Source organism: Leptosomus discolor, chromosome 1 (genome assembly GCF_034619465.1).
Source record: "Leptosomus discolor isolate bLepDis1 chromosome 1, bLepDis1.hap2, whole genome shotgun sequence".
NCBI classification, from domain to species: domain Eukaryota; kingdom Metazoa; phylum Chordata; class Aves; order Leptosomiformes; family Leptosomidae; genus Leptosomus; species Leptosomus discolor.
The window spans coordinates 186,139,804-186,280,818 of NC_141391.1; the positions used below are offsets into that span (position 1 = coordinate 186,139,804).

The following is a 141,015-nucleotide window of genomic DNA, read 5'->3' on the forward strand; positions in this document are numbered from 1 at the left end:
TGTTTAAGTAGTTGTATGCCTGCCATTTGTTCATGCCGGGATTTCACTTGTACAGTCTCTGGAGCTGACACTTGTGGGTCAGTCGGGCTGTTCCTTCCCCTCTCCCCTTTCTTCTTTATCCTTTCTAACATCACAGTAATGGAAATAAAAGTGAAATTATTGATGAGCAAGTTGCTGTGGCAGATCAAAATGAACCTCTTATGGTATTTGCTTGCTTGGTGATACCGGAACTGTGCTGAAGCTGTGTACTCGGTAACACCCAGAACTCAGACTTCAGTGTGAAATGGTCAGAGTGGCTTTGTAGCATCTGCTAATGGAGGTAGAGCAACCCTCCTTCAGCTGGCAAGCTCATACAGTCTGTAGTTACAAAGGTGCGGAAGACATCTCCTTTTTGCTGTGCAGAGATTTTCTTAATCATGTATAAAGTAACAAGTCAGCAGGAATGGCAAATGATGGGCTATTTTTAGGGAAACTCTTTTTTTATCACTTATTTAAGCATATATAAGAATCGGGATGAATCAGGCCTTAAGGCAAACAGCAAGCTAACGTTCTGCCAGAACAATTAAATGCCCTCAAACATCCTCGTAATCCAGCTAGCTTGAACTCACTACAGGTTTTTTTCAAAGAATGACTTATTTTGAGAACAGTGCAATAAACTTGAGATAAGGGCATAAAGTGTCTTTAAAGCTTCACTTCTTACTGCATGCTGTTCTCTTTTCCTGCAGCTTCTTGAAACAGTCAGCAGTAAGTGGGCTTACAGTAGACTTCTAACTCGTTGATTTTGGTTAAATGAAGACCGAGTCATGTTTCGTACAACCTTTCCCATATAATTTTGATTGCTTCCTGAGTCAAGTGACTGATTACTGCTTCTTTTTCATCTGTCTTGCACAGTAATAAGCTGTTGACCTGAGCATTATTTAAATCTGGATGGCAAGTAATATTTTTGCCAATAGTCAGCTCTTATTTACAGCCCCAGGCCTCGTGACAAGCTGGAAACCGCATAGGAAAAACAATAAATCTGTAGCTGTTCCACAAAAATATTTTTTGCCATTGGGCTTTGTCATAGTGTTCATTACAGCTTTCCTGTCATAATTTTTTTCTGGAAAAAAAGAAACAAAAAAAGAAAAAAAAGTGAAGATTGATAGGTGTGGACGCCTAATATTGGTTTCTTTATCAAAAACATACAGCCCGTGAAAATTTTGTAGGTAATTTGCATCTGATTGAAATGTGGCTGGATCCAGCCTCCTCCCAAGGGAAGGATGTTTCCACCTTCCTACCAAAGCCCACATGGAAGCAATGAAAGCTGATGCTTTGGGTGAACCTGATCAGCAGGAGACTACAAAACAGCTTTTGTCTCAACAATGTGTAAAATGCAGAGAGCAAATTAAATTTGTTTATATAGCGGCTGTTTTCTGGAAAGCTTCATGCCTTGTGTGGTAAATTGCAGAGGGAAACCTGGAATTTCCACGGGGTTGTTGACCAGCCCTGAAGGGGGTGGGAATAATGAGAACATTAAATGTGCATAATTTATGATACCCCCCTAATTGTCAGTGCAAATCGCATTCCAGAAAAGCAATTCAGCAGCTGGGTGCTAGTTTTATCAGAGACGATCCAGGTTTGCTGAGCTGGTTCATCTGGGTCTCGTATTTTCAAGCACAAAGCCTGTCACAGGTCTAATGTAGCGTAACGTTCTTCCTTCGTAAATGAGACCTGAGATAAAACAGTAGCTGAAGGATGCTCGCGGTGCCTGGGTGATGGTGTGTCCCTCGGTCTGAACTCTGCCTTCCTCCTGGTCAGGTCCAGCTGTATTTCGCCTGCTTGCCAGAGGAGAAGGTCCCTTACGTTAACAGCCCTGGAGAGAAACACCGAATTAAACAACTTCTCTATCAGCTGCCACCCCACGATAATGAGGTAAATACAGAATTTAGGATGCACCGTCAGGGCTTAGGCCTCCCTGGCAGCTTTTACATGGAGAATTACCTGCCTGTGTATTTATTGCAGCCTAAACCGCGGCCTGCAGTGGCATCTGACCTATAAAGCAGCACGGTGTGTACACTGAGCCCATTGTTTAGCTGTCCGGTCGGCTGGTGTGCAGATAAGAGCTGTCTGGAAGGACACTGCCTTTGCTTGTTAGGGAGGCTGGTGTCACCGCAATAAACTTAACACAAGTTGGTTTTATAGTGTTTGCAGCCACCCACCAATTACCAGGAACCTACAAATTCCTGGAATTGCATTGTAGCACACAAAAAGGATGCTTTGTGATAGTAAACGGTTTGCATCTCAGATATGCAGCGTAATTTGGAGTAGAAGTGGAAATAACAAACAAGCTCTTTGTAAGGAAAGGGGCGGGGGTGTCAATACTTAAGATCTTGTGCATACTGCAATACTTAGTTGCGGGCACTTAACCATAAATCTAAAGGACAATGTTATGGCTGATTTAGGTCATTCCATTATTTTAGGACAGCAACAGGTTTTGGGTTGGCTTTTAAAAACCTTATTTCTTGCCTAGGCAACTTCTTAGTTTAGTATCATGGGTTTTTTCCCCTGTAACGCAAAATCTCTCTCCATACTACTTTTGTATTATGCCTTATTAGCGAAATACTAAGATGGTAGAGAAGACAAGTTGGAAAAGTTTAATGATGATTGCCAGCATGCCTGATGAATTTCTGGCATATATGCACTTACTTATTAATCTATTGCTTTAAAAGCTCAGTATCTAAAATAAATTATTCTGTGTTTTCACTGGAAGGTGAGATACTGCCAGTCTTTAAGTGAAGAAGAGAAGAAGGAACTGCAGATGTTCAGTTCTCAGCGCAAAAAGGAGGCACTCGGCCGAGGCACTATTAAACTACTCTCGAGAGCAGTGATGCATGCGGTTTGTGAACAGGTAATGGTGCTGGTGCCGCGAGCCAACTAGCGGGCTGAATAATGTAAAAACTACAGTATCTCAATATTAAATGTAAGCCTACCTCTATGTTGGAACACCAAAAAAAAAAAAAAAAAGTATTTTTGAATAGAAAGAAAGTAGTGCTGGCTTAAGCAAAACACCACCTTTGATACTGGATATGAACTGAATCTTTGATGTATTTCTTACTCAAAAAACCTTGGTGCTGACTCATACTAAAGCAATGACAAACAAAAACCAGGCATATCAAAAATATTATTATGTATAAATTAAACTTCTATTCACAAAAGGTTTGTTGATGCACAGAGTTTGTCTAGACCAAAATTGAGAATATTTTTTTCCCCCATTGTTAGAATTTTGGAATAAAACCTGCATATTTGGCTTGGTGTTTTAACTTACGTTTAAATGCTAGAAGCTAGTAGTTTGGGATGGGCAGTGCATTCAGTTTCTGGTTTTGTTCCTAGTGTGGTACGAAAGTAAACGGCGGTGAAGTTGCGGTTTTTGCCTCAAGAGCTGGGCCTGGTGTGTGCTGGCATCCCTCATGTTTTGTGTGCTTCACGTGCAACGAGCTGCTCGTTGACCTTATCTACTTCTACCAAGATGGAAAAATTCACTGTGGCAGACATCACGCTGAACTTCTCAAACCTCGGTGTTCAGCCTGCGATGAGGTAAATAATTCCCATTTACACTCCTGTGGTTCAGTTATCAAACTGCATCGCTTAGGCAATTACTAACTTCAAATACAGTCGTTTAAGAAGTCAGGGCTCTGCTGCGTAGATGTGTTTGAAGGCTGAGGGGTGTTTCATTTCTTGTCAAGTTGGCAGCATTACCAGGAATATGATGGTATTTAGAAAGCTCATGCCTGTTTGTATTGGGAATTGACTCTTGTAGATTGAATTAGAAAAAGGATGTGTACAAATACTCCAAAATGTCATTCTGATAGCAGCTTCTTTAATGGTTGAGTTTTTATGTTCTCTTTATTTTTTCCACTTTAAAAAGTAGGTTTTCTTTTTATTTCTTTTTTTTTTTTTTGTTATAGAAAAGGTCAGAATGCTGCAGTTGCAATGGGAGATTGTTGTTTCTCTCTTTGTATTCAAAAGGCAGCTAAATAAAAATAAATTTAGAGTTTGAACTGCAGAATTAGGGTATTTTGCATGTTCTAACTCCCACGGTGAGGTTTTGGCCACTTAACTGAAAGTTTGCTTCTTATCTCTGAAAAGATCATTTTTGCTGATGAGTGTACAGAAGCCGAGGGTCGCCACTGGCACATGAAGCACTTCTGTTGCCTCGAGTGTGAAACAATCCTGGGTGGACAGAGATACATCATGAAGGACGGGCGACCATTCTGCTGTAACTGCTTTGAATCTCTCTATGCGGAATATTGTGAGACCTGTGGGGAGCACATAGGTAAGCATGTCCCTTTTAAGCATAAAACTTACAAATTAAGGCAAAGACAAATTATGAAATTATTTCACATTCCAGAAGTGTGGATTCTGCAGGTAACTTTTTGAAGAAACCCAAGGCATTGCTTTTTCTCCCTTTCCAGGTGTTGACCACGCTCAGATGACCTATGATGGACAGCACTGGCATGCCACAGAGACTTGCTTTTCTTGTGCTCAGTGCAAGACTTCTTTGCTTGGCTGCCCTTTCCTTCCAAAGCAAGGGCAGATTTACTGTTCAAAAACCTGCAGCTTGGGAGAGGATGTCCATGCTTCCGACTCCTCTGATTCTGCGTTTCAGTCTGCTCGATCCAGAGATTCCAGGAGGAGCGTCCGCATGGGAAAAAGCAGCCGGTCAGCCGACCAGTGCCGCCAGTCTCTCCTCCTGTCACCAGCTGTCAATTACAAATTTCCTGGCCTTTCAGGCAATGCTGATGATACTCTTTCTCGTAAGCTGGACGATTTAAGCCTTTCAAGGGAAGAGGCAAGCTTTGTTAATGAAGACTTCTGGAAAGGAAGAGTAGAGCAAGAAATGCCTGAAGACCCTGAAGAATGGGCTGAACATGAAGACTACATGACTCAACTTCTTCTGAAGTTTGGTGATAAAAGCCTTTTCCAGCAGCCCGCTGAAGTAGACATTAGATCAAGTGAACACTGGATTTCTGACAGCATGGTCAAGAGCAAGTTGGACTTGAAAAAAAATAACCCAAGCCTAGCAAGTAAGAAGTATCAATCAGACATGTACTGGGCCCAGTCACAGGATGGCTTGGGTGACTCTGCATACGGCAGTCACCCAGGCCCTGCCAGCAGCAGGAAAATCCAGGAGCTAGACATGGAACACGGGGCGTCAGGATACAAACACGACCAAACACCATGGTATGGAGGTTCACTCGAATGTTTGTCTGACCTGAAACAGCAAGAACAAAGTGTTCGAGACTCAATGGATTCTTTGGCTTTGTCTAACATAACAGGTAATGGGGGGGGGGGGGGGAAATGAATGGTTTTGATGGACAGGTCAACCAAAACATGCATGTTGGAGTATTCTGAACTACAACTTTCCATATCTGTGATTTCTAAAAAGCTTTAGTAGCAAGAGGTGCATGTAAAGTAGGCAATAGCTTTTAACAAGCACATATTCTTCCTCAAGATACTTTGTCGCGTAAATTCTATTAAAAGTCTTCTCCTTTCCTTTTGAATTCTCTTTCCTTTGCCTATAACAAATAATTCCATAGTGTTAGAGTAGGAGCGGTCTTTGGTTTTATACCAACCACCGCTTTAAGCGAATGAAGGTATTTTTTTTTCCATACCTTAAGTACAAGAAGTTGCATCATATACTAGGAGAATATTAAAGATAATCTGCAAAATACTTTAGGTAATTTCCTGATTTGCTTGTAAAAATATGTAGAAAATATGTAGAAAATCTGAAAGGATGGTAAACTTCTTAGCCGTAGGAAATGAGGTTTATGAGATTATCTTTCTCCATTGACTAAAGAGAAACTGATAATCCACTTCTGTGAACCTCCTTGTCAAATATGATTGAAATTAGCCAAAGGGATAAAAGTCAGCTATGCAAGTGTCTGTGTGTGTGTGCATGTTAACCTTCCTTCCCTGATTCCCTAAAAAAACCCAAACCTGGGAGTTAGGTACAAGAGACCCATTATAAAAGTTGTCCCATCCTCTTCTCCATTCCTTTCCTCCTGTAACCTGAATTATTGTAGCTACTGGTGCAGCTCAGGGCCAACCATACGCTGCGTTGCCCAAGCAGTAACGAAGGAACCAAGCAGTAACGAAGGAGCTTGGTTCAGGGGGCATGGGAGGAGGAGGAGGATGAACTAGAGGTATTGCACCTGGGAAGGTCACAGGGTAGATGACACTGCTGTTGTGGGAATGAAGGGTCATTGGACAAAAACCTGGAGTAAACCAGACCAGCTTGCTTACTGCTGATGATTTGGAGGGTAAGGATCCTTCTTTGTGAGGCAGTAAGCCTGGCTTTCCTGTAGCAACAGCTGGAATATTGAAATTAGCCATACCAGAAACATGAAATATTTTAGCCTTAAAAATGGCAAGCACAGACTGTAGAATAATTTTAAGTAATTATTTTGTCTTAGCTGTATGCGTGTTAGAGCTGTTTAAAAAATTTTAAACTCATTAAACTTCTTCCACTCTTGATGTCCTAATGTCAGCTAATTCTTTGGTAATCAGAGCTAATACTTAAGTATTTTAAATCAAAACAAAGCTTATTCTTCTAGGAAGCTAGTCCTTTTGGTAATAGTTCCAAAAAACACTAATAAGGTCTGCTTTACTGAAATTTTGTTATAATACTTATCTCTTTGATAGTCTTCTCATTTTCTTCTCCTTTCTCCATTCCCACCACAGGGGCTTCAATGGATGGAGAAGGCAAGCCACGGCCATCTCTCTACTCTTTGCAAACTTTCCAAGAACTGGAGGTAGAGGACTGTGAGAAAATGAGCAACATGGGAACTCTGAATTCGTCAATGCTCCACCGGAGCACAGAGTCCTTGAAGAGTCTGAGCTCAGAGCTGTGTCAGGAAAAGGTCTTGCCAGAGGAAAAGCCAGTGCATATGCCTGTACTGAGAAGATCTAAATCCCAATCTAGACCACAGCAAGTGAAGTTTTCAGATGACGTTATTGATAATGGAAGTTACGAGAATGTTGAAATACGTCAGCCTCCAATGAGTGAAAGGACTCGTAGGCGTGTTTACCATTTTGAAGAGCGTGGAAATCGGCCTTCTCATCATCGTAGAAGAAGCAGGAAGTCTCGTTCAGATAATGCACTTAACTTGGCCACAGAAAGAAGATGCTCTCCGAGAGAGAGATTTCGTTATTACTCCCCTCAGGATCATGAAAAATTTATTCAAAATAGAAGCTCACGTGAGATTCGGGCATATATTCAAAATGCGGAGCTGTATGGACAATATGCCCATACTAGGTCTGATTATGCACTGCGGAATCAGGTGGTCGATAAATTTTTTGGATTGTATGGTGAGGAAGATGACTCCTGGTGTTCAACTTCATCCTCATCGTCCGATTCTGAAGAGGAAGGATATTTTCTAGGACAGCCAATTCCACAGCCACGATCACTGAGATATCCATACTATACAGATGACCTTTCTGGTCCAGCTACTGCATTATCTAGTTCTCAGTTTGGACAAAGGACAACCAAATCAAAGAAGAAGAGGGGACACAAAGGAAAAAATTGCATCATTTCTTAATTTCTTTTTAACAGTTGGGAAGACCAGTCAACTCTGTAACTACAGTTTGAACCACATCTTTTTGTATTAATAATTGTACTTAGGCAAGTTGCTAAGGTTCTTAATGCTTTGCCAGTGTAAATGATAACCCTGCCAGAGTTTACCGTGTGCAAGTAACATTCAGAAATGTCACCATCACAAATGATGATCTGCTAAGATATTGCTAGGTTTACATATCATGTTTCAGCTGTCAAAATACTGTTAATGCAGTTCTTGATACAGACATTTTGTAGGCATTTTATTTTATGCTCGCAATTCACCTATGTGGAATTATCTGAGAGAGAGGATTCAACAAAGATAGATCAATAAAACTCAGTCTTGTGCTTTAGCTGTACCCACACAGGGTGATCTTTGACTTTTTCCTCTTACTGCCAAGACAGAGAAGGCTCTATACTGTGCCCTTTCTTCATTGATAAAGCTCACTCTTCTCCCTTCAAGTTTCCTTAAAAAAATGGATTCTGTTTTTAATTTGGGAAAATGCTCCTTTTCCAAAGAGTCCACTATTAAGGAGGCAAAAATCAGAATGTGAGAACTGAAATGCCTGAGGCCTTGATGTATCCTAAAGCAGCAGTAAATGGTTTCTACGTTTAACTTACATGGTTTTCCCTCCACAATTTTTTAAGAATTCCATCCCTCTGTAAGGTTAGGGTTTGTGCCTGTTTAAAGGAAGTTATTAATTCAGCTGCTAGAACTGGGCTTAGCTCCCAATGAGTGCTGCTGTTTTTCAGGCCGTGCCCCCCACCCCCCAGCAGTGAGAGAGAGGTACAACTGCTGGAGTCCTTTGCTCAGGCATGTAACCCCATTTAAGTCAATGAATCTACTTACGTAACAAATACTTTCATAAGGGCTTAAAGGATTAGGCTCCAGAATTGTGTCTTTTCAAATGCATTATCCAGGTTTTAAAATGTATTAGCTGCAATTCTAAATCAAAAAACATTGATATTTATAATGTAGTATTTCATAGGCTTAAATGTATTCATAATTTAACAGTGCAAATACTAATGTACATATTGTACAGTTAAAATTTTAAAAGCTGAATATTTTTATATCCCTGAATTTGAAGAAGTTTGTTACAATATCAAACTAGATTTGTTAGGGGTTTAACAGCAGCATTATGGATGAAATATTGCTTGTATTTTAGTCAGGGGTTTTAAGTTGAAAAATACTGAAAACTGTTAGTGCAAAACATCTTAATTTTGTCTACTAGGTATTAAAAGCTCTGTATGCATGGTGGGGCTATGTAAATACTCTCTAAACTATGGCCCTCTTAATCTTGCAAGTGTTATTTATGGGTCAAGCAAAATGTAAACTATATAAATGTAAAAACCACACAAGCCTGGAATATATCAGTACAACAAATATGTAACTCCCGTGGTTGTGCATTTTTATTTTTTTTTTTTAATTATTGTTTCTCTCCTTGCCCAAAACTGGTTTCTGAAGTTCACCTACATAAAGGAAGAGAGATGCTGGGTGGTTCTAGAAGGCAAGCTGGCAAAAAACTATGAAGTAGTAGGTAATCTCAGAAGTTGCCTGGAACTCATTTGTGGAGCAGGAACTATTTTAAATTATAATGAACTTGCAATTTTTTAGATAAAGGGCAGAAATTTGTTACTTGAATTCACAGTGACATCCACCAATTGAGATAGTAAATGCTAAAGCCATTGGCTTTCTGACCCTGAAGAAAGGTAATTAATGAAATAACAGATGCTTCTTGCCTAAAAAGCCTGGCAAATTGAACTATGCTTGTCATTCTTGAGGATATAGAAGTTTTGCAATAAAAGCAGCTAGAAGGGAGGGAATGAGCACATAGGTATTGGCTTACACCAAAGAAAATAAAGCTATTGCTAAGGCTAAATCAAACCAGCAGTTACTTGCTTGTATTTTTCAGGGTAAAATAAGCAAAAGATCCTTTACTCCCAGAGGTGGTATTCACCATATAAGTCACTTTTCTAGTAGAAACAAGTCTTGTGTACATGAAAGACGATCAAAGTAATACCATGCTACATGGCATGGGCCAATGGGCGGCTCGTGGGATGCTTCCAGCTGGCGGGCTGCTGTGGTGGCTCAGGCAGCAGTTGCTTTCCTAGCGGCCAAATGCCTGTTGTGCTTAAGGATATTACAACCACCAGACTGCCGGGACTTGCAGGACTTGAGGAGAGGCGCTGACTCGGTAGTACTTTCCCCAGGATGCTCAAACAGTGATTGGGACCTTCCATTCTTGCCTGCATTTCCAAAATAAAGGGAACCAGGATCCTCGGAAAGGAAACGCTCTGTCTTGCTACTGCTGTGTCCTTTTTGGAGCAAGTAACCATCTCATGGAGAAATGTCTCCACCAGTAGTTCTTCTGATCTTAGACCACCTTCTGAGACGTGTGTTCTCTCCTGAAGTGCAATGTCTTATGGAGAGTTAGATGACAGAAGTGCTCCATAGATTGCTAGTTGCTTTCTAATACTTTCTTCTTTAAAAAACCCCCAACTATTCAACACAGATCTCTAGAGCGTGTCATTTACAAACTGTCTTCAGAGTTAACTTTCACATTACCTCCTTCTAAGCCTCAAAATAAATGAGCTGAAAGGTGTACCTCTTTCCCCATGCCCTTACACAAAACCCAAGGGTAACTTAGGGCTAAAGGTGTCATTGCTGGGGCACTGTGAGCTCCTGCAAGGGCTCTGGGTACCTCAAAATGAGTGATGTAAACAATGACACTTCCTCACTCCCACCACCGATTTTTATACTGTCGTTTTTCAGCTGGAAGCTTTGGCAGTGGACAGAGGCCATTCCTTGTCCTCAGGTTTACTCAGAAAAAAATTGAGAGGCGTGTTTGTCTGTGCAAGGGGGTAACAAACCTCCTGGACGTAGTGCTGCTCCCCCTCTGAACAGCAGCAGTTTTTCCAGGCCGAGGCAGGAGCTCTGACCCGTTTTCCCTCAAGACCAGACTTGGCCAAGGAAGGCACGGTTGCACAGCACGATGCCTCAGGAGCAGCGCTCCAGCATTGCTGCCTTCCAGTGGTAGAGCAGCTTGTTCAGAGCTAGTTTAGAGACCTCTGCTCTGAGACACCTACTTCTCCCTTACCTATGCTGGGCTGCAGGACCACAAGTAATTAAGAGCATTAGAAAACATTGGGAAAGCTTTGTTTTCCTGAGACATGGACTGCTGAGAGACGTTTATGTCAGGGAAAGTGTAACAAGTACATATAACCACACTTAATGAAAGAGGGGCTTAGATTTTTATCCACTTTAAAAATCATACACAAAGTTTAAAGATAGCTATACAACTTGTATTTTCAGCTTGACATTAAAGATTTCTGCTGCATTCTTTTCGATCACTTCTTTTAAGTGATGTTTCTAATTGAGTCTTCTACCTTAAAGAGAATGGTTCGAGATATAGTGTCTGCTACCAGTATAAGACTTGGATACAGTCACCAAAGCTGTAAATTGTGTCACTAGAAGTCGCACCTCTGTGCCAAGTGGAGCTTATACCCTGGTAGGCACCTAAACCCCACACAGCTGCTCACTCACTACCCCCCAGTGGGATGGGGGAGAGAGACTCGGAAGGGTAAAAGTAAAAAAACTCATGGGTTGAGATAAAGACAGTTTAATAGAGTAAAAAAAAAAAAAAAACCACCACAAAAACCCAAACAACCCAAACCAACCAAAGAACCCAAACAACAACAACAAAAAACCCACCAAAGTGATACAAAAAACCCCAGTTGCTCACCACCAACCAACCAATACCCAGCTGGTCCCGAACAACAGCAGCCCTGGCAAACTACCCACCCACCCCACCCCCCACCCCCTTTTCTTGCTAAGCATGATGTCGTATGGTCTCAGATATCCCTTTGCTCAGTTGGGCTCAGCTGTCCTGGCTGTGTCCCCTTCCCAACCTCTTGCCCACCCCCAGCCCACTCAGTGGTGGGGCGGTATGAGGAGCAGAAAAGGCCTTAGCTCTGTGTAAGCACTGCTCAGCAATAGCTAAAACATCCCTATGTTACCAACACCGTTTTCACCACAAATCCAAAACGTAGCACCAGCTACTATGAAGAGAATTAATTAACTCTATCCATCCAAACCTCGTACAACCTTCATGATAGTGAGAGATCTTAAGGCAATACATTATCCTCATCAGAAGAGGAAACCTTCCACAGAAAACAGGGTTGCAAAGAACCACTCCTTCTCTGATACACAGCATTAGCTCCTTGCATATCCATAGTGGTTTTATTGCCAATTTTAACCCTGCTTACATTGTCACTCAAAGCCACTAGCTCACCCAGTGAGGTTACAGATCCGTTCAGAACTACTCCAGCCTCAGCAGGTAGCACTGAATTTCCATGCTCCTTTCCTTCCTTTTCCTCTTCCCTTTTTATTCTTTTAGGGGTATCTGCACATTAATGCGTACTAGGAGTAAGTTGTATTTTCAGGAGCTGTTAAGGTGATGAAGAAAATTAAATCCTCCAGCACAGCATCTCTTTCCTTCCACCAATGCTCTTCCTACGCCCTCCCAGGAGCCCCATCGCGGCTGTCCACCAGAGCAAGGACAACTTTTTAAAATCCCAAGTTTGTTTCTACAGGAAGCAAGACTAAAATCCACGTTTCTTGCCTAAGTAAGTGATTGGTGTAATATTTTACTCACATGAACAGAAAGCATACATCACAAAAGGTTAACTGTGACCATTCAACATAATGACAAGTATTAAATGGAAAACCACTTACCTACCTATGGTGGTGTGGTGTCTGAAGGGGTTTTGGTAGCAGGGGAGGGGGCTACAGAGGTGGCTCCTGTAAGAGGCTTCGAGAAGCTCCCCCAGCTCCCATTTCCGACCCGCCTCTGGGCAAGGCCAGAGCAATTGGCACCTCTGGGAATAACTATTTAAGAGTGAAAGAAGTGGTGGGTTGTGTCTCTCTTCTGTTTGTGTTGGTGAGCGAAGAGGGATTGGAAAGAGCCAGCCCTGTGGACACCGCGGTCAGTGAGGCAGGAGAAGGGGAGCTGTGCCGGGGCGAAGGTTCCCCCGCGGCCCGCGGTGGGGTGGCGGCTGAGCCCCTGCAGCCCCTGGAGCCCAGCGGTGGCCCAGAGGTCGCCCTGCAGCCCGCGGAGGGCCCCGGGCCGGAGGGGCAGGGACCGGGCCCGGAGCAGAGCGCGACTGCGGCCGCGCTGGAGCCGCCCGTCGGCGGGAGGGCGGCAGCCCCGGGAGAGACCCGGCTGGGGGGTTCTGGGGAGCTGCGGCCCCGCGGGAAGGACTCGCGTTGGGGCGGCGGGAGGAGGAATGTCTGCCGGGAGAGGGACCCCGCGGTGGGGCAGGGGAGGGCTGCGAGGGCCCCTCTCCCTGAGGGGGAAGGAGCAGCGGGGACACCTTGTGCCGGAGGGGCTGTGACCCCCATTCCCTGCCCCCTGGGCTGCTGGGGGGGGAGGGAGCAAAGCTGAGCCCGGGACGACCCAAGGGGTGTGCGGGAGGTGTGTTGTATTTAAGACGTGGTTGTATTCCTCATTATCCTTGACGGTGGTGGTTGTTTGTATTAAATTGATGTTGTTATCGCCCTGTTGAATCACCCAAGAATATTGGCTGATGGGTTGGGCTCAAAGAGTTACAGTGAATGGGGTTACATCAGGCTGGTGGCCAGTTACCAGTGGGGTTCCCCAGGGCTCAGTTTTAGGGCCAGTGCTCTTTAATGTTTTTATAAATGATATAGATACAGGAGTCAAACGTACATTAAATAAGTTTGCCGATGATACTGAGCTAGGAGGGGCTGTGGAATCCCTCGAGGGTAGAGAGACCTTATAGAGAGATCTGAGCAGACTAGAGAGCTGGGCACTCACCAACCATATGAAATTTAACAAGTGCTGGATTCTCCATCTGGGATGGGGCAGTCCAGGTTATACATACAAATTGGGGGATGAGAGGCTGGAGAGCAGCCCCATGGAAAGAGATAGGGGTGTTTGTTTGAGTTGATGACATGCTGAACATGAGTCAAGTGTGGGGTCCCTCCCACAACAGATAGTCCTTCACGAACTTCTCCAACATAAGTCCCTCCCATGGGCTGCAGTCCTTCAGTGTAGGTCCCATCCACGGGGTGCAGTCCTTCAGGAACTGCTCCTGTGTGGGGCCCCCACAGGGTCACAAGTCCTGACAGCAAACCTGCTCCAGCGTGGGCTTCTCACTCTCCATGGGGCCACGGGTCCTGCCAGGAGCCTTCTCCAGCGTGGGCCTCCCCTGGGGTCACAGTCCCCTTTGGGCATCCACCTGCTCCAGCGTGGGGTGCTCCGTGGGCTGCAGGTGGATATCTGCTCAACCGTGGACCTCCATGGGCTGCAGGGGGACAGACTGCCTCACCGTGGTCTTCACCACAGGCTGCAGGGGAATCTCTGCTCCAGCACCTGCAAGCACCTCCTCCTTCACTGACCTTGGTGTCTGCAAAGTTGTTTCGCTCGCATATTCTCACTCCTCTCTCCAGCTGCCATTGCTTTTGCACAGTAACTTTTCCCCCTTCTTAAACACTTTATCACAAAGGCGCAACCACCGTCACTGATGGGCTTGGCCTTGGCCAGTGGCGGGTCTGTCTTGGAGCCGGTTGGCATTGGCTCTATCAGACATGGGGGCAGCTTCTAGCACTTTCACAAAGAAGTCACCCCTGTAGCCCACCCGCTACCAAAACCTGGCCACACAAACCCAATACAGCAGCCCCCACAATCTCAGGTGCCAACAAGGTAAGTTGCAGGTCATCTCCTTTGAGCAATATGACCTCTTAGAAACCAACAAATGCCATGCCCTACTGACATAAGAAGTAATCACGCATCTCAGGAATCTGATGTAATACGTATTTAATACACAGTATCAAGATTTGCATGTGTAAGATGCTGTGATACATACAGTACCTTGTACATGCAAAATTATTGCCATTTCATTTACTTTTCTGCACCTCATTCTGATGAGCTCTGAGAAGGTACGTTGACAAGGGGGCTGAATTCAATGACTTTTTCATTTAAAAATATTGTGCACTTTGGAAACGGTGAGCTTTGGTCATTAGTCCTTTTAGAGTGTCATGCGTTTCTAAATGCAAATGTATACAAAACAATCGTGCGTATACTTACCTCTCTGTGATTATGACTCAAATTATCCGTTTCCTAAAACATCCGTAAAACCCAGTACCTTATTAAATGTAACACTGTACACAGTCCAATAGTCAGGATACCGCCAATGAGTCCTAAATACCTCTCACCTCTGAAAAGTAATCATGTAGGCACTGGTAGCCTCTTGACTCTCCTCAACCACTGTTCCCTCACTACAAGTCACTCTATTAGGTCAAAAGTGGCTCCAGACATTACTCAGAATCACCTAGGTTTGAAATGATAATGAATTTGGGGCCTTAGGGTTCAACTTCATGTTACACCTAATCCAAAGCAACTTGGAGGTACTAAAAAGACGGTCCTGCTCACTTTCCTTGCCCCACCTTGCCACCCCAAATTCCTGCTTCTTCTTGATATCAGAAATTAAGGTTACACACAGCCTCCTAATTGTTAAAACTGATGGATGAAACGTGGTGAGAAGGCATAAGGGAGGAGGGGAAGAGAGTAGGAGAAAGGACCATTCCCTGCTCAGTGTCTGCCTACAGTTACACTCTGTAAGGTGTAGCCAAAACCGTAACAAAGGAAATGTTTAGTAGCAAACAGTAACAAAAAGGCAATTCCTCCTATGTAATACTGCTTTCTAGTAATGACTCTTGATACGGAAAACATCAAAATGTAAAAACCATGTGCAGAACCTGCAATTAGGACAAAAATACAGCACTTCTTATATCCAGTAGTTATGAGTTGCTCTGGCAGAGACTAGAGACAACCCCTAGTGTAATTTTACAGAATGAATCTGAAGTTTAAAATTAAACTATAATAATTTAAATCATAGTTGTGAAAAATTTTGCAAGTCTTCCCTTCCTATAGTATATAGGAAAGCAAGACGTATTTCTGCATAAGTTGAGGAATGAAGAGCTGCTTCTTGTTATTTTAATAAAAAATACAGTGTTTGAAGTTACACTTATAAACATCAAAACGTAATTGTACATACATCGGACTGAACATTTTTTTCCTAGGTAACTGTTTAAAGGTTTCAAAAATAGTTTGTCAACTTTACAGCATTTTTGAAAAGAACATCCTTTCAAAGGAATATATCTCAACAAGTACAGGTAGGAAGAATACAATTGTGGAGACCACAGTGAACAAGATACAGCCACCTGAGCTACTACGAAGGAGCGCAGACCTTGGGTTCGAATCTCCAAGAAGATCTCCTCTTTCCCCGCAAAAAGCAGACTTATGTACTATGGCATACACAATGCAGAGGCTCTAAAAGCGTATTTTTGTCCTTAGTATGAGCCCTCTTTGAAGGATTCTGATAGATCTTGATTGGCAGCATCGTACTGAGCAATGAAATGTTTGAGTTCTTCAATGCATCGCTCACCTATTTCATGCAAATTCTGCCTCAGGGCAAACTGAATGGACTTCTCTAATGATGGGTCTTTATCAATTAGCATCTTCACTACCATGCCAAAGGTTTCACAGTCTTGTCTGTAGACCTAGAAACAACACATTTTAGAAAATGATTAAATGCAAGACTCTCTACTTCAGCACACCAACAGCCCTCCTTGAGTCCGGTGCCACTGCAGGTCCAAACCAAACGAGCAATACTGGATTTAACGCAGGTTTCAACCGTCAGATGTGTTTGCCTTTTCCTCTCTTCTGACCTGCGCTAGTACAAATGTAACTAGTTCTGAACTATCTGAATACAAGTAATAGCTCTTACTGGAAGAAATGCCTTAAAAAGAGAGATTGAGTTCCTCTCACAGCAGTATTTAACAAATAATGGCAGAGCGAAATGCAAATGCAAAACCAGATTTTCATTGCAAATACATGTAAAATTAATTTAACTGTGGCACGCCTAGCAATCTCAATCTTTATACAAAGCATCAATAACACAGTTTGTAATCTTTCCTAATACTTTAAATACAAGTTGTGTTTAAATAATTTCACCAAATCATGTTTGTTTGTTGGACTTCTGCTTCTTGCAGAAGTCCTTGACAAATATGACTTTAATTAGTTTGACTGCATTAGTGATTCAGCCACTAGGGATAAGAGAAATCCTGGCAGTGGTTTGCATGAACCCGTCTGATCTTGTACTGCAGGGAATGAAGAGTTTGCAAGTCAGTTATGTACCACAGTTGAGGAGAAGTAACTTCTAATTATCACTGCAACTGTTTTTCAAACAAACATCCGACTGTGCTCTTAGGCAGTTTTCAAAGTGAGTCAGTGGCCTCTCAAATTTCTCTTCTTTTTTTTTTTTTTTTCCTCCAGATTCCAACTAAGGTTATTCATCTGAACACCCACCAAAAAAGGAACTTGTCAAATTCTTCCAACTACCAGATGCAGTTCATTTTCACACCTCTTTGGCCAATTTCCATTTAGAAAACAGACTGGTTTTTTGAATGAAGATTAATAAGTTTAATATCTCTGTACATTTTTAGGAGAAAAAAAAAAAAGGCAAAAATGTCGATATTCCTCAAAGTCTGATTATCTTTTAGTATTGTGTGCTTGTGTTAGAACTTGTTTACAGGGATGTGTGACCCTTTCCTCCCACATTTATCTGTACTGTGGACATAAATGATACAGATGTGTAGAAGCAATTTCCCATTAGTAAAAAAGAAACAAACAAACCCACCCCCACCCAAACACCACCACGCTATTTTATTCATAAGAACCAGTCCAAGGGCAGTTCAAGCATATTCATGTCAGAGAAGCAGTAAAAGAAAAAAAATACATTCTGATTTAACACGGTACCTTTAACAAGGACAGTTCTCAAACGTTTCATAGTATATTCTATAAAAAATAGCTTAAAATGAGACCCACTTTTCAAACATTGGTTGGCACATAAAAGAAAACCTTTTGGAATAAACTAATTCTCAAGGGAGATTAAGAAGACAAAAAGAAGAGTGCAGCCCAAAACAAACTGGAGCTAAACATCTTAAGTGTGGAAACGGTGTGCACATGGCATTTTTCCTGAGACGGGGTTTATTTCCTGCTTTGTATGTTTCGTTCTTTGGTAGTAAAATATCAGCATGAAACCCAGACTCTCAGAGTTCATGTTCCACAGCAAGTAAAACACTGTACTTGCTAAGAGAACTTCAAACAGTAAATTTGGGGGTTTTTTTTTCTGACTTTCCGAGGAAAAAGCTCAGGAAGAATCGCTGTCTCTGATCAGCCATACGACTGACAGATGGTATTTCACTTTGGATAACTCATGCCTTTCAAGTACTTGCAGCATGCTCGCTAGCACCTTCACAGAATGATTTCTGAAAGGCTCCCCAGAGCCATTATGTTTAGGGGGAAACAGTTCAAAACTTTTTTTTTTTTTTCCCCCCTTATTGCATGTCTATTTGTCCTGTTTTATCACCTTTGAAGCGGTCAGACCAAGGATGTGTGAATGATCTTGCACAGGTAAACGAACCTGGTAACTGTCAGTCTTCAGAGGACGCTGTGCAACACCGGCACGAGTGAAACCCTGACACTAATAGAGAACACAGACACACCGCCCCGTCTTCTGCACGGGAAGGCACTCAACTACACGGAAAGCTACAACTGAAGGAAATGCTCTATTTTTAATTGGTCTTCAAATTAATGGCAAACAAGTGCTATCTGCTATATCTCTCACACACCACAAAGAACTAACCTAGATGAAATTATCTGACCCTTAGCATATAAATATTAGCTCAATCTAAGCACATTTTTCTTCAAAACTTTCACAAAAGAAGACTTGGAGGAGAATCAAGACAGCCATCGTCGTCGCTGCGTCTGGAGTCAGAAGTCACTTTGCTGTCACAACAAACAAAACACCTTCATACACGTGATGAATGTTTTCAATGCTTTGTGACAAAAGACTTTTAAAAAAATAGAATTGACCTGAAATAGGGGAAGAGGGCGAAGGTGGAGCAGGAAGGCAGTTCTAACAACAGAATACAAAGGAAACAGCTCAGCTCCTCTAACAATAATTGAGCAATTTTCTCTCAACAAGCTTTCTACCCCAGCTGCTAATTCTGATCCTCCTGGTGCAATCTGCCTCCTTCTCAATTGTGCTGATAAACCTATTTGTATAGCTGCTACGTAAATTGCATCACTGAGATGATCCTTTTAAAATTACTTCCCCCCAATTAATGTGATTCAGTGGTTCAATTCTAAAACCAGATGCATCAGCACAACTGAAAGAACTGCGAGCCACAGTTGTGAAGTGGAAATAACTTCATAAACCAGTTTACATCTGAAGCAAGTGCACGACTACCAGCCCTCAGAGAGAAGTTACTGTGCTTTGCAGAAGGGAGTAGAGATTATCAAGTACAAGAATATCAAGTACAGAAGACATTAATTACACTTAATGGTACAATCAACTATTTGAAAAATTGTGAAGGCACTCAAAGCTCCCGAAAGGGAAGATGGTGGCATGGCGTATTAAAATCTGCCTTCTCCACAGAAGAGAAGGAGGCTATTTCTGGAAAATAAGCCCAGAATGTGACACTTGAGGAAGAAAGAAAGAAAAGACTCCCAACAAGCAAAAAAGCTCTCTGTTGGAGAAGAATGCTGGAAGAACTTGTGACCCAATAAGGTTTGAAAATAACCCTATCTTTAAAATTCCAGCTGATATCGATTTTGAGCTCAGACCATGGAAAGCTCATCTGTAAACATCTGGAACTAAAACCTGAAAATGATTCCATGTGTGGGGAAAGACGAAATAACATTTTTATATTGAAAAACAAGAAAGGGAATGAGACAAACGACATGATTATTCTGTCTGATATATACGTCAGGTAATCCTAAAAACAGCTAAAGCCATAGGGTGATCATTTACCAAGGCTCCAGCATACTTTTATTCTCTGACCTAAAGTACAGCACCAGCATAATGGAAAGAACGTGTAACACTTTAGTAAGCAGATGAAGGGAAAGCAGAAACAGCTGTTCTATTCCCAAATATAGAAACATATTTATATTTATTTTATATACACATACACTATATATATATATGTATAAATAAAAATCTTGATTTTTCTATGAATGAGAAGTATATAAGCTGAATTCAAGTTCTCTTTGAAGAGTTTTCCAAAATCAGCACATCTGGCATCTGTGAGGTCAGAGGATCACAAATATGCCTACTTTTATATTATTCTCATGGTATTTTAGTGCTGTTTATTCTTACACGAAAATAGCATAGAAGCTCTGGCTGAGATCAACCCTTCACTGTGCTAGTCTCTGCATAAGCACTTTGTCTAGATGCAAATCTAAAGGTGTGATGCACCTGCAGACTGTCAGTGAACACTCATATCTGAGAAAACTAAACCAAATTTTGCACTTAGAACTGTTTAAATATGGCTAAAAGACATTTACTTCCAGATCCAGCTAGAGCAATGGAGATGTTAGTCCCCCAGGTTGGAGGTGATCAAGCCCTAGAACTCACCAGCAGAACTAAACTTTTCAGAACTCCTTAATCTGTGTCCATGCAAAGTTGTCACAGTTAACCTCAAAGCGCCAACAACAGTGGCTTAAATTACAATGTGTGACATTGACATGAAAGAGATGACGGGTACCACACATTCTCAGCTCTGGGATGTTAACCACTGATGGCGAAGAAAGAGGGGCAGAAGCAAGCAGGTGGGGACTGCTTGTGCCTTAGACTGCTATATCCTGCAATAATAATCTAAAATTGACCTTGGCTTAAACCAAAGAAAACATACCAAATGGCTCAGCTGATGGGTGGAAAACACCAACACCAAAACTTTGTTGTAAATCTGAACTCTGGGCGTGGATGAAATTATACTAGCGAATACCTTGATGACATGTCTGCTACTCACTGACACAGTCTGCATCATTTCCTTTCTCTGCCTAGCATAGCCTCATGTTCTTCTCCAAAACTGTTCCAGAGCTGCCGCGTATTTTGCACAACAGCTGTTGGACAACACAAGTAGTAATGAGAACAAAACCTAGAACTTAAGACATCCTCTCCTGCAATTGACTCCAGTCCACAGAAGAGTCAGAAAAACTTTGTCATCTTGGTCTCAAAGTCTTGCACACCTGGCCAAAAGCAGCTTCATTTCAACAGCAAGAGTAGACACAATATTCAAAGCAGATGAGGCCAGGAAAACAGAGAAGTTAAAGTGGAGATATTTGCAACCCTTATTTCAACCCATGCACCAGGTTTGCCCAGCTTAGCTCCACAGTCTGTGCAAAGAAAGGCTTTTTAACTTCTCAAGGTCATTCAGAACAGCTAAAATTACAGCTTCTGCTCTAAGCAGCCTTTGAAGAAGAGGGAAACAAGAGAGAAGTTCCCTGATAACTGGAAGAACGCTCAGGAAGACTGGTCCCACCAGGCTACAAGTTAGCCTCTGTATCTCCCATGTCCACAGCTGGTAGAAAGTACAATTGAGAAGCAAGTGAGAGATGCAAATTTCTCCTCCCCGTCTCAGAAAGGACTCAACTGAATCTTCACTTCTCATTTCTGGGAGAATTGTTCTAATGAATGCACTTCATTTTATACAAAGGTAGACAACTATCTTCGCCAGCTATGGTTTTAAACGAATATGACTGTAGCACTTTTTTTGAACACTCTTGGCTTTATGCACATGTAAAAGCCTCTTGAATAGGAACCAAGAGACTTGCACATGCAAGGCTCAAGCAGCTTTATGCAAGAGATGGGCAAATTCATTTCAATGCAGAAGGCGGTACTTCTGCTTGCAAACACAAGCAGGACCACCAGGCATGAGAGGACCACACCCATTAAGTGGATGTGATGCTTTAGCAAGTGAAGTTGATGCCCATGATTTAGTCTGTAATTTCCAGTCCCTTGCTCTTTTCCATCACAATCTTTCCTGCATTTTTGAGTATTCTTAGCATTCCACACATTTACAGATTCATCTAACACTCTCTCTCTCACCTCCACCAGGACTCCTTCTTCACAGCAACATAACTGTAGGCTCTCTGAGCAGCTCTGCACAATATGTATACAGCCCCCCATCAGTGCTTGTGAGTCAGTGCTCACCTTCAGAGATACCCGTTCTCAGCTCCTCATCCAGAAGGCCAAAGACCCTCAAGGCTCAGTTCACACAGGGGAAGGAGTTGGGGTTCTGGCTCAGAAACCAAGTTAAACAGCCTGCAACCCTTAGATACTAACTCACCCTTGAGAAGACCCAACATGCCCAGCAATCACAATCTTGTGTCTGTGATTCATGCAAGTATTCATTTAATATATTATCTTTCAGAAGACAGAAACTCTTCAGTTACTAAGGGCACATTTCCCACAAGTATCATGCAAGGAGGAAAGAAGCAACACGCTCACTGGTAGTTGTTTGATTTCTGACAAAGGCAGAGCTTGGACTTGCAGAGCTCAAGTACAGCACAAGTTTGAAAGCCCTACCACATCCCCTCCAGACACCCCATTAATGAAAGAGCAAACTGCCTGAAATCTCTCTTGTTTCAATGACGCCCCAGGGCTCCTCTACACCAGAGAGAGGTAACAGCTGTTGTTCCCCCTGCTAAACCATGACAACTAGGCTGCTATAGCCTTCTGGCCTTACAAGCCAGCTTTCTATTTCCCTTCCTCAGCAGACCTCAGGTAAGCCTGACAAAGCACTCCTCTGTCAACACAGCCACATCTATGCCAGGTTTTCCTGGCATGGGTAGACAGACTATGAGGTATAATTTTTCTTGTACTCCTAACTAAGAGCTATGCTAAAAGATTTTGTAATGTAGACCTAGCTCTAAGCTGACTGCATATGCAGTAAGATTTTGCATTATAATTGTGCATGTAAACTCTAGCAATTTGGGAAACCACTACACATTGAATGACTTCAGTATTGCTGGTATCAAAGTACTTTCCTCTCCCCAAATCACTACTTTTTAATTTATTTACATACTATCTTGGATTTTTCTCAACCATGCAAATTAGACTTTATTAACCTACCCAAAATTTACTCTCCTCAAGTACAATAAGCTAATCCTCTACTGAAAGAGTACAGACAGATTTTCATTACTGCAGCGGCAATGTAATTGTACTGTTATGTTTATGAGTACAATATATAAATTCATAGCTTCAGAGTGCAAAGAATGCCCAAAACTGTCATTAAACCACTTGCAGACAATTCTCATGATCAAGACATTTAAAATTGGTTTTCAACCAAGATGAACTATTTTTCATGGTTACAAAAAGCTGAATTAACGTACAACAAATTTAATACTTGGTTACAATAGTGGTATACAATTTTTAATTATAAAATATCAACAAGTCTGCTCTATTCCTTTCTTAAAAATGCACTGACAATTTTGCCTTGAATCTATGTAATAATTTCTGCACCCATTAATCAATACGTTTATAGACCAATTAGATATTCATTGAAATGCTAATTGGGGCAAACAAGTTATTTAATCTACTATGTAATAATGAACAATTTCATGTTAATTTGCTACTTACTGAAGCCATGCAAAATATTAAAGTTATTTGCACTTAAATGCAATTCTGCCTCCCTTTTGACTGAAAGTTTCAAGCGCCTGGTTTAATAGACTTAATCAGCTTCCAGAATGTAAGCCCACCATTTTTGGCAGCTGAATACCTGACCGAAAGGCCTGTTGGAAGTCCCTCATGTGCAAGAGATGCTGACACAGCCATCATTTTAAAAAAAAAGCATGAATTCCGATTTGAACACTGCTTTGCCCTCGAGGAGCATGACCAGCAACGTGGGGGGCTGCGTGCGAGCGGGGTGCAGCAGGGATGGGCGTGGGGTGCCGCAGAGCCTGGGAGGAGCCACCTGGGAGAGGGGCTGAAGCCACTCAGCTCCGAACTCCCCAGGAGCTGGTCACTGCTCCCCGCACGGGGCCACCATGTTTCTGTCCAGCTGGTCTACAGCACCTCGCTTCTAGGACACAGCATCTCCTGCCTGTGTTTTTATTTATTCCTTTGATTAAACTAATTTGAAATAGGAAGATGCAGTCTAAAACAATGTCACTGCAAGGCTTCCCGCTTCATTTTAAAGTAGAATTCTAGTACAAAAAGAGCTGTGTAAAACTTGGGGGGGGGGGGGGGGGGGCAGTGTGGATGATGTCTATGTCTACAGTAATAAACTCTCTGCTGAGTTGTGATATCTCTGCTGATACATGTGACACAACTCTGGTCTTTTCCACGCTGTGTAATACACTGGGAAGAAAACATGCAGGCCAAATTATTTACTTGCACAAAACCATTATCTCCAGTTTAAGCTCAAGACATCACTGGGATACTCGTTTGCTTCCTATCATGCCCCTGGTGACACCTCTGCAATTACAGTGAAGTCATGGGGTTTGCACAGGGTGGAGTCCATTGCAGCTCAGGGAAGCCTGGGGCTGGCTCAGGTGTGCAGCGACCGCAGGAGCGCCCCGACACTGCCTGGTCTTCCGCACATCAGCCTCACCTTCCTATGGCTTCTGTCGTGCAGGGCTCTGCCCCTCAGCCATAACACCTCTAATCATCATCTCTGTAGAGAAGCACCATCCCTCCTCAACTCTTTCTTATTACCTCCACTGTCCAAACAAAAAATTACACGTTTGGGTACATTTGCTCAATGCTTGTAAAGCAATCTAAAGGTGGAATATACAGCTTTTGTATGACACTTGAGCAGAGCCAAAAAATAATAAATTTAAAAGCAATTAAAAAGACAAATCCTCAACAACGGTAGTAAGTGTTTACAGTTCCAGTTACACAAGGACATATCTGTAGAGCAAGGCTATGTAGTTCTGAACAATCATAGCAAAAGCCAACCAAGTTGATATTATTTAGAAAGCTGTCCATATGAACTATTGAACTATTGAACTGTCTCAGCTGTCTTTTAAATCAAAGTGAACAGGGAAAGCATCACATACAAAGTATTCAGCACAGTGCAAGATAAACCTTAAACCGCTACGACTTGTACTGCCTGGCAATTAAATTAGTATCTGGAAAGTTCAGCAAATGAGTTTTCATTTACAAAAACATTTTCCAAATAGTTCCCCATTGCTTTAAAATTACTACAAAGGCATTTTCAATAAGAAGCAAAAAGTCATTGCTAGGAAACCTGTATCTTTAATAATTTTTAATACTATAACGGAGGACTTTAAGTGAATGTCTAAATGACCAAGAACTGATACACAACAAAAACGTACATGACGATACACTTCATTTAACATTACACTTTGGCAAGAGCAAGTGCATTATTACTTCTTCAAGAAATGTCTTGCTCAGTCAAGCAGAAGTAGCTCCCATGTGGGAAAGCAAGGACTATTATGTTACATGGTTTTACTGGAGATAATTCTTTACTAAACCAATCAGACCACATAATAACAGCATTCTAACACCAACTACAGGCCCTTGGAGACTAGTTTGTGTGTGGCCTAGATTTCATAGGCTTCTTTACAACAGATGTGTTGGATGAGGGTAGTGTTACTTCATATATTAACTTGTGTGTTCCTTAGGTAAAAGAGCAGTATTGGTTTAAATTCTACTGCTTACGTATTCTTCTTATAGAAAACATGTGCCTTCTGTGAGCAGACGATAACTCTGAATTCAAATAATCCATAGCAATTACAATTCATCAGTTTCTAGACCTCACTAGAAGCACTCATAGTCTATTAAAGATGTATCAATGACACCTTTTCAGCTCACATGTAAGAACACCCAGCTATGTGTTTAAGAATGTCCAGCTACAAACAACTGTGCAGCTAAGTAAAACAATTGTCTGAAAGAGCAACAATCTATGCATCTATGAATTTCCCTCTGCTCTGTAACGATCTTCAAGTCTAGAAACTGCATTTTCATAGGATCATAAATGAAAACAAAATCCTAAAAGCTCTCCTCTCTGACGGATGCTAAAAAAATCCTATTACTTGAAATGCACCAATTCAGGATTAAACAGGAAATAATCAGCTTTATGCCAAAGGAAGGACCTCGCCCTGAAACTTTTTATTTATAAAATACTGAATTGATGGAAAGCTATTTCCTAAATCTGCTCCATGGTAAACTTATTGCTCCATCCAAAACAGGAAGGGTGAAGTTTATCTACAAAAGACTGTGTCTATGTTCATTCTCTTGTTAAAAATGCTTTAATAGCTTTCAGTTATGTTCGCTGACCATAAAGGAAAGTGATATTCATTTAAGCTTCATCAGAACGGGCTGTATGTTAACAGCAACAGTTACATGACAAACAAATCTTCCATGTCATAAAAACATACAAATATTTTTGTACGGAAAGTACAGTAGTTTAAAATCGCATATATGGACTGTGTTGCAGTCAAGATCAGCAACGATGCATTTGCTTTTACCAAAGAGTGACTTGTGGTGATTTAGTTTTCCCCCAACAAGTCTTCACACTTTCAATTTCAACAAATATCCTCAGCTACAAATTTTCCCAGATTCAACATTCTGCATTAAGAGGGCTCATTTTTGTTAAAGGGCACGACAGAATTGTATCCCATGTGGATCACCTGCATTTTCTTCAACAGCACAATGTAAACAAGCAGCAAGAGAAGAAAACAAAACAAAACAAATCTTCCTTTTCCAATTAAGAGCAACTCCCAGGAGATCAGCTGCACGATTAACTGTCAGCAGCATTGTTATCAGAAACTCAAAGCTAGTGGACCGATAGGTTTAACACCAGCCCTTAAATGAGAAGACTTTCTCACCATCACAGTCTAAAGAGCAACTTTTTGTTTTTTTTTTTTTTCCTTTAATGGTTAAAAGAAAATGCTACAGCAGGTTTGGATATGCATGCCAAAGGCTATGTTTTTTAATCACGTGTGCAGCATAAAGAAAATACTACACAAAATAAACTGTATGTAATGGACAACTTTTCAGGAAGGAAAAGCAACAGCTGCAAGAAGAAAAACAATTACTTAGATTACCAACATTTTATTACTTCGTTTATGTTAAACCTTAAGGTTTCTGAAAGTTTAGAATTACTTCACACATTATATTAGCCTCACAAATCAGTTTTATTAGTGCCTCAATAATGGATCAAATTTTTTTCATGTCCAAGTCATGGTCCTGTCTCTACCCTCTAAATAGTCACTCTCATCATTTCGTTTAAGTACTCATTTCAAATATAAAATCAAATAAAGGAAAAAGTAAATTAAGGTCATGTTTTTGAAGACTTCTGAAAGCTTTCCCTAGCTTATGGATGGATATCTTTTCCCATATGCAGCTGTGACCGCTGAAAAGACTATTCCCCCTCCCCAGCTGTCACCATCCCCATGCCAGAAATCATCACTCCACTTGTTTGTGTGAGCCAGCAATATACAAGATTACTCCTAAAACTCATTTTTAGGTAAAATCAGCCTGATTAGGTCACATGCTGGCACATCAGTTGGGCTATGGGGAGGAATCCCCTATTCTGGGTGAGAGGCCAAGGAGCAGCTGTAGATGACATATAGAAAGGACATTTATCTATGGCCTCACCAGTGTGTCCAGCCTCTTTGAGCTCATCCAGGACTGCTACCTACCTAACCTAGACAGACAAAGCACACAGGATCTGTGCTGAAACGACCACCTACCTCAGCATGTATCTTCAGTCAAATACAAAATCTATAAAGAAACAGAACATAAAGCTAGCATAATGGCTGGAGGAGGAGCAGGTCAGAAAGCCTGTATGATGAAGCCTCCTTTCTCATTGCAAATATACACGTTCCTTCCATACTCTTAGTATTCAACACCCAAACTATCTCTCCTGAATCTGTTCCCACAATTCTTACTATTTCCACTTCAATTTGGAAGCAGAAATCCGATCCAAAAGTTGGTAAAAATAGAAAGCATGTCTCTCCCCAAAGAAAAAGCCACAAGGAGCAGAGATTGTCTTTTATGGTTAGTAAATCATGTATCTTAGGGCAGTGATTACCAATTGTGGTTCCAAGGGAACGTAGTAGGAGTTCTGCATTTACTCAGTGGATACACCACTGACTGTATCGCACAGTACCTGGAATTAGTTATTTGATAAATTTGGGTTACAGCTTGTAAGTAATATTGACAAATCACAGCAATTAGCTGGTCCAAAAAAAGCTCGGGAATCACCGATTTTTAAATGGTGAACTGTTTTTCCATGTGAAAACCAAGCCTATTTTGTATTTAAAAAGATATTTTGAGACTCAGAACACTGGCTTTCCATTTCGTCATTACCAGCCTTTATTAATGAGATAGTTAAGCAATGCTGCAGCATTTCAGCACAAGAACTGTTACCTATCAAACTCATTAAAGGAATGTCTGCCCTGTTCAATCCAGTGTCATTGAACACTTTCCAGAAGTTGTCTGATGGGGTGAACTGACAGAGGACAGATTTGGAACGAACTTGGCAAGATATGTGAACACACTCATGACTTTTTGAAGTGTTCACTTGTCTTCAGATTCTGGCATCCACTGAAAAGCTTTGATTCTTTTCAAGCCTGGCTTCAGTCAATCCTTATAAAAAAGTATTATGACCAATAGAAGTAAACTGAGACCATCAAATACTGTTTTGTGTTGGGTTTGTTTTTTTCAGTTGGGCTTTTTTGAGAGCTTTAGCTCTGTAATCTTCAGATAAGTTAGAGCAGCTTTCTGTGATCCCTGATATCTATAAATTGTGAAACGGCACAATGCAACAAATTCACTAAGTAAAATAACAGAGGTATTTCTAGTTCTCAAGAAACAAAACTTCCCCAAGGATACTAGGGGTCTAGACTTAGTTGTCTTGGATTTACTTCATGAAATGTCTTATTTATTTTAACCATAAAACAGGGAGGCTGGTACCAGTATTTGTTTACTAGTAATGATGGTAAAGCATTGTGTAGACTAACAAGTCAATTAAAAAAAAATAGCAGCTGCCCAGCAACTCTCTCAACTGAGATTGCGGCAAGTTCTGCCTCTAGCCAACACTCCAACGAGTAGTATTGTGCTCTGGCAAATCACACAGACAACTAAAGGTATGGGGAGGCTGATTCTTCCACTGACACTTCATAAAATTTCAAATTACCCCCAATGCCTTGATGATCTGAAGATACCTCCAAACAATTAGGAAATCTGTTAATATCTGTAAATGTAGTTACTTTGCCATATTAATCTTACCTTTAGAAATACATGAGCTATTGTTTGAATAATCTAAAATAATTCACACCAAAACAAATAATTTCAAGTCAGCTAAAATCTGGGGAAAGAGTAAACTAATAAGGAGGTAATACAAGAGAAGATCTAAACTAGATAATGAAAGTGGATACCACAGAACTATATTTGAAACTATTCATTGAATAAAATGTACTGTTACAGTATAAATAACTTTTTTATGCTGTATCTCTAAGCAGAATAATAGCTGTTGCTGATGAAGTCTACTGATGCTGGACTGATACAGTGTGTTTTGGATAAGAACAGCATGGAAAGAGAGCAGTGAAGTCTCTTTTGATAAGCAGAACTAAACAGTTTACTGCCTAAGATAAAAATAGGTTGCTAGAGGTCAAACACTTTAATGCAATAGCCAAAAGAAACAGTACCAGGCCATTTACCTTTTAACCTTACTTCATACAAGATTACCATGTGCTCTCAAAGATACAGAATAGACAGGGGTTATTCGTACAAACATATCCTGAAAAATAAGGCATCCCTCACTTCATGCAGCCTTCCAGAATTTCTTTTTTTTTTAAAAAAACAAAACAGTTCATGCTAGTAAAGATCTGGCTGAACTACATTGCCTGGAAACAGAATTAAATGAGGAAAAAAATTTAAATATTTACAATAGAGAAAGCCAAATTAAATAAAAAGACACACTGAAAATGAATGACATTTTCTCACTCCATTTAGAAATTCCAGTGGGCTTTTTGGGTTTTTAAATCACACACGGGTATAAACATTGCAAACGTTCTATTTTCAAATCAGCAGGTAAGACATTTTGTTATTTCAAGGATTAGTATCCACAAAGAATTGATTTACATGCTAAACAAAGGATTATTTAATTTATTTATTCATGGACTGTGCTGAATGATAACAGTAACTGTTTCATAAAAAAATAATTTAAAATTTGCCTTCTACAGGGTAAGTCAGCAGCTTACACTCTTAATGAAGAAAATATGACTAACACTTTCCATTTGTCGGCTGCAATGCACTGAAACCAGATCTTAGAACTACTGCTTAGTTTTAATATGATCCATTGACTCACTTCGTCTTACCTCAACTTAATATTAACCTCTGTTTCACTTGTTCACCTCTTCTCTTTGTTCTCCATAGTTCTGCACTGCTCAGCAAACTACACTGGGGACAAAGCCAAATCACTCGTCCTGCTCCAAAGACCCTGCAGTTGGTCAATACACACATAATAAAGGAACCACTGCTACCTCTGACTACCTACTACCACAATTGCCACCACAATTTTATCCGAGTCTTCCCTGTTCCCTCAGCAAGACTTCAACCAAGCTCTCTTATAACTTAGCTCTCTGAAAAATCAGAAATCTATTGAAAAAACCCATAATTATCTAAGCATCTTTGTATTACTTTATGGCATAAATGCATTTACATTTCATGCACTTCTATCAAACAAAAATCCACAAAGAAAAGGTATGTTTCATAACTAAATGGAAACATTATTTAAAGAACAGAAACAAACACCGCCCACTGTTACGTTATGGACATATGCACACATGTTCTTTCAGAGCTTTAATTTTAGATATAGACTACAGTAGCTCTAAGGAATATAGTAAAAAGCTATTTGCTTACGCATTACACACACATGCTGAGCAATTCATATTGAAATGAACTGCAAGCACACCAATGAAAGCTTGTACCCTTCTATGAATAAAACCTTACCTGACATGAGACATTGAGTATTCAGACTCAAGTTAACGTGTTAAATGACCTTGCCTCTTTTACAATCTTAGTTGATCCACAACGGACAAAAGCAAGCTCACCACTTCATCCTTAACAGACCTCTGCATATCTTAATATGACTCATCAGCAATATGCACACCTATTTTTCAAGAATACTTAGTCTTACTGTACAGAAACACTTAGTCAAACAGCAACAGACTGAAGGGAAACTGAAGCCTGAGATAAAGAAATAAGACATGAGCCACGTTACTATAAAGGCACTAGACTTTCAAAAATAACCGGTATTATTTAATCATTTTATGTGATCAAATCCTGCTTCTTCTAAAGGAGAAAGGATCCTTTTTAGATAAATGTCATGATTCAAAAAAGTGAACAAACTGGTCCATACACAGAGTAAAGAAAGAGGCTTGCATTGCAAAGCAGAGGTTACATTCTCAGAAGTCCCCAACATATAGCACAGATCTAAGACAAGCAAGAAGTTACCTTACATTTTCACTGCACTGTCAGAAATACATACACGCAAAAATTACGTTTCTCCCATCAATAAAAAATGTATTTGGATCAATACAAATGACCGAGGAGGGAATAATCTTTACAGTAGATGAGATACTTCTCTTTGAAATCACTGCTCTGGCTGCTTACCATGACATGAGTAACAACTACACAAATTAAAAGGCTCCAGAGCCAGCTCATTAAAATGATACATGCTTTTCTTGGTAGCAAAAAGCCCATCCTGCTTAAAATAGAAAGGAACACTCCTAAAACAGTTCCTTTGGCAACTTATCTGGGTCATGAGAGACCATATAATTATTTTAAACTCAAGATTTTTTTGACTACCCCCATTCCCCAAATACTGGATGACAAATGATGTAGAAAATTCACACACCAATTTTACAGAAATTCACACACCAAGAATACATACTGTATTTAACTAATTTTTTAAAACTCTGCCTTATCAAATCACATATAAATTCACAATTTTAATAATGTATGGATTAGGTATAAACTATATTAGTAACTATTATAACCATATATTAGTAAATTATATATATTAGTAAATATGTATATTAGCAAATTAGTATATATGTATATTAGTAAATACTACAACAATTTTACTGTATGTTTACTAGTGTACAGATGATAATCGCCACATGTAGAATGCAGATGTAATTCTCAATCCAAAAGGAGACTGCAAGAATAACAAGATCAATAATTGTGTTGTATGTACTATGAAACATTTCACTGCTATTAAAAGCACCAATCACTTATACATGGGCTCAAGAAACCAATACCTAAACCAAATCAAGGGTGAGTCAGAGAGCTTTCCAGAGCTCAGAGTTAAACATTTAGGTATCCTGTTACTAGAAAATCAAAGCAAAAAAAAGCATTCACTGACCTCAGTGAAACAGGAAACAGAATCTTAGAGTTTATCTTTGCTTCTGATTTTAGCAAAACATACTTGCAAGAAAACATCCTTCAATAGGAACATAAGAAAAAGGAAAATTGTACAATAAGCTGTAGTTATGCCTAATAGTAAATTGGAGAAAAAATAGGAGATGTATTTAAAAATTAATCAAGGCACTTTTGAATTATGGCTAGACCTACAGTTGGATAAGGAGATTAATAATTTCATTAACAACTAATTTTTACATTAAGAAATTATTCATATTGTTTTTATTTGTAGTTGATGAGAAATACAGCAAGGAGAACGACCAGCAGTGACTGGCATGTTTATCAAACTCTTCAAGTAAGCGAATTCAGGTACTCGATGCAGGAACGCTGCATTTCCTGCCTTACCATTGTAGCTTCCTGCAGATGCCTCGAGGGCATCCAGAGGGGAAGACACCAAGCTGGAAGCACCTGACTGCTCCCCACTTGTTTCTGGAACCAGAAATAGCAACGAGTTTTCTTGCATGATGTAGCGTCTCCACCCTCCAGCCAGGGAGAAACTCCACTGCATTTGCCCATGGGCTTTAGAGCTTCTGTGGAATTAATTCCCATCTCCACCCATGTTCCTCTTGTTCCCCAACTCATTCTTTCCCCCACCCTCTTGGCTGCAGTTCCCTATCTTGGCACAAATCTTTTTTTTTTTCAACTGCAAGTCCAGTCCCACCCTCGTTCATTGCTTCCCACACTCCCAATTCCCAACCCTACCTCTCCTGTCACCACAAATCCTTTCATCTCTTCCAGATTTCCTCCACCCTCCAATTCAGAGGTCATCTCATTCCTCAAATAGACATAGTTCCACCCCACCTGCTCTTCAGAAACTCTCGCATCCTTTTGCCCCTGCCTTCTGGATGCTCTCCTGCAATCAGTCCTCCTCCTAACTGCCCTTTGGCACGGTCCACCTCTCTACAGAGAGAAAAAACTTTGACAGGAAGATTCCTAACTTGACATCCACGTGCCTTCCTACACTGGTTTATCCCATTTAAACTGTGTGGAAAAACCAGAACTTTTGTGGGGGTGGAGGTGTGCACCTGTCATTGCCAAGAGCTGGTGAAGGTACAGTCTCCATCCCCTTGCTAGAAGAGCTATGGGTGAGACTGCCCCACCACCAGAAGTCATCTAATTACAGGTTTCAAGGAGGGTGCAGCCAGCTCACAGGTCACCCCAAATGAACAAAGAGACATCTTTATCTCAAACTGTAAAGGAGCCTTTGTTGCAACCTTCCTGTTCAGTGGCAGGTAACAGATGCATTCAAAAGGGCATTCAGCTTTACTTCACAGTGCATTGTGCCTTGGTGTGGGAACATTTCTCTGTAATTGCACACTTCCAGTTCTTCATCACATTAGCTGACAGGCAACAAATACATAAAACATTCAGAAATCTTTTGATCTTCATTTTGCTAAAGTGCAAATACTTTAATGAACTATAAGAGGTTAGAGTTTGAATTAAAAGGGACCATTTAATTTACAAACTGAGCTATCTCATTACCAAAAATACTGGTTATTGTGACTGCTCTTTCCTCTGAAGATCTACTCAAGAACATTAGGGGCTGAAGCAGGTGGGTACCTGCTTGGTTCACAACTAGATCAAAGTTTGGCTCCAACAGGCCAGCTGGAAGAAGCTGTTACGAAGGTGTCTAGTGATGCACTAGTGCTCCCAAACGAGTAAATTCTCCGAAATACATAGAACCAAGGCTATTGACGTTAGAAGATGGTGAGGTGTCCTAAAGGAAGAAGACAATTCTGGACATGGCAGCTTTAGATAGAAGTTAAACAAATACTTTTTAAAGTTTTATCTTCCCTGTAACAAAAACAAACAGTCGCTATGTAAATACGACCAAAGACTACAGCTTTCTATAGATTTCTGCCTGATGATTAAATAAATTTGAGTGTTTAAGACAGTACTTTCAAGATACTGAACATTCAGAGATGGTAACGGCTCGACACACAATACAGCATAGGTACTCCCTTGTGGCAGCAGGCACATTTAAGGAACCACACTGAGAATAAGAGAACTGGTCAAATATCTGCAAACTTTTCATTCTTTTTCCTGATCTGATTCATAGCCAGGCCCCACAAAGACTACTGTGCCAGCACAGGGGACAGTGCAGCACAGGGACATAAATTTCTTAAACTATGGTTGCCACTAAACTCTTTGCAATGCGCAGCTGAGGTCTGCAATGGTACAAGTTGGGGGGGGGGTGTTTGGTTTGTTTTGTGTTTTAGCGCAACTGCAGCACTTGCTTAAGGCGAATTTCTGATGTCTAATGAGATGCAATCATATTATGATCTTTCTCCACTGGAACTCATACAGTTTCTGCTACTGCCTATTTTCATAAAGCTTGTTCATTTTCATTTATGCCTAAATTGGATTTAGTTGAAACCTGACAATAGAGTCAAAGATACACAGCACAGATACTCTGCAATTGCATAAGCTAGTTTCTCCAGGAAGCCAAGTTAAAAAAAAAAATTGTAATAAAATGGGCGAATTTCCAGTTGAAGATGATCACTGAGAAGCTTGTGTCAGCATTCCCTAATCTATTTCTGATTCTGTGTTTAAAAATGCTTATGTGGAGATTTTTTTGTTTAGGTAGCACGTGACCAAAAAAGTTAATATATAAATTAACTACTATACTAAGGAGGTGAACTACTTATGGGGAGTAATTATGGTTAAGTAAGTACACACAGTACCCACATAAGTACAACATTTAATGTTGTAATGAAACTGAGTATTTCAGCTATCTGGGGAGCAGGAGAGGGGGAAAGACTGCTAGCAAGCCAATTAAACCATGGAGAAACATTATCAAACCCATCTATTAAAGGTTATTAGTGTCATTCAGAGCAATACTCGAAGTTCAATAGTTCAGAAAATTAATGTATAAACAGTCCTCAAGAAGCATGAGAAGCTAAAGAACCATAAGAACATGACCCACTTGATTTTGTTGGTATCCAACTTCTGTGGTTTTCTAAGTCAGGTTGACCCTATTAGCCTTTCAAAGTCAAAGTACCAAGGTAAAGCAGGCACGCTATAACCTTTGCCCTGTGGGGAATCCTGGCCCTTGTTTTTCTGCCATATTTTGTGAAGTGTGCCATTGCAATATCCATACTAGTGTATGTCCAGACAATCACTGAGCACTGAAAGTCACAACATCAATGCAAATAAAAGTCAAACAAAACAGGAAAGTGATCCTTGTGGGTCGGTGATGATGATGTGCATTAGTCATTTACACCCCAAGATAAAAATCTAATGTTTTTATAATCTTAACTTACAGAAGAAGCACATGCATAAGCAACTTATGCAGCAAAATATTTTTCCCATATCATTTAGGAAAGTAAGTTCCCAATTCTGATGCCTTTTGGAATTATCTTTCTAAAAAATAAAAATAAAAATAAAACAATGAAAAAGAACTCTAAGATTACTTTGTATTTTAAAGGTCAGAGCAAACGAACACTTTCTGTGCCAAGCTTTTAAGATACAAGCCTATATAAATACTATATGCACACAAAATAATTTGAACAAAAAAATCACGTAACAGTCCGCTGTAAATTGTAGCTTTTTCATTTTAAATAATTTGCTTGCTTTCCAAACACCACCCAATCAATGGCTGTCAAATCACTAATGTTCACAGAAAAGAACAAACTATTAAAAAAAGTGTATCTTACCCATCTTTAAAACATATTGAGTTTAACCTGCTCAGTGAATCAACTGCCAAAGGAAAGAAGACATTAGACTAGGCACTGAGATACAGAATTTAAAAAGAAATAGAAACTCAAGAACCAGATGACAAATACAACCTGTCCCTGAAGTGTCTTTGGTCATAGATGATCCTATATTTATACACCAAACAGTGTTGTATACAAATCAGATTACAGATGGATTAAAGGATTAAACAACATGCACCAGCAAAACTATCACCTACAAAACAAGTTTCTGTCATATTAAGATCAGCCCTACGGTCTGTAAAAGACACACGACAAACCATAAAACTGTAGATTCACACTTCAGCAGATTTTCCCTACCTACAGGTTGCCTGTGTGATACTCTTCTGTCGCTGTCTACTCCAACCTCCTGAGGCCTGGAAGCTCTTGTCAGTGCAGGAGAAATAGAAACCAGCTTCCAAGCCAAACATAGAGGCCCTCCTGTCACCTACCTTCCTGCCACTACATTTCATTTGCAACTTACCAGGGGTTTTCGCATGTTTGCTCAGTTACCACCTTCCCACCATCACATACGGTTTTAAGAAACCTTTCCTTTATGATGCTCTTCTCCGTTTGCCCTACATACATCCTGTTCTAAGCACCACTTGGATGCCTGTTCATGTCTAAGTCTTTCAGAAGAACACTGATACAGCTGATGTGAAATCAGTGTTGGGGGCGGGGAATAGATGCTAGTCAGTAGTTCTTTGAGGCTATTCTGAGGCAATTTAAATTTCTGGATCTAATTATTAGGTATATGGGACTGATCCTATTCTCATTCTGTTTCAATCCAGGAAGCAGCACGTTTCCCCAGAAGCAATGCTGAAATATTCCTCTGAAATTTGAAAGATGCTTCATTCAAGAGACAGTAGGTTATAAAAAAGAAAAATGCTAAAAACTTAAAATTTTAAGCCTCGGTGCATTGAGCCAACTAAGAGAGAATTTTATCTTCCACCCTTAAAATAGTTCAAAAATAAAATCAAACAACACTGCTAAAACCACCTCTCAAGTCTACCAATGCCCTTCTGTTGAAGCAAGAACAAACTGGAGACAAAGTTGGAGAGGAGGCTCTCTCTATCCCCCAAATTAAATTCAAGTTATTAAAGCCAACAACAACAAAACCCCACCATCGCCAAAAAAAAACAAACACCACACACATAAACAATAACCCTCACTCCCACAGAAACTACTGCCTTTATCAAGGCTCAGACTATTCATCATTTCTGGTTTTGTCCTTCAGCTTTCTCAGGAGGTTTGCCAATGTCAGTTCTGCTTATCTTTCCAAGCATCTTAACTTCTGATGGTTTTTTCAGTAGGCAATTTCTCATAATTAGTTCCTAATGATATATCAAGGCCCACACGTTTTTTAGAGTTTCTTCTCTTCTTAATGCCTTTTCCAATCCTTTTTACACTCATCATCTCATGAAACTAATCTTTCTTCTTCCTAGGTCTACTCAGTATTGTAGTTCCTAAGTCTTCTTTCATCCTGTTGTTAAGTTCTTCTGGTTTCTCACAACAGAACAAGAAATTTTAAATCAAACAATCACTGCTAGCTGTTGATTGAAAAAAATACTACTTAATGGACAACTCTTTAGATTTTTACTTATTTTGACCAAGAAGAGGATCTTGTCTTTCAGATTTGAACAGCTGGGCATTGAGTGAAACAGGTACAACCTTCTTGCACATTTTCTTTGGTTTCAACTAAGTCCAGCAATTTTATCAAGTACCCAACTACTAACTCTGTTGTTTATGTCTTCCAGAGCTCTGCCAACAAACTGTAACATCTGTAAACAATTCGCCTTAAGACTGTAAGCAAACAGTCCTCTTTAGGATCTTGCAATCTGCAGTACTGCTTGATCATATAAATGAAGCGCCACCATATCAAAAAAAAAGTATCAACGACTACATTTGTCAACGAGTGGAGTCCCCAGCATTTACCAACTTCAAAATAATGCACTCAGCACATGCCAAAACCTGTTTACATTAAAAAATGTAAGGCAAAATAAATTGTCAAAATCAAAATCTTCCATAGATAGGTAGTGATAGAAAGCTAAAGATTAATTCTATCTAATGCATTCAAGTCTCTCCAAGAAAAACCCTCCTGTTACTGGATACATGCGTACATTTCTGGTCTGAAGTTCTCTTAAAAGTATCGCCCTATGAGCATTGCATATTAAATAACACTCACTTTTTATCAGCTTTCCAATGAAAAAAGCTGCTGGCAAAAAGCTGAAATGTGGTAACACACTTCCTTATTAAACTGTACCTTCAGGTGCTGAGGTAAAACGAGTGAGTTGCACTGATTTTGCATATGCAGCAGTTTGTAATTATGAACACTGCAGTGCATACCAAATAACCCATTAATGTCCATGGAAAGGGAAGAGAACAGAGCTAAACAAATGGAAAGCGAAGGACTGAAACTTCTAAAGCCTGGTGACCGAAACACAATAAAAGGGAAGCAGCTAAAGTTTTCACATTTTTTTACAAATATCCTACTTTAAATGAACGTATTTTTAAGGAGAATCAATGATACTGTGAAGACATTGACCAAAAGCTCTTATGTTCTCCACCTTGCAGTTACATAAACATGAAAATGCAGATTTCTAACAAACAGCTCAGATTTAGAAAACAGAAAGATCCTAGCACAATAAAAGAGTTAAGGCAAGTGTGAAATATAAAGATGCAAACAAGCATAACAATTTAATTGATTTGATTTTGCAATGGTAAAAATTCAGGTCTAGAATAAATATGAAAAGATAATATGAAAATCACCAAGTCAGAATTAATATGGAAGAAAAAGTGCCTAAGAATGTGTAAAAAGTAGTAAATTATTTGCCGTGTATCTAAGGAGAGGGGTACTGACGCAAAGGAAACTAATAAACCACAAAAGGATGAAACAACATCATAGGCAGATGATATCCTTAAGTAAAGGAATCATCATCAATTTTTCTGAGAAGCCTAAGGCAAAATACCAAAATCTGAGACAAATGTTTTCTCGATTAGGAAAAAATAAATTAACACACTTAATTATATCTTACATTTAAACAAAATAAACATAAGCTCAGAGGAGGCATGATACATACTATGCTCCCAATCAAATTAGACTGATGATGAGTCCATCATTAAGGCCTTGCTACTGTGTATTAACCACGCAAAGTTTGAAGGACAACAGAAAAGCTAGGAGGGAACCCAAATCTACAGCTTCCCCATCTTTTACTCTCATCTGGCCTGTTACTCTTGTCTGGTCTACTCCCGTCAGAAACAAAGCATGTCTGACCTCATCCATAATCAGAAATAATCCTTTAATGTGTTTTCTAGCTACTGTTCCAGTTCCTTCAGCTTCACTTAACTTACCTACCTCTTAACTCATATTTTAATTAGGGGATTTTTTCTAACCTAGATAATTTTGCCTGAAATGAGCAACAGCACAAGCAGACCAACAAGCTAATCTAAGCAAACGGTAACCTGTTTCCCTGGATCAGCTGAAGTCAAAAGAAAAGCTACATCCAAAGCCGGCTTTGACAGCCGCCTTCATTCCTTTCTGGATTGCCATTAATCCAATTTATTCATTTATTTATTTATTTTACTACAATTGCTAAAACGTAAATGTTTAATCTAACATATCCAGAACTTAGAAAACTTTTCTGATGTACTTACCATGGTTTCTCATTAGCTTATTCCTAGCCAAGATGTGGAAGCTACCTCATATTTACATCCTCTTTTACCTTTACACTGTCGAAGCACTGTAAAGCAGTTTTATTTGAAGCAAAACAAAACTAGCAATGGACATGGGAGGGGTTGGGGGCAGGGAGGAAGGCATGCAGCATACTTCCAGACATTACAGAAATTTTATCATGACAGAAATGCCTGTATATTTTTTTTATGGTCTGATATTAAAAGCAAAATTTTCTTAACTAAGCCCTTGCAATGTAAATTTTCACTTTGTGAACTGTCAGTCTTCTTTCAGAGCAGCACCTCCAGAGAACAGTGTCCCATTAAAAAGTGTTATACACACACAAAGACAATTCAGTTATTGCTATATAGATCTTACCAGAACAAGAGATCTGACAAAGCAGGAGAACAAGAAACAGTTCTTCTGAAATGTCACACTACAACTGCTTCTAACTGTTTTTCTTACTTATCTGTAACCTCTAGGCCAGAGATTTAATTTACCTAAAAAAGAAAAGCAGTTAGACAGCAAATCTGGAAACAGAATCTGGATAGCCTGTTGACCCAGCCACACACCCGTTTTTCCTTCTTTCTATGCACCATATCTATGAAGTTCTGAATAGAAGCTTTAGAAAAGTCTGTGATTTTCAGCATCTTCCAGCAAAAGGCTGTCCAATTAGAGTAACAGTTCATTAATGCTACTGAGGGTTGTTAACAAGTAATATTAACGTAGAAAGACAAGCAAACAAGCAATTATTCCAGACGTTTGGACATTTAAAAATATTATTCTGCTGAAGATTTAAAAATATTGTTGAACTGAAAGCATCCAGTCAGCCAGTAACTCCATTAAGTAAAAAAGCATTCATGAATGTATTAATTCCTACGCTTCCTTCTTAAGATGCCAGAGCTCTATGGTAATAGACAAATTGAGGTCTGAGTGTCAAATCTCATTCAGAAACTCAGAGGTTTGATTCTATGCCAAAATCAAGGAAGGTACTTGGCTCATTTGGCAAAATTTGTCTTCAGAAAATAATACGATTTTCAGAGGTAACCCATGTCACTTCAAATTGCATATGAAACATTTAAGAAACTGGACACATAATAATGGACTAATTAACACAGTGTTGCAGACTTGATGTCTAGACAAGATAAGACATTTCAAGAATCCCTGCTACTCATGCTCATAAAGGAACAACAAAGAGATAGCCTTTTGTGTAACACCAACGCTGAATCGCTCCAATTGTGAATTTAACACCAGGGACGTATTTGTCATCACTTCCCAAAAAACTCACGCTTCAGCACATTACGTGCTAAAAGCATAGCTGATCCTTCACCATATAAAAACACAAACTAAACAACTCCAAAACAATACTTTAATGTATACTGCATCTTATTAAATGCAAAAATGTAAAAAATTACATGGAATTGTTACATCAGCAACCTACGGACATTCATTGACCCTGACATGCCAATACAAAATTAGCTGCTACACTATTTTCAAGCACCCAGCCCAATCTTTTAAACACCTGGTTAACGGGCTTCTACCCCATCCTGCTCAGACAACACAAAACACCAAATTTCAAAATTATAGTTGTGGAGGAAAGAGGGAAAGGCATGTTCCAAGGCATAAGGAAATACCTAGCTTCAACTAAAAAAAAGGCAAGCCAGAAAACTGATTATCTTACTATTTTTGTTTCCATGATACTGTCATTATGCCTGTCATTTCAAAGATGAGACCAGAGACTTCCAGGATCTGTGGTCCCAGTTCAGCAATGTTCTCAAGTGCCTGTGCATCTTCGACCATAATCTTCCTTCCCAAGTAATACTGGCAGACTTCAAATTAAACATATGCTTTGGAATTTTTCTGCTTTGGGAGTCACACAGATAATTCTTGGTTCTGTTCAAACAGCGTCCAGATTTTTTCAAGTCTTTATCCATGAGCCCAACTTCTATTCTCCTCTCTTTATGTCAGCTTCAGTTAATACTTGCAAAGCAACTGCAGGCTCTTAAAAGACAGTCACTAAATAGCAAACAGCAACTAGCACTCATTTGACTATTTTTGTCCTGTCAGCACTTTACTGTTCTTCAAATTACATGATTTTACATGAATGCTTGCAGTAAGTCCCCCATCAAACAAATAATACACAGTTACTTCGTTGATGAGCCAAAGTGACCACTTACAATCACATTCCATTTAAAATTTTGAAATTGGTGATTGTGTTATTGTAACTTAGAGGAAAGGCAGAGGGAACTTTACAAAAGAGCAACATGAGTGATACGTAAGATACAGAGATGGACTTACTTAAACGGAACACCTGTATGAATATTTCATTCAATTGCTTAAGGGATCTTTTTGTTGTTTTTTTCTTAAGAGATGTAACTGCCAGCTACATCCCCCTGCCCAGGGCATCAGGCTGACTGTTTCTCTGCTGTACAGCAATGAATTTGCTCATTGCGACACTGCACATGTCCTGTCAGCACAGCTTTTTGCCTCTGGGTTTACCTGAAATAGTACCATACTACGAAGTAAAAGTACGTATTTAGAAAATTTTGCTTTTTTCCTAGTTGGAGCTTTGGAGACAGACAGATATGGAGAGGACAAAGCAAAGAGGGCTTTATCAGCAGTCTGGAACAGCAAGAATACCTGGGAATCAGGATGAGAACAAATATGAACTGAAAAGGAAACAACACTAGATCTGGTGCTCCAAGAGAAAGCAGGAAAACTTGGGAGACAGAAGCAGAAGAGGTTTGATGGGTCAAGCCTTCTATAATCAAGACTCACTTTCTCAAATACTAGCTGGACCCTCACCAATTCTTAGACACATACCCAGTGACACAAGAAGTTATTTCAACCCTGTCTGATTTTATTCATTTATTTATTTATTTTAAACACTTTAATAGCTGTTCAGTGAAGACTAAAAATCAATCTGATGGGAATCTTGCTCTGCAGAAGGATTAAAGCTTCACCATTTTTGCAGCATAACTCTTTGTAATAAGCTTTTTTTTTTTTTTTTAGTAATCCTTCCACAAAATTACATTGCAGAAATAATACATTAAAACTAGGCATTCAGAAGCTATTTTAAACACCTCAATGAAATGTAACTGGAAAAAAGTCCACAGAACAAAAAATTTTTCTGCTGTTATTTGAGTCTTCATCAGAAACAAATTATGACAAAGCCTTCTTATAATTGTATTCTATATTTTATTATCAAGTCAGTCGTTCTATTCCTGAAGTGTATTATAGCCTACAGTTCACTTATAAGATTTAAATGTTACACTTATATGAAAACACAGCATGAGTAGGGATAGTGTTAAATTTGCATATTAAAGACTAATTTTACTGTGCAAAAACCAGAAACATACTTTCAATTAAACAGTGGTAAAACCAGTATAAATCATATTGAGAAGTTCATCCAAAGAACCTTTAGTAAAGCAGTTCACCACAGGACCGCAAATTTAGTTTCCATTCTGTTCTTTGCTCCCTCTCCCATTCCTTGTCAGAGAACTCAAGCCACACAGAATTAACCCAAATTTACTTTTAGATGCTGACAACTTGAAGTCAATGGAACAGCGTATAAATTTCTACAGCGAGACTGCTTCCATATACAGTAGGAAGATTCACAGTATTTCACAATTATGAAAATCAGCAGGACTACCATAATGATAAATTTTCCGGATTTTTTTTTTTAGTTGTTGAAACAGAAGTTACTTTAAACATTTATCTGAAAAACATACAGGTCATTTTACAGTCTTACGTTTAAATGATTAAATACACATCTTCTCTAGTTCTCAACAAATTCACAGTACCTGGTTTTATAAAAAAATACAAATCTTGTTCAGTTGAATAAAACGTATTGAAGATGCTTCCAGTATCATTCTAAAATCTTATTTTAATTCTGCAGAAGCTGACAGGTTCAATATTCAAATCAACAACAGGAGAGACTGGTTCTATGAAATCCAAATCTTTTTAAGCTGTTCCTCAGGCTTTTCTGAGCGAAAAGTATTCTGTTCTAGAGAATATAGTCTAGATTTCCTTAGAGATAAGTGCAAACGCTACCAAACATAATAACATTAGATCACATCGAAAACAACATTTGGTTTTTATGCCCAAATTTTCATCTGTTTTCGCTATAAGCCTGTCCTTAGGACCTAGAGAAAATAAACCAATCATGGATTCACCAGCATCAGGCTAAATCATCACAATTGCTATTTTTTAAAAATCTGCTCCTAGGTTGGTTTTTTTTTTTCAGTTTGTCATTTTTAAATAGTCCTAAGTTTATGCACTTGTTAGTAGCTGATTTAGGTCATGTATAACCCAAAGACCACTCAAGGATATACCAATTGCATTATGACCCTCACAGTTACAGCATGCTCTGGTTAACTCCATCCCAGCCAGACCCAGCACTCATGCAAAGCCATGCTCACCAGGAACATGATTATGCAAAGTCCAAATTAAAAAAAAAAAAAAAAACAACAAACAAAAAAAACCCAATTGAGTAGGACGTTGGTTTTCAAGTGTCAAGAAGAAAGTCTCACAGGCGACAGAACAAAGGCCACTAGACATTAAGATGGCAAACAAAGACCTAGAATAAGGCTACCTTGAACAAGACCAGAGACCTATTTTCTTGAAGATGTTATTATGAGGTAATCATAAAGGGGAAAAGTGATCTATATTTCCCTTCCACCCATCCCAGGTATACACTGAAAACACTGTAAATCAGAGCAAGTTTGAAGAAAGTAATATCTTTCTCCCACCCAAATTATAACCTTCAAATGCAATTCCCAGAGTTGTGCATAGTTGTATTTACTTCAGAAAGATCAAGTCAGAAAAATCTCCAAACTCTCCACTTTAAGTACCAAAAACATGGCAACAAAACATTTTGATTGTTTATCACAAATTAAATTCAAGGTTAGTGTAAATAATTTCCTTACTGTGAGGCGAGATGACGTGATATTAAAGACTAATACATGAACAAACTTCCATTGAATCTCCTCAAAAACTCAATGTTACAAAAGTAATAGAAATCTTGGTTTGTATTAAATCGGTCCCCAAGTACTCAATACAAAAGAAAACGATACAAATTTTGAACACAATAGCCATCCCTTATCTCAATATAAAACACTGTAGTCAAAGCAAAACCTAAATGTTCTTAATCTTCAAAGAATGACAAAGGCACTGAGATTCAAAGCTGATTTTAAAAAACAGCAAACACAAAAACCCAACAAAACACACACAGCCCCAAAAAAACCCACCACAAGAAAAAAAAAAACAATAGGCAGCTTCTAGAATGCAATCCCAAACTGTCTATATGTAAGTTAAGGGAATCACAGTGTAAAAGTAATTTTTGATAATTTGATGTCACATAAAGCCTTACTTTTTAATTACATTTGAAATTATTTGTATTATATTTGATTTTAAAACAATTATTCAAAGGAGCAGTCACTTTCTTGGCTTGCAAAATAGCAGGTGTTGCATGTAAGTTACAGGAAACTACCACTACTTCCCACGTGCAGATAAATGCCGCTTCAGTGTTAAATAGATGGAGATGTTATCATCACATTATCTCAAGAAATCAGATTACGCTCCAAGAGGGAGGAAAGAATAAATCAACGTATTTCTAGCAGATCAAAGCATTACACAGGTACTGTATCCATGACAAAATGCCAAGAGGACTCACCTGTTCAATCTCCTTTGTCTTAGTTGCAATTGCTTTTGAGCGACCAAGAAGCTGGCCATCCTCATATAATTCTGTACTATCCATCATATTTGTTTCTGTTTCCTCTGTTTGTTCAACATATAATGGAGCTGAAGATCCAGCCTTTGAAAACAAAAATATTCAGTTTTGAGAGCAAAATACAAACCCAAATACAGTAATTCAGTTAGATACAAGTTTGCTTATCAAGACTATTAGTGAACTATTAGTGCTACAATCTAACAGATACAGAAACATCGATTTTAAACATGTAGAAAACACGACATCATAAAAAACCCGTGACTCAGTCTTAACTGAGTAACAATGATGCCAGATAACCTTCACCTGCCCTTCCGCTGTGAAGAAACTTGTATATGTGATATTTATAACACCAGCTAGCAAGAAAAATCCACAATGAAAATAGGATTAGTTTTCTGGGAAAGGATAAAAGTAACAAAACCAAAGGTAAATAGGCATCAATGAAATCAAAATGCTGTCAGAAAGAACTCCTACAGCATTCAGAACCACAGGTTGAATATGAAAGGAACAGAGATACCTATTGTATAGCAAAAGCAAGCATGCGCTTAGAGGATTCCTGATAGCACAAGAAATCTTACTGAATTATCAAAATTGTATAAGCTTCCCTCTAAAAGAGAAATTTAACGGTATCCCTGTCCCAAAGAAAACAGAATCCCACTTCAAGGAGTCTATATAGAAGATGTAAAAAAGGAGAAAAAATTACTACAGCATATTTAAATCCAATATTATGGAACAGTTTTGTAGAGTAATAAAATACTGTTTTTTAAAAAATAAGATTTGAGAATTGAGGAAGATGCATAAAAATATTTTCTACTCTTCAGAAACAGAGGTGGAGCGTCTTAAGACTTAATGAACGTGAAAGAGAACAGCATTAGACATAAAAAAAAGGCTTAAGTGGTCCTAAGAGCATCTGCTCAAAACTTAGCAGCAATACAAACCATTAAGATTGCATCCCAAATCTTGTTACTGCAGTAAATCATGAAATGCCTGAGAGTGCGTAAAGGCTGCTAGAAAGTTCAGTGCAACACAAAGTTCAACTATTAAGCACTATGTAAGATAAACTGGAAAAAGTTAAAACTTGCAATTTGTACATGACAGCCCACAAATCAAGTGAGAAGCACCCTTTCTTCTAGGGCTCAGAATGAGATGCCTCACCTCCTTCATTAGCATTCCTGTAGCACTTTCTTAGTCAATAAATCATCTCAGACTCTGCCATAATTAACTGCAACTGTTTCATTTTGAATCTTCCTTTGGTTTGAATCTTTTTGCCACTGCAGTCTTCTCTGAGGCACAGAGGAAGCTTTAAACAACTCTTCTCCATAAGGCCTACTCTGTTCTTTCCTCCCTTGCACTACCTTCGCCTCATCAAGAACAGGAATGACATTTCTCTTCACTGTTACTCTCCTGAACCTCTCAGAAATGTCCGTGCATATGTTCTCCTCCGTATGGCATTCATGCTTGGATCAGTTTGATGCTTTTTTTTCCTCACTCCAACCCTCCCCCATTTTTTTTTAATTTTCTTTTTTTCTGGAGGGAAATGAGCAGTTTATTTATTCAAGTGGATCTTCCTGGCCAGTATCAAGTAGCTGTTGATGCACTTGGCTATTACATCAACGGACAGAACTTAAAAGTTCAGACGAATATGGATGCAGTGAGTTTATTTCTTTAATCTAGACCATAGGTTCCACAAGTGTGAAATACAAGGAGGCAATCTGATGCTTCCCAGGATGCTTTTAGTTTCCCTCAAATTATTTACAAACAAATATAAAATACAAACCCATTAATTATAAAGTGTAAGACTATTTTCTTTTTGTAAAAGTGCCTCTGAAGTTGAAGCAAAGTGAAAGTTGAAGATGAAATGATCACAGAATTAAAGCAGAGACATTACATGACGTTTGGGGGTTTTTAAACAACAAATACATCTTCCACTAACATAGTAGAATCCAAAAAAGATATCTCATCCAAAAGCAGCGTAACAAAGACTGAAAAGGGCTAAAATCACACTTCAACATAGTAAGAAGGGGCAAGAAAAGATGGGTATAAACTGGTAATTAATGTTGATTATTCATGAAATACAGGTTCGGGGCAAAAAAAAAATATCTACCCACTGCAGTACCAAGGCAAAAGTTTAATTTCTAATACAGAGGGGGATTGTTTTCTGAAAAAGAATACATGACGTGGCAGGCTGACATGGCATGGAACTGAACTCAACAAACCACAGTTTCTCTTCCAGGCTTATGTTTTACATGGACACTCCTGTTTTGACTCAGAAGTCCCTTACTAATTTTAAGGAGTTCAGTAGGCCTATGGACTTACACTAGTGCAAGAGTTCCTTGGAGATTCCCTGGGAGAGCTGGAGCCTTATTTTGTCAGTTGTAGCTCAATATGAATTCAAGTTATACTAACAAAACCTACTCTGGTTTTGTGGAGTTTTGTTTGGTTTTGGTTGGTTTTTTTTTAAATAAGTAAATAAATAAATCATTCACAAGACTTTTGTCTCCCTCTCACTCCCTTTCAACAAACACTTAATAGCATAGGCAGACAAATTCAGAGTTAAGTTACAAAATGTGCCTTTCAGGAGAGTACAAAAAACCAAGAGTCTATTGTTGTAACACTTGAAAATAAATTGATTAATAATCCTGTCTTACATCATACTCTGTTATTTCAGGTAAACTGTTTTCATCAGCCTTCTCTGACTTTTCAGCTGCCCACTTGCTTGCAGCTTCTGCAAGTTCCTTTTCCGATAGTCTGTTGCTCTTATCCAAGGCCTGTACGAAAACATTATAGTCAAGGTTTAACATGAAATGTATTTACATATGGCAAAACATCTTCAAAACTAAAATAAACAGTTACTCAGATCCCCAAAACATTTCAAAATAGGAAATAAGGAAGATAAAGCTATTTCATTTGCTGACTGATTTCTTTAAAAAGAAAAGTGGGTGGAGAGACAGCAGAGAAAAAAGAAAAAAAGACAGAAGAAAAGATAAATCAACGAAGTTCAGTAAAACGTTAAAAAAGCACCATACTTTCAGAATCATTTTTACTGAATTCACAGGACAGAGATAACAGAAAAAATCTGAAATCAGTTGAGTTTAAAGAGACATGGATCAAATGGGCACTGAGAAGTCAGATACAAGTGTGGAGTGATGTAATAACTCAATGTGATTTTCAGGCATAAAAGGTTGTAAATAATTTAAACTTAACTATTAAATATGGTGTAGCTTAAAACCTAAGCTAATTAGGGACAAAAAGTATTTTATACATACTTTAAATGATCAGAGCTGCTGCCATTAAAATTCATTATTTTTTATTTGGGGGGAATGTTGATCATTTATAGTAAAGTCAGTCACAGCTTTACGGCCTTTTAATCTACCTCTTCAGATGGAAATACTCATATAAATAATGTTTGAAAACTTGAAAACTTCTAAGAATATAATTTGACTTTTACCAACAGAGCAACAAACAGACAATGACAAATACCCACGTACCAAAACAAGTTTAGGAATAGCTAGCTTTATAAATCGTTACCACTACGTGGGTATTTCATTTGAATCAACTGTATGTATAGAAGCACCCATCCAAGAATCTACACAACTCTACTGTTAAAAACTGCAACACTAAGATGGATATCCAAAAAAGATACAAAAATCCTACTGCCTGACAAAGGTTGCCACAATTTCTACCCAATGCCTGTTCCATCTTAGCAAAGAGACGGGCAAAAAAAGCAAACAAAAAAAAAAACAAATGAAAAAACCACAACAGTCGCCCCTCTTATCATTAATTCATTCTAAATGACATAAACGGCCAGTGGAAGCAAATAGTGCGACCTATAAGACTGCTTCATCTTCAGACCTTTTCTGCTTACCTCAAGTAAAATATTATCCAAACATCTCTTTGTGCTGTAGTACGGCATAAGCACACAATTCACAGAACCCTTCCAGGATTCTGTGTCATAAAGACACCACCTTTGTCTGAATCCAGAAGAGAAGTGCAACACAATGTTCAAATAGGAATCCCTCTTTTCTATTAATTGTAAATTACAGAATTACAACCAGCGAAGTCAGGAGGTGACAAAGTTCAATATGCAGGGGTACAAAGAGGGTTCCTAAAAGAAAGGGGTAACGTAATTCATAGAACAATTAGCCCAGCTCACCTTTCCAAACTACACAATTGTTCTTACACAAGTCTCACTACAAACTATCTGCTGCCAAGTTTTTTTGCTACAATGTTCTTATCCCCCGTAGTATGCCTGACTTTTACTTTTAACCTGACTTCTCCCTAGCTGCCAAAATCTTGTACTATGGTTCTGTTATGAATCTCTCCCACTCCTCAAATGTAGGTCTGGCCAATGCTAACAAAAAGAAAAGTCCGGTATCTTTGTCACCAACAGTCAGCTTTGCATGAAATAAAGATAAATAAAATCTCACATGACCTACAATATTTCCACAAGCCATAAACAGAAGTTAACTACTCAGTATCTGCTGGAATACAGCAAAAAATCTGTTAATTTAATCTCACTAAATTTAATTCTATAGGTCACATGTCAATAAATACATACTAAAAAATCCTGAGTGATATTTTCTGTAATAAATAATGGTATTTCCACAGTTACACTGAAATTGAAGAGAAAGAACAGGGACATATTTCTCAGAGGGAAATGTCTGCAGCTACTTAGGCTGCAAACTTGCAAGAAATAAACAATCTAGTACATCTTGTAAAAATCAACCAACTTCTTCCCCCCACCTCAAAACAGAGGTGTCCTCTATTCTTTTTTTTACATTAATGCATAACTTAAGAACAGCAAAACCCCGTCACTTTTCTGCTATCTTTGCTGGGAAGCTTTCCCTGTCTAACACATCTGCCTTTTGCTCTAATTATGTTGGATACAGCCTCCAAGGCTTGCAGTCCAGACAGCTATTAAAAGAAAAACACAAAAGACTTAATGCCATAGTCAATTAAACAGGTGGTTAAGATCAGATAACACCATGTATAAATTCACATGCATGAATATGTAAAAAATTAATTATAAGACAGATAAGAATACCTTTTCAGATTTGCATATAGTTACTACAGTGAAAAGAGATATTGCTGCAGAAGCATATACCTCTCTAAGTATTTCAAAGCTAAATTATAACTTAAACCATTGAAAATTATCTCCTTTAATCTATCAAATAAAGTCTATAACTAATTTCTCAAGTCTAAGTAGATTGTAAGACCCTGACCCTAGAGATGTTCCTCATGTTTTACCAAGACTTTTTCTGTCGATATTTCTATGTCAGTGAAGCACTTACACAACTTAATTGGTCAGCGTAATCCAGACATCACCTCCACTGACACAGGACAGTACATTACAAGCAGATTTTGGGACTTGAAGAGAAAAGCAATAAAAGGTCACTGAAGTACTTCCTTTCCTGCAGCTGACGCATACCCAATAAACATTTGTGTTGTCTGGGGAAATGACTTCCATCAAACACAAAGTTTCATTTTGCATAGCTTACATCAAGTGGACATCCACTGCCAGCAGATACATGCCAACTGCTGGCAAAAAAAACCCCAATACAGCACAGATCAGACCTGACTGAAGAAGAAAGCAGAGCATTTAAGGAATACTTTATAGTTCAAGCTCACATTGCATATTAATACAAGAGCACGAGATTTTGCAATGCCTCCTTGTTCTCAAAGGTTTGTATTAAGCAAGGATTTGGTATTAAGCTGTAGTATGCTGAGTCTGTAAGCAAAAAACCTAATTATAAACTTTATTTTATAATCAGAATCAGTGTAACTTGTGCATAACAGCTTTTATCTTACTTCCCCTATTTACATCACTGAAAATATATTGCTTGCCTCCCCCCTTAAGGACATTGGCAATTAGCTAATGCCTAGCACAGCAGTTCTAAAAGAGCTGCATAAGGGCTAAGTACTTAGAACGACATAGTACAACCAAAGCCTGATTTTTTTCCCCACCTAATTATTTCCTTCAGTCTCACCTTCTCACAACAAAAAGTACCTTTCTTTCTTCCTTCCTTTCTTTCTTTCTTTCCTTTTTTTTTTGTTTTGTTTAAGCATTCCACTGCTTTCATTAAAAAGACCTCAAGAATCAGGCTAGTACACCATGCTACTTAAGGTGAATGCCACTTTTTAATAAGATCTTATTCACTTAAAACAATATAATGCATTGTTTCTTTATTCCTCGTTAAAGTATTTCTCAACCTTTTAAAAGAAAATACTCCCGTGGAAGTGTTCATTTTAACCTCAAGTATAATTTACAGGCAAGCAGTCTGATGTGAAAATGTTTTTGCTGTCACAGGACAGCCAGAACAATATTGAGTGCTGATTGTTCGTTAGTGTTTATTAGCCTGTTTAACTAATTAGCAAGATTATGTAGCTGGTGTTCAGCCCACAAAATTTGATGGGAAATTAAACAGCATCATGTAGAATATAAAATGACATTTAACAATCTTGCAATGTGGCTCCCTTCCCAAGTAAGTGCTATCACTCTTGCCCCATCCTCACGCAGCCCTGCTTCTAAGTCAACTCTGCCACTCACATTATCTTCCCAGTCAGCCAGACACTTCACCACTCTGTTTCCAAACCCAGTCACAGTTTAGGAATCACTGAAGGATGGAGTTCAGTGCAAGTACAGACTTGTTCAATTGATCTGTTGCTCCTAAAAACTGCTTCTCCATTTTTCTCCATGCCATTCCTTTTCTAGCACACTCCAGCCTTCAGAAAATGGCAATTTTGAATACATACAAAACTCCCTTTCTCCTAAAATGAGACAGTGAATACTGAATAAAAAGGTTTGTTGGTGTCATCATTAGATACACAACATTATCAGCACCTTCCTGTCAGATAAGGGAAACCTATCCTCTGCTGGACTGCTGAGCAATTCAAGATGCTCCTTTCCTTAACAGCTGCATGCAGTATCTTCTTCCAACTGAAGAAAAAATCCAAGAACAATGAGCAATCTGAAACCATAGTGATAAGTACTCGAAAAGAAAATTCACCTTTGATGACAGTACTGCTGTGGAGCCTGAGGGTGATGCATCTCTTGATGTTTTCAGTGACTGAACTGACGTCCTCTCTTTACCTACAATTAAGAAAAAATTAATGACTGTAAAATTATATTAAAGATACATGTGGCAAATATACTTATCGGCTTAGAAAAATTGCAGTGAAATTTGCTCAAGTCAGACATGAAATCTACATGCTGCAACATCTAACAGATATTGATAACACTTCCTTCTCTTTACAAAGGGAGAAGAGATATAGCTATGTTATTTCACATATTTAGGAAAACCCATTGTCCTATTTTTCAACATTAACTGAAAGGGCATACCAATGACTTGGCAAGATGATGTGGGTTTACTTTTCAGTATTCCTGTAATAATATAAACAGGTGAAATATTAGACACCAATCAATCACTCCAGGAAACCAAGCAGTGAAGTAACTGGTTTAGCAGGCCACAGCATGTTGAAAAGCCCTGCCATGAGAAATAGTCCTGTATTGCATCAACCACAGGCTAGATGCTCTTTGTATTTATCAGTGTTTTTCTTGTAAGAGTTAAAATCAGCAAAATGACAATTAAGATTCACAGTGGTCTGTGCATAGCCTTGCCACAGGTCGGTAACAGGCAGCCCACAGCAGCAGAACTGGTTGCAATGTTAACTACTAGCTTTCAACCCCGTGGTCCATGGATTACATTTACCTGCAACAGGTAAATATGAAGAGCAAATTCGTTGTCAGTAGCCTAAATTAACTAGACTTCACACGCACTGGGAATTGGCTGACTTCACAAATGGAAAACTTACCTTGGCTTCCATTACATTTGTAACAATAAAATTAAGAAAGTCTAACAAATACTTACGAAAATTGGGTTATAAATTACTTTAGTAGAACTAGAGAAAAATGGCTTTAATTTAATGAGTCGAAGCAATAAACAGCAAACATGGCATCTCCTAATAGTTGACCTATTTTCTTTTTTCACTCAATGCCATAAAATAAGACTGCATTGTGTTGTAGATTCTAAAATAGCACTACCTACACAAAAAATGTAAGGAAAAGTCTATGCAAAATGCATACTTTTAACAACAGGAAATGTTTGAAAGGTATTTGAAAAGTTGGTCTTCTACTCTGTATAAACTTAGCACAAAAGCAAAGATCAAACAACCGCTCATCTCCACACGTTGTTAGAGGCAACTCAGTTACTGCTATGATGTTGAAAGCCTACTAATCCATGCAAAAATCCTCACAGCTACTGATGGGCATTTCAAAAATGATATTGAAAACAGTTGGGGAAGTTACTCTGGCAAAAGCAAACATTCCAAACTACACTTTAACCCTCAATTTGAAGATAAAGCTAAATGGCGAGCATATTTAAAAATAGCAAGCAACCTTATTTGAGAGTTTCTAGTAGCCATAAAACAAAAGATGAATTATGAATTACCGTTAACTAAAAAAGCTCTTTAACAGTGAAAAGAAAAACTGAAAAATTAAAAATTTCTATAAATACACAGTATATGACAAAACCGAATACATGAAGACAGAAATAATTGTGTCTTTAATCTGTCATGCTCCCCAAAGCGCAGAATGTCTCCCTTGACACCACCAAGTAACACAGAAGTTTTGCTCCTGTGACACCTGCTTTTCAGCCCCATGGATGAGCCGCCTCCTTTTAAATTTACAGACTGTTCTAACTCTGCCTCCTACATCACACTGGATTCTTTAAAGATTATCTCAGTTGAGTGGATTATATGTTTGCGCTTGAACAGATGAAATAAGATGAAGTGGCAGTAAATTATTCAAAAGTTAAGCAGAGGAAGAAACCACCATTTAATTTGGAGACATTATTAGACCAGTTTTTCGGAATGCATGTGCCTATTTTGAACCCACAAGCCCTATCTGTTGAACTGAACATGAAGCTTCCCAAGCACCACTACTTGCCTTCTCGCATCTCCTCTGCATACCACCCTACAGGCCCCTTACCGACTGGCCCAGGGAAGGAATACCACCCTGCTGCTCTCCATGCTCCTCCACCATGGCTGAATGCCTGTCCCTTCCCATCAGCCCCTTCCCTCCCTCTACCAAGCTTCTTTATGTGTCCCCCCCCCAGTTTTCTTAGTTCAAATACTGTATTTATCCTAGTTTATGAAGGGCTGGAAAGCATGGGATATTCCTCCTTCAGAGGAAGTCATGAGGCCAAACTGATTCAGACAGCATGATTTTAAACAGTATTGTGATATTTAAAAAGATGCCATATTACACGTTCCACAAGAAATAGTATATACTTTGGACGTTGTAAATCCATTTCAGTACAGACTAAAATGTAGTGCTGACATATGAGACATGTCCCACTTTATGTTCCTTTTAAATATGTAATACATCAGCTTACCTAAGACAAATCATATTCAAACATGATTCTAAAAGTATTATTTAAGCATTTGTACCTTGCAAATAGGCCATTTTAATTCAGTCATCTAGAGGAACAGTTTAGTAGTACTATTTTCCAGGGAACAGGCAGTTATAAAGAAACAGCCCAGTGCAGAAGCCATCTGGTCTCTCAAAACTGATTTAAATATGATGGGGAGAGGTGTTTAACCATACAATTGGAAAAAAAAATCCCAAAAGCCACAGACCTAAACGTAACCTCCTCTCTTGACCAGCATCTTTTCTGGTTTGTGAAGATGTCAGCTTGTACTTCGCTACCTCCACTACTGTTTAAGTAATTCTGCCAATATACTACAAACGTGATAGAAGTTGGCTCAAAATTTTAGGAAAACACTGAAATGTTTCAAGATTTTATTTAGTTTCTCTCAATGATTTTTTTCCTGTTCCTGGTAATTATGATCTGCACATCTACACCACTTCTACAAATTTAGTTGAATATCATATTTTTCTCTTCCTCCCCTACACTTAGAGGAATTCATGTTCACAGAGCATTGCTACAAAATGTTAACAGAACTGCAGTGATGAGCTAGAAAGATCGTTTGTATTCTATGAGGAGTAAAACGATTCCTGAATATTTAAACAATGTAAACTAAACTCCTCAAGATCTTTTTTTGCAATAAGTGCTAAATAATGGCCCAGTGTACCACTCTGGAAACACACAATATGCCTATCAGTGAAGAAAAAAATACCTAATTCATTTTTTAAAAACTGCCAAAATGAAGTAGGTTTGTATAGTTCACTAGAAAGCATTTGCAGAAAGGGCAATCAAATTGGATTAATTTACATTACAAACAGCAGTGGCTAAGATTGTAGTATACTAAAAAAAGCAATTTTGCCTTTTTTTTTCAAATTATTTAAATAGGAAAACCTTAAATATTTTCAAAAAAGATGATTGATTAGATTTCTTGGAAAGATTAGCAGCCAAGCTTTTAAAAGGCAGAATATAGACTGTATAGACTTAGAACTGAGATATGTTTCACATTTCTTTGAGGAAAGCAAGATTTGAGAGAATCTGATGATGAGATCAAATTGTTAAAAAACAACCAGCTTCAAAACACTAATAATACAGTTCTAAGAACATTTTCAGAAAATATAACAAGTAGCAGTATGTACTTTAATTTCTCCTATTTTTTTAATCCCTCTTTTCCCCTGGTTGCAGGAAGAAGAGTCTTATCTGCTATAGATGACAGCAAAGTTTCTTGTAAGGGAATCCAATAAGCACATAAAGAAGTAACAGAAGCAGTTGATGCTAGAAGGAAAAAAAGAAAAAGCTGTGCAGCTGAAACTCCTTACAGTCAGTCTGGAGCTGCTGCTGAAATAACACCTACAATCTCCCACGTGAAATACAGAAGGGAACAGAGAGTACAATGAAACAACCAGAGAGCAGACAACACGTAATTGGTACAAAATGTCTAGTTTTCTCATTGTAAAAGACAGCATGTAAAGAAAAAGGGCTTATACAGCGAGTTGCAGTTTCACCTCACCAACCAGTTCTCATCATTAATCCAGCATTACCTTGCTGAGAAGAAATATTTCTTTTATGTAAAGATGACATACTTCTGCTATGCTGGGACTGGTGGAAAGGATAGGCTTTGCTTCTTTCAGGAGAGTAGCTTCTGCTGCTGACACTAGAGCCAGATCTGCTGTGCGGAGAATCCCTTCGGCTCCCTGGCGATTCCCTGAAGAAAGGAGAGTCCCTCTTATGAGGGGATCGCTCTCTCATATGAGAAGGATAGAAGCTTTTTCTTCTGAAGCCATCTCTGATGTCCCTTTAAGACAACAGAAAAATAAAAGTTACTTGGTTATCATTCCAGTGTTTGTGGAACAGCACTAGATAACACAATGGCAACATTTTACGTCTGATAAATACAAATAGGTTAGCTGTCACCTGCAGAATATGTCTGAAATCTTCAGCATTGTTAGAGTACTAGACAATTAATGAAAAACAAGTAGGAAAGTAGAAAAAATATGTTTACGTGTGTAATTTTTTTTCAGATTTCATTCAACTATTTCACAGCTAGAAGCAAATTCCTTTCTATTTCTTGATAATACAGCTAAAATGTAAGAGAAAGAGACATTCAAGAAATTGCGACTCTCACATTTTATTTTTTTCAGATTCACTTCACACTCACTTCACCTGGAAATTAAGCCTTAATTTACAATAGCTAAAAATGAATTTGCAAATATTGCTCACACTATTTGGGTGTTTTTCAACTCTATTTTTCTCTTACTCTTATTTTCAAGGGGCTATGGCCCTCATCTGACTTCACACACCTTGCTATGGGAAACACCATCAAGTGATTTGAGTTTATATCCATCAAGGACAAAAAGAAAACTGCAGAAAATCTATCCTCGTACCTATGTATCCACTCAAGGTCAAACCCTGAATGAAAATATGAAAATTGACACCTACTAAAAAAATCTGTGTTTTTCACAATACACGATATTAATTTTGAACTTCACTGTAAAATGCCACAGACATTATTACATGAAACCCAACTGACTTGAAACCATAATCTAGTAAACAGCAAAGCTTTCTAGTATATGTATATAATGTTACTCCAGACCATACCCCAAACGTTCTGGTTACCTGCAAATTATATTATGTAAAGGTCAAAAAAACAGTATCAAATTAACTTCTTCTAAAGAATCTCAAAGCTAACCAATGTGCAAGTGAACGCCTACTGAATCCAGACTTGTGAGATTTGCCTTGGTCAGAAGACACATTGCTAAGAGAAGCAAGTACTTCTCAGCTCCTCCACAACACTGCTAAATAAAAGTAAAGACTTCACAGCATTTATAGTAAGCCAGAATGTACCTTATTTCACCGCTTTTCTCTATTTCTCATCATAGTCCAGCATTTTAAACAAGGAAACATCCCACAAAGATGAGCAAAGATCTGGTGGCCTCATTTAGCACAATGTAGCTATAGCTAATTTTACACTGGTGGAGAAAAGAAAAAAAGCCCTCTAGTGTACAATTCTTATAGAATGTTGCAGGCCCACATTTGTGACGGCTAACAAAGGATTTCAGTGTGCCAGAGGTAGCACCACAGTAACACAAACCCTATTACACTGATGTGTTTTACACAGCGCTGATTTACTTTTTGCATGGAAAGCGCATCTGCATGAGCGGTTCTGCTTCACAGCACAAACATCCCACAAGCACCATCGACGTTATTCTTCAACAGAAAAATCACCAGGGCAGGGGCACAGCCAGTAAAAATACAGAGTCCTTCAACTTATTTCTCCAATTCCAGATGGAATAAAGCATCAGGACAACAAAATAAATCTTTTATTTTGAAAATTTTCATATGAAACTAAAGTATGAATCATCACCTCTCAGCCACCTTGGTTTTCAGAAATATGCCAGTGAAGCAAAGCCACAGTTAAATAATTATTTCACTGTTAACAGACCACAGGCCTTTTAGAGGTATTTTATCTCACAGAAACGCATATTTTACAGGTCTGCATACCAAAACTGATACAAGACAATGTTCCATAGATTTATATCTAACAGGTGTGCTAAAAATCAATATTAATTTCCTTTCTAAACATCTTTTCTTCTGTTTATTGCGACACTTTCTTCTTCCCAAGTGAGCCAGCAAAAGAAACAATTAAGGAATTGTTAAATAGTACTCTATTTAATAGCCTCTATACAGTAGCCATTGTGTGGATACTTACATCAAAGAATGAATCACCCCAGAATACATAGGAGGATAATCCTCCTGGTTTCTTCAAAGGCCTAAGAGCAATGTGCCCACCCTTGGACACGATTCTTTAGGAAATGCATAGATTAATGGGAGACTTTCCAGAAGAAAATTATCAGAGACTTATTTATTAATTACTCAGTTTACAGAACTGAAATTATCAGAGACTGAGAAAACACATTTAGTGAAGAAACACTCAAACGCCTTTGTCCACTTAAATTTAGCAAAAAGAAATCTAAAGCCAGGCGAGTTCTCAAACCTGTGAGATGTAGCTGAAACACAGAACTAACACTTCCTACATTACGTGTACGCACATTTTATGTAGCAATAGACTTAAAGCAAAAGTTCAGACTTTAAGGATACTAGAAAGACTAGCTCAGCACTGAATTAGTTTGTCTAGTTAAGTGGTGGTTTTTATTTATTAACGAACATATTGATCAAATATTTATCAGGAATGAGTTAGGTACAGCACACTTTCTTCAGCTTCCTTCTAAATCTCTCTGTTTAAATAATCTTATTTATTTTTAAAGCACAAGATTTCTCACAGACCAGTACACTACTTTTATGCCCAAAACACGTTTTTATGACCAAGTTATTAGGCCTTAGCATACAGAGAAGTTTATTATGGAAATGTTTACAGAGCCCCAGCTATTGCACACATAATAAGTGCTCTAATATTCACATAAGAATTTGTGAAATATCATTGAAACACACTTTTAAACAGAAAAACATTTAAAAGCCTCATTCTACAATAATATTATGCACAAAAAAGTAAAATCACACTATCATTTTTTAAATTTTCATTTCATCACTCCATGTTAATTCTTAACTGGACCCTATCTTAGACTCAAGAGAAACACACTCAAGTAATTCACTGTATTAAATCTGTTTTGGACAGCATAGCAACAGCACAGCATTTCTGATGTTTTCCATTAATTTAACAAACTACACTGAACAGAACAAAATAATCATTGTTTTACTTTTTTTTTTCCCCCTTAAATACTTCAGCTAATATATATACCTGCAATTTAGTAACGAAGGCCCCAATTCAGCAAAGAAGTTAAGCACATGCTTCAGATTCCAACACATACTCAAAAGGTTTACTGAGCAGGGACAATATTTAATAGAGATGCAAAATTCTGTGTTTGGCTGTAACTTTAAAATAGAACTACTGCCTTTAATAACAAATACAGGATTTATCCCTTTTATATAGGATCCCTCTTATCTTTATACTTTGGATTCATGTCTCAGTCCTGAAAGCACAGTTTAGTTCTCTCAGCAGTATCGGACCAGGAAGTATTAGCATTTTTAACCTCCATGAAACTTGACCATGAAATTCTCACTAAAGCAGATAATCTTGGATGAGCTCCTGCCATTTTGTAAGTAAACAGCCATACCCTGATATATCTTCTCTGCTCTGAGAGAAGATCACAAGCCTGAGAGTTATTTCAGTTAACCATCAGTTCCAGTTTCCTGGAGGAAAAAACACCAATACAGAATAGGCAAAGGCACAGCTTTCTGCATAGCAGGAGACCAAGGGAATACAACACAGGGGAGCTTTTCACGGTTGCCAAAGGATCAGACACACCACCTTTCCTAAGCTACCACTACCACACTGAGTACTTCTGGACTCATCTCTCCCTACCATTTCAAGCCCTGCAAACCATCCAGCAGCAATGCTGTGGGAAACTGAGGACTACAGGAAGCCTTCTAGTTTACAAAAGGGAGTGGTACAGCTTAAGCTATGTGAAACAAAGACTAACACGAACTGGTGTGTCAGTTTTATATCTTTAGAGTACATAAAGGCAAAATTCAACCACTTGCTAGATGTGAAATGCCTGGGAATGGACATGTACTTGGGTACATAAAAGCACATCACACGCAACACAAGAAAAAGTTTTGTATTTAAGAGGAATCTTAGTTTGCTCTCATTGAATTAATGCTACTGGGCAACTGCGTACAATACTTCATGCTTACTGTTCTCTTGGACTTCTACATCCCAATACAGACAACCACCTTTTCAACTAAAACATTAATCTACGATGTGGTCCAGCCATAGAGGACATAACTCACATTTTTGACACTGCACTGAAGAGACTGACAACTCAACAGCATATCGCTGTGGAGCTGGAGCTGAAGCTGTAGGTTCTTTCAGCAACTCACAGGTGAGTGCAGTCTGTTACCTAGATAAAAAGTCAACAGAGAAGCTGATACGACCCCTTCCATCTGAGAAAGATTATTGCTATTTTCAAAGGGGTTAGACATTCCATTTACAGGCTTGGGCTTGATTACTAACCTTGCCTAAAAGTAACTGATACAATTTGTAAATAAATTGAGGAAATTATACATAACTCCACCTGACTTCAGTGCAAAGAGACAAAAAAGAAAAGAGTTGAACCTTGCTTCTGAACTCAATACACTTTTCTCTGCCTTATCATACACAGGCAAGGGGAAGGGGGAGGAAGAGTGAAACAAAACCAGTCCTCTTGCCTTCCTTGTCGGGACACCGCATGGGTTAATAAAGCCACCAACGTTACTCAGACGATGTGGAAAACATTTAATAAAACATACTACACCCCTGACCTCCAGTTTCTCAAAAGATTTGCTGTCTTAAACACTAGAAAGCAAACACAAAGAGTCAAAAACACCTCTACTTTTAACGTCTTCGAAGTAAATGTAGGAGGTGGAAGATTCCAGCCACCATCCTCTCTCCCAGAACTCGTTCCCTTTCTTTCCAAAGTACGCAGTACATGTTTGTGCAACAAACCGACAATCTACTTTAGTTCTGCTTTAGAGACTTACTATAATCTCTTGTTATTGTTCGAAGATCTTTATGCTGATTTATCATAAGCTAAAACAAAACAGTGAATTACACCATTGTAAATGTAAGTAATTGCATCTGGTTCCATCGGCTTTCATTTGAACATCTGAAATGATGACAGATTTCTTATGACAACTGGTTTTCAACGTTTTATGACTAAGCAAGTAACCGCAGTATTTGTAAGTGGTATTTGCATTTGCTTTAAATGAAATTAATGTAATTAGGGCTAGTCAATGTAATCTTATTAACAGCTTTTTGCATGAAGGCAAAAGGAAACAGGCATTGCAAAAGAGTGGCAAGTCTCATGTAGAGAAAGATAACTACACACACCAAACGTACAACAAAAAATTAAAAATATATAAATGCTTCACAATTTTTATGCTGCAAGTAGTACTCCACACTGATACCACTTGTCTACCTCACTCAACATGAAATCTACTAAACTCATCTCCTTCCCCCACCTCGGGATGTCATGATAGATCAGGCAATAAAAACTAAGCCAACTTCAATATTGTAGCAACATTAGAGAGAAATGCCTGTGTCCTTCAATTGAATAGTAAAGCTATGCATTTTAATTGAAACTGGAAATCAGATTACACTCCTCTTTATCCTTAGTAAAGAGTACCCTCTTTTCTACTGTCATCAATAATGTTCTTTATTAAACTTGCTGGGAGGTAAGCCCATACAACAAAAGTATATTCAAACTCAAACTCTCTATTATCTGAGAGAGGGAAACTATGGTCAAGCGTACAGATACAGACAGAGGAATAAGAAACAAACATTTAGAGTCCAGAAAAACACAGATTTAACTTGAAAAGAATTAAGAGCTAACAGCTTTATACAACTGTATGAGAATAAAGACATATGTTAATTAGACAAATCAAGAGCAAATTAGACAAAATAATTGCATTAAAATGCATGTGATCTTGGCTTCTCCGCTTTTCGAAAACAAGGGCTTACTAAGTCCCTGCAATTTCTCTACAACAGAAAATAAATCACAGGTCTGAAGTTCCAGAGTGCATATTTGCTTAAAGTGATGGGCCAAGTTACAATTTCTGTTAATAGCTACAATTACAATAGCACAGAATTTCACTGATAAAATATTTACTGTTGGGCCAGATTTCATACTCTTGAGTTTCTGAGCAGCTATCATCCCAGAATAGCCAAGCAGTTCAGATAATTAGCTTGAGGAATAAACTTCTTGATATAGGAGCAATTGAATCAATTCCTAAACAGACACAATTCAAAATGGAAACCATTCAAATCTGGTATCTCAATATACAAGCTTAACGTTGGAAGGAAGATAGGAAACATGATACAGTATCTTCGCACACCTGTTTTCGTTGTTCGGTTTGGTTTTGTTTTGTTTTTTTCCTGATAGCACAACAGACCAGAGAAACTGGTCATCATTATTGTTTCTAGAGAAAGTTCTAATGGGACAGTCCTTCCTAAGTAGGTGCTTGCACATTTACTGTCATCCTGCCTCAGGCACCGAGATCAGAGCATGGGAAAGAACTTTAAAAAGTTTCCCTGTGGTACTAAAGAACATGGGGTTGATGGGGTAGGAGATGAAAAAAAATTCCCAAGTGTATATATACCATACTATATGACCAAAGCAAGCATAAAGGTATTGAGAACAAGCATGTGTGGACAGTAATGTACTATGAAACACAAGTAAAGAGTTCTAGGAAAATTTTTAAATAATTTTCTTTTTTAAAGAACTTCTGAATCAGTGTGGAAAATGACATGAGACTGCAGGGAAAAATACGTGCTGTTTAGAGTCACACAACTTTATATTGTCAAATTTCCGAACAAAAGAATATTTTTGGGGGGGTTGGGGTTTTTTGGTGGGGTTCTTTGTTTTGCTGGTTGGGGAGGTGTGTTGTTTTCGTTTTATTTGGGGGGGGGGGGGGGGGGTGTTTGGGGGTTTTCTTTGGGGTTTGTGTTCATTTTGTATTTTAATTTAGAGTCAGTGCTTGCCAAGCAATTCAACGTAAGCAAGCAGTTGTCTAATATACACACCAAGTACCTGAAAGAAAGAAGAAAATATTTTTGCACTGTATTTTTAGGGGCATAAGTGAATTTTATGTTCAGCAACCTATTCTCTTTCTCCCAAAGGATATCTTTAAAATTCTTAAACAGAAGAACCCAGAAACCATGAAATATCTGCTAAAGGAGCTCTTAAGGCTTTTCATAGGTATGCTGCAGAATGCCTTTAGTTCACTGATACTTAAGAGAAAGCAACAAGTAGTGCCCTGTAGCAGTATACACTGACTTGGATCAACCCTTGTGGTTGATTTTCTAACGCTATCAATAAAAAGCTGCAAAAGGAAAGAGCAAGTTGTGAAACAGGTTTGTAAGCAGTAATACCTTATGTCAGTAATACTGACGCACAATACCCTTATTATATTTAGTTTTCTTCTCTTTCCAAATCCCCTAATGAGATCTATAAATCAGGAAAACACTCCATTTTTCTCTAGATCAGAAAAGTGCTTCATAAACCACTACGTTTTTATTCTTATATTAAAGTGAGATTTGAAGGAATTAGGTGAAATAGGTTTCATTTGCTAATGCCCCAGGTCTGTAACAGTGCTATGACTTCTGCATAGCAAATTTAAATAAAAGTTAGCAAACTACCTAACTACTTCTGCTTTTGGATTTGTCAAGATAAAAGACATTATATATCTATGAAGAAAAAAAATTATTGGATATAATGGATTTTTTTCTTTATTTGATCTCGTTTCTTCCTGTCAAGTATGCAGTTTGTTCAAAATCGGAAAGCCCAGACATTTCCTCCTATAAATTATTCAGCCACGTAGCTTTATCTTTTTTTTTCCAGTTTGCTTTTTCCTTTCATTTTGATTACAATTTACAATCACTACAATTTATAATTAATATCTCTTGTCTTTTTTTTTCTGACATTTCCTATATATTACAAATAGCACTTGAACATATTTAACACAAAGACAAGCCATGCTACTTGGGTAAATTCCTTATTAAAAATCTTTTTGCAACTACTGTATGCTTTCAGTTATTTCAGTGATTTAATAACTAACTTCAGAGACTAACTCAAAGACAAGTCATACTGATTCAAAGTGCTGCTGCTACAACCCTAATCTTCTCAATCTTCCTCGAATCCACATTCCCACTCATGCCTGGCATTGATACTTTCTCTCAGGCAACCAAACTGGTAGATAATTACTTAATTGATTGTGGTGGATTAGCATGCAGGACCAGCCAACTGAAGAGCGCAAACATCTGAAATAGTACCAGGGAGAAGGAAGGATTGGAATGGCACCAGCTTAGATAGGTTTAAATAGATTTTTACTATAGGAAGATCAGTCTACCTACTGCATTCACAACTTTCATTTATTTACAATAAATAAAATAGGTCCCTTGGCAGAATTTTAGAGTAGTTAAAGTTAGCATCAGTAAACCTCAAAGAAGTGATTTTTTTTTTTTTCCTAAAAATAATAGACATACATATCTAAGCAACATTGAAAACACAATATTCTGGCTGTGAGTAATAAATGCAGAGTCAAAGATAAATTTTTAAACAGAATACAGCTTAACAGACACAAGTTTTAGTATGGGATAAAATTAACAGTAGCTGAAGAGAGTTTTTGAAGAAGATAATTCATTGCTTGACATTGCTTCTCACTTCAATCTCCTGTGTTAACATAATCCTTTGTCTTAGTTAGATAACCCTTGTACAAAGACCTTCCAAAAAATGCATCTAGTAAGATAAAAGTTATAGAACACACGCTTGAGTTTACTACCTCACCTGGACTGGTTTGCCCCTCTACTCCGCTCTGGTGAGACCCCAGCTGCAGTACTGCATCCAGCTCTGGAGTCCTCAGCACAAGACAGACACGGACCTGTTGGAGCAGGTCCAGAGGAAGGCCACAGAAATGATCAGGGCGCTGGAAAACCTCTCCTATGAGAACAGGTTGAGAGAGTTGGGGTTGTTCAGCCTGGGTAAGAGAAGGCTCTGAGGAGACCTTATAGTGGCCTTTCGATATATAAAGGGGGCTTATAAGAAAGATGGGGACAGACTTCTTAGTAGGGCCTGTTGCAACAGAACAAGGCATAACGGTTTTAAACTAAAGAAGGGTAGATATAGACTAGATACAAGAAGAAATTTTTTATGATGAGGGTAGTGAAACATTGGAAGAGGCTGCCCAGAGAGGTGGTAGAAGCCCCATCCCTGGAAACGTTCAAGGTCAGGCTGGACGGGGCTCTGGGCAACCTGATCTAGCTGTCCCTGCTCACTGCAGGGGGGGTTAGATTGGACGACTTTTAAAACTCCCTTCCAACCCAAACCATTCTACGACTCTGTAAGTCAACACACTAAAATACCTTTTCCATTCTACTCCCAAATTGCACAAACATGCTCTCAAACTTAATTTCCAAAAATAATTAGGCACACTAGACTAGGTAAGGTAGGACTTCATTTAACACATGCAACTGTTGAAAGTCAGATTTCAGAAGACGAAGTAATTCCCACAGCTGGCTGACACAACCCTGTTGGGTGTCATGGTGTCAATATTCAGCTCCATTTAAACAACAGCATTTGTTATCAACTCACAAATACTACAAAGCTTTGTATACAAGGGAAAGAACCTTGTATGTTTATGCAAATGTATATCGCAAATAAATGTCAAGACTGACATTAAGAATAATTTGTTAGCATGCAAAAACAGCATCACCTTTAAAAAATAATACCAACAGCATGAGATCATGGAATTACTTTATTGATGAATGCTTCCTTAGGTGTAAATCATAACACATTCAAACACAGCAGTAGCTGGAAATGGCATATCAAAAATACTCTCTTTGCAGCAAAACGATTAACAAAAGGATGTTTATTCTGTCAATAACACCAAAGTTTTTTCTCTCCTCTACTGTATCCTAGTATTCCCACCCTCTCTCAATGGGAATTAAATTCCCTGAAATGTTTAGTATATTCAAAACATAATAAAAAAGTCCTTGGAACCTAACAGACGAAGAATTTATCTTCCTACGGGAAATTACATACAAGTCCTCTGTGACAATACTCCCCATCCCAAGAAAGCCATGACTACATTCATTAAGTCAATCCATTGGCTGGTCGTTGAGATGATTTAGGTAGATGCCATCTTAGCAGTAGCTGTCTGGACTCGAAGGGAGACTCCCTTCTCTTTCCCTCCCCACCGTCTCTCAGTACCTAGCTGTTTTTCAACTTATTTGTTGGGAAACCTTTCCAGAATAATCAAGTGCTACCCATGGGAGTTCGCCTCATTATTTCCCAATACAGCATTAACTTGCTAGTTTGATACCATCTACCGCCCGATCATAATGCTAGCTATAAAACTGGACCAGACGAGCTTGCTTTTTAAAATCTTCTTTGAAGCAAGGTGTTAGCCAAGCTCTTACAGTGTAAAGGTACACAATCTTATCTTTAGGCATGTTGCCCTACCATACACTGTAAACAGAAGATCTCCTTACAGTTTATTAGCATTATGTAAACATCACTGATAACAAGAAAATAATCATCTCCCAAAATGCGACTTACGTTTTAAACAAATAATCAGTAAGTTGTTACAAAATTTAACTGAGTTTGCACACGCCACTGAATTTTTCCTTACATGTATATCATAACATACTAATACCTGTAGTAAACAGTTCTCATGCAATAACCACCGTTAAAAATTACAGTGATGACACCAATTTCATATTACAATCTACAATCTTACAAAAACCGCAGTGGGAAACAGTTGTATACACAAAAAGGCACAGATCCTTGAAACATAACATAGTTTTGGATCAAAAGCAAGTTGAATAAACACGTGTTACCAGTTGGGAACTGCCATGATAAGAACTTCTAGGGTTTTTCTTACCAAATTTGGTGTGTTTACTGTAATTGTTGTCAAATAAATACTTACAAGTCAATTTACTAGCTATTCCTTATTCAACAGTAATTCAGGCTGGGTTTTTAAGACTATCAAAATGTTCTTTGAGAAGATTGTAACCACCTGTCTTTAGTCCAAAGAACATTTTGTCAATCCTTTAGAGTTACAACACAGAAACGATATTTAAATGTAACTGAAACATTTCAAAGGGCTGAAGTATAAGAAATACCAGACACACAGAATCAGACTGAAATTACCTATTTATAATCACCCTTTTCTAAAACAAGCTTACCCAGTTTTCTCTCATGGCTCTCAGCAGGACTTAAAACCCAGATTTAGAACCATTCTACATTTCATATAAAGGGTAAGCCCCACTGCATCAGGCTGTATATTTACAAGCTCAGCAGGAAAAAAAAAAAAAAAAAGCAGGTGGTGGTAAGTTCTGATAATCTGAAAATTCCATATATGAGAAAATTTGAAATGTTTCAATTAGAAAAACAAAACTTCCATGATGACACTCTGAAATGAAATGGAACAGCCAGAACCCTCTGTAACCAACATCAGCCAAAAGGAGTGTCCCACCAGCTAGGAGGAAAAAAAATCACAGCTCAGACTCATGTGGGAGGTTCCAGGGTCCTGGTTGAATGGCAGGAATACTGGCACTGACCTCAGAAGCTCATCAGGAGAAATGATTAAGAGAAAAAGAAATTAAATGATCAATACAGCATATATTATGACTTTTCAACTTTAAAGTCCTTTCCCTCAACCTGAGATGGAAACTGCATAAGCAATTAAATTAGCGTTCCCCAAGACCCTCTAAAAGGAACAAAATTATCAGTAAGCAATTTTTGAAAGCAAACTTGTTTTTTAGTATTGCAATGAGAAATTCTGCAAAGAAATAAAAGAAAATAGGCCTTCAATAAAAATTGTTATGCAAATAAAAATATTTAAAAATTAAAAGCAATCACTCAACAACTACAACTAGCTGCCACTGAAAGCAACATTCACCTTGCAGAATAACCCCACAATTAGCTGAAACACACAAAAAAGTGTTGAAAATAAGAGGAATTTTTACCTCCTCCTTCTATTTTTACATTATAGGGTGGGGGCAAAAAAAATTGTACAATTGAAACCCTGTCCACCAGCTTCTCCTTTTCTCCCTATTCCCTCAAGTGACAAACATTTCAGGAGTGGAGTGACAGCAGTCTTGCTTTGAATCAAGTTTATAGTATAAATCTAGATATAGACAAAGCAGGTCCCACCAGCATAAACAAACAGCAGAAAACTCAGTTTGTTACAATATTCTTAGTAAGAAAACAGCCAGTGTTCACATGTATCGTTTTAAGTTTCTGCGCTCTAAGTTAAATAGAGGAAAAAGATTCATCATTGACCTGCAATAGTGGACAGCTCTGAACTCTTCTTCATTATACATAGCCTTCGGTACAGCGCAGTTCTAAAACACTAAGTGGCATCTGCATGAGAAGATTCAAGTTCTTCAAATTCATTCAAAATAAAATCACATGGTCCAAAGGAACCCAAAGCATTAGTAATACAATTAGACATACATAATTTTGGCCAAGAAACAAAAATCAAATTATAAAACATAAATCTCAGTTTGCAAACAAATTGGTTGTCCCAAGCACAAAAAAGCTAAAGAGGAGATGGAGCAGAAAACAGCCCTCAAAGAAAATGCAGAACTACTGTATCAATAAGACTGCTGCATAAGACATGAAGTGTAACATGAAGTTATTAAATATTTAAATATTTAGTGTAAACCAGAATCTACTTTTAAGTTATCTATTACCTATTATCTTGTTCCAAAAAGTTCTAACTCCTCCCCTCAACCCCCCTCAAAACATCATACGCCAAGGTAAACTAATTTAGCTCGCAGCCTAATACAATGGGTCTTCTGAACTAAAGATTTCAACAGACAAGTCCTTGCCTGGAGTTGTAGACAGGTCTAACGAATCTACCACAATGACCTATTCTAAGGAAACTGTAATTTCGTATATGAATAAACAAGTTGCTGCAGTAGTTCGTGTGAATACCCGAGAGGTTCAATGTTCTGGCAGAGATTTTATTTACTTATTTATTAAAACAAAAAGGCATGTGCTAATGAATATGATTAGAACTCTGCTTATCAATCTTGTCAAAAGCAAGACCACCATTTGCTTTGGGTGACTGCCATATTTATTTCCCCCCACACATGTTTTTTTAATAAAGAATTAGATCCTTGTATGGTGTCCCTTAAGACCTGTCAAATGCTGCAACAGAACAGCAGACTTATATACATTTTTAGCACCATCTCATAAATCCCTTTGGCTAAGTTTCTCTTCTATAAGCAAGACAAAGATCAGTTTACACTACAAGAAAGTTTAAATCCAAACCCTAAAGACCTCCCACAATATAATACACTGTTTTAAATGAGTATAAAATACTTATACAGGTTCGCTGTTTCATTCATTAAAGAATACACTCAGGGAGAGGAAAAAACAAGAAACAAGCTACCCCCTGTAATTCAAAGACGATTGCACAGTGATAATGTAAAGATAACTGCCTTGGCCTATGACACTTCTGAACCCTCAATATTAAATCCTGCTTAACTGAGAGAAGAGTCAGTGACCTGTAACTTCTATCTGGAGACTCTGTCATCAGTGACTTTTGTTTAAAATAACCATTCTTGCCAAAGAACAATTTTCCTCTTAATGTACAATCTTCAGACCACTCCTCTAGAACATCCTGTCATCACATACTGCACCTGCAAGGTGAATCAGGAAGGGTAGTTCAAGCAAAGATCAGAAAGCCACGATTGCTGGGCTTCTATACTCAACTTTGCTACCAATTTTTTCCATGGCCTTTGGTAAACACAATCTCACTGTGAAGGTTTATGCATCTACAAAAATTGGCATGTATTATGCTTTACCTCCCTAAAGAGATAAGTTTGATGTTCAAAGAGCCTCATAAAATTTTCAGAGGCAAGGCAACGTGCTATTGATTTAAAAAATTTCGAAAACAAAATACAGAACTGACTGATAAATCTTAGTTGCTCACAGATCACCAATGGTTTAAAATTAAGTTTCAACATTTTGGCAGACAGTTTTCTTTCATTTCTAGCATTTCTAGCACATCTGTTCTATACATATAAATGCATTAGTATTAAAGACCGGACTAAGACTACTTCCTAATTTCACACAGCACAGAAAAAAAAAACCCAAACAACCACCAATAAACAAACCAACACACATAGCAGCAGCAAGTTTCCTTCACTAACCAAGGAAAACTTACTCATATCAACAACTTGAGAGGAGATATTAAAAATGTCCTACATGAGCCACTTCTCAGGAGTCTTTATTATATGAACCAGCATTACTACTAATGCAGAGTACTTTGTCTACAAATACGGCAATCTGCGTTTTACAAAAATCTGGACCTCGGATAATTTTAAGGATCAAATTTAATGCATGTATAGCTGGGATTTACAAGTGCGTCATTTTGTAATTTCTCTTTGAAGATGAGTCTTACCCATCTCAAGTTGCCAAGTTTCGCATATTTCACATCTTATGAACTCAGTTTGGCTGAAAAAAAAAATGAAGTAATGCTCTGTGCACTTAAAAGGATTAAAATTTGGTATGACTAAAGTGAACAGCAGCTAACAATCTTCTAAAGCATTTCACACTGAAAAGTTCATCTGTCTTTATAAAAATAAACTTGTATGCAAAATCCACTGCTATGAGGCCCATACAGAAGTACTGTAAAATTGGAGTACTTCAACATATAACAGCATAGTTCCCTGCAACTTTTCAAAAAATCTGATATGCCCCAGGAGTAATCAACATCAGTGAAAGAAAAATGTACAAAGAAGTCATGTGTTATTTGATCTCTACTCCTCTCATAGTTCTAAATTTCACAATTCTCATAGTATCAGCAACCAAGACAAAAACTGCCATCATGCATGCAAAAAATTATCTGTTCTCCAAACTAAGAGATTCTGCTTTGATGTACAATTCTTTCTCCATGCCAACTAGGCTTGAACCAAAGGCATTTCAAACCAAGCTATGACTGTAAGGTTACACAATTCAGATCAGTTCCTGGAGTTCAGAAATTCAGCAAGAATCCCTTAGGTCAGAACAAGAGAAGAAGGGCTGGGAACTAATTTTGAAATCCATGTCCAGCACACCCTCTGAATTACTTTATTTTTCACATATAAAACATGGTATTACCATACAGTCACAGTCAGGATGAGAGCTGTTCACTGAGCACAGTATAAAGCAGGGCTAACAGCTCTCAAGAACTGAGCGGTCCACAAAAGAGCAGAACGATCAGTAATACTCCACACAATGGTAGACTATTGGCAAATGTCTAAAAGCTGCTTGGAAACTGGAGCATAACTCCAGAAGGAGAAAGAAGGTGAGAAAAAAAGACAGCTAATCCAAGTGGTAGAACCTCAACAATCCTCTCGTCGCTCACAGAGAATCGCTGCTGGTCTCAAGCCACAGCTATGTAAGCCACTGCTCAGTAAGCATGCATTTCCTAGCTTTAAGGAAAAGGTAAGAAGCTTAAAAAAAAAAATCCACACAAGAAACAACAGCAACAAAAGAAAAACACTCCAAAATACCATAACAGCTGGTTTCTTCAACATAGGAAACTTTCACCCCCCAAAATTCCACATCATTGAAGGACTTTTTATATTCCAGATAAGCAGCTTCTTTTACTTTGGGAGAATCTCGAGTAATGTTTTTCAGCACCCCAAGGAAAGATAGGGGGAACAAAAATGGAAAGAGTAAGAGATGAGAAACTACTTTTTGACCAAAAAAAAAAATAAAAAAATAAAAAAATAAAAAAATCAAAGCGTTAATCAAAGTTAAGCAAAAATCAAAGCAGGAAAATGTGAATGATTAATGCTTAAGAGGAAATGCTAAACCTAATATTGACAACCTTTTACAGAACATTTTAGCTGCTGAATGAGTTTCTAAAAATACTCAAGAAAACTGATTATTTATGTCAGTAAGAGCTATTCTTTTTAGAATTTACGGTCACTGTACTGATTATGAAAATCCATTAACTTTACAAGTCTCCTGAGTATCTTTAGTTTCACAAATATAACTTTGTACTATGTTTTAGCCATGTTCCATGCAATTTTTAAAAAAGTATTTCTAGTTAAAGTAAGCTTAAATCTCCTTCTACTACCTCAAAGAAAAAAAAAAATATTTACATGTACTCCAGCTTACCCAAAATAACTTTCATCATATCCAAAGAGAAAGCATTTTTGCGTATAGTAATTTTTTAATCTCATGTTTTATAGTGCAAATGTCTTTGAAATAGAAAGTAATTAGCATTTTCACCACTGGAGACAATATATACCAAGTACTGTGCTTCAATTTCCTCTGTTGAGATCCACTACGTAGCTCAATAGTGAGCAAATGTGCAAAAAATCGTAATTAAGTTTATTACAAAGCACGCAATGCTACAAGTATTTAGCAGTCTGATCACAGGATTTTACATTCAAGGTTATTTACTGTTCCTTCTGACCCGCTAATGCATATTTATATAATAGAGCAGCAGAGCTTCATTCAATTGCAAATACATTCCTATACACTCAACTGAACCACCTATCTTTATGAAGTTCTTTCACAGTGTTATTGCATTTGTATAACAGTTACATATTCTGAAATACATAATAAAGATGGGACTATCACCTATCACACAACACATTTTTAAAGCCTTCAACAAAAGGACCTGACATCTAATCCTCACATTTTAAATGGAAAAAATCTTAAGACAATCTTTTTGACCACTGGGTGCCACTCTTGTTCTGTGTAAAATAAACCGCCTGGCACTAAGTCAGTCTTCTCAGTCTCTTCTCCCTGCCCTGTCCCCTCGACAGTTTTAAACTCTGAATCTTCTAGAGCGGGAAGAAAAGACGGAAGAATTTTTACATAAGTTGCTATAAAACATTTACTACTTTTCAAAACCCTTTACTGTTGCTTCTAGCCCCAAGAATGCAATTTTGAGAGAAGTCTAGTGCACACAGACCCTTATGGTATATGAAGGATTTTTTTAAATGAAGATATGTAATAACCTAGTTATGCTACGTCTAAACCATCACATTCAAAGGAAGAGGTATCTACTGCAACTTTAGCACTGTATTGCCATTGTTACTAACCGCTTCGTATCGAGTTTGCTAGGCCTCAAGACTGAGGCTTTGAGTGAGTAAGCTTGTCAGGCTTGCTCTGTCTGAGCTTTTCCTGACCTGCCTAAAGTCTTTTTTTTTTTTTAACTTGGTGCAGGTTTAACAGCAATTTTTCTAAGTATCTATAGCTAACTTGGTTTACTTGTGTTGATCTTTGTATGGTACACCCACTATATAGATAGCAGTAACAAGGAGTTATTCTATGTAGAATGAGACATTTATGACTAAGACCACGATGCAGTATCTAGAAATATAGGCCTGGTATAACAGCAGACAGCTTGAGAAGTAGAAACACAGGATGTGGCATACAAAAGTACAGCCATGAGATGACGTTCTTAGACTAGACTGTTAATATTTCAGTTATATTAAAAATGATTTCTTGTCTGAATATTTAAGGTGGGTTTCATCCTTGTCCATTGTCCTGCGTTCAGCAAGCATATGGTTAATTTTCACAAAGACCTGGGCGGGGACACAGCCAGGACAGCCAAAGGGAACCATGCCAGGGGATATTCAATACCATATGGCAGTCATGCTCAGTACATAGTGGGGAAGGACAAAGCTGGGGAAGGCAGGCGGGGCATCATGGTCCAGGGGGTGAGCAGTTACACTGTGCATCACGCGCTTTATCTATTATTTCATTAGTACTATTGTTACTACTGTTGTTTCTTCTCTCCTTGGTTTGTCCTATTAAACTGTCCTTATCTCAACCTGCAAGGATTTACCTTTTTCTTCCAATTCTCCTCCTCCTCCCATGGGGCTTTGGGTGGGGGGAGGTAGTGAGTGAGCAGCCTCGTGGTGCCCTGTTGCCGGCTGGGCCTAAAGCACGACAGTCTTTTTTGGCACCCAACGTGGGGCCCGAAGGGTTGAGGTAATGGCAGATCTGACCAGAGCATGTTAAAACAGCTCTGTTACACGCACTTCTTACATTAGTTAAACAGTTGCTGCTTGCAACGTTATGCAAATCCTTACCCGCACTGTGCGCTCCCTGCGGTGATGCTGATCACCTCCAGGAGAGGGATCAGGACCATCATTTTGCTGTACTGGCTAATGTTGACCTATGACTACATCACTGGTCATGAGGTTAAGCTGGTATTTGTACGCAGCACTGTTGTCATGCCCATACCTCGGGTGCCTTCTCTCAGAATTTATTAGCAATCACACCCAATCCACGGGGAAATGGGGAGGATACTTTCTCCTGCTCTTTCACCTCCCCTTTCTCCTTCAGGCTACTTATAGCAGCTTTTGAGAATTTTGAATATCCCTGGGATGCCCAAGCCAGCATGCTGTTATTGCCATGTCTCATCAATGTGTCCCAGGTATTGTTCAGGGTTACATAAAATTTTCTTAAGAATATCACCCAGAGATCTGCCCTGAGGCTGAATAGTTATGAGCGGCAGGGTGTGTGGGAGAGTATGGATAGCAGTCACCTCCAATGTTTTGGAATTTCACCCCCGAACAAGTGTGGAATCCTGAAAAACTAGTAAAATATTTGGAAATCAGTAAAATATTTGGAAAAAGTATGCTGTCACGCTGGCAATTCCAGACAGACACAAATTACTGCAATGTGCTGGGGCCAGGCCCTTACCTACGGAGCCCTTTTCAGTGCTATTACTGTATCCTCAAGGGGAAAACAGAAGGTCTCTGGACCTAAAAACAGACCACCAGGCACTGCAGCTACTCCAGCCCTCATCACAAGCACTGTGACTACTCAAATCCCAGCAACAGGCACTGCTATTGAACCAGAGAATCAACCTGCGATGGTGTCAGTCACACCTATACAGAAGAAACAATACACAAAAAAACAGTTCACTTAATGAGGGATGAAGGTGAACCAGAGTCATCATGAGAACAGGAGGAAGAGGCATCTTCCTATCTGATCTCTATTCCCTGAGTGAGTTGCAAGATATGCAAAAGGATTTTGGCTGCCATCCCAGTGAGCATATTGTCACCTGGCTGATCTGATTCTGGGTTAACGGGGTCAGTAGTTTGGAATAAGAGGGTAGGGAAGCCAAGCAGCTGGGATCCCTGTCTAGGGAAGGGGGCATTGACACGGTAACAGGAAAACGGACACAAGCCCTCAGCCTCTGGAGAGGACTTCTATCAGGCATGAAGGAAAGGTAACCCCTCAAGGAAGACATTATGTGTCACCCAGGCAAGTGCAGAGAGGTGTCCAGTACCTGAGGGAATTAGCTGTGCTGGAAGTGATTTATAATGATCTGGATTACGAGCAGTTACCTACAGATCCAGATGAAGTCCAGTGCACACAACCCATGTAGTGGAAGTTTCTACAAAGTGCACCACTGCCACATGCCAACTCCTTGGCAGTAATGTCCTGAAAAGAAGGTGAGGGGCAAACAGTGGATAAATTGACTGGCCAATTCCAGCAATAAGAAGAAAGTCTCTCTTCCTCCCCACAGGCTTGCATCTCAGCTATGAAGGAACTGTCCTGGGAGTTCCAGCAATTCAAAGAGGGTATGCTCTACTCTCCATCTGTACAGGCCTGTATCTCAGCTATTAGGAGTAGGTGCTCCTCTGCTCAAGAGAAAGAATATAGAAGGTACACACCATGGGGTAACCCATGGTTTTACCTATGTGACCACAGAGAGGACATGAGGAAGCACGATGGAAAACTCACTTCGATCCTAGATGCATGGGTACATCTACGAGTTGTGAGGAAAAACAATCTCAAAAGGGGTTCCTTCCAAGAAAAACGCTGTTCCAGTTTCCAGTGGGAAATTCCCCAGGCAGAGTAGAAGGGCTGATCTCACTTCCAATCATCCTGAAGGGACTTCTAAGTTATTTTCACAAGAAAATGGCACATCAGACTCACAGGGGTATAAGGCTCTAGTAGACACCGGTGCATAATGCTGTCAAGCTATAAAGGGGCAGAACCCATCTGTATTTCTGGAGTGACAGGGGGAACCCAACAGCCAACTGTAATGGAAGCTGAAGTGAGTCTAACCAGGAACGAGTGGCATAAACACCCCATTGTGACTGGCCCAGAGGCTCCGTGACTCCTTGGCACAGACTACCTTAGGAGAGGGTATTTCAGGGACCCAAGGGGGTACCGGTGGGCCTTTGGTATAGCTGCCCTGGAGATGGAGGAAGTTGAACAGTGCCCACCTTGCCTTGGCTCTCAGAGGACCCTTCTGTGGTGGGATTGCTGAAGGTTGAAGAACAACAGGTGCCAATCACTACCACAACAGTGCACCGGCAGCAATATTGCACCTATGGAGACTCCCTGATTCCTATCCATAAGCTGATTCGCCAGCTGGAGAGCCAAGGGGTGATCAGCAAAACTCACTCACCCTTTAACAGCCCCATATGACCAGAGCAAAAATCTAATGGAGAGTGAAGACTAACAGTAGACTATCGTGGCTTGAATGAAGTCATGCCGCTGCTGAATGCTGCTGTGCCGGACATGTTAGAACTTCAGTGTGAACTGGAGACAAAGGCAGCCAAGTGGCACACCATAACTGATGTCGCTAATGCATTTTTTTCTATTCCTTTGGCAGCAAAGCGCAGGCCACAGTTTGCTTTCACTTGGAGGGGTGCAGAGTACACCTGGAACCAATTGCTCCAGGGGTGGAAACAGTCCCACCGTTTGCCATGGACTGACTGAGGCTGTACTGGAACAGGGTGAAGGTCCAGAACACCTGCAATTCATTGATGACATCATCGTAAGTGGCAACACAGCAGAAGTTTTTGAGAAAGGGAAGAAAACAGCTCAAATCTTTCTGAAGGCTGGTTTTGCCATAAAACAAAGTAAGGTTAAGGGACCTGCACAGGAGATCCAGTTTTTGAGAATAAAATGGCAAGACAGGCATCACCTTGATCCCAATGGATGGCATCAACAAGATAGCAGCCATGTCTCCAGCAACTAGTAAAAAGGAAACGCAAGCTTTCTGAGGCATTGTGGGGTTTTGGAGGATGCATATTCCAAATTACAGTCCAATTGTAAACCCTCTCTGTCAAGTGACCCAGAAGAAGAATGATTTCAGATGGGGCCCTGAAAAACAACAAGCCTTTGAACAAATTAAACTGAAGACTGTTCATGCAGTAGCCCTTGGGCCGGACTGGGCAGGGCAAGACGTTAAAAACATGCTTCATACCGCAGCCGGGAAGAATGATCCTACCTGGAGCCTCTGGCAGAAAGCACCCAGGGAGAACCAAGGCTGACCTCTAGGGTTTTGGAGTCAGGGATACAAAAGATCCGAGGCCCACTATACTCCAGCTGAGAAAAGAGATATTGGCAGCATATGCAGCAGTTCAAGCTCCAGCCACTCAGAAGTGGTTGGTACCGAAGCACAGCTCCTCTTAGCACCCCGACTGCGAATGCTGGGCTGGATGTTCAAAGGGAGGGTCTCCTCTACACATCATGCAACTGATGCCACATGGAGTAAGTGGGTTGCACTGATAACACAACAGGCTCGAATAGGGAGCCCTAGCCCTCCAGGAATTTTGGAAGTGATCACAAACTGGCGAGAAGGCAGATTTTGGAATGTTGCCAGAGGAGGTGGTGACAGGTGCTGAAGAGGCCCCACCATATAAACTACCAGATAACAAGAAGCGATATGCCCTGTTTACTGACGGGTCCTGTCACGTTGTGAGAAAATATTGAAGGTGGAAGCCTGTTGTGTACAGTCCCACACGATGAGTTGCTGAAGCTGCTGAAAGGTGAATCGAGTCAGTTTGCAGAGGTGAAAGCCATCCAACTGGCTTTAGATATGGCTGAGAGAAAGGCAGCCAGTGCTCTGTCTCTATACTGACTCATGGATGGTGGCAAATGCCTTGTGGGGGTGGTTACAGCAATGGAAGCAGAGTAACCGGCAGCACAGAGGTAAACCCCTCTGTGCTGCTGAATTACAGCAAAATATGGCCGCTCAGGTAGAGAACCTGGTTGTGAAAGTATGTCATGTAGATGCCCATGTAGGGCCAACTGTGGAACATCAAAACAACCAACAGGCAGATCATGCTGCTAAGATTGAAGTGGCTCAGGTGGATTTGGACTGGCAACATAAGAATGAAATATTTAGGGTTTGTTGGGCCCATGACACCTCAGACCAGCAAGGGAGTGATGCAACATACAGATGGGCTCATGATGGAGGGGTAGACCTGACCACAGACACTATCGCACAGGTTATGGATGAGCGTGAACATGTGCTGCGATCAAGCAAGCCAGGTAGTTGAAACCTCTGGTATAGATGGCAATGGCTGAAATACAAATATGGGGAGGCCTGGCAGATGGATTATATCACGCTCCCAAAACCTGTCAAGGCAAGTGCCATGTGCTTACAATGGTGGAAGCAACGACTTCACAGCTGGAAACATGCTGTGCCACATGCCACCACCCAGAACACTATCCTGGGCATTGAAAAACAAGTCTTATGGTGACATGGCACCCCACAAAGAACTGAGTCAGGCAACAGAACTCATTTCCAAAACAATCTCATAGACACCTGGGCCAAAAAGCACGGTACTGAGTGGGTATACGACTTCACAGCTGGAAACATGCTGTGCCACATGCCACCACCCGGAACACTATCCTGGGCATTGAAAAACAAGTCTTATGGTGACATGGCACCCCACAAAGAACTGAGTCAGGCAACAGAACTCATTTCCAAAACAATCTCATAGACACCTGGGCCAAAAAGCACGGTACTGAGTGGGTATAGCACACCCCCTATCACGCACCAGCCTCCGCGAAGATTGAACAATACAATGGACTGCTAAAAACTACACTGACAGCAACTGAGGTTGGGACCTTCAAACCCTGGGATAAACATTTAGCAAAAGCCACCTGGTTAGTTACACTACAGGATCTACCAATCGAGCTGGCCCTGCCCAATCAACACTCCCATGTACAGTAGAAGGGGATAAAGTCCCTGTAGTGCACGTGAAGAATATGTTAGGGAAGATAGTCTGGGTGGACTTTGTGGGTGATGCAGAAGGATGGGGTTCAACGAGTACCGGAAGGGAAATTAATTTTGGGTGAAAATAGCCAGAGAATTAAATTGTATGATGTCAACTGCCAAATAACCCTGCCACTGTACGTTATCACTACCGCAGTTGCTGTGTGTCATATCAGTGGCATTACAGTAAGAGTCACTTAAATCAATGAAGGATGGACTTTGATGAAACCGAGCAAGGGGCAGCAGTGATGGAACTTGAACTGGCTTCAGCAACTGGCACCCAGCAACCTCCTCAAGATCAACATCTTCAAAGTGCAGACTGTGAGCATGGGGTGCACACAGCCATGAGCACCAGATGCAGCATGAAACAATCCGACACTATCTCTGCTGCCCTGAAAGACTGTTACAACAGACAGAGCCCCAAAGTCATGGATTAAATTAACTCAATGGACACATTACAGGGATAGCCCATAGACTAAGGGAACGATATCTGTGTGTATATATACATATCAAGGACAGGAAAAGTAGTGGCAAATAATTGCAAAGTGTAGGATCTGGGCATGACATAGATGGTATAGAATAAGGGGGGGATAATGTCCTGGGTTCGGCTAGGATAGGGTTAATTTTCACAAGAACCTGGGAGAGGGCACAGTCAGGACAGCTGAACTGAACTGTCCAAGGAGATATCTGATACCATACAATACAGATACTGTACTGACAACATGCTCAGTATACAAGAGGGGAGCAGGCGGGGAGGTGCGCGCCGCTCCGGAAGGCTGCAGGTGTCAGGGTCTGGGTGGTGAGCAGTTGTGGTGTTCTTCACTCGCTTTATACGTTACTTCACTAGTACGGTTGCTGGGAGGTTGGGAGGGAAAGAGGCGGGAGGAGGGAGCAAGCAGCCCCATGGAGCTTTGTTGCTGCCTGGGCCTAACCTACGACACCCATAAATTTTGAGTGTAACACTGTCCTGTACGCTTTATTTATCATATCAAACAATCCCATATTAAACATCATTGCAGACATATATATGTTACAGCCCTACTGTTTAACACTTTTCCTTACATTTCATAGATGGGAACCTGAGGTACAGACTAAGAAGTCCTCACAGAAATTAATATAATGTACGATGGACATATCTATTCATCAGTCCAGCTGAGAAAACAGTGAGGTCAGAACAAGGCTGTGACGAACTTCATAATCCCATTATCCACCCCACCAACATTTAAAACGGTGCAGGTATCTTTCCACTGTGTTGTGGCCCAAAGGTACTGTGGTGACAGAAGCATATATTAGACCAAAGAATACTGTGAAGTCATGGAAAAATTGTTACAGATCAGGGAGATGCACTGAAGTACTTACAGCCCCAGTTTAACATCCTAAAGATTCTATCATTTTGCCTCCTATCCTTACTAAACAAATACTAAAATAGAGACTTCCATGTCATACCAGTTATTTGCATTTCAAACAATACAACTAGAAACCACTTTTCCACTACCGTCTTTTACTTCAACAGCTGTCCCTTCCCACATCCCTGCCACTTCACTGCTCTGCTCTACAAACTGTTCTGTTAAGAAAGAAACATGCCCTAATTAGTCTCAGCCTATGCATGGCACCACAAGAAAGTTATAAAATACCTGTATTCAGGCTGCCGACTTATAGGATGATCATCCCTTGGCCATCTATATCCTGATTCATCCTGCAAAACATACATGCAAAACAATTGCGTGATGTGTATCTCAACATCAGATGTCTGGTACAGTTAGTTGCCAAATGGTACTTATTTACTGCAAAACCAAAGCACTTAACAAGGTAAAAGAAAGTATTAATCATTCACAGCAAGGTTCCTCTCACTCTATCCCATCCCTCTTATTTTCTTCCTCTACCAATACTAAAGAGAGCAACTTTGCAATGTTGTACAAAATGCAAAAACTACTAAAATTTCTGAACTATATACATAGGCTCTGACTTAAAAAAAAAATAAATTCCTGATTTAAACGTAAATTATCATTAATAGCTTGAAATTACAGAATTTCAAAGAGCTGGGTTGGAGAAGGCAACAGCAATGACCTTCAAAGGGACCATAAATTTTGTTCTTAAGCGTAGCTACTGCAGAAAAAAAAATGAATTCAACATAATGACAGAATTTAAATAAGGGAACAACTGTATGAATTAGAAGGATAGGTAGACAACATTCAACAAGTTGTATGTGCAAGGACTTGTCAAATAGAAAGAATTGGCAATCATTCTTTGTTCATCCAGCGAGCTTTGCACTGCATTACAGAGAGGACTTCTGGACACCTTTGTTTTCTCAGTTCAGACTGTGAGCTTTCCACAGCGCCCCACAAGGGCTCTTTCCTAAGTCAGCAGAGTAGCAAGGAACCGTAAAAAGCAGGAACCAGGTATTACCATATAATCACAAGAGTCTTAGAAGCACAGGAACTGCAAAAAAGCACCAAGTATCAACACCTGGATGTTTTTTTCTATTCATTCTATTTCAGTTTACAGGAACAGCAGTAACATCAATGCTCTGTCTGAAATAATATTTTAATTGTTTAGTATTAAAGCATTAATGAGAAAATAAACATCATAAACACATGAGAAGAATTACCTTAGGTACGCCTCGGTGTGGAGGGCCACTTCTTCGGTCATGGGCAAAATTGCGACCCTCTTCATAGTCTCTGTACTCAGTGTGACTGTAACCATCATACCGACTGTAATTCCCATCCCCAGGTCTTTCGAGCAGCGGTGGTTTCTTGGGCACAATGTTTACTACTCTATGATAATCACCCTAAACCACAAAACAAACAAAATCATATTGCTTTTAACAGCTGGAAATCTGCAGTGAACACAAAAAAGTAAAACCGACAAGTTATTTCTAAGTATGGGACTATAATCGTTAAGCTGAAATAGCACAGGGGAACAACAAACGTTAAAAATCATGCCAGTCTGATGGTGGAATAACTTATTAAATCTAATTGGACACCATTCAGATGCAATCTTTAGGCATTACAAGTTTAATCATAGAGGGAAAATGTTCAAAGCACTTTAAGTTTCTTTTGAAAGTTTAAAGCAGAAGCATTAGCTACTTTCTGTGCATCAGCTATTTTCTTTTTTTAAGCATTAGCTACACATGTTTCTCAGAGACTTTTGTTAACTTAGGAATGCAAAAGAAAGTTACACCTGTAACAACTCTAAAATAAAGAGCCCATTTGAAAATACTATCCATTTTCTTAACATCAGTAATATCCTTCACACTATGAGGATTATAGTGAAGGGAGTCCTTGCTTCACAATCTGATTAGAGAAGCACCCTCCCAATACAACGCAGTAGGTGATCTGAGGATTTAAGTGACAGAGACAGTTTTAACACTCTTGTTTTTTCTTTTAAGTTTCGGATAGCTTTTTGATAGAATGTAAAATTAATTTATTGTATTTCCTTCAAATAAAGTGTCATACACCATTCACCAATTAAAGAAATCCTTTGTTTATTAAGCACAAATTGCACAGTTGCAAAATATATGAATTCAGTTTTCTAGAACCAATCATAAAAGTCAATTGCAAATAAAAAGCAAACAAAAACATGAATGCAAGGCTTTGTATTCTAAGTCTTCTTTAGCAAGATATTCTTCCTACGGGCCTTAAAAAAAAACAAGCTATAAAATGCAGAGACTTGAGTTAGCTTGTGCAATTTGGAGGGGGAAAGACACTCAAACTGGCTTTTTTAATAGTAGTAGAAGTCACAATCCAATGCACCAATAGTTTTTGTAGAAAAATACATTAAATTCATGAACTGCTAAACATTGTCATGCAAAAAAAGTTAGGTCTGATTTCACAGACCACCCAACAAATTCACTAGAGGGCAATGCAAACCCAGCCTACAGCCATACTGATGCAAAAATAGAGACTACATATACATTCACATACAGCCACAATGCTTGATCTACCCTCACCTCATTGAACGGGGGTTTTTTTTTTCAGTTTCATGTCTTAGAGAAGATGTGCTCTGAAGCCAAAATAAAACTGCTCCATGCTTTAACCTCACCCGGAAGTCCCCATCACATAAGTAAACTAACATACAAAAGGATGGCTACATGAAAGTTCAAGAGGCACCCACTTACAGTTAATTGTGCCAGGTCCTTGCGACTTCACGTTGTTTAACAGGATCTGAAAGCGTGTGTTTCTACGAGAGTCTATACTTGTCTATATAGCACCCAGTTTAGTTTAGGACAAGCCTCTTGCTCTCTCAAACAAGAGATACTTCATTCTGTATCAGTGGCATGTCTCAGTTTCAATACGCCAGCCTACCAGCAAATGCTAAGCACGCTTGCAGACTGAATAAATTAATTCCATTTTACTGGGCTTTAAGTCAGACCTCTATACGTAGACACGGGTACAACAGCACAGGCTTACAAGGACAGAAACTGCCTGCCAACTACCTTGAATCAGCAGAGCTGCATGAGAAGGAGCTTCACATCCATCTTTCAGTAAGGCAGAACAGTATCGATTGTGATAAATGAGAATATGCTGCCAGTCCCTTTATCCCCAGTTCCAAACACGTCATATGCATCACACCTTTTAAATTGTAAAGTAAATTTTCATAACCTATATGCCATGCATTGTTCCCTGGACAGCTTGAAAGACTAAAAGGATTTAGGAATATCACTGTTGCAATGGTCAAATTAAATTAGCAATATGTTAGTCAAGCCAAACATTGATTTAAAAAAATAAAAATCTGTGAAAATACATTCTGCTGTTCCTCATGTCCTATTGCCAATAAATATTTTGGAGAAGAAGCTGACTAAACACCCTGTGCAAACTTATCTGATTTCTAGTTTGCTGAAAACGCAGAAATTTTGTTGTTGCCTGTAAAGAGACCTAAAAATGTCACAGAGCAGCTAAACACTAATACACTACTCAATAGAGAAGACGATATAACGAGTTACCAAATTACCAACACTGGTACACTTCCAAAATGACAAGCTGAAAATGTGGTAAAGGGAACCCAGAAAGTATGCGAAATCAGCTAAGCTATTATCCCAATATTTAAAAGAATTAAAAGAAAAGCCAGATAACAGGCATAGGTACCTGAAATTCTATTTTGCCAAATATACATTGCACAGCATGTAAATAGAAATATCAAAAACAAGTCTTAACGTTCTGTTTGAGGGGTAATAGTTCAAAAGACAAAGCTACAACCTGTCGTCTTTCCTCTTTTGGACCCCTCAGTTCAAGAAGGGTGTGGAACTGCTTAAGAGTCCAGCGCAGAGCCACAAAGGTGACTAAGGGGGTGGAACATCTCCCTTCTGATGGAAGGCTGAGGGAGCTGGGTCTCTTTGGCTTGCAGAAGAGGAGACTGAGGGGTGACCTCATCAATGTTTATAAATACATAAAGGTGAGTGTCAGGAGGATGGAGCTGGGCTCTCCTCGGTGATGGCCAATGACAGGACAAGGGGCAACGGGTGCAAGCTGGAGCACAGGAGGCTCCACATGAACATAAGGAAAATCTTATTCACTGTGAGGGTGACAGAGCACTGGAAGGGGCTGCCCAGAGAGGTTATGGAGTCTCCTTCTCTGGAGACATTCAAAATCCGCTTGGACGCATTCCTGTGTGATCTACTCTAGGTGGTCCTGCTCTGGCAGGGGGGTTGGACTAGATGATCTTTCGAGGTGCCTTCCAAAACCTAACATTCTGTGAATCTGTAATTCTTTAGAGACTTCAAGACAGAGATTTTCTAAAAGCATTCTAAAGTTATCCTACAGCAGAGTAAGTCTAGCTTCTGTGTTTGCTTTCACAAGCATGACATACAGTAGAAGTCTTCATGCCAACAAAGTAGATTTCCATCAACATTCTTCTTGATAAGCATTTCCCTTACAAGGCTCCAAAACACAATTTCTTTAGCAAAGATTTGAAGAGAAAAAAAAAAAAAACAAGATTTAATTTTGTAGGCATCCTACTATTTCTGTGCATTTACGAGATTGTTGGCTTAAATGAATGAGAAAACAATGGAACTTGGGGTATACTACGAACTTTAATATGTACATAAATCCAGGCCTTATGGTACAAGTCATGGTATAAAGGTACAGTATAATGATATCATGCTAAAGAAACATACTATACACTTACATCAGGATGAATCCTTGGAGGGACACGTTCTCTTGGAACTCTTTCATAGTCATATCGCCCTTCGGACCACATTTCATCTCTTCGATACGCCACTAAAGACAATAAAAATCTAATTAGCCCAAACCAGACTCATTATGAATAGACGAAAGGATAGTGAGCATAGAAACAAAGGTTCCCAGACTTCTCCCAGTATAATGTATTATGCACAAGCCCTGTACGCACACTTTTTAATTTTAATTAGCTGTGTCGCGTTCGGTGTCTGGCGGGGTTTTGGTAGCAAGGGAAGGGGCTACAGAGGTGGCTCCTGTAAGAGGCTTCCAGAAGCTCCCTCCAGCTCCAATCCGGACTCGCCTCTGGTCAAGGCCAGGCCAATGGCACCTCTGCAAATAAACACATTTAAGAGGGGAAAAATCTCTTGGGCAAGTTTTTGTTTGGGAGTCTTTGTTTTGGGAGCAGAGGAGAGGAGGGCAATGGGAGAGAGCCAGCCCTGCGGACACCGCGGTCAGTGAGGCAGGAGAGGGGGAGCTGTGCCGGGGCGAAGGTTCCCTCGCGGCCCGCGGTGGGGTGGCGGCTGAGCCCCTGCAGCCCCTGGAGCCCAGCGGTGGCCCAGCGGTCGCCCTGCAGCCCGCGGAGGGCCCCGGGCCGGAGGAGCAGGGACCGGGCCCGGAGCAGAGCGCGACTGCGGCCGCGCTGGAGCCGCCCGTCGGCGGGAGGGCGGCAGCCCCGGGAGGGACCCGGCTGGGGGGTTCTGGGGAGCTGCGGCCCCGCGGGAAGGACTCGCGTTGGGGCGGCGGGAGGAGGAATGTCTGCCGGGAGAGGGACCCCGCGGTGGGGCAGGGGAGGGCTGCGAGGGCCCCTCTCCCTGAGGGGGAAGGAGCAGCGGGGACACCTTGTGCCGGACGGGCTGTGACCCCCATTCCCTGCCCCCTGGGCTGCTGGGGGGGGAGGGAGCAGAGCTGAGCCCGGGAAGACCAGAGGGGTGGGGGAGGAAGGTGTGTTGTATTTAAGACGTGGTTGTATTCCTCATTATCCTTGACGGTGGTGGTTGTTTGTATTAAATTTGTGTTGTTTTCCCCAAGTTGGGTCTGTCTTTTGCCCGTGACCATAACTGGTGAGTGAGCCCTCCCTGTCCTTTGTCTTGGCCCTCAAGCCCTTTTGGTTGTATTTCTCTGCTAAAAATAGAGGACTTTTTAAAAAAAGAGTTCAACTCCTACTTTTTTATATAATATAATAACTTTGATTGAATTATTTAATCAGCTCAATTATCTGGAAAAAGGTTAAAACATGACACATCATTCAGTTAGCACAAAGCTCAGCATTCTGAATACATCAATGAAATGCATTCCTCACATGCAGATTTTTCCTGTTGTAAATTGAGAGCCAACAAAAAAACAAAATTTCTCTTTCCAGAGAAAGGTAACTTTCAAAGTCAAAATCAGTAACTAAATACAGGTGGAAATAAGCCATCTCCAGAAGACATTTTGGTCATGCTACGTTAGGTAACACAACCTTGCAGAGCTGAAACTTTTCTGATGACTATAAAAGTGACAAATTATACACTACACATCCTTGAAAATAGGCAAGAAATTGATAGAATTGTATTTTTCAAAGTTTCCCTTCACAACAGTAGTTCTAGCTATTAAAAATAATACTAAGAAAAAGCAGCACATATTCAGAAGGAGAAATACATAACATTAACTACTTTCACAAAACAAAAACACTTAACTGGAAATAAGCTTATGAGGCTATATAAATATATTGATTATTACAGAAGTTGACAATCAACATGACAAAAAGCTTTACTACCTGTAAACAGAGGTAGCACCAAGATATGTATTTTTGTGAAAAACAAATGATCACTTGCGTACTTACTTATCTGTTAGTTTTAGCAACTCTGTTTCTGAAGACCCATTCAATTACCTACAAAAAAAAGAAGCTGAAGTTCACAAAAAATGCATCTATATTCACAAGTACCTTTTTTTTTTTTGTTTAAGTAAACCAGACATTTAAAATCCAAATCTTTAGACTACCTGTCCCAGATGATCTGTCTGAATTAGTACAGAGTAGTTCACTCAATTAAAAAAGATAGGAACTACTCAGCTGAATTCACAATATCAAAAAAACTTCCCATGACAAATTATTACAGATACAACACTTCCCTAATAAATTCCAGAGTTTTATTTCCCTTTCATCATCTTCCACTCACTATCTTAAGACTGTTTTTCTTCCATTTGTTAGCATTAGTTTTTGGAAACTACTCTAACTGCTTTCTTAAAAACTGTCAGAAAAATATTTAATATATTCACTTAACTTACCTTTTTTTAACTGCCTTTCAATATCATTAAGTGGAGAAAATAAGACTTAGTTGCATGTCATGAGAAGTTAATGAACAGTCTGATTTAACAAATGCTTTTATTTTGGTAATACATAGTAAATTCTGATGAAGTAGCTCTTTCTTCAACTGTAATAAGCTTTTAGATTCAGAGATTTTGACCCTACCATTGGTACAAATGAACCAGAGTATCTTCTTAAAATTTTGTTCCATTTTGTAACAGACTTGACCTTAAGTACATTCCATAACCAAGACACAGGACTAGTCTGATGGTGCCACAGATTATAAATCAAAAGCTGACTAAACCAACAGTTTGGTTGGTCCTGGTTTTGGTAAGGGTAAGAGCTAGAGGGTCTGCTGTCCCTGCCCTCGCCAGTGCGCTCCACATAACTGTTACTAATTCTGAAACCACTGCTCATATTGCTGTATTTGTTGGTCAGGCATATCCATCAGAAGCACCTTTCACAGTAACTGCCTCAACTCTCCTTCATTCTCTACCTGAGGGACTTCTGTTAAAGCCTTAAAAAATTCACACCACAGCTACACCCATATTAACTGTTCTTAGGCCAACCCTGCACCCTCTCCTTCCCACGTCACCGGGAAGGTGCTCTATCTCCTCTTACACTGGCCCCACAATCCTCTCTTCTTTGTACCTAGAGCAGTACCTGAATGCTCCTGTGTTTTCACACGTACCAGGAGAAGCAGGATTAGCTGCGATACAGAATCGTTACACTGGAACAGTGTCGTGCACTCTTTCTCCAAATACTTTGCTGCTGGGCCTTCACGCCCAGCCCTTGCCCCACGGTGGACCACTCCTTCTGTCCATACCTGCTGGAGAGCGCCTGCTCCCACCCCTACTCGTCCACAGCCCACCCACCTCTCATAGGCACACAGACTTTGGTACCTGATGTCGAGCCTCACTCAGCTTTTAGACCAATAGCAAATATCAGAAGCTGGATTCAGATGAGGTTTTCAAGTGGGGTTTTTTTGCATTTCGACAAATATGGTAGCGTCCATGCCCCGCTGCCTGCAGCGGCTACTGAAATCGTTAACCGAACACAACGTTCAAAAAGCAACACATTTCAGCTAAGTGCCACTGAATCGAAGTGCACACTTACACATCATGCTGCTCTGTCAGTCAAGCCACCTCCAACATCCCAACCCACATCACTAGCAGCAGGCACCACGTTGTGGGTCAGTGTTTTAGTATCCTGCTCCCTTCGTCAATTTGTCACGAAATGAGTGAGTATAGATTTTACACAACTTACTAACACTGTTACGGTAAATCACAAGATTAAGTTGAATGATTTTTAACAATACTTAATTGTCAGCCAATTATGAGAATGGTTTAATAAAATTTAATATACTCAACACAGTGTCTTAATTAAAGATTCAAAAATGGCAAGTTTCGTCCAAGACTTAACGACAAAGTTTCCTAAATCAAATCACACACAGAGAGACATATATACACACAAGGATATAGAGGTTAACAGACATAAGCAGATATAGAGGTGAAAACACACACAGATATACACGTTACCTATTCTCTCTTTGTAAGTTGTAATAAATTGTTGGTACCAAATGATCTTTGAAACCTCACGAAATCCAACTGTAGTGAATTACTCACTATTCTCCTTTATCAGCATTCGTCAGCAGACAATCTTGGAAATCCTCACAAAATCCATTCTTCAAAATCCTCAAAAAATCTACCCCGAAAGGCATCCCAACTCAAGGGGAGGTACAGAGTCATAGCCTGCTGCGATCCTGGACAGCTCTGAGGGTCTCACTTAGGATTACTGTTTATAGGATCCCAAGATGATTGACTTTGGTTAGTACTTTTTTCATTTGGCCATAATTCTTGTCAGGCAATTCTGGCTCCTTCCAGAGTGGGCTCTGATCCAGACAGCAGGAGTTTCCCAGGCAGCAGGAGTTTCAGGTATGGTTAGGGAGCGCCTAATCGTCCTCACTCATTGTCAGGCAGCAGGAGTTTCAGGTACGGTTAGGGAGCGCCCAATAGTCCCAACCGACTGCACCTGTGGCCAAGACAAGAAAGTGCCAGACTGTCCCAGCCCACTGCACTTGTAACCAAGACACAAACAGGACATTGGCTGGTCCTGACATTGCATCGTGGCCCGGGGGGGTCTGCTCCACCACACATCAACGCTCACATACACACGTTGTTGTATTATCAGGCAGCAAGGCTGCTAAAAACACTCCCATTTTTATCACTATTGGTGAACCTCACTGAAACTAGCAAGACTTATCACCGCCACTTTGACGAAACAAAAACACAAGCTGGAAAAAAGGTAGAGATATACTATCGCAAGTGTCAACAGAATGAAAAAAAAAATACACAATTACATCAGACAAGAAGTATGGAGATGGAAGAAAAATCTCAGAAGTAAGAATATCTTGCATTTAGAGGAATGAAACAAAGAAAAATTAATCAGGCAGAATCAACCATTAAGTATACTGCTCAAAATGCTCATTAGGAAAAAAAAAAGTAGAGGAGACCAATTTTATATAGAAGACTAAACAGAAAAATTCTAGCTGGGACCAATGAGATAAAGTAAGGATGTACCTGAAAATATCAGAAGAAAAAAAATGTTTAAAGGAAGGAAAATGCATTTCCCAGCATCTTGAGCACATTTCATCTCTTTCTGTAGAAAAAAAAACCAAATCAATTTCTTAAATTATGTGACCTAACACAGCTTTAATAACAACCATGAAGAGACTAAACTCTTAGGTTCAGTATGAGAAGATCCCATTAACAAGGATCCAAGAGATCAAACCTCAAGTTTACGATGTTGTATTCAGACTCATCTATTCTCTCAGTGCAAAGTTGTTCTAAAACAAAGATTAAAAAAGAAAACCTATTTTTGTTTCACACCTGTCACCATCATCACTCTTATTTCCTATCAGCTTATACAACAAAGGTAGTTGATACTTCTTTAATATCATTACATATAATCACTTGCTATATTAAACAACCTCTTCCTATTTTATATCAGAGGTGAATGCTTTCCCTAAAGCAAGGGCTTTATTTTCTCAAATAAAGACACTCCAGCATATGCAGAAGCCATTCTATTAACGCAGCGCAAGCAGCTCGACTGTGGCCAGATGCCAAGAAGGGCTTTGCTCTGATTATCACAGCACTATGTCTTACAATATGCTAGTATAACTGATGTAATACAAAAAGGGTTTCTTCATCAAACAGCTTACATGGGTCACTTAAACTAGATTTTTTGCACAACTGGGTTTTCTTTATCAATCAACCACTAATTTTTTACTCTTTTTCACTTTCTAAATAATATATACCAAAAAAACCTGACACATTTGCAAAAGCACTCCAGTATTCTGCAATATTTTGTATACAATTCTTGTCTGTTTACACTTACTCGAGACATCAATTTTCATCACAGCTAGAAATAGCTGCTTCTCCAGGATTTGTAATTTTCCAGTGTGTGCTATCAACCTTCTGCAGAATCGACACTTTTGTTTCAAAAACATACAGCTTTCTAATCCAGATGGCTACATCTTGCCATATGCAAACACGCATAAAACCACGCATAATGCTGTGCTGTAAATGCAGAGGCAGGCAGCTGCAGCATCTCTGATGCTACTGGGATATACCTGGGTTTATATTGTTACTTTGACAAACAGCAGAGACTGACAAATGCGGGCCAGTCCTGTCTCTCCTCTGCTCTGGAAAGCTGTCAAAAAAAGGCTTAGACGCTTTTGTATGAATAAGACCTAGGTGAGATGCTTAAGAAAATTGTAACTTATTTGAAGTATCATGGTCAATTTTGCAACAATCGCTGCTTACAGGACATACAGACAGAAACACCACTTTTTCTTCCAACAATTAGAATCTGTATTTGATAGTGCTTCAAAGATATCCCAGTATGTCTTACCACAACAGAAGGCAAGACAGAGAAAACTGATGGGGGGGGGGGGGGGGGGGGGCGAGGGGAGGGGAAGTAACTTTCTCCTCCTCCCCCATATGTGGGACAGGCCGAAAATACCAAATAGTCATAGTCCTCCATTGGTAAGACGAAAAAGCAGAAGTGTAATGAAAGAGTTAAACCCCTGACAATCCCTGACTTTAGATACATAAAAACTTTACTTGCATTTTCCCTGAGTTTTTCTTCCCCTGCAAGGATGGTTTTACCTATTTGCTGAGCAAAGCTGATAAATAGATAACATCTTGCCTGGCATCAAGGAGACATCAAGGAGACAAAGCTCCAGACCCGTCTAGTACAGGACTGATTGTTACAAAAGGTTGCATCAGAAAAGGCTTGTGCTCAAGAAGGAGGATTCAACTAGAGGACTGCGTGAGGAAGACTATGAACGCCGGGAACTCATCACCATAAGACGGCCCTTCTCAGGAAAGCTGATGAATATGTATGATTTTTGTCTATATGAACGGTTGTGTTTTGCTAACCCGTTGGAGCACGTACGGAAGGAGCGATCCCCCGCGCTGCCCGGCGCCGCAATAAATACCTGCTTAACAACACTTAGTTGTTATTGAGTTTTCTTTGATTCAGTAAGAGCAGAGGGGAAAATCCACCACAACAGGACATAAAGTACTGTGAGGGAGGCATTGAGGAAAAAACAGGGACCCAAAGAGAATCCATCTCTTCCTAATAACAAATACCTGGCTATAAGATTTTCAAAAGCAATTAGAACCACGACCGCAACAAGTCTAGGCATATTCAACCTAGGTACCAAACAACCTGAAGGAAGAGGTTTTCTTCCAATCTTTCCTGACCTGTTCACAATGATTTTGACTTAAGAGAAAGAAAAAAAAGGGGAAAAAAAAAATTTAAAAGGCACTGACCACAAAAGTCAAATTAACTCCTACCTCAAAAGGAAAAAAAAAGCCAGAAATCTGTAAGCTGAATAAATTATTAACAGCATCAGCATTCTGATGAGGATTTACAGTCCCGCTGGTTCAGTTTTCTTACCATATCATTCTAACACATCACTGGGAGCAAGAGAAATGGAGGCAGTGCTTTGGGGGTTACATTAACACAATGACTAATGTATTACTGCTTATCTTTGCCTGAACACTTGCAGCCACCAACTGTCCTCATCAGTGTCAATGCTACAAAAAGAATATTCTACCAGGCTGCGATGGGGCTGCTCCGCTAGTATCGTTAACGCAAACAACTGTATGGATCACTGCCTACACCGTGACTTTCCCTCTTGCAGCACAAACGTTTTGACAACAAAATATGTCAGGTCACCATACTGTTGTCATAACAGGTCAAAACTGCAATCCTTTCAACATTTGCACTTGAAAGTACCAACTAACTCTGAATATTTCACCCAGGGCAAATCACTATCTCAAGCTCTATTCATTGCTTGCACACATTCTGTGGGTTTCTACATCTTTTTGTGCAGTTATGACAGTCTTTGTTCCCTTGAAGTCCCAGACACCATAGGTAAAGAATTATTGTAAGACTATCCATGAAAACTCTAACGCATGGTAAAGAGCCTACTTAAGGAGTATGAATGAGAACAAAGAACCATGGAGAGCAGACTTAAAGTGTTTAAACACTAATAAAGACTTTAAATACATCCCAGACTACCCTATTGTTAAGCTAAGCATAAAGATTTATTTTAGCACTTCTAAGGAATTCAGCAAACTGACACACGTTTTATTTATCCCTCTAGAAACTGAAGGATCCTAATGCTGCACCATCGTGCCCACAAGACGCCTCCCTGAAGGTGTTTACAACGGGATTTACACAGCCTCCGAACATTTATTGTTAGTTATTAAAGTTTAAAACAACTCTCAGAAGTACGCACAAGTAGTAACATACTTCCCTTCGAAACAAAAACACGAATTAAACTGAAAATCAGAATCTTCAGTCGCACGTAGGTTTCAAAAAGGGTTACACGGTAAGCTTTACAAAAGCCACCCGCGGGGCCGACACGGCGGCCGCCTGCCCAGCGGAGGCCACCCCTGCCCACCCCTCCTGTCCCGCCACCTCCATCCACGCCAACTTCTGAGAAACCCGGGGAGACGAAGGATCTTGTCCCACGCCGCGGGCTCCCCGCAGTGGGGGAAGAGGGACCCCCGCTCCCAAAGCCCCCGGAGGTGCCGTCTTCCAAGACGGGCCTCACAGACGCATTAGCGCCCACCCCAGCACGTGGCTGGGCGCAGCGGGGGTGGGGGGAAGGCCGCCAGGCCCCCTCCTGCGCCCCGCAACGCCAGCCGCCCCGAGAGGCAGCCGAATGGTGAACCACCGCCGCCGCCGGAGCCCGCGGGCCGGAGGGATGCGCCATCGGCTCTCACACCGCCAAGTGTCACGTTCGCCCCGCGAAAGTGGGAAGCCGGGCAACCAGCCTCCGTCCGCGGCCCCGGCCCCAGCCCCGGGCCCGTCCCCGCCACTTACCCGCCTCCCCCCTCTCGCTCCCGCGGCGCGGCAGGCAGCTCCCCCGGCTGGCGCCGCACCTCTTCCCGCCACTTCCGGCGCTCCCCAGACGTTGACGGAAACACCCGCCTTCCTTCCACCATCGCCACCGTCTATTGGCCTGAAATAGCGCTGGGCGCTGCGCGTCAGCGGAAGAGCGCCGCCGTGCCGGGAGGGCGGTTGGAGCGGCGGAGGTGCGGGAGCGGTTGGTCCGTCCCGCCGGGGCCTACGCCTCGTCCGGTGTCTCTTCGCACCATGGGTGCCCGCGGGGGCTGAGCCCCGCCGTGACGGGTAGGCCGTGAGGGAGCAGCTGCGGGGGTGAGCCGCGGCCCGGCCCCGCCGTGGTTCGGTGCGGCCGGAGCGAGGGCACCGCGGGTGGCAGGGGCGGTTGTTTACGGCCGGGGAGGGGGGTGTTCGCCTCGGTTCTGGGTTCTGTGGCTGCAGGGAGGGACTCCTGCGCCGGGGAAGCAGCGGTTTGGTAGCGGGACGAAGCGAACTCGGCCGCTGGTGAAGGCCGCGCTGAGGTAGAGGAGCCGCGGGGTGACGTTCCGAACAGCTCCGGGCTTTCGTACAGCGTGTGGAAGCTTCCGAGTGGTCTGTGGTTCTCTTGTCTTAGTATCGGCTTGCACCTACTGAGCTCTGAAATGGAACTGCCTGTTGCACCTGGGGTTTTTAGGAGTGAGGGGCGTCCCTAAGTGAGGTACCTGGGTCTGCCCCTCCTGCGTGAAGCTCTGGGTGAGACTAGACGTGATCGAACAAAACAACTCTTCTCACAGCTTGATTATGTTGGAAATACATTTAAAAAGAAACTGTCATTAAAGTTCTTAATGCATTTCCTGCTGATAGCCTGGTTGTTCAGTCTACTATCCCAAAGTTTTTGTAGTTGAATTGCTACATAAGAGTAGTTTGATTCGGACCAAGTGCAGGTACAGGCTGGGTGATGAATGGATCAAGAGCAGCCCTGCAGAGAAGGACTTGGGGGTGCTGGTGGCTGAAAAACTGAATAAGAGCCAACAGTGTGGCCAGCAGGTCGAAGGAGGTGATTCTCCCCCTCTACTCCGCTCTGGTGAGAGCCCACCTGCAGTGGTGTGTGCAGCTCTGGGGCCCCCAGCACAAGACAGACATGGACCTGCTCAAGTGGGTCCAGAGTAGGGCCACGAAGATGATCAGGGGGCTGGAGCACCTCCCTAGCCAGCACTGAGAGAGTTGAGGTTGTTCAGCCTGGAGAAGAGGAAGCTCCAGCGAGACCTTATAGCGGCCTGCCAGTGCTTCAAGGGGACCTACAGGAGACATGGGCAGGGACTCTTTTTCAGGGAGTGTAGTGACAGGATGAGAGGTAATAGTTTCGAACTGAAAGAGAGGAGATTGAGATTAGATATGAGGAAGAAATTCTTTACTATGAGGGTGGTGGGGCATGGAATAGGTTGCCCAGAGAAGCTGTGGCTGCCCCTTCCCTGGCAGTTGGTGGGGGGGCTTTGAGCAACCTGGTCTGGTGGAAGGTGTCCCTGCCCATGGCAGGGGGATTGGAACTAAAGATGCTCTTCCAAGGTCTCTTCCAACCCAAACCATTCTATGATTCTGTGACCATGGATCCTTTTCATATACCTCTTTGGCTTGGACAGATTGAAAGACTCTTGTACACTTTCCACTGATATCGTCAAGTTTATTTACTAAATTCTGATCCTGTTTACTACTTGCCTTGTACTATTTAAGTGACTATGTAGAGATAAAACGATTATGCTTTAGTAGCTTATTACATGCTCCTTGTGTAGGACAATGTCTCCTTCTCTGGAGACATGCAAAACCCACCTGGACACGTTCCTGTGTGACCTACTCTAGGTGGTCCTGCTCTGGCAGAGGGGCTGGACTAGATGATCTTTCGAGGTCCCTTCCAACCCCTGGCATTTTGTGAGTCTGTGATTCTGTGACAGAGTTGTAGCAAGTGGTTAATACCCTTGTCTGGGGACCAAGGAGAGCACGGGTTCAGTTTCCTCCTTTACCACAGACTTTTGATTAAAAAGTTGAGCCAGGCTCCTGCCACAACTAATGGTTTGTTGAATTGGGTCTGAATTCTGTTGATACTGTTAAATCAAAAATAAAATACAGTATTTTAAGGATCAAGATAGAAGAACTCAAATGAGTTGGCCTGAGTGGGTGTGTCTTGAGTAACTTACTGACAAATCATTTATGCATACTTTAATTTATTAAATCACAAGTCTGACCTTGTTTGCTGTGTACTTAGAAACAAACGAACAAACACAAAAGTTTGTGCTTAACTTGAAATGTTGATATTAAGTCAAGAAAATACAGTAAATTAAGACTCCACTTGATGGTTCAGAGGCATTTGAACGATTTTGGTGGTGTCCTTTTGTATTCTGGGACAGAGTAGAAAAGCCAATTGCTGAAATTAATCATTGTCTTCTCTTGTGATGTTTTCAACATGAGTTCCAGGTGCTGCATTAAGCATATTGGATTCAAGCAAAACATACTCATGTACCAAATATATTTTACAGGAGACTTAATCATTACTGACAGATAGCTCTTGTCGAAGAATGGCTTCTTTTAGTTCAGATTGTTGGAAAAGACAAAAAAAGCTTTAATTCAAGAAGTCATAGTAATGGGAGACAACCCTGTCCTGAAGGTTAATATGTGAAAATGATAAATGAAGAAGGCATTAATATTACAGAGAGGCTATTGCATTAATATTACAGAGAGGCTATTACATTAATGGGAGTTGTGCTCAACCCCATGGAGATAATGTACTGGGTTCCAGCTGATGCTTTAACGTTAAGTAACCAGGTAATACCCTGAAGATCAGGGAAGCCCCATAAAAGCATTCAGTATAAAACAGAAATGTTTTGATTTGTTGGGGAGATCTAGCAGCACGTAGAAGCCGGGTTGTACCTGACTCCCAACCGAGTCCCCTGCAGCAAGTAGAAAGCTCAGATGTGTTTGGAGAGGTTTTTGGGGTTTGTTTTGGTTTTTGCCAGCCTGTGAATTGAAAACCCATAAAGCAGAGAGACTGGTGGTCAAAGAGAAAGAATGTGATGAAAATGTTAAACTTGTATTGGACACTTCTGTGAAGTCAGAAAGTTTCTGAAATAAAAGGACTCTGAGCCTTGTAATAATGAGCCTCCAGAGGAGATTTAGCTCATCTAGAGAGTTAGCTTAAGGCTGGAATTGACTTTTTTTTTGTTACCCCACACACATACAGCTGGAAAACATCAGACCAATAAATGTTAAGCTGGTATGGAAAGGTTCGCATCCATAAATGAAGGGTGGAAAAAAAAGCGCTATTCTTTATATGGTGTTGGCACTTAGTACCCCCACAGGGGCTTCATGGTGGTTTTAAAAAAAAAAAAAAAAAAAAAAAAAAAAAAATTGGTTATAGCAGTGTTAAAATTGACACATGATATTTTGTTAAGGTTTATTGGAGTGAGAAGAATTGTGCCAGAAGTTGGTTGTACCACTGTATTCACTACGGATAATCAGAAATCTGCATTTTAACATGCTCAAGCTCTTTGAGAGATTCCTTTTGGCTGAATATTATTTTTTTTATGTTCTGCAGAAGACTTAGTAAGGACAAGGAGGCTTCTAAGTAGATAGATAAATGGCCCAAATGTTGCTGTTGTGCAAACCTGTTATTGTATCTGCTGGCTTAAATAAGATATTTATAAACCATCCCAATTACTCCTTAGTATTTAGAAGAGAAAGCCCTCCTCCAGATCTGGGAAAATACTCTTTCCTGGAGTGGTAAAATTGAACCTTTGCCATCTTGAACATGAGCATAGCGGTAGCCTTACAGTTACTGTACTTCATCTTCTACTAATGCTGTGCCTGTCCAGTGAGTCTTATATTAAAAGTAAGAAATCCTGGCACGATAGTCCTGAACAGTACAAATTGCCAAGAATATTTGGGCAGTCAGAGCAGCAAGACTCACTTAAATTTGTCCAGGGGACTAGAAACAAATCTCAACCTCAGCTGTCTGGCAGCCGGTGCTCCAGGGTGCGACTCTTTCAGCTTGCTTCTGGAAAAAGTAGTGTGCAGCTGAAAATGGCAGTTGTGTAGCTTGCAGTCGTTAATTAATTTCCTATCGACTGAGCTATTAGGCCTGCAATAATCTTCACATGACACATCACCTTCTCTCTGGAAGTCTGCATCGCGGTGTTGCAGAATACACAAGCTGACTGCTCTCCAGTCTGCCATCCTCGCTGGCGTCCGTTCGTTAATACAGGGCCGGCTTGGTCTCCTGTTACGAGGTGCTCGAGCTTCTCTTGTCTTTCAGGCAGAGTTAAATTGCTGTCTGCAGCCACACGAGGATCACCTCTGCTCTTTTCTCCTCCGCTGCTGCAATATAATAGCACTGGCAACGTACCATAATGCAGCGCTAAGGCAGCTCTTGCTGAATCCTTTGTATGCGCCGCACATCTGGATAACTGCGCTTCGGGCCATCTATTCGCGTGGCACGTTGCCAAGTCAGTCTGGTTAGGCTTGTCAAGGATACCAGTGCCAAGCAGCAGGGAATGTGGGATAATGAATCCAGTCTGCGTAACACCAGATGCAGTGTGTGGCCTTTATTGAAAATTTATTCTGTTTTCATTTGCTTAACCTTTATGTTGCCATTTCTGCTCATGCCAAAAAACAGTCTCTAAACATGGAAAACCTCAAAATTCAATCACTTGGAAACTGCCACTCGAATTGTGATACAGAAAGCATGTCAGGAAAGAGAAGCAAAACACTTGGATTATCAGTGTCTACTGGGAATATCAGGTCTTCAGATGACTGAATCATGAAATGCCAGAAAATAACCACAGCCAGATTAGAGTGTGATATTAGTCGCTCTGTTGGCACTTGGCCAAGCAATCTGCTCAGACTCAATACTTGAAAAGTCCCCTCAGAAACTGTGTACTATGGCAGATGTTGATTTTAATACTTCAGTTTCTTTTATCCCTTTATCAGCTTTTGTCTGCATTTTTAAAATGGGTTGGTCTTGCTGAAGAAGTGGCTTGATCCTCAGTTAGGAATCGTCTAGAAGTGCCAAGAAGGAGAAATAAGGCTGTGGGAAACTGGATAAGGAGTTAGTAATGGGTCTGTGTAGGGAACAGTTTTGCTGTGCTATTTGGTGTGCCATCACATAAGGGCTGTGCTTTATTCTGATCTTAAATTTTACTCGCTTAGCACTTGGACTGAGCTGTGGCTACAGAATGGATCAAAGGGAGGAAGTGTTTTGCCTAGACTTTAGCACCACTTAAGATTTTTGGGAAATGTGCAAACATGAGGGAAAACGTAGGCTGTTCTTTTTCAAGTTAGTTCAGTTACTCTTCACCTAGTATTAAGTGATGTGTAAGCAGTTACAACAGTGTTTTTGAATTGATTCATGTTTCTGGACATACTTAGTTTCAAGAGCTTAAAAGACATTGGAAATGAAAATGGTTTTGAGACTTCCCTGGCTCCTGCCCATATAGAGCTGCTTAATCAGGAGGCAGAGGGGCTCTAGGGGAGATGCTGTCTGTGTTCCGCTCTGGATACTTCCAGAGCCATGTGGAAGCCTGAGCAATAGATACAAGAGGAAACGCTTGCTGCTTTGGCACCTTAGATACATTTTAAAGTCAATATAGTATCCCTTTCCCCCCCCCCCCCCCCGACAATTAGGACCCTGCTTTAGGGAAGCATTTTTCCCCCTTAACCAATTGTGATTTATTCTATGTTGAATGCAGCTGAACTGAAACGTATAAAGAGTTAGATCATGCAGGTACTGAAACATATAAAGAGTTAGATCATGCAGGTACTTGAACAAAGGTCAATAATTTCATGTATTGGCCATAATGTTTAATAAATGGACATTACGTGTTTCTTTCTGGACCTAAAGGTTTCTTTACTGCACAAATCAGCAGAGGTTCATTTTCAGTACACTAACTCATCTGGTTTTTCATGACTTACAAATTGACTCACATACAGCAATGATATGCTTTGGATGGAGAGGAGGAGGAAGGAATGTATGTCTTCTGTAGTACATGAAGGCAAACACTAATTTCATGTAAAATCATGAAAGGGAAATGAAAGCTATGCTTTCCTGCAACTTCTTCATGACTGTCTGGGCTAGGTTTGAAAAACAGCTTAAAGTCTTGAAACTGTTTTTTTTTTAATTGATTTCTCTGTTGAATACAATGTAACTCTCCTCTCTCCTTTCATCAGAAAAATGAGTGGTGGGTTGGCACCAAGCAAAAGCACCGTGTATGTGTCCAATTTACCCTTTGCTTTGACAAACAACGATCTGTACAGGGTAAGTTTTTAAGAGCAGCATTGTTCAGATTAAACTTGTTGACAACAGTTTTGAGTGTAAATACAATACTGATATATATCATTATTTAGAAAAGTTGGTCTTGATAAGTGTATTACTAATGAAATGCAATTGTCTATTGTTAAATCTTTTTATTTTGTTTTATATTTCAGATATTTTCAAAGTATGGGAAAGTTGTGAAGTAAGTGACCTGATATAACCTGCTGGTTTTGTAGCTTTCTTTTTAAATATTTAATGCCTTTTCTTCACTTGAAAGTCTTGTGCTTTTTATAATTTAAGTATGAATGTTGAACTGTATTGAAGTTCTGTTCGGTTTTAATAAAGTATAAATTTAATTTAACAACTGGAAGTTCTTGCCATTACACGTGTAATGTAAGAATATTTGTGTTTGGGACAGGTTTTGCTAACCACTTCTTAAAGAGTAAGTGGAATATTGTTATATACCAATGGTCTTTTCTCTGAAATAGTTGAAACAATATTATTCTAGTAAGTGGTGTTCTCCTTCCCCAGAAAGCCACCTGGGACACAAGTGGATAAGTGTAAAAGTGGGAGCTCTTACTTACGTGAACTAGATGTCACAATCCCCACAACTGCAGCAGCAAATATCTACTCTAGCTTCTAGTAGCTGCTGTAATAATCTGTGAGATACAGAGCTAAATTCAAAGCTCTTCAAGTCTCAGGAGTGTGTTTCAGGTGACAAATAGCAGGAAAAGCCAAATTGTAATTATAGAAACACTTATTTTTTTTAAATTGACTGAGAGGAAAACCCTCAGACATGCGGTGACCAGTACAACTAGGCACCTACAGTCTCTGGTGTTTGTAGGATGGTGTGTCTGACCTATTTTAGTTGACTGCTGAACTACCAGTTTAGAAAAATCCTGAGAAAAGGTTGTAGTAACTCTGGTGTTTATCCATCGAGGGGACTGTTCTCCATAAATTTGACAGTTCTGTCCTCCCTGCTGTCCTTTGGTAATACACCTATACACTGTGTGGGGGTAGGGGTCTCCTACTCTCTTGGCTTTTGAACTTATTTGGTAGGAGGGTGAGAATTGTATGAAGTATTGGTTGTATGATGCATTGCTTATTTTAAAGGTGTCATAGCAGCATTCTCTTTTTTTTTTTTTTTTTTTTTTTTTCCCTTTTTAATAGTTTCTAGCATTTTATTTCGGGTTTTTTTTACTGTCACAGACAGCAGAAATGGTGTTTTTTGGATGCCTATGCAAAAGAAATCCTGTGCTGTGTCCTGTGTGAAAGCAGCTAATTTAGAACTTGCAATGCTATCTGTGCAGTTACTGTTTCCCCCCGCCATACATTGTTTTGCAAAAAATTCACTTACTGGTAGGTAATTTTTCCTGACGTTTTGTCTAGTCACTGCCAAAAGTTAAATCAAATGCAGAGTCACAGAATACCATGTGTAAAATACTACTGTGATTTTTTTTTTTTTTCTGGTATCTAGCAAAATTTGTTTCCTGTTCACTCCTTTGCAAGCTGCCCTCACTACAAATAGTGCAGGTGTTGTGGGATTCTACTGGTATTCCCATTTCGCTGTGAAACTGAAGCTAACAAGGATCAATTTTCCTGATTTGTAACTAGTAATTAATTCCCAAGAAAAATATTTTGAAATATTAGCTTGATCTCTGTAGAGTCTTTGTTCAGGGACTTTAAAACACTTTACTGAAGGCTTTGCGATGCCTTCTAGGTCAGCTTCAACTTAATTAAATAAACTTCAGTAGATCTTTTTTTGAAGTTTGTCTTGACTCAGCAAAATCATGCTGACTTTTGTTCAGCACTGCATTTCTCACTCCAATATATCCTGACTATTATGATTTCAGCTCAGATTGTTCAGTGAGAAATCAGACTTTCTGGGGTTCCAAGAAGTTGCTGACTTTCTGAAGATTTGTCACACTTGTGTCTTTCTATGCTTGTGTTACTAACTGTTATTTTCATTACGACACTCATAACAGGGTTCCGTTGGAACTCTTGGAAGAGTAGCTTGGCAAAAGAATTAACAGAAGTGTTCTAAAGTCAGTTTTATTGACATTTCAACTTAATGTATTCAATTGGACACATCCTTGTCCAAGAGGCTTTGATAGAAAAACTGTTCTAAGCTCTATCTTTCTGTGCGTGTATTTGGGGAAAGATTGAGCTTGCTTTACTGAGCTTTTATTTTATACACATTTTACTATGTAGGTTATCTGTTACTTGTACAGGTTCTCTGGTAGGCCTTCTGCATTGAAGTGGGATTTGTTTGGTTGGTGGTTTTTTTCCTCAAAAATGTCCCATTACTACTTAAAATTGTGGCTTGCCTTATGGCTGAACCTTGTTCTGCCCATGGTGGATGCAGGGAGGAGTTTATTCCCAACTTTTTAATGTGTACTTTTATTTTTATGTACCTGCAGACTGGCATCCTGTTTCCCACTGTTGGTTTTGTGGGGGGTTTTTAAGGGCTAAAACCAATTGACATTAAGATTGAGAGAATCGAGGTTGTGTGGCTTCCACTCCACTCCCCCTTCATGTCTTGTCATTCTTTTTCTTAGTCTGTTGTTTTTACTGGGTCTAAATCTTTCTTGAATTTCTTGATGTGCTACTGGAACTGTTGACTCCCGTATTAGCCTGAAGATTCAACTTCGTGTGTCATGTAAAATAGCACATGCATCTGTGACCTGCTTGGATTCCAGCTGGAGATATTTGTAGAACAGTACTGCATATATTTATCATTTCCTATCATGAACCTGCTTAGCTGGTTAGTCCTACACAAACACAGATTTCTGATTTTGGATGCAGTTCAATACACCGTTTTTCAGCAATGATAGCAATGGTCAAGATTAGTCCTGAGTTTTAATTTCACCTCCAGTATGTGTAATTGCCTCCAGTTACGTTGTCTGCAAATCTAAATTTAGAATATGTTATCTGTTCTTCAAGTCATCCAAGGGCATAAAGAATGATGCTGGGCCCAAAAAGACCCCACATACTTTTTTTTTTTTAAATCATCTCCACTCTACCTGTAAGCACATGGCCAGGTTAGCTGTTCCTTTGAATTTCTGTTTAGTGAGCCTTTCTATTGTTAAATATACTTTTTTCTTTTTGCTGTATAACAAAGCTAAGTTTCTGCTGAGATCTTTAAGGAAAAAAAAAGTCTCTGAAGTAATTTTAGTGTATCAATAATGTGGTTATACGTTTTCAGAGTTACTATTATGAAAGACAAAGACACCAGGAAGAGCAAAGGAGTTGCCTTTATTTTGTTTTTGGATAAAGAATCTGCACAAAACTGTTCTCGGGCACTTAATAACAAACAGGTAAATTGTGGAAAGTTATGGTGGGAGGGTTGCGTTTACAATCCCAAAATATTTACCTTTTTTTTTTCCAATTTGCTGTAGTTGTTTGGAAGAGTAATAAAAGCAAGTATTGCCATTGATAATGGAAGAGCAGCAGAATTCATTCGCAGGCGTAACTACTTTGATAAGTCTAAGTGTTACGAATGTGGGGTGAGTAAAACCAAAAATGAACTAATGTATTCCATCTTTTCACTCTGCCGTGGTTTAACCCCAGCCAGCGAGCACGACACAGCTGCTCGCTCACTCCTGCAGCGGGATGGGCGGAAGAGAATTGGAAGGGTAGAAGTGAGAAAACTCGTGGGTTGAGATAAGAACAGTTTAATAATTGAAGTAATAACAACAATAACAATAATAAATTGTAATGAAAATAACAGAGAGAAATAAAGCCCAAGGCAGACAAGTGATGCAAATGTAAACAATTGCTCACCACCAACCGACCGATGCCCAGCCAGTCCCCAGGAAGCAGCCTCCTGGCCAACCTTCCCCCTAGTTTATTGCTGAGCATGACATCATATGGTATGGAGTATCCCTTTGGCCAGCCGTCCCAGCTGTGTCCCCTCCCAGCTTCTTGTGCACCCCCAGCCTAGTCGCTGGTGGGGCGGCGTGAGGAGCCTTGGCTCTGTGTAAGCACTGCTCAGCGATAGCTAAAACATCCCTGTGTTACCAACACCGTTTCCAGCACAAATCCAAAACACAGCCCCATACAGGCTACTGTGAAGAAAATTAACTCTATCCCAACCAAAACCAGCACAGACTTTTACCTTGTTTCTTCAGTTTGGCCATTGCTAATCCTCCCTGTGCTGTAAATTTTTTTTTTTTTCTGTTGATATTATCGACTTGCATAGCAGTTATACCATTGTCAAGAGTGATAGTATCCATTTTGTCTTTTATTTGGGATTTTGAGGGTGGGGGAAAACATCTACATATAATTACTGCTTAACACGCTGATGGACAGATCTGAGTATCAGTGTAAAGCTGTTTGAGAAGGAAAACCTATTTTTGCTTCAAAATACCTGCTTTTGCTATATCTTTGGAAGTTCATGATATAGTTGGCAGCAAAATAAATATTGGAAACAACTGGTTTTATACAGAAGTGTGTGTTAAGTTTTAGGCAATTCCTCACTTTTCCTGAACATAATAACATAGGAGATTGAGCTTCAGATAGTATCCGGTATCAAATACAAATTTGATTTATATTCATAACACCTTTTAGAGCAAAGATGTTGACTCACTCCTGTTTCTTAAACTGTTAATGATGAGGTTTATATCTTGTCTTGAACATAAACCATGCTGTAGTGTGTTCAGCTATTGCAGCGGCCCAAGAAAATCTACTTTGCTCAGAGCTTGTTCTCAATTTGCAGTTAAACATGCATATCGCCACCAATCTCTTCGTTTCCATGGCAAGCCTGTAGAGAAGAGTTTGTCTTCTGTGTGCTAATTCAGCATTCCATTTATCTTACTAATTGCTTCCATTTTTTCCCAGTGAACTGTCTTACATTAAGTTTCCTCATGATGTGTTTTAACATATAGTTGTTTGTAATGGTTTCTGTTAAGCAATATTTCTTTTTCTCCAAGGAAGCAGGACACTTAAGTTATGCTTGTCCTAAAAATATGCTAGGAGAGCGGGAGCCACCAAAAAAAAAAGAAAAGAAGAAGAGAAAGAAAATAGTTGAGCCAGAAGAAATGTATGTATATTTATTTACATGTTACTAGTAGTTTTAGAAAGCTTTTTCATGCTGAACACTTAAAATAAAGATCTCTATATTTTTCTCTCTCTCTGCACAACAAAGTGAGGAGGAAGAAGAAAGCGAAGAGGAGGGAGAAGACCCCGCTTTAGATAGCCTCAGCCAAGCCATAGCTTTTCAGGTACAGAATTGAAGCATTGTGTATTTATTATTGTTATTTAAATGCAACTCTACTTCCTTTTTTTAGCTGCTTTTCAGAAGCTTTAAGATACACCCGTAGGTCGGTCCGCTCTGCAGCACTCACGGTGCTCTTGCCTGGCAGTACTTGGTGACTAGAGTTGGTTTCTTCATATTACAGGCATGTTCAGGTGCAGGGTGTTTTGGTTTGTTTTTTTTCTGTTTCACTGTTGCTGTGTTTGTGCATTTCAATTTTTTCTTCCCTGTGAGCTCTTTGGCTGCTTATTTTCCTGTCGTATCTGCTGTGATGCTCTATGAGGGTTTTGGTACACAAACCGCTCTTTACTCTTGATAACTGAACTGCCAGAAAAAAGTTGCGTATAGATGACCAGGTACATCCCCTGCCCCCACTGACTAGAATATCCTTGAACAATATCTATTACTGGTGCACTTCCTTTGGCTAATACAATCCATTGTGGTCTCTATGACAGAATCACAGCATCATATGATTGTTAGGTTGGAAGAGACCTCTAAGATCGTCAAGTCTAACCATCAACCTAATGCCACCATGCCCAATAAACCATGTCTAGAAGCGCTGCATCTACAGGTTTTTTGAACACCTCCAGGGACGGTGACTCCACCACTTCCCTGGGCAGCCTGTTCCAATGTTTGACCACTCTTTCAGTAAAGAAATTTTTCCTAATGTCCAATCTAAACCTCCTCTGGGGCAACTGGAGGCCGTTTCCTCTTGTCCTATTGCTTGTTACTTGGGAGAAGACACTGACCCCCACCTCACTACAACCTCCTTTCAGGTAGCTGTAGAGAGTGATAAGGTCCCCCTCAGCCTCCTCTTCTCCAGACTAAACAACTCCAGTTCCCTCAGCTGCTCCTCATAAGACCTGTTCTCCAGGCCCTTTACCAGCTTCACTGCCCTAGTAGACCTCTTCTCTCAAAACATGTTTAATGCATTTTTTGTTATGTAGATAGATATTCCGACAGCTGTATCACTGTCTTCTTTAACACTTTACAGGCTTTTCCTTCACTACACAGAGCAAGCCTGACCTGTTGTTCAAGTTTCTTGGCTTCCTAGTCCTCAGCTATCCCCTGTGTGCCCACGTTGCCCCCCCAAAAACCCACAAGAGTTTTTAAGATAACTGTTCTGAATATGACTGTAACGAGTGCAAAATTATCCCCCCCACCCCCAGAAAACTCTACAATTGAAAGTAAAACCTATAAAGGTGAACAAACCAGAAAATGTTTCTCTTGCTATCCAAAGATTTTAACTGGGATAGCATATTTCCCAGTAAAAACAGGAAGCATCTGTTTAAACCTTTAGTTGAAAAACCTTCACATCCTTGAAGACATTCACCCCTGAATGAAGGACTGCAAAAGACAACAGATAGAAGACTTGTTAGTGGAACAAAGCTGATTCAATAATGTCAATTTAAAACACAATGCATTTTCTGATTCAGATCTCAGCTGCTCTATAGTTCTGTAAGTTTCCCGTGGGCAAATTACCTCTCTTTGAAAAGAGAGGGTACTCCATGTGGTCCACATTGGTGCAGACTTACTATTGCATGTGAGAATTACTTCAGAAATGTTTTTTAGTGCATTCGTTGCACAGCTTGTCTGGAAATGGAGATAAACCCTCTGAATTCTTTAACTTATTAAATAATACAATGCATATTAATAATGAGTGTTATTATTTGTAATTCATCTTGATTTTTCTTAATCCTAGCTAATACTTTCCTGTCTTTCATTGTAGCAAGCCAAAATTGAGGAAGAACAACAGAGATGGACACAGACTGCAGGGGAATCTTCAATTTCAGATGATTCAAAACGTCCACGGATTAAGAAAAGCGCTTATTTCAGTGATGAGGAAGAACTTAGCGATTGAAATAATACTGGTTTCTATGCATATGTAATATATATATAGTGTACAGTTTGTAAAGTGCTACAAAGTTCTCTGGAATACAGGTTTGTCTTGGTGTTGAAGACACTTAGTGAAAATCATGTAGTAGTTCTACTCTTTCCCCCAAGCCTCCCATCTTTTGATATCTCTCAAAATTTCACCTTTCAAGGCAGCTGTTTAAGAAAATGATGTTTCTACACTTAAATCGAGAAACATATCTGGGAGGATGCGTCTTAGTATCTAGACCCTGGGAGTGAAATCTTTCATAAGAGAATTTTCCAAGATTTTTTTTTTCCCAGGAGGAGTTCCTCCTAGGGTCACTGTTAGCAGTACTGATGCTTTATGTATTGGTCTGTTTATTGCCTGTTTGGAAGCAGTGCTTTAGTAGTACTTTAGTGTTATATGAATCTTGCACTAGTTCTTCTGCACAGGGTTGAATTTCAGCCTTAAGCATTGTATGAGTCTTTTAATTCTTCATGCAGTAATAGAATAAATTACTGTCACATCAACTTGGTCTGTGAAATCATTTTAGACTAAGCAATACATCTGTCTGTCTTCCAAAAGGATATTAAGATGTTGATCTTCGGTGTTATGCACAGTTCTAGTAACTTGCTGTACACTTCATAGTGTTATATAGCCTGTATACAATCTCGGCTTCATAGGACGTGCAAGTTAGAAGTGATGTGGTGATTAGTCTTGAAACATAAATAATATTTCAAGAGTGATAGTTCTATTGCTCTAATATTAAAAATTAGAATGGCCTTTTTTTTTTTCTTTTTTTGAAAAGTGGGAATGTGCATATGTTTGAATATCCTCTCATCTGATATTGGCAGTCCCTTGCTGAGAAGGGCTTACACTGCACTGTTTCCCCTGACTGCAGTTTGGGTGCCTAATATGTTAATTATGGTTATGCACAGGGTTTTAAATATACTTTTATCTAACGTGGATCACAGTCCTATATTCTCAGGTATCTGAACCTGCTGGCAAAATGCGAAAGGCACAAAGTTTCCTACATGCTTAAAAATCAGCTTTCGTATACTCTTGGAGCTGTCATTGTCTCCAGACAAAGTGTGTTGGTGCCTATTTTGCATCTCAGGGTGTTCAGGCCTTTTAAATAGGGTCTCCAACCTTAAATCTCTGTAGGGTTCTAGTCATGTTCTCCTAAAAAGCCTCACAGACGCATTAGGAGAACAGTACAAAACCCTGCAGCAGTGATCACTCCCAAAACCACAGACACATGGTGATGGTGGTAACCCTTTTATATTGGCCACTTTGTGTGGTCAAACTTTTCATTTTTAGGAGGCACAATATAAAGCACACTTGCACTTTCGCACTTGGAAGAAGAGACCGGCTGGCCTCTGTTTCTGTTTTCAGCTCTTCCTGTTGCTCATCAGGACTTGGTTTTCTTCCAAACAAAGAAAATGTAAATCCAAATATACCATTATGTATTCTTAATTAATGCCAATTTACATTCAGATATATAACTGGGTGCAAAGACACACACACACACACACACACACACACCCCCCCTCTAAGCTAACATAAAGCAGTCACATTCAGAAGGTCATTCTGGGGTCTTCTGTTGCTGCTGTCACAAGAATTCAGAAACAAGAATAAAGTAAAAGATTTTTCTTTACAAACTACTCAAGCCACAGAAGGTGCAGAAATATTGGGCTTTATACATAGGAAGGTCTTGAACTCAGTCATCCAGAGGGTGTTTTCAAGACTCACTTTGTGACTTTCTACTGAAAGTACTAGATATTAAATCTGAAGCTTGCTTTACTGAAAGACTTCTTGATACTGAATAGCCGAGTGCTAAAGTGTCAGGTGTTAGTAACTAAGTTAGTTATTTAGTGTTAATAAATGCAAATCACCGTACATCATGTGTGTAATAATGAAGACAGGAGTTCTAAACTCTGCTAAGGAAGAAAATCTTGTTGCCAGCGTGCTTCTCTACAAAGGCTAGGTTAGGGCTCAATGGCAGTGGAAAAAAAAAATGGAGAGCAAAAATACTGTGCCGCTACTTCAAATTGGGGTTTGTCAGCTGGGGTTTGTAGTCTTCTCTAATACCATGTTCACTGCTGTTTTTAAAAAAATTACGGAAAACTTAAAGGTGACGGACATTGTCCATTACTTTGATTTAGGGATGTTGATAGCTCTTAAGAATTAAGATTTCAATGAAGTGATCAGGCAGCAAGTTCCAAACTTTTATTTCATTGCACTGTGTAATGTAGTAGTGGAACTCACTGCTGTGAGACTTTTTTCAGGGTCATAGGGTCAAAAGGATTAGACTTACATGTGGAACGTGATACTTAAAAACATTAGTTTAAATTCAGTCTCCACTTGGAAATACCCTAAATTACTGACTACCTCTGACTGTAAAATACAGAGAGATATTAACAGTCTAGGAATGTTTCATTCTTATATACTTTATTGTTTCATATTTGGTACTGGTTTCTTGTCAGAAAGAATAAGAACGAAACTGACCCTTGTTCTGACCTAATGCATTACTTTTCCAAGATCCGCAGTAGCTGAACCATGTTGATGTATCTTTCTACTCTGCTGCTTCTGCCTCAGTGCTTTCCCCGTAGGATTTGCTTTTGTCAGCATGAAGCAGTAGCTCAGTCCGGACTGCTACAACTGACCCAGTAGTGTTCCTCCATGCTCTTTTGTTCCAAGCATAAAGTCACTTGAGGCAGCTGATATTGGAAAAGAAACAGATAAAAAAGAGCCTGCTTCTGTGCAGAATTGGCATCTAGAATTCTTTACCTCAATTCATCTTTCTTTAATGGTTTTCTTAACTCTGTTTGAATTTCTGTTGATTAGCAGTGCTTATAGTTTTTGGCTTAGGGTCAGGGTAAAGAAGAAAGCACCTAATGCCTGAAACAGGACCTGGAGGGACTTTGGGGGAGTAGATTTTTGCACTTTGGTCTCCTGAATAATTTCTATTCTTTGTTGACAGGATAATGAAGCATCTCTACATGAAAAATTGAGAACACTAGCATTAGATAACCATTAAGTTAGATAGCATGAGTACCTGTTCTGCTTGCTTAAATCCAGAGTTGTTGTCTGCAGCACCCCCTGAAGCAGCTGTCTCATTCTGGAGAAAGGCCAAAATTTGTCAACTAAGTCCCTTTCTGATCTTTGAAGTCCAAGGGATTTCCTCCTGTTTGTTCCCAAGCTCACCTACTCCAAGCAGCATGGCTTTAGGTTTCCATCTGAGGCTGATCAGTGCTGAGAAGCAGCTAGGTGGAATGCCAGCTAGGTTCCTAATTTAGATCAGGCCAATAGGGTGCAATTAGTTTTTGAAACCTGAGCAACAAGAGTGCTGCTTTTGCTGGAGTTTGGTATCCTAAAGCACCAGCTCAGGAAGCAGAAAACAGCTTTGGTGGCTGCATGGCTCTTGGTCGGACAGATGATGCTCTGTAGCCATGTCAGCGAAAGACAGAAGAATAAAACCTGCCTTGTAGAACACCTTCCTGTTATTGTTAGAAAACCCACAGGCGTTTATTGGGGGGGCGAGGGGTGTTAGGGATTTACTTTGAGGACCTAGCTTAGGCTAGCAAGCCGAATGCTAGTTTCAGAGTATATATCACGTGGCTCTGATTATAGAGAAAATGACATTAAGTGGCAGGCAGAGGGTTTTTTTTTTTTAAATGTCAAAAACTTGGATCTTTCTGCAAACATCCACTTACTAGATTTTGTCTTTCATATTTTCAAAACAGCTTGAAAACTGTCAAAATAATGCTTTCTGGGTCATGGGTCCTCTTGTCTATTGAAATGGCTAACTGAGTCTCAAAAGAAGCTGACTTTTATCTGTCCTTGGAGAAGAAGGGACTGTGGAAGGGGGATAAGGATGATTAGCTTAACTGATTATAAACGGTATTACTCACTGTGCCCATGCAGCACTTGTTAAACCATTGCAGCCATGAGACACTGGAGTAAATTTAGTCCATGTTTAGCAGGCTCGCACTATGTTCTTGGCATATTCAGGTTACTACTCTCAGCAGAGCAATAGAAGGGGCTGTAAATACAAAGAACTATGTGTAGCTAAATAGGTGATGTCTGGAACAAATTGTAAACAATTTATCTTTGGCTTCTGGGTCACTGAGTTCTCTAGGATAGCCCGTTTTTAATCTACAGAGATGACTTATGAGAAGGTAAGCTGTGCACACTGTTTGGCTGTAGTCTTTTGAGGAACAAAATATTTAATTGCTTAGAAAAGCTAGATGTAAAACCTGGTATTTAAAAATGGGACTTACTAAGTGCTACTATGAACATTTAGAAGTAACTAGTATAGAGACCTCTTCGTTTCCACTTTCTGTTTGGCATCTGCAGTGTCAACATGATAATATATACTATCACAATTCCACCATTGCTCTTCCATAAAAATATTTCAAATAACACTCTTCCAGATGTGCTATCTTAAAATAACTGGTATTGGATAGCTGATTGCTTCTTTTTAGTATAGGTTATGAAACTGTTTTTAGGTGTTCTTAAAATGTTCATACTAAACAGCTTTGTTTATCTTGCGGATCTTAACAGGGTGAGTTTTTCCTGTAGCTGTTGACAGCAATATTAAAAATTACTACACTGTTCCTTCTTTAGAGAAAAAGGTGTAAAGTGGAGGGTTTAGTCACTCTCAATGTAGATGACCTTGTTCCTTGTATCTATCCCAGTGTCTGTAAAACATGTCCTAGAAGGGATAAGCTGAGATTTTGTATGTAAAAGAAAGCAATATTTTTTAAGTTGAGGACTTGTACAGGTTTTATGAAATAACATTTCGTCAGTGCCAGGCTAACTCTGACCCTGCTGTGCATTCAGAGAAGAGATGTGTGCTCACACAAGTATTTAATGGATATGATAAGTAACACGGCAAGTAAAGAGTTACAGAAATTGTGGCAGTAAAATGTGATAAAAGCGTGTGTGAAAAATCTAACCAACTCAGTGAGGCAATGTAGGTCACAGTGGCTTGAAGAAATACCACAGTTACTAATAGGAGACCTTTCCTGTCTGATTAATAGGATGCTCCAGAGAATCAACTCTGAGATTGAGTCCATCAAAGGCAACAGCCACAAGCCTATGTTAAGATGATCTGATCCATGAAAATTCAGTTTCATCAATATGCAGTTAAAGAAAATTAGAAGGCATCCAAATTTAGATACTGCATCAAGCTTGGTGTGGTACAGCAAAAAATGTCTCTTGGCTGCAGGAGTAAAGATGCGTTATTATAACTGTGTATGTGGTGGCAGAGGACATAGACGCATTCTGCCCAACGAACAGATGTGGCCATGGAAGAAGGAGAGACCCAAAATAGAACCAAAAGGGATATTAAGGACTGCGTGGGTATACTGTGAAGTTCTAAGGCACTGAACTGTATTTTTAGAGTGAATGGGATAGAACTGCTTGTACTATATTGTGCTTAATTGAAGAATGAGTGCCTTATATCAGAAAATTATGAACCTTTGGGTAGTACAAGTTTGTACTGATGTGCAAATGTTCCAGAAAGGGCAAGGAACTAAAGGAGGATACAGTCCTACAAAGGACCTCACTTGGGATGCCCTTGATGTGCGAATTTGATTAGGTGGCAAAGAGCCATCTGCCCATGAAGCCTGGAGCCATGAGAGTGCATATAAAATGAAATGACTTAGTAGCATATGGCAGTTAGGAAAGATGAGAACATGCAGTACTTGGACGTGATGGTTTTGAGTTCATGAACCATGTATCTGGAATGAGTGATTGTAGTCCTTGAAATCATGTTCTTTCAAAGAAAGTTTTTGAAAATTCAGCAGCTAGATTTATTTTCATCTGCTGCAGCATAACATTCTTAAGAAGTGTTTTACTGTGAGAGGCTTTCGCAGGAAAACTTAACAGAGGAAACTCCGCTAATTAAAATCTGGAACACAGTTCTGCAGCAAGGGTGGATTCTCTTTGAGTCCCATGCCTGTGGCATCCCAGAGAATGCAGGGCCCCCGGGCATTATTCATGTTCATATTTAATTTAGCTGAGGCTGCTGGAGAATGTCCAGAATCCTCTCCATTTGCTGCACAATTTAGGTCAAGCCCATGGTGGAGTACTTGAGTTCAGGACAAAGTAGCCCTTGCAAAACTTTTACCTTTTTTTCACTCTTCTGTAATTTGCGCTAGGATGGCAGATTTTGTACTATATTGCACACATGTTGTATGCCCGCCGAATATTAAAAAGAGTACAAGCTACAGTATGTTATTATTACCTACTGCAAATTTAATGTGATGCTTTTCCTTAGGATCTCTTATGAATGCAATCATTACTTAAACCTTTGACATGGCAAACTCATTGATGGGAAGGCACCAAGCTCCCTTGACCTGAATATGGTAGGAGCGCTGCACACAGATTACTCTGCTCCTTTGAGGATGGGGCAATCAGTAATTATTATAACAGCATTCTCTGGATGCAACTTCACTGCTCATAGGGGCTGGGAGCCAGAGGTGGAGGAAGGGAGGCAGGCAGGGCAAAGAAATTAGTAGACCAAATGTCCATCCAGAATAAGTGTGTATCAATTATGCCAAACATTTTCAGGTTTCTTTCTACAGATTCTCCTCTTAACGGTACTTTAGATCAGTATTTATGAGGATTAAATTTATGTGGCTGTCTGGAGTACATAGGTGTAAATTCTAACTGCAAAGATTTTACTTCAGTTGTGTAGAAATATAACATGGATTATATTGATGCAAATGGGCCTCGCTATATCTTCAGCTTATCTTTGTGCTTTAACTGGCTTCTCCTGGGGGACAATGACACCTGTCTGTTAGTAGGACTATTTATTGTAAACTACTTTTTACACAGTTGTTATATTTAAATAGATTCTGACAGGGGAGGCTTGAATGCAGACAGCACAGTGGTTTTGTGGAAATTAAGAGGATGTATTATGCTTGGGAGGATAGGAAGGAGAGCTTCAGAAGTGGAAAAAAAAAAAAGAAAAAAAATTGGCAGGTGAGATTGAGAATATTGGTAGAGCATAGAATAGCATCAGAATAAGGAGCGAAAGGGAGCAAAAAAGGTCAGCTAAAAACCAACACACACAATCATCTGTAATATTCATTCCCCTCTATTCAAAGAAGGCTTTTAAAGGAAATGAGTGATTTTGCATATTGCGGCAAAGGTTTGTTTTTCACACTCTGAACTCAGTTATCTGATTTTCTCAGGTGCTAAACTTCACAGCAGTATGGCAAAGGTGGATGCAGCTCAGCTTTTTTTTGAAAAATAAAGCCATGAATGACTTCCCAATCTGTCTTTTGTGTGTGTCACTGCTTATTGTTCAAGAGCTCTTTAGCCAATAAATAACTTCCAAGGCCTAATGATGCTTCTGAAAACCAGTGTCTCTTAAGCACACTTCACTGCTCTCCTGTCCCTCCTTTCCCTATGGGACTGTTGTTGTTCAGAGCTTTCTCCAGTTTTTCCAACTGTCTGGATGACAAAGTCCTTCTGTCGCTACTCACTTCACCATTTTTATATTTTATACTGAGGGGTTTTTTCCTCATTCATAACTTGCTGTTTGTTCTTCTGCCTGTGATGAAGGTTTCCTCCCTAGATTTCTGGTGCTCTCAGATGGAGAGTTCTGTTTGTGTTTTTTAATGTGTTGATATCCAGTCTGCAGACCACCTTCAGGGTGGCTCATTGTAACTATACTTTACCTGCAAGATGTTTTTTTTTTAAAAAATTGCTTTCCAGCAATGCCATTCATTTAGTTATTCTGTCCAATTGAATTTCCACTTTTATTATTGGCTAAATTTAATATCTGAATAAAAGCTTAGGTTTACAACTGAAGGACACTTTACTCAGGTTCTTTTTCCTTCAATAAACTCCTAATAATATGAGGGATTTAGCTATCTTCTGTTACATTTAGCCCATCTATTTTTAAATTTTTTATTAACCAGAAGAATATAAAATGTTTAAAAATGGACACAAGCCTAGCAAGCTGAAGTGAGCAACTAATAATAAAAGTTCATCCTATGTTTTGTTCTAAAATTACTTGTATTAATAATGAATAAGGAACAAGAAATTAATTCCAAATTTTGCTGCCTGGAAGCTTTCCTCTGCCATCTCTTATTTCTCTCTCTTCTTGCAATATAATTATTACAGTTCCTTGACATAATATGAATGAGTTAAATTGAATTCACTGAGGTGATTAAAATATATATGGTCATCTGTGAAGGACGGTCTGATTTTTTTTGCCTTAAACAACCTGTTTTGCAGATTTTATGTATGTGTCTTGAACAAACATGTTTTACAGTGCAAGGTTTATATATTAGCCCTAAAACCAGCCTGCTTTGCAGTACAGCCTGCTCCAGGGAGGGACCAAGCCCTGTGAAGGTGGAGCAGTGCTGCCTCCTTGGAGATAAGAGGGTGAAGTGGTGCTCCCTCCTCAGAGACAGGAGAGTGGAGCGGTGTTCTCCCTTCAGAAACTTTAGTTGGGATGATTGATAAAGGGGCCTTCGGTTGGAGCGGCTACTCAACCTCTCCTATCCAAACGGACAAACCCTGCAGAAGAGGGGTGTTTCTGGACTTGGGGAGGCCCAATCCCTTATCTACAAATGGACACTGGACCTGAGGGGATCCACTCCCTTATCTATAGTGGACAGAACCGCCCTGGAGCCCCCAAAATGATGTATACTGTGCCTGCATCCTAATTAGCAGGAAAAGCGAGAAGAGGAGGGGATAACGTGGGCAGGACTAATGAATGTTAATGGCAAGGGACAATAAAAATACCAATCATCAAGACACCGGTGTGCACCCACCACCGAAGAACCAAAGATCAGACCAGACCTGCGAGACGTCACTGGACCCCAGGAGTGGTGATATTTCTTTCTCTCTTTCTCTTTTTCACTTTCTTTTTTTCTCTCTCCATATTATTAGGTAAAATTAGGGAAAGCCCTACCTATTATCCAATCTGTGAAACATTGTTTATCCGGTCTGTGAAATATTACTACTATTAAAGTGAGTTATTGCTACCAATCTACTGACCAAAGAGGGTTATTAACTCGCTACCTTTCCCAAGCAAAGGGTCCCCCCCATGCAGAGGAAACCTCCTTTTAAAAGGGATGATACAAAAGATTCACCTACCCCGAAACCCACCTAGTGGGATGGGACACCATCATTGACTGAATTATAGCAAAACCAGCAATGAACCACATAGGCTAATATTTGCTGCCATGTTTGATGACAGATGTAACATACATAGACTTCAGCTGATGACAGAGGCCAACAAGCTATATTTCAAATGTCTAGACATACTCCTTTGGAGAATACTCAAGTATGAGTTTCGTACACACCTCCAGTCTGATAAGTGCATTAGTCATTGATAACTGGTTTTAAAAGATGTATTTTGTGCCACGGTATTATCATAGGCAGTATTTTTTTGCCATTGCTATCTTAAAAGGTTTATTAGATGTTCCATTATTCTTTTTCTTTATTCTTTTCCCCCTCTTTTTCAAGGGCTCACTGTGGAAATCTGACGTTTGGCAGAAAATACTCACTTTGGAATCATATCTTTATTTCTGAAATAGAAAACAGTGTGGTGGGGAATCTCTAATATTTTTATATAATTTCAAAGATACTGTTTTAAGCTCAGTTCATTTATTATACTTTAATTAACTTAGAAACAAAGATTAGCTGATCATCCCTTGTAATAAGAGTAACCCAACCAGCAGATGGTTATTCCATATTTTGATTCATATTTCTATAGATCCATACTCCCAAATGTTCCTATTTCTTACTAGTACCACTACAGCTGAATACTGGTTTAGGGAAACCACACTTCAACTCAAATATTTTGTCAATCTCAGGAGGGAACTGAGAGACTGGGGGGAGCCTCACTAGGCTGCTATCATTTACATGACATGAATAGTTTGTTAAGAAACAGGAAAATCATACAAAGTAAAGAATCCACCTTGCTGAGGAGAAATCCCACACAACTGATCATTCATTCTTACTGGTTTCCCGGTCTATTTTTCTCATCCAGAGACAGTTTCGCTTAGTAAAAGCACTATAGATCCCACTAATTTTCAAATAGTGTCGCAACAGAACTGAAGTAGTAAGAGGTGAGAACTTGGAGCTCATGGGAAGTAGTCAAAAGCAAAAAAGGCAATTCCTTTAGGCATTATTACAAACTACCCCAAAGTGGCACAAAATAAGGAGTGAAATAAGAGCCCAGCTTAACCAAACCATGAAATCTTCAACAGTGCTAAAACAGAAGAAGAAAAGGGAAACCTAGGTCAGTTTGTTAAGTGTAAGTAGCACAAGGATAGAGAGGAAATCAAAAGATCAGCCAATCAAACAAGAAACAGAAATGAGTGTTGCATGAATAACAAGAAAAGCAGCATATGTTCCTAGGAAGGGTAAAACCAGAGAGTGAGTTGATCCACCCTTCAACCGTGAGGCGTTCTTAGTGCAGCAGCTGAAGAGACAGAGGTGTTTCAGCCCTGGTGGAATCAGCCCTCACTAATAAAGTCAACTCTAATGCTAGCAACCATCTGTCAGAGTGCAAGCTGCAACTGGGAAAGAAAGGGGTAGAGAATGCTTAGATTAGTTAGATGTTGTTAAAATGGCTGGGCCTCCCAGAGTACCTAGAGACCCTAGGCAATTTTAGGAGCTGTCTGTGAGAATCTGCATTTACAAGCATACACTCAGATTCTGGTTTTAAAAAATGGAAGCTGAGGAATTTTAGACCTGTGGTTAAAAAAAAATTTTGGAACAAAATTATCGAGCAAAGGGGTGAGAAGTAAAAATCAATACGGACTGTAATCAGTCTGATGCCTTTCTGTACAAGGGTACAGATTTTACATGTAAAAGAGAGGTGGTAGATATCATTTATCTTGACTTCATTAAGATTTGTGATATTGTGACACAGTACCAACACAGTCTAAATGCTACTACTGTAACCTGAGTGAAAATGTTTGGGGAAAACTGCTCTCAGTAGTTCACAGACAAACTGATGAGATGTACTGAGTGGGGTTCTGCAGAGATCCGTAACGAATGCAATACTGTTCAATACTCCTTTTAAAAGCTTGGATGGTGGAATGGAAAATATGCTTGTAAAACTTACAAATAACGAGTATCACGTAGGACACCAGCTGTCTTGGCTTTTCATCTGATGATACTGCTGAATATTGAATGGGCGTAAGAATAGCTTTTCCTTTCCTGACTGTTCCTGAGCTAATCAGTTACCTCTGATGACCTCTGCGAGCACCTTCTGCTCAGCCCTTGCTTCTCCCTGTGGTTCTTCCACGCTGGCACGGGCTTCTGCCCTCTGCTCATCACAGCAATTTCACCAGCCAAACTGACCTGTGCTCAAGGCTTATGCATCTTTGTCCTGTGGGGACAATGGCAAGATGATTAGTAACTAAGCACATCTCCAAGGCAGGATATTTTAATAAAAGCCTTCTGGATAAAAATGGGACTAAAATCCCTGACCATTTTTTCTTGGCCGATCTAAGCTTTCAGTAGATTCTGCATCTCTTTCCCAGAGTATGATAGGTCTGGTCATGTTTGGTTCACAGGCACTTTAATATTTAAGGAAGAGGCCTTTTAAAGTTGAGTGGGGTGTTTTTTTTTGTTTTGGGGAGGGGGGGTGTTTGTTCTGGAGTTTGTGTTTTGGTGAGGTTTTTTTGTCTTTAAAGCCCCTGTCTAGCAAAGTGAGACTCTCTTTTCCTTGAAGGCAAGTTATAAGATCTTCAAAGCTAATAACTGTCCTCCATCTTTCAAGGCCATGTTGAAGCCTGGGGCCATAGACTGTATTTCCCACAGCTCCCAACAAGCTCCATTATGCCTCTAGCTGTGATGCTCCTCTAAGTATCAATAACCTCCCATCACTAACAAGGTCAAATGCCACATTTATAAAATACTTCAGTGTTCTTAGATTGAGGGCAATCCTGTCTTTGTGTGGGTTTATACTCCTTTACAGCAGGAGGCTGGTGCTCTGGTGAAGTGGTAGGGGGAGATATCCGTCGCCAATGTAGTAAATGCCAAAACTGAAACACAAATTTTCAGGGCTCATTTGAGTTCAACCCCTTCAGTCTGTCAGCATGGGGTTTATCAGCATGTGGGAGAAAGAATGAGAAACAGACTCTTGAGCACAAATAAGTGACAAAACTGAAAAAAGGGCTCTTTAAATGTGTTCTTACACTTCAAGACTTTTTGTTGATTGGAATGAGAGCCTTGTGTGGGATCATCATTTAAAAAGGAGTCAACTGCAAGCAATTTCCATTAGACACCAAGAGACAGTAAACCTGGGTGAGGCACTGGTCATGTTCATTACCCTTCTTAATCTAATTTTGTGATACTATCAAGCCCTACTCACTGGAAACCCAGCCACTCTCATTAGGTATAGAATCATGGCGCTAAATAACAATGCGGTTAGATGAGAAGAGTCAATGCTTTAACAATTTTGCAGCCTTCCCCATGTTTGCAGGGCAATAAGATGAAAATTTCCAGGTCCTGCTTTGATAGATCACAGCTTATAATTATAGTCACGTTGCATGGGAACGTGGGCACGCTGCTGGCTGGATTAGAGAAAGAGACAGACAAGATCGAAGCCTCCCTGTTCTTTTTTTCCCTCTCTGAGTGTGCTAACATGTGCCTATTTTAGAAATTTCGATGAGAATGTTTTCATACTTTTCCTCCTTTCCTCATTTTTATAGCTCTGAAGGTTTCAGTGGTTCTGCTTTGTTTCACTTCTAATAAATTCTTCTTTTGCTCGACCTTTATCTATTTCCACTGTATTCCTTTGACTGTACTGTATTCCTTTTCTCCCTTAGCCACAATCTGAGCTCTCCACCCCCTCCAATGCTGTCTCCACCTCCCTCCCTGGAGGCAGCCCCTGTCATTATCACCTCTCCTTCACTCCTCTCTTCCCTGACATAAGCGAGAAGCTCGGTGACACATAGTTTCCTGCTGAAGAGGAGGCTGTTCATTGCCAGCTTTTATTTATTTAATAACCCCCTTTCACAACGGTGCTTTGCAGTTTATTGTAGAAGGTACAGGAAAGAAAATCGAACAGTGGTTTACAGAGCAGCGAGGTAGAGCTGTGGGTCTGCCCACCGTCCCTGGGTCCTGCACTGTACTGGGAGATGTGATAGCACAGTGGGCTGAAGGGCTGTGGGTCATGGCCTGGCAAAGCACTAAGCCTCACTTTTGAACATCTTGAACCCCATCAACATATTGCAGCTACATAATACAAAATACTGATGAGGTATAAAGTCACTCCAGAAGGTGAAGTGTTCCCAAAAGGGATTAAGTGTTTGCTGATGGGTCTTATGACAGATCACGTATTTTCTTTTCTCACCAGGGTTTTACTGGACCTCCTATATCTAACCTCAAGTCTTTTCTTGGTCAGTTCTTTGCCCACTTATAACTGTTTTGCCCAAGAGCAAAGGTGATTCCTCAAAGCACCCATTCTCAGCCCTGCCCATCCTTTTCCAGCAGGTACTGCAGATAGATCTCTACAGCCTTTACCTTACACCACAGGTCTCCGTTGCCATAGCAGCCGGCAGTGGCACTGTCACCCACATAGAGCCCATCAAAGGCCATAGAAATGTCATTTGTTTTCAGTCTTACTGGCTGTGATCTGATGTGGATCTGGGAAGAGACCTGCTGAGGCTCTGGGGCAGCAGTCCTCACTGTTAAAATGGCCAGGGATAAGGAATACAGTGCCAGTGCCTTGTGCATGCTTAAGGAGAGGTATTAGAAGGACTTGGACTAGTGGATCATCTAATAAAGGCTTTGAAGAGGGCCTATAAAAAGTCTAAAAATATTAATATATGGTCCAGTGCCAGTGGATGTCTCGTTTGTAGCAGAATGAACTTGGTTGTGGTTGGTGTGGGAGAGGTGATGCCGTTTCCAAGTACAGCAGAGATTTGGTGGTACAGCCCCAAGCCTCCCTTCTGTAGGAGCCACTTCCCCTCCTCTGAAGATGGGCGTCCATCTGCATGATCGGAGTATTGTGAGAGCAGCGACAGGAGGGACAATAGGTAAACAAGACTTCCTCCATTCCCAGGTACCCTTGAGAAGGTCCCAGGCTAACAGGGGCACAAAATGAAAGGGACAACCCCTTTGCAGGTGCTTTGCCTCCTTTTCATGGCAACTCTTATCTTCCAGGCATGCTTGCCAAGCAGGGTTTTCCAGCAGGGCTGTCCAGTCTCCTCAGTTACCCTGCACCCTGACCGTTCCTGGGACCAGAGCTGCTGCCTTCTCTGGCCCATCCTACCTCAGAAGCTTTGATCAAGACTGTGTTGCATCCCCATCCTTCGGTGGCTGCGAGACTACTTCTAAGAATTTAGCCTTTGCTTGCTCCCTCTCCCGAAACCTTTCCCACTGAACAGGCATAGACACAGTTTTTAAAGTGATGGCAAACACATTCACACATTTCATACAAACCCAGATCTGTTTATTACGAACCCAGAGCTGTTTAGTATGATCAGAAAGTGTTTTGGCAATGGATGGACATAGAACCAGCCTAGTTGTCCATCCTTTGCCAGTTTTCAAGGATCATGTATATTTGACTTAAGTGATACCAGAAGTTAGGTGACTGTTTTTTGGTGAAAACTAGGCATACTGAGGCATTTTTGTGACCAAGATGTTTTCTTGTGAATTACTTCTTTTAGTTATGTATTGAAGTCCACTCAGAACATAATTTAGTTACCTAATAGGTTTGATTATTTAGCTTTAGGTTTAGATCTGATTATTAACTCAAAAGTAAGAACTGCACAGTTCACTTCTTACAGAGCTACTAGTTCCTTTTAATTTCACAGCAGAAAACATTTTCTTTTCCAAATATTGACCTCAGTTTAGAATCAGACAGGCCTTTTCAAAATGCTAGGCAAATGCACCTAGACAATGCAGATACAATAATTGCCCACAGGAAGATCAACTGAAATGCTGCCTCCCAAGTCATGTTGCTTTTATCCCTAACCTCCTAGGAGAGAATGAGAGAGATGAAGAGATACTGCATTTTCACCCACCTATCCTACTCCATACCTGATATTACCCATGACAACAAGAAATACAATTGGGAAAATGCTGAATATGCACTTCTAAGAGATGGATGCCCTGGAGCAACAGAAACACAAAGAAGGTCCCACAGGAAAAGAATAGGATTAACGATCTTGATTGTTTTATAATGGCCTCTGGTATGTTTTTCCTGTTATGAGGCAAAAAAAGCTATTTGCTACACACAAAAAAAAATGTAGAGCCTACCTAGTGCTAAAAGGCAAGGGTGTGAAGGATAAATTACTTAGGAGGTGAGAGAATGATCATGGAAAATGTCCTGCATGCATTCATCCAGGCATGTCTTAGTGATAGTTTAAGAATAAAAAACTTAGTTTGAAGAAATTTTTAAGTGTATCTCATTTCTGAAGCGCGTAAACTGTGACTCTAGCTCCAGCGAGGGGCAAGCCAATGAAAGCCAAACTAAAAAAGCCAAAAGAAGTAGGAAGTAGCTTATGTTACTTTATAATATTGTATTTTACCCAGGAAGACATTGTGGTCAACATGCTCTTCTCCAAGAGTGGTTCACTCTGCAATTAATCTGGTACAACTGTGGGCTGCCACCAAAGATGGCAGTCTTTCTGTCTTCATGTCCCCACTCCCACGTGTGTCCCTGTTCTCTTCCTTGCATCACATCGAGGGATTATGCAACTTCAGGGTGAATCAGCTCCCCTGATCCAACAGAAAATAAATAGTTTTTTGGTGGGATAGTTTGCTTTGGGCTGACCCAAGAGAACTGAGCTGGAGGTAGATGAGGAGGATGGGGAAGAAACTGATGAGTGAGTGGGACAGTGACCTCTTTACCTCATCACCTTTAGCCAGAGCAATGTTTCTGACTGTGGTCTTAGGCAGCTTCAAAACTTGAAAAGCACACAGGGAGAGCTGTTCTCTATCAATATGCTGCTGGACTAACAGCAGAGATCCGGGGGAGGAGGAGGTGACAAGAAATGTGATGGAAGAGGCAGAATTCTGAGGGGTTTGAATGCTAAAGCATATGGGATAATTGGAGAATGGGAAACCACCATCCTAGCTCTTTTTTGGAGAACAGGAGCTGGACTCATGCATCTGCCATAATCTAGTGACTGAGGAGAGCTTTTACTGAGGAAATTAAAATCTCACTTAGCTTCAACCAATAAATATTAATTGTTTTCTCATTTGCTGCTGTTCAGATATTTGCTGCTGATCACAATCTAGCAGATGATGTGCTATGAAAGGTGGAGGCAGCATAAACTGCCTTGCTGAATAATTGATCACCACCCCTGCAGGCTACGTCCATGGATGAATGCATACGCCAGTTAGGATGACTGTGTCCCCACTTAATGCTCTTAATTGACAAACACTTGATCTGAATTAAAATAGTATCTTTAAAGACATCTTATTTATGTCAGAAGGGTTTTCTGACATAAATAAGAAATAAATAACAAAAAAAAAAATAAAAAACCACAAAAAATATTTTACAATGTTTCTTTTTCGTGTGTTTTTCTGAGTAAATGGAGGCACCTTTTGGCCCTTTTATTGTATGGACATTCAAAAATTGGCGTATTTTTAAAAAATACTGGTGTAAACTTGATCACACCAAATCAATGGGAAACTTCCTGTTGTACTTTTTCATCCAATGTGTGTTGCTATCAATGTGTTGTAATTCCCTCATTTTCTTAATAGGAATTAAAAAATAAAGGCCAATATATCAAGTCCCTGTATCTCACCCACAAAGGCAACACAAAGCAGTAAAGAGACAGAGGTCTAGAAACCAGGGTTGCTGAACTCAGTACATGGCAGAGATTTCCCACCTTTAAGCCCATTCTACAGATTTCTTAGCCTTTCACAAGAATCACAGGAGGACGAGAAATTTTATGTGAAAATAGCTCTGATTCCTAAACATCTAAAATTTTTAATGTGGCTGATGTTATGCATATATTGGCTTCTGGAACTTACTGCAGACTCTGGAAGAAGGCAAAAAAAAAAAAGGAGAAAAAAAAAAAAGCTGAAGGAATTAAGAGAGTTGGAAAAGAGGCAGCATTAGTACCAAATGGTGCCACTGTACATGAGCTCTCCTCTCAGCTTTCTGCCTCATCCCAGCTTCCTCAGTGTTGCTTCTCCTCAAATGCACAGAGTCTGGCTCTTGGAGGCCTTAGGCCATTCTCTTGCCTGCCTTTGGTAGCATTAATTGTTATTTAGAGGCAGCTGCCTGGATTTTCTCCCCATGTGACTGTTCACACGGTCACACCCAAACTCAGTCACATTTGGTTTACATTTGCTATGATAAACTGATTTACTATGTCCTATATAAATTGTTTAACATGACCTTTTAAGTCCAAAGTTAACATGAATTGTAAAAGGAGATAAAATCAAATCTCATCATTAATAATTTCATTTTCCAGTCTTTTTCAAGGCATTTTTACTTTTCTTTCAGGTGAGAACCTGGTCCAAAGTATATACAGGTGTGTCTACAGACATCATGCATACTGCATGTAGCCCCCTACATTACAGGAATATTAATTGGAATATAAGGTCCAAGGTGAAGCTTTTGAACGTTAGAAAATGGCAAGTTTAAGATTCCCTTATTACTCTTTTTTCATCTGTATTCTGCACTGAACCAGACAGAGATCCCATGGAGGAACGCTACGTGCTGATACTGCATAATGCACTTTGCGCAGAGGACCAAGTCAAGGTCATGTAGTCAGCTGGCATCTTCTAGCGTTTGGGTAGCTGACTTTGCTACCCACATAATGTTCCTTTTAAGTAGCTTCCTCGCTTCTTTTTTACAAAAAAATCTCAAGTTCATTTTGAAGAAGAAGATACAACCATGTTATGTGAGTCCCAGGCTACGGACAGATGCCCTTTTCCAGATCCAGCTGTGCTGGGGTGAAGAGTTATCCTCCCTGCAGTTCATAGTCACCCACCTCTTCCCCAGGAAAACTCCCGTGCTCTGGTACGTGCCGGCTGAGCCCACTGTCCGCCTCCGAGGTCGGAATGAAATCACTCCAGGTTAAAGGGGGTGAGCAGGAGGCTTCGCTCACGTGCCGCATTTGGACTGGAGTGGTTACAGCGGACCCTAACAAATGGTACCTAAGGACTGGTGCCTCCTGACAGAGAAGGCCATGAGTGTGCCAGTGCACTGTTTGCACGGGGGCATTTGCAGAGTGCTCTTCTGCCTACACCTCAGCAGCCCAAACAGGAGAAGAAGTTTTGTTCTCTGCTAAAGCTATGTTAGATGTTCTTGTGACAGAGGAAAGGCATTTCCCCTGGAAAATATCACAAACTTTATATAAACTGTGCAACTTCTCTAAATAAAGGGAATGATTTTTCAAGGCAACACAAAGGACAAAGCCCTGAGCAACCCAGTCTGTCTTCAAAGCTGACCCTGCTTTGAGCAGGAGATTGGACTAGAGCCCTTCTGAGATCCCTTCCAATCTGAATTATGCTGTGATCCTACGATTTTTTAAAGTGAGAAATAACCAGCTCTGGGTTTGCTGTCACTAGTGCTGTAAACCGAATGCAAATAATTAGCGCCTTGGAGAACTGTTGGGAGGGTTCCCATCACAGCCGAGACACTCAGATGCCTGGCTGCCCCCAGAAGGATGGTTTCTGCTCTGTCAGTCTTTCTGCTTTCTGGTTACTGCTCACGTGGCCCCACAGATTGTTGGATCTGCTGGCTGAGCTGGCAGAAAGCTAGTTTAGTGAGCTGACCTGGCTCAGCCCGGGGTCAGATAGTGCCAGAGGCAAGAAAATGGGAAAAGGTGGGGCCACATGGCCTGGATTAACCCTGGGAAAGGAGTGCCTTAGCTTCTTACGTCAGCAAGCTGCAAGATGATAGTAGTTTTATTCTTGTAAGTTAATTTCAATGTGTCTAGTCACTGTCTGGGTCAGTTCTCCCACTGTCATGTTTAATTATTTAATATAGGGCCTGATCCTTCAGGATTGCAATTCCATGATCTAGGCTGGTCTCTCTGCCTCTGCCTTGCAATATATGTTTAGACTGTGAGTGCCGGGAATCAAGTCCTTATCTGTGAAGTACCACTTACATGTCTGTTATTAAATAAGTGATAGTCTACAAAGAGCTTTTTGCTTCCCAGTAAGTTGCCTGTTTGGAGGCTTTTCGGTCTTTTGATCATAGGTCAGATTCGTGTCCTTTTTGACGTTAGGACAATTTCTTTTTTGAGTGATTTTCAGTGCAACCTCGTTGCTCAGGTTACCTATTTTTATATTGCTGACTTGTGATGTATGCAATGAAGCCTGACTCACCGCAGCCTAGAAAGAACGGTCCAGCTCTCTCCTCTTTGCTTCTGGTTACAAGCTCCCGCTGCTTCCAATCAAACAGCTGTGGGCTGAGCCAGACTAGCTCACAGATCAGAGCAGAGAAAATGAACTCTGCAGAAAACCCAGCAGAGCAGTTACAGTCAGCCTGGCAAGCTGATCCAGCTCCCCATGCTCTGCTCTGTCCCTATGACAGCCAAGGCAGAGGGGGAGGCAGGGACAGACCCCTGGGCAGAGAAGGGGAGAACTCCCTTGGGGGACAGCCTACAATTAGCTTGTATAAAGTGATCATGAAACTGCAAGATCAGTCACCTTTTGCTCTTCAGTACTTGCATTAAATTTTTTCTTCAGGTGATTTTACAAGTAAAAACATTCCAGGAGAAATTCCCTGTGAAGCTGCAGAATCAGTAAAAGACGCCCTACCATATTTTTTTTCCTTGAACAAATGTAGTCAAAAAGAATGATTATTCAAAAATGATTGTTTCCTCTGGCATAGAACAAGAGCAAGACAGAGAATATTTTATACTTCATCAGTTAAATATTTACCATAGTAAAGTAAAGTGGTGGTTTTCTTTTTAGCTCTCGGGAACAAATGCAAAACCGTGCGATGATTAGCTTTACGTGAAGTCAGTGTGAAAGAACAACAGTATTTTTAAGAAGCTGTCAGTGGCTTATCTCACAGCTGGCACCTATTAATAGAGTGAGTAATTTCTGCAAACGCAGATAGGCTCCATAATTAACACTATCCATTAAGAAAGACCATGGAGTGCTGCAGTTATGTCAGAATACTTTGGCTGGCAATAAACAAATAATTCTTAATGTTGTATTCATATGCATTAACACAGGTTTCTAACCAGAAAAGCTGTAAATTTATTTATTTTTGATACAACTTAATCCATACATAGTTTAACATCATCCAGAAAAATAACAGGTTTTTTATTATTTCCACATCAGCAATTTTTGTGGGAACTAGCCAATTTGACATCACACTTTTTTCTAGTAACGTTCCTATGTTAATGTGTGCTTTCACCCAGCCTCCTCAGACTGCTCAGAAGTGGCACAATTACTTCAGACTCAGCAGTGCAGCAATAAATTGCAAATTGTCCTCTAGCTTGTTTTTGCACACCCACGAAAAACTTCTTCCCTGTGGTTGTTCTCAAAAGACTTAAGATTCCATCTGCTTATTTTATTTCCCAGGCGGAAAAGAAAGGGAAAAAACCCAAACAAGATAAAAACTGAAAAAATCTGCATCCATTTAAACCTCTTCAAAATCAAATTCAGAGCAAATGCTTGGATTTAAGCAGAGTCACTGAAGATTTATAGTGACAGACAAGAACTCAAAATCTTAGTCCAAGGCTGAGTTAGGAACACATGTAAACAAACTGGAAGCAGGTTTAAACAAGAAAGAACTTGTGCCCACTGTTTATTTCAGTGCAAACACATAATGCTATCTTGAAAGAAAGTCTGTGAATCAGTTCAGGCAGCAAATTTGACTCTGTTAACCACCAAAAGAAGGTTCCTCAGCTGGGGCACTGGAGGAGTATTGAATACTAAGCTCCAGTGCTCAGCTGCTAGTTAAGTGGGAGGCCAGGCTGGAGTAAAGGAGAATATTGCCATGATTCTGGGGATTTATGTGTTGCAAGGGCAACCTCCAACAACAACAACAAAAAAAGCTCTAAGTACTTATCTACCTTAGCTTGTCTGCTGAAAGCACCAAGGGGCTACAACAACTGCAAGTTACTGGACACATAAAAGCTAGTAGCAATAACTTTTTCCAAAAACATAATTTAATCTTTCTATGGGGACCTCAGTGTAAACATTTGCAGAGATTATTGGTATCCTGGAGTAATGTATCTGGGCTTTCCAGCTGAAGAATGAGGTTTTTTCCCCAACACAGCAATGCAGTTATCCTAATGCAGCTGAAAACCATGCTGTATCACTAGTTTTTACAAATGCTTTCACTCTTCCCATCTCTCTTGGATTTCAAACACAAAGAAAGTGACTGTGCAGTCATATTTGCGTGTGCAAAATTTTTCATGTGCAATAGGAAAAAAAAAACAAACAGCTTTTACATAGTTTGTTACCCTCTGTATAATGTTCTGTTGCTTCTTCAAATGAATGTGTATCCAATAAAGCAACTTAGTAGCCGGTAATTTTTCCAAGAAAATAAAAAAACTACACTAACTTACTTTGTATATGATATTTCTTGAGTTACGGAAGGCTCCTGGTATCAGAATATGACCCCTCTTCCTCGCCAATTAAAAATGAAATAAAACAGCAGACAATAAAAGAAAAATTTCACCCAGACCATCTTCTGGAACTGACTTTCTCTTTCTTTTTAACTCCCTGGCTTTCCCACTGTCCAGGTACAGCTGCAGCACACTCATATTATCACTGACATTCCTGCTGTTCATCTTTATATGGGTAACATTAGCTTTACAATACTCCCCATCTTTGATAGCACTGGAAACAGACATTTCAAGGTTGCTTCTGAACTTGGAGGTTTTGTATAGTGACACCATTCATCAGCACATCTAAGACAGTATGATTGGACTGGCCAGAAATAATTCTTCCAAGCTCTTTTCTGAGGACTTCAAACTGAAGTGGCACCATGCCGTGAGAGATCATCCTGACTATGCCTACTATGCCAAGCCTTTCTACACCTTCTGAACATCAGAGAAAGCTTATATAATCTGTAATATCATCACCATAGGCAATTTTTTTTGGGTCACATTTCCAGAGCTTGAATGTGCTGTAAGGAACATAAAGTACTGGTGTGTTTGTGGCATGTGTCTTCTTACAGAGATCTGAGTGAATGATTCAATACTCAAAACTTCTTTGCTTTGTACACATCAAAGGTTCAAGATCCTTTCAAATGGATTGTAGGATGCTTCACCTAGGATATGGAATTTATAGGATGAATCACCTACGCTTTGTGTACAGCACTTTGTGTGACAGTTCACAGATAAAATGTTTCAATTCATTTTTGACTTAAAAATTAAAACAAAAAAAACCCTCAGTCACTTTAGAAATTTGCCATTTGTCAGTCTTTTATCCCACATCTCTGTGCAATAATGCGAAAACATAGGAGCGTTCGAACTTTCCGTAATTCACATGTAGGCTTCAGCTGGAGGACATACATTGACAGTGTGTTATTAACAACTGTATAGAAACTGCTGTAGGCCATAAGCAGGTGCAGATCTATACCTCGGTGTGTAACACTGGAGATAACAAAGCCAAGCACCCTCCTTTCTCACTCACTGATGTGCATGGTTCAGTTTAATTGGGCAAAATCAGTCAGGGACACCAGCCTCATCTGTTAAGAGCGCACCCTGACAGCATGCACAATTACCACCCAGTCCCCAATGCCACTCTTGTAAAGGATCTCTGTGCATGACAGCCAGTCAATTAATGATCAGGCTTATGAGGTCTCTTTGGCTGGTGTTAGTTCCCCCAGTAATGCAAAGCAGCTGTAGATCTCGCCTAGCTTATGACTATATTTTGTTTGCTTTGCATTGCCATGTAGCAGCACAAAGCAACCAGTGCCTACTGATGAATCCATCTCAAAACTTCACATATGTTTTCAGCTGGGCCAATTTCTCATATATCTTTAGGTTTGGGAAGGTATTATGCTACTGTTCTTGTGTCTCCTTACTGGGTTTCTTCCTGGGTTTTCTTGTTAAATGTTCACATTAAAAAATATTTTAAAGAAATTCTCAGACAAAGATCAACATTAAATTGGAGTTGAGTTGAGAATGTATATCACTAATTTAACGGAAAGTACTCCCAGACTGCATCTACTGATGGCTACTCACTTCAAAATCTAGATCCCCTTTATCACAGATTTGGTCATATCTGCAACTGATGAACTGAATGTCAGGTCTTGACTGGACACTACTGAAGCGACTAAAAGTAAATACGCACTCTTGCACAGACGTCTGCTAGCTATTTTACTTTTGTGAGCTGATATCTCAAATGTAAGAATGCTTTGAATTGTAAATTAATTAGTCTGATGGATTTCTATGCTATTTTATCCTTTCATCTGTGGATTATGCCACTTGTTAAGAGATACAAATCTGCTGTATATCTAGGCACGGAGAGAAAAACTTAGATTGCATTAGTCTTTTTTTGTTAGTGTTAGTAAAGCAGGCAACTTGCTGTCAATTACAAAGTGTTTAGTTTGCCTAACCCTATATTCATACTACCACTTAGTCATGTATATCAAGGTAGTCTGATGATTGAAGACTTCTGTATGTCCATCCCTTGTCCCAGTCAAGCCACCTAAAAAATCCCAGTGGTTGGTCCGTTACCAGCATGATGAATTGCTCTTCAAACTGCATCGTATTACTCTTCGAAGCTGTATCATCCTTTGACTGCTACAGTGTCTAAAATGAAAATTGGAAGGATGACACTTACTGTGGTACCCAGCCAATTCTATAGCTTCAAAGATTATAGATCAAGTAGAATTGTTTTGGAAAATTAGCCTATCAGTAATGCTAGTATTAATGAAAATAATACCCTTCTACCCTATAATGAGCTTTCTTCCAGATTTAGTCTGCCTGCCTTCTTCTCATATCTAAGAAAAAGGATTCAAACATCAAGAATTCCATATTCCAAATTCCATTAAAATCATTTATTATCAATGCTGTTTTGAATGTTTGTTTTTGAAGCATTCCACATTTTCCCTGCCTTATAAGAGTGTTACAATGCCCTTTATTCTTTTAGACTAATCCAAAGAGCTCGCTTAATATACTTGAGTGTTCTGCTCTGTCAGAGTGATATCTTACCCTGGCAAATGTCCAGCTGGTATGTCATTTAAATTTAAACAATAGAAACCATTATGATTTTGAACTCCCTCCACTCAGTTCTCATCACAGAAACACACGTTTGTACCCCAGTGCAAATACACAACCTTCCCACAACACTGTCTGATATTAAGGGATAGTTAGCTTTTGGACCTGCCATCAAATTATAAACTGTAATCTATCTCAAAACTACAACTTGAATAAAGCTCAGTTTGGCAGACCAGAGTGATTATGATTCATGCTTTAATTTTATCTGTCAGGTGCTATTGCAGTGCTATTCTGGCTAGCATCCCAGCTAACTCCTAAGAAGACAGAACAGAGCTCTTAGGATACGTGCACTTTTTAGACTTCAAAGCTCTATGCCCTTTCTTGTATTTGACCTCCTGAAGTTACCAAACGAACACAAAGTCAATCAATCATTTCCTGCCTTGTTGAGGTGCTTTTTTCCTATGTCTGCTACATATCTCCTGGTTACACAGGGAGAGATTCTTATCTGGAGTTAAGTGTACAGGTCAAACAGCTTGCGTAAAGATATGATGGTTAACCCAAGCAGAGTATCTAGCTCGTTTTACTGCTCATTAATGAGAGAGGTGGCTAAAGAGTTTCTGCTACACGGCTCCCTTCTTAACTGTGAAATAGATTTTTTTTGAGCAAATAAATCCAATTATAGGTTGGGTTTTTTTTCAAAGAATTGAACTATAGATAGAACTACTGAATTTATTTGAAATCTTCTTACATGTGCAGCTAACAAATATTCTGTTGTTACTATATAAGCTAGTAACTCACATTATTAATTACTTTATCTGCTTAAGTACTTCCCCAAGGATAAGGGAAATGGCAAAGCCTTTACTGTATGCTCTACTGGTATCATAAAAAAAGACATTCAACACTTCATTCTTAGCAATATTTATATGAAAATGGTAGTAGTTAAATAGCCTTAGTGAGGACAAATTTGGACATTAAAGTTGTCTAGAATGCTACAGAATTTGCAATTAATTAAAACTAGAGGCTTCTAGATAGTCTTTTCATAAATCCAGTCTTCAGGGAAAATGTAATTCTTCTCCAAACCATCTAATTTAATAACATATGTATAAAGATTTTATTCTTGTGAGAGGTATATTAAGGCACTGCGTGTCCTTATGTATTTCGCAAGCAGTAACTAACAAACTGAGGCAGGGATCTGTGGGTATGTTTGAAAGCATAAATCAGAAGCTGTCACGCAAAGCTGACTTAAAGCTTGTGCTTACACTGCCTTGATCCCAGGGTTTCTTTGAAGATTTCTTTGTAAGGCTGTAAGAGAGCATTCTGAGGGTTAGTCACATGTACGTAATGGCTACAGATGATGGTAACTCCAGTGCAGAATTGAGTAGCAAAATTTGTCGTTTTTCAAACTCCCTTTTGTGTAACTACATTTCCTTTTCCTTTTTAGCAGCCAGAGAGCAGCAGTTTAGCTTGGGAGCAGAGCTTTTGCATCAGTGGTGTGCCTTTGCAGCGTTAGCCGTGCAGCCTCCTCGGTCATTTGCAGGCTAGACAGCACCAGTCAGACCGTGCGGTGCAGCTGCTTCGTAAAGAAGTCATCTGACCTCAGTGTTCAACTTCCAGTGACGGTGATCTGTGATGATCACCTTGATAACTGCAATAGTTTTTTCCATGGCACTTTTTTTTTTTTAAGGTTTAAATCATCTTAAAAATAGCAGCACTGCAAGATTAGATAGTCTTTTATTTGAACAGTTCTTGAATCCTGAACAATTTGGAGAACCTTCTACTTAAGCAATTACCTAACAGGAGGAATCAACACCGATCCATGTCGACTGACAGGTTCCTCTGGGAGCTTTCTGCTTCTCCCAGCCCCAGACCACCTGTCAGTGCAACGGGCTCACTACAGACAGTGCTCTGAACCTACAGGCAAAGCCTGAGGGTACACTCCACACTAATTAAAGAACTTTGTTACTCTTTCTCTCTCTCATTTCTATATTTACTTATGTCTACCAAATATTGAGCCTCTACAGTCCAGCCCTACACTTGGCAGCAATACAATTCCAGCCAAAAGGATAGGGAGAGAGACGAAGGGATGGTAAGACACAGCGCGCGGTTATTTAGGGATGCTGGCACTGCAATAACCTTAGCAGAGTGGCAAGAAAATTGTCTTCTCCTCAGGGGAGAGGCTTCCTTGCCCAGCCTTGATTCTGAACCCACATGATGATGTGTTCTATTAGCTGGATCTGATCCCTGTGCTTTTTTTGTTCCTTTTTGTTGTTTCAATGCTGTATTTTACATTAATTTAATTAAAATGAGGGGAAAAAAAGGAAAAATGGTGTTACACTGGGGCTGGAGGCAGAAGATACTGACATGGATTATATCATGAAGCATATAATCTTTTGCCAAGCTGAGACAAAGCCAATGATTCCAAGCCAAAAAAAAAGGGAGAGCTGTTACTGGCACTCCTGTGTGCTGCACCTTTATTAAATCCATCTTTCTCTTCCTTACCTAGAATAGTGTGGGAATTGGGAAAAAGGGGCTCTAAATGTTTCTCATGGAGATCTCTTACCTCAGAGTATTTCATAATGAAAATGTAACGGCCTGATATAGAATACCTTTTAAGATAAATTTGTAACTGTTTTGAATATTTATGTACCCACGTCTCTGTGTGTGTGTACGTGTGTATATATATAGCCATAAGCAGTGAAATACACTTTTCATTACACACAGAGAAGGCATTATTCTTCAGGAGTCATCATCTTTGCATCTGTTTTTCTGGCAGAAGGTTGGTTTGTTTATTCACTACTCCTATATCTGAAAGAAGCAGTACATCTGCAACATCCTTTTTTTTTTCCTCCTGATGCCACAGTGCTACATGTTCACCCTTTCCCCTTCATTTGTCAGAGATAATGCCTGTAAGTCAAATTCTGACCTCCAAGTAAATCAGGAGGAATGTATAAAAGAGATATACAGTGAGAAAAATTGAATGGCACTTTTGATCCAAAGGTGGCTTATGGCACTTGTGAATCCAGCCGTTTCAATAGGTGTTTGCATGCTGACTGACACTACGTCGGAGTACTGAACTGAGGCTGGAACTTGCTTAGGGGCTTTAGTTCCAGCATTTCATTTTTTGCTCTGACAGCTTTTAAAAAATGCCGTGTAGGACCAGGAAGCTATATGACTTTCAGCCATATCCCCTAATCAGATTCAGAATGCTTTAAATATTGCTGTAAAGTGTGAAATCTCCTCTGGGCTGCTGTTCTTCCTTTGGCAGTATTTCCTCTGGAAGCCTGCCACCTGCACGACACAAAAATAGGAAATTCAACCTCCGGCCAGATTTTAACACGCTTTACAACAACTCCTAAAAGAGAGAGCATCAGTGAAGGTGAAAAGCAAGCAAGAGAAGAGTGAGACATGACAGAAAGGGAACTTGGAGGATCGAGCAAGCAAAATGAAAAGTACAGAAGACCCGCTAGAAAGATACATCTCAAGATGCATCTCAGATGTAAGGACAAGGATGAAAAGAAAACAGGAAGGATGATGAAGGAACACGTAACGAGGAAAAGGAAAAGGGAAAGAAAACCAGCGAGGAAGATGATAAATAGCTGAGAGGTAATGAGTGAGCAAAGTAAGAGGGATAAAGGCAGATGATGAAATCGAGAAGCAGACCTGAGCAGATAACACTGAGAGTGGGCTATTTTTTTTCTCTCCTAAAACCCTGAGGGAGCTTGGCTTGCTAATCAAGGTGTTATGATTCTGTTTAAAGGACCCTCTGCAATGCATACCCATTCCTCCTCGTAGGGGCACTGGCTTTGCCAAAACGAATCCCCCTTGGAAGAGGATGTACGCAGAGGACACTACCTCAGTTCACCCTGGTGGGAGCAGCCAGGGAAAGATTTAGCTCCAGATTTAACTAGCTGATAATGGTAGCTTCACTCCAGTTCCTTTAACCCCAGAGATCCAAATTCACAGAGGCTAGTAAGCCTTTTCTCCCTCTGCTCCCTTTATAGATGGTTCAAAGCAAAGGTCCCAGCTTTACCACTTTGAACCATTTGCCCTAGAGAAACCAATCTTTCACCATTTGTTAGGAGGGAAACTTCGACTGGCTTCTCAAGCCCAGACATACGTTGTGTGAACAGCTTCCCAGTGTCTGAAACCATTGCCTGACATACCTTCAATCCAGCATTCATAGGCAGTTTTTAGCACCTGTGAGAGGTGTGATAGAAGAATTAAGTATTGGTATTATTTATTAACAATCTTCAGTGACCTGAAATGAATTATCATCTTCAGTCTAAAAGACTGTCATGTGCACCACCATGTCTGGGAATCTCAGCAAAAAGACCAGAAATACTTAATGAGTGTTGAGAATGTTCTTTTAATCCTAGCAGTGGTTCTTCACACCTTGGATTACCTCCAAGAGAGGCTGAATGGAAAAAGTAGGGAAACTTCTACTGTGAGAGCTTTCTGTGATAACGTAGAGGACTTACAGAAACTATAGAGCTGAAAAGCTTCACTATAAAATCTACAAAGATACAAGCTGGGCCCAAATGAGGAGAGTAGGCAGTAACTGAAATAATTATTTGATAATTACCAAGCATCTGAAATTAAGTGATTTGATAATTTCATTCCAGTCCGTAGAGGACAAATATAAAAAAATACCACCAAGGTCAAATTTTTCTTGATCTAATGATCACCTACACAGACAACTATATCCTGCTGCTGCACTATAACCTGCTAGTATTCTGTGTACAATACTCTTTGTCTTACGTGTTTGGAGCCAAATTCTCACAAACATATTATCCGGTCAAAATATAGCCCTAGAAAGACTCCTGGACTTACTCCAGATTCATGACAATATCATGTTCAATATCCCTGCTGATCTCAGGGCCATTCCAACTGTGTGAAACCTGAAGGATATGGTGGTGAACCAAGTCTCATGAATGCTGTAATTCCCTAAAAATTACATAATGTGTTTAGGTCAGGCTTTTACACGCAAGGAAGTGCAAACTACTTTAAAATACATTTTAGGCTCTCTGATGTTTTGACATACTCTAGATGTGGTCCCTCTCTCCCCAGCCCTTTCTAAAGCAGAATTTCCCTCTCCTGCCTCCACACACTAATAAGAGAAGTGTGGACTGCCAGGAGCCACTGATACTTTTTTGATAGCTTGGGCTGGCCCCAAGGCTGAGCAAACGCACTCTGGGTTAACACGGAGGGGCAGTTCTCACTGTCATCAATTTTACTGCCTCTAGTATAGGGTCTGCAAGAATCATTCACTTTTCAAAAGCTCTGAAATACTTTTTTTTTTTTTTTTTTGCAGTGTGGTAGCACATAGAAGCCCAGATAGGATTCAGTCCTCATGATACCAAGCATGTTAAAAAAACTCACCAGACAAATTCCCATGAATTGATTTAATTGTGTTGATTTTATTGTATCAGTGCAACCCAACCAAAACAGATATACTGTGCTGGAATAATGTGGCACTTGTTCCAGTGCAATTTTATACTTATGTAGTTTTCCGTTTTATAAATAGGGATTAAAAAAGGTGGTTTATCTACAATATAATGATAATCGTCTTTATGGAGAGTTTTTTTAAACTCAGGCAGTGACAAAGTGATTACTTAATTGTTTGAGATGTTGGTAATGCAGCAACTAGCATAGGTTTGAGGTGCGGAACAACGGTTCAAGTATTGACTAAGTAGCAAGTCTTCATACAGATTTACAGAGCAACACCCTGTTCTTAAATAACCTCGTATGTGAAGGCTCAGGAACAACTGTAATTTTCTCTGCAGCAAGAATTTCATACAAAAAAGATACTTAGGAATTGCTACCATCTCCTTTCACATCCTCTTTAATATGAACAAACTTTTAACTGAGAAGTCATGCATGCCAGAACATTTATACCACAAGATAGTGAAAATTTTATTAGATCTTTAACTTCCACAAAGCTATCAGCATAATATCATATTCAATATCATAATCATACCATGTGCATTTCCCTAGTACAATGCTATAAAAAAGTCAATTTTAAGATAGCGAGCCAGCCATGTGCCCTTGTGGCCAAGAAGGCCAATGGTGTCCTGGCGTGCATTAAGAAGAGTGTGGCCAGCAGTTCACGGGAGGTTCTTCTCCCCCTCTACTCTGCCCTGGTGAGGCCACCTCTGGAGTACTGTGTCCAGTTCTGGGCTCCCCAGTTCAAGAGGGACAGGGAACTACTGGAGAGAGTCCAGCGGAGGGCTACAAAGATGGTGAGGTGACTGGAGCATCTCTCTTATGAGGAAAGGCTGAGAGACCTGGGGTTCTTTAGCCTGGAGAAGACTGAGAGGGGATCTTATCAACACTTAGAAATAAAGGGCGGGTGTCAAGAGGATGGGACCGGGTTCTTTTCAGTGGTGCCCAGCGACAGGACAAGGGGCAACGGGCACAAACTGGAGCACAGAAGTTCCACTTGAACATGATGAAAAACTCCTTTCCTTTGAGGGTAGCAGAGCACTGGAACAGGCTGCCCAGGGAGGTTGTGGAGTCTCCTTCCCTGCAGATATTCAAAACCCACCTGGCCGCACTCCTGTGCAACCTGCCCTAGGTGATACCTGCTTTAGCAGGGGAGTTGGACTTAGATGATCTCCAGAGGTCCCATCCAACCCCCCCCCCATTCTGTGATATTGTGATAGTAAGACACCAAACACTAGCTAAAGAGTGAATGCCTGGTGTACAGAGACAAACACATTGCCCAGCCCTTCCCTTCTTCTTAAAGTTGCGTTTACTTTAGCTCAGCTGAATTAAAATAGGGTGCAAATAACTATTTGGGAACAATTGTACTTCTAGATGAAATCAAACTTAAAACTAAGGGAATTCAAAATGAAGGTTCATTCATCCTCTTTCTTTCCCAAAACATTTTTTAAAGACTGCCAATACTGATGCCATCAATTTTGTCATTCAAACTATCCAGGTAATGTGCCATATAACTATTTAGCAGAAGACAAATGAGTTTTCTGGGTTCATATGGGTATCACCAGATGACAAAATGCCTGGCGACGGAATTCTCAACTTTGCCAGTTTGTAGCAAAGTCCTCCTAAACCTCTTGATTAAGCATTTGACTATTACGCACATCTCTTCCATGTGCTTTCCTGCGTTGCTGCTAAAAGGTGCTTTCCATCATCATTTCAGTTGCGGAGATGACATGGGATGGTTCAGTGCTTTCACTGGTGTTCTCCTGTGCTCCTATTTGAGGACAGAACAAGGTGTGAGGAACATAGCCTTTCTTTCCCCTTCAGTGTTACTCAAGAATAAGACCCATCCTTGCACAGACCAATGGGCACCATGACCCATCCACCTGAACTTTCGAATGCACCATCTGAATCACCCTTCAGCTCCCAAAATAAGGATTAGTTGGGAGTTCAGTGGGAAACAGGCCCAACACTGCCGGGAAAACATCACAATCTTTAAGCGCAGTGGTTTGGGTGATAGCCATGCAGCAGAAGGTCTGCAACACAACAACCAGAAAGATTACTCAGCTGTTAGGGATAACATTTGTGGCTGGCAGTTGCGATTCCTCCCGCAGATTAGAAACAGTTCTCTCCAGGAATGGTTCCTGTGGGATTACAACATATCCCAGCATTTTGTAACCATCAGTGGAAGTTCTGTTTTGTTTCTCACAATCGGTATGGAAAAAGTAGGCTGTGACAGAGGAAAGGTCAAGAGAAAGAGGTTGTTTCAAAATAATTGCTTTCTGAAAGTGGGGAAATAATAGATTTATACAGTAGGGAGAGTGCACTGTGGAAAAGGGCACAAGGAGACAGGTTTCCCCACTGCTTCCTCTCTAGAGATTTCTATACAGCACGAGGTTCAAGCACAGGTGAATCACCTCATGTAATTCTATAATCTTAAAGGGTAGATGTCCAGTTCTGGACTACTGGTGCAAAGCTCTCTTCATAGTCAATGGAGAGAAATGGTCCCCATAGACGAGAAAATCGTATGCCTGTCTTAGCATCAGATCAATCACCTTCAGCAGGAGCTTGTTTCTCCCTGCTGGAGGTTGGGCCTGGGCACCTAGTTCACATAGATGCCTAACTAAATACAAACAAACGCAGGCCAGCTGACTGTGCCTGACATGGCCCGTCCTCAGATGGGAAATCCATGCATTTTATTTGTAATTTACAGAAGGCTCTATGACAAACATAAAAAGAGAAGAAATAAATAAATCGCAATAGAGTGAAAGGAAAAGGCGCAGCAAATACGGACAAAAACAGAGGGCGGGGAAAATTACAATACTGGAAGCAGGATGTGAATGCAGGACATTAGGATAAATAGCCAACCGCAAGTAGGAAATACCACACAGGCTTCCAATTGCTGGTGTACAGGATTGCTAGAGAGACACAGAAGACAGTTAATCTTGTAAAAGTATCAGTACTTTTACATAAATGTAATGTCACAACCAACGGGTCTTTCATTGCTTCCCTAAGAAGGCGACAAGCATTTTACCTACATTTTCCTTCTCTCTGTCATACCCCGGTATTTCCAGCTGAAATACTTCCTGATAGCTTTGCCTTCAGAATCAGAAGGTTTCTCCATTGTTCACTTGTTAAATTTTCAAAGACATCTACATCTTCAGTTATGATTTTTCACACACTTGGGTAAACCTCCCCTCGGGTGTATTTAGTTTTCGAAATCTCTTCATTTCTTGACAAAGACAACGCAGCAGGAACAGCTTTGACCACTACGATGCTGACCAATTTCATCATCTTGTCTGCTTGCACTCTGCCATCTACCTGTGTCTAACCGCCGGCTTTTGTTACGTACTTAGGACATGTGCTCTTTGTTCTGTTTGTACAGCATCTTGCAAAATGGCATCCCAGTCTGTGACTGGGCCTCCTGGCCACTAAGATAATACAGGTAACAAGCACCAGGGTTTTGCTTAATGTTGCTATGCTGCATGTGAACCACGTTGTACTCGTAAGCTTTTAAGTACATGGGTACTGGTACCACCACTCTCTCTTGGTTTTGTATCAGTGCCCATCATGTTCTCCACCCGCCTCAGGCTAACGGGCTGGTGTAGAACGAGGTTTCTAAGCAGATCCTCGTGTTTATTTTTTTCCTGTTTTTCTCTTACTGTAAAGCACGGCCTGGAGCAATTTCTTTGGCAAGGCGAACAAGGCAATTTAGGCGCTACTGCAAGCATTACCGGGCACTAAGAGAAAAGCAGTTTTCCAGGGGAAAGCCGTGCAGGCCAGTTTAAATCACCCATGCTCCCGGTCAGCGCGCTTCGCCCAGCACCGCCTCACGCCTCCCGGCCGGGGACAAACCCTCCGCCCGTTCCGCGGCCCTACCCCCGCCGCCCGGCGGGACTCCGGCCCCCGCCGCCCGGGCTGCGCCAGCCGGGGGCTACGCAGCGCGGCCGCCGGCCCCTCGCGGCCTTGCCTCGGCCGCGGCCTCCGCGACGGGCCCCGGCCGCCGGCTCCGCCCGGGCGGGGTGCCGCGGGGCAGCTCCTCCCCGCCCGGCCCCGCGCAACCCCCAGCCGCCCAGCCTACCCCGGCGCCGCCGCGGCGGGCGGAAGGCCGCCGTGCCCCCGGAGCGGCCCAGTCCCCGCTCCCCGGCGGGACAATGGCCGCGGGGTGCCCGCCCGCCACCGGGGCCGCCCCGCCCGCCCCCGCCTCAGCGCCGGGCCCGCCGCCACGCCGCGGCT

General features: G+C 40.1%; 3 protein-coding genes across 4 annotated transcripts in view; 2 read left to right on the forward strand and 1 right to left on the reverse strand.

Annotated features, from left to right (window-relative positions):
- PRICKLE1 (prickle planar cell polarity protein 1) overlaps positions 1-7,577 on the forward strand; it is an 8,201-nt gene extending 624 nt beyond the window's left edge. The window contains exons 2-7 of the mRNA XM_009957547.2: positions 1,798-1,911; positions 2,750-2,887; positions 3,370-3,573; positions 4,126-4,312; positions 4,452-5,315; positions 6,721-7,577. Coding sequence (XP_009955849.2) covers positions 1,798-1,911; positions 2,750-2,887; positions 3,370-3,573; positions 4,126-4,312; positions 4,452-5,315; positions 6,721-7,577 — 2,364 coding nt within the window. The remainder of the gene's footprint in view (positions 1-1,797; positions 1,912-2,749; positions 2,888-3,369; positions 3,574-4,125; positions 4,313-4,451; positions 5,316-6,720) is intronic.
- An 8,354-nt stretch (positions 7,578-15,931) lies between these two features.
- Positions 15,932-87,008, reverse strand: PPHLN1 (periphilin 1). Its single transcript, XM_086472462.1, has 9 exons — positions 86,978-87,008; positions 85,106-85,197; positions 81,591-81,770; positions 80,617-80,678; positions 55,975-56,228; positions 52,019-52,101; positions 47,660-47,779; positions 44,958-45,098; positions 15,932-16,175 (listed from the first exon to the last, which is right to left on the reverse strand). Coding segments are annotated over exons 1-9 (1,143 nt in total). The 5' UTR covers positions 86,979-87,008; the 3' UTR covers positions 15,932-15,965.
- Positions 87,009-94,051: 7,043 nt separating this feature from the next.
- On the forward strand, positions 94,052-107,778 carry ZCRB1 (zinc finger CCHC-type and RNA binding motif containing 1). Of its 2 annotated transcripts, none has more exons than XM_086472466.1 (8): positions 94,052-94,150; positions 100,055-100,142; positions 100,313-100,341; positions 103,345-103,456; positions 103,538-103,645; positions 105,071-105,180; positions 105,286-105,361; positions 107,123-107,778. In XM_086472466.1, exons 2-8 carry the CDS (start codon positions 100,059-100,061, stop codon positions 107,252-107,254), a joined length of 651 nt encoding a protein of 216 aa, XP_086328592.1. In that variant the 5' UTR covers positions 94,052-94,150; positions 100,055-100,058; the 3' UTR covers positions 107,255-107,778. The 2 variants fall into 2 exon arrangements, with proteins under 2 accessions (XP_086328592.1, XP_086328593.1); XM_086472467.1 differs by having other exon boundaries at positions 94,144-94,177.
- Positions 107,779-141,015: the final 33,237 nt, after the last annotated feature.

What these genes read in the sequence shown, in the direction of transcription:
- PPHLN1 (XM_086472462.1), bottom strand. An exon ending in CACACCGAGGCGTACCTAAG is followed by an intron (nt 80,679 to 81,590) that starts GTAATTCTTCTC and finishes TATGTTTTGCAG; the next exon opens with GATGAATCAGGATATAGATG. An exon ending in AAATATTTCTTCTCAGCAAG is followed by an intron (nt 52,102 to 55,974) that starts GTAATGCTGGAT and finishes TCTTAATTGTAG; the next exon opens with GTAAAGAGAGGACGTCAGTT.
- ZCRB1 (XM_086472466.1), top strand. Translation starts at nt 100,059, where the DNA reads ATGAGTGGTGGGTTGGCACCAAGCAAAAGCACCGTGTATGTGTCCAAT. An exon ending in CAAACAACGATCTGTACAGG is followed by an intron (nt 100,143 to 100,312) that starts GTAAGTTTTTAA and finishes TTTATATTTCAG; the next exon opens with ATATTTTCAAAGTATGGGAA. An exon ending in ATAGTTGAGCCAGAAGAAAT is followed by an intron (nt 105,181 to 105,285) that starts GTATGTATATTT and finishes TGCACAACAAAG; the next exon opens with TGAGGAGGAAGAAGAAAGCG.